This window comes from Mauremys mutica, chromosome 12 (genome assembly GCF_020497125.1).
Source record: "Mauremys mutica isolate MM-2020 ecotype Southern chromosome 12, ASM2049712v1, whole genome shotgun sequence".
NCBI classification, from domain to species: domain Eukaryota; kingdom Metazoa; phylum Chordata; order Testudines; family Geoemydidae; genus Mauremys; species Mauremys mutica.
In genome coordinates, this window is record NC_059083.1 from 5,053,269 (window position 1) to 5,185,738 (window position 132,470).

Consider the following 132,470-nt stretch of genomic DNA (forward strand, 5'->3'; position numbering starts at 1 on the left):
CTCCTTAAGCTGTTAGCAGTATCGGGTTTATGGTACACAGACCGGCAGGTTTAATTCCAGCCAGCAGGGGGCAGCGGGAAAACATGCATGCACACCTGCCACCTCCCAGCCACACCGCCAGCCCGTAGGGGGCAGGAGGCAAACACAATGCAGTCAGTGAAGCCAGGGCTGGATTCTGAGCTCAGTAACCCCAGTGTCAATCTGGAGTGACTCCAGTTCAGCACTCTTTATACTGGAGTGAAACAAGAAATTCACCCACCCTTCTCCAGACAGACCCCACCCCTTCCCCATCCGTCAGGGCCTTTCCCGCTGCCCCATCCCTGGGTTATAACAATTTAAGATGACCAAAAAAAGGCAAAGCAATCCGGGCTAGACTCTGGTCACCAAGCGCCCCTTTAAGAAGCAAGGGGGAGGAGCTATTTAAAGGCAATGGCTAGCTCGATTTTTTTTTGCCCCCCCAACAGAAATGATTTCCTCTTGCCTCCCGGCTTGCGGAGCAGGGATTAGAGGCCCCGGGCGAGCCAGGCCCCCAGCCCGGCCAGGCCTGCGGCCAGGGAGAGCTGGGCCCCGGCGCCCGCGGCCGAGTTGCAGAATTCGCCCTCGCAGCACTCGTAGGAGGTGCTGTAGGTGATGTCGGCGAAGGTCGAGTTGTCGTTGGTGTGGCATTTCCCCTTGTCAACGCAGTTCTTCTTCATGATCAGCTTGTGGCCGGCTGGAGGCAGAGAGCGAGAGAGAGGGAATGAGAGAAGGAGAAAGGAAAAAAGAGAACAAAGAAAGGAGAGAGAGAGAGAATGAGGGAAGGAGACTGGGCCCAAGAGAGAGCGACGGAGCTGGAGAAGGGGGGAAGGGGATGGGGACCGAGCGAGGGGGACGGAGCCCGAGAACAGGGGAATGGGACGGGGACCGAGAGAGAGTGACAGAGCCGGAAAAGGAGGGAAGGGAACAGGGACCGAGAGGGAGCGATGGAGCCGGAGAAGGGGGAACAGGATGGGGACCAAGCGGGAGGGAGCCCCAGGGAGGGGGAAGGCGACGGAGCCGGAGAAGGAGGGAATGGGACAGGGACCGAGCGGGAGGGAGCCCCAGGGAGAGGGAAGGTGATGGAGCCAGAGAAAGAGGGAACGGGACGGGGACCGAACGGGAGGGAGCCCCAGGGAGGGGGAAGGTGATGGAGCCGGAGAAGGAGGGAATGGGACGGGGACCGAGCAGGAGGGAGCCCCAGGGAGGGGGAAGGCGACGGAGCCGGAGAAGGGGGAACGGGACAGGAACTGAGAGGGAGCGACGGGGTTGGAGACGGGGGAACGGGACAGGGACCGACAGAGCGATGGAGCCGGAGAAGGGGGAATGGGACAGGGACCAAGCGGGAGGGAGCCCCAGGGAGGGGGAAGGATCCCAGAGCTAGAGAAGGGGGAACGGGACGGGGACCGAGAGGGAGCGACAGGGCCGGAGAAGGGGGAACAGGACAGGGACCGAGCGGGAGCGACGGGGCTGGAGAAGGGGGGAACAGGACGGGGACTGAGCGGGCGCGACGGAGCCGGAGAAGGGGGAACAGGACAGGGACCGAGCGGGAGGGAGCCCCAGGGAGGGGGAAGGCGATGGAGCCGGAGAAGGGGGAACAGGACAGGGACCGAGAGGGCGCGACAGAGCCGGAGAAGGGGTAACGGGACGGGGACCGAGCGGGAGCGACGGAGCCGGAGAAGGGGGAACGGGACGGGGACCGAGCGGGAGCGACGGAGCCGGAGAAGGGGGAACGGGACGGGGACCGAGCGGGAGCGACGGAGCCGGAGAAGGGGGAACGGGACGGGGACCGAGCGGGAGCGACGGAGCCGGAGAAGGGGGAACGGGACGGGGACCGAGAGGGAGCGACGGAGCCGGAGAAGGGGGAACGGGACGGGGACCGAGCGGGAGCGACGGAGCCGGAGAAGGGGGAACGGGACGGGGACCGAGCGGGAGCGACGGAGCCGGAGAAGGGGGAACGGGACGGGGACCGAGAGGGAGCGACGGAGCCGGAGAAGGGGAACGGGACGGGGACCGAGAGGGAGCGACGGAGCCGGAGAAGGGGGAACGGGACGGGGACCGAGCGGGCGTGACGGAGCCGGAGAAGGGGGAACGGGACGGGGACCGAGCGGGAGCGACGGAGCCGGAGAAGGGGGAACGGGACGGGGACCGAGAGGGAGCGACGGAGCCGGAGAAGGGGGAACGGGACGGGGACCGAGCGGGCGTGACGGGGCTGGAGAAGGGGGGAACAGGACAGGGACCGAGCGGGAGCGACGGAGCCGGAGAAGGGGGAACGGGACGGGGACCGAGCTGGAGGGAGCCCCAGGGAGGGGGAAGGAGCCCGGAGCCACGGGCAGGGCCGTTACCTGCGCGGCCCCGGATGGTGGCGCAGAGCTGGTTGTCCTGGCAGGTGATGGTGGTGGTGTGGCAGGGGATGCCAAATATGGTGAAGTCGCATTTCAGGCACTTCAGGGCCGCGCCTGGGAACAGAGAGCAGGGGTGAGACCCACCAACCCTCCCTCAGCCGGGCACAGGGGGCTGCACCCCTGGGGGCTCCCTGCCCACAGCTGGGCCTGCCCCAGCCCCATGACAGAGCCTCCTGGGGGGAGCCCCAGGGAATGAGCCGGGGAGCTGGGACAGGCAGGAGGGGCTGAGGGGCTGGGGTTGAGGTGGGGGAATAAGGGGCCATGAGTCAGATTAGGGGTGGGTCAGGGGTTCAGGGGATGGGGGTGAGGCTGGGGGGGCTGAGAGAAGGGGGTCAGGGGTGAGGGTGTGGGGAAATGGGGTGGGGTTTAGGGGATGGGGTGAGGCTGGGGGAATGGGGTGTGGGTCGGGGGGCTGAGAGAAGGGGGATCAGGTCGAGGTGAGGGTGGGGAAATGGGGTGTGGGTCGGGGGCTGGGGGGCTGAGAAGGGGGATCAGGTCGAGGTGAGGGTGTGGGGAAATGGGGTGTGGGACCGGGGCTGGGGGGCTGAGAAGGGGGATCAGGTCGAGGTGAGGGTGTGGGGAATGGGGTGTGGGTCAGGGTCTGGGGGGCTGAGAAGGGGGATCAGGTCGAGGTGAGGGTGTGGGGAATGGGGTGTGGGTCAGGGTCTGGGGGGCTGAGAAGGGGGATCAGGTCGAGGTGAGGCTGGGGGAATGGGGTGTGGGTCAGGGGGGCTGAGAGAAGGGGGATCAGGTCGAGGTGAGGGTGTGGGGAAATGGGGTGTGGGTCAGGGGCTGGGGGCTGTGTAGGGGGATCAGGTCGAGGTGAGGGTGTGGGGAATGGGGTGTGGGTCAGGGTCTGGGGGGCTGAGAAGGGGGATCAGGTCGAGGTGAGGGTGTGGGGAATGGGGTGTGGGTCAGGGTCTGGGGGGCTGAGAAGGGGGATCAGGTCGAGGTGAGGCTGGGGGAATGGGGTGTGGGTCAGGGGGGCTGAGAGAAGGGGGATCAGGTCGAGGTGAGGGTGTGGGGAATGGGGTGTGGGTCAGGGGCTGGGAGGCTGAGAAGGGGGATCAGGTTGAGGTGAGGGTGTGGGGAAATGGGGTGTGGGTCAGGGGCTGGGGCTGAGGCCGGGGAGCTGAAGGGAGGGGCTCAGGCCAGGGGCTGAGGGCATAGGGAGATGGGGCTGGGTCGAGGGCTGAGGGTGTAGGGAGACGGGGGGCAGCGTGGGGGGTCGGGGCACGAGGGGCGACTCTCCTGGGACGGGAACCAAGGGAGAAAACTGTTGCGCAGCTAAAAATATTTCTCCTGGGCCGTGAGCGAAGTGGCAGCTGGTCAGGGAGCTTCAGTCCCCCCCCCTCCTGCCCCCCCAGCCGCCCCAACCTGCCTCTCCTGACAGGGGCTATCTGGCTGCCGGCTGATAAGCCGCGGCAGCGAGAGCCTGGCGCTGTTTATCAGAGGGGTCTGGAAACAGGCCACATGTTTAGGGCAGCAAAAAATAACCCCTCTATTCCTACCCCGCTACTCCCCTTCCCCCCGCAGTCCCCATAAAGCTCCATCTGCCACCCCCCAGTGCCCCCGTTACCCCGCTTCCTTCAACCCTCACTTTGTTAGGCAGGATTTCCGGCGGCAGGGGCGTAGCAGTATCACGTGCACATTCACTGAACAGTGGCGCTTAATTTCCAAAAATTCTCTTACAAATAAGAGAGTTTAACTCCGCAAAGCTCAAGGGTGGGAAAAGCTGGAAAGGGCAGAGTTAAGGGGGCATTTCCCACATAACTCTGATCCCCCCAGAGAGATGTCAATAGGAAGGGAGAACAACTGAGTACCTCAACCAGCTCACACAAGAATGGTTCTTGCCACAGCTTGTACTCACATGACCCACTGCGATCCCTGACTGTGGTCTGTGAGTGCCATTGATACAAGGGAGGGCAGAGTTAAGGGGATATTGGGAAGAATCACCTTAATTCTGGCTGCTGTTCGTCCAGTGGTCTGAGTTTTGGGAATTAAACTCTTCCAATCAGGAAGGAGGATAGAGTTTTTAAATTCTCCTTAGCGCAGTGGCTTGGTGTTGAAGCGAGTTACACTCGAAAGGGGGCTCTCTTGAGGAAGGAGGGAATGGAGAAATACAACGCGAGAGCTACCGACCCACACTGGAAAGTGGAGGTGGGGCAAAGATCCGCTGGGTTTCATGGCTCACCGATCCCGACGCAGGTCAGAACGGCCAGACACAGGAGGAGAATTTTGCCCATGGTCGTCTCCTGGCGAGGCGGACACCAGCGGATTATGGAGGCAGGCGGGACCGTCCCAGGGCTCGGGGGCTGGCGGCTGAGTCTGCGTCTGGCTGCGTGGGATCTGTCTGATACCCACAGCTGGGGTGGGAGGGGCAGGTGGGGCATGGACGCAGGGACCCTGATTGGCACAACTTGTAAACACATGGACGTGTGCAGCTGACACAGAGCCTGGGATTAGGTGGAGACGTATTCGTACAGACAAAACACACGCCCACAATCACTCACAATCACTCACACACACCCTGACAGACAGACACAGGGTGTAAAGACACCCGTAGGTAAAACACACACCCCCGTAGCAAACACACAAGCCAAACACACACACTCTCTCTCTCTCTCTCTCTCTCACACACACACACACACACACACACACAGGGTGTAAAGACACCCGTAGGTAAAACACCCATCTCCATAGCTAACACACACACACACAAACCAAACACATACACTCACACTCTCTCTCACACACACACACACCCTGACAGACAGACACAGGGTGTAAAGACACCCGTAGGTAAAACACCCATCTCCATAGCTAACACACACACACACAAACCAAACACATACACTCACTCTCTCTCTCACTCTCTCTCTCTCTCTCTCACACACACACACACACACACACACACACACACCCTGACAGACAGACACAGGGTGTAAAGACACCCGTAGGTAAAACACCCATCTCCATAGCTAACACACACACACACAAACCAAACACATACACTCACACAGTCTCTCTCTCTCTCACACACACACACACACCCCTCGCTGTAGCTAACACACAGACACACACACAGAGCAGACCTTTGTCCCGCCCTGTCGTGCCCCAGCTGAGATGATCTCGTTCATCTGCCCGATCCCAAGAGCAGCAGGCGCTGGGGGAAGCAGGAATTTCCCACACGCCGCGGCTCGGGCGGGACACCCCCCCCCCCTTGGCACCTCACCAGAGAGCCGGGGTGGGGGACATCGGGTGAAACGCGGCCGGTAGCTCGGCGTCCCGAGTCCCTCCCCGCGTGGGCTGGTGTCACTAACGCGAGCGGTGGCCGTTCCCGCGTGGGCTCCATCTCCTCTGCTGGGCTGGCGTTTGTGGGTTTTGTCTCGCTAACACGCTGTGGAACGGGGCTAATCCGCGAACGGGGCAGGGCTGGTTTCTCGTGTGTCCTCGGGGTCCTCCGTGGGATGGTAAAATCTCCACTGCGCCCGATGTGGAGGTGAAGCCCCCTCCGATTAAATACACGGTAAATACACCCCAGTTCTTCCCGCGAGATCGCGCCTACACCCCACATCAGTTTCCTTTCACCAACGCCTGGAAGTTTTACCGCTGTAACTTTCAGTGAGGCACATGTGGGGCGGGGGGTTAACCTCTTTCCTTTGATCACACGCCCGGGGGGTCGAGGTGAGGGGCTGTGATCCCAATCCCCTTCCATCCTTAGAGGTTTTTAAGGCCCGGCTTGACAAAGCCCTGGCTGGGATGATTTAGTTGGGGATTGGTCCTGCTTTGAGCAGGGGGTTGGACTAGATACCTCCTGAGGTCCCTTCCAACCCTGAGATTCTATGATTCTATGAACCCCCAATGCGGACCAGTCAGACCAGTATAAAGGGACCACATGCACTTTGATACTGGTACAGCTGCGTCCAGCGCGGTGATTTGATCATACCAGGCTCGTTAAAGCGATGCGACTTTCCAGAGAACATCATGGGCTAGTTAATTCTCTGTAGGCAGGTGGCGGTGTAGCCATGTCGCTCCCAGGATCTCAGAGACACAAGGGAGGTGAGCGAATCTTTTATGGGACCCACCTTGTCTCTAGTTTCTTCTCTGGGAGCCTGTGACGGGGTGAACTTGCCCTGCACTGGAGAGGAAGGGGTTAAGCCTGCACTCCAGCCAGCGGAAGCCACGCCCCCTCGCCCCTACTGAGCACGCTCCGACTGCGGCTGCAGTATAAAAGGGAGCGGCCCAGCCTCATTGCAGGCTGACCCCCGGCGAGGAAGGACGCACCTCGCTGGCTCCAGCCTGGGAACAGCCAGAACCCCTGAGCGCGGGAGCCAGAGGCACCGGGACCCAGGCGGGCGCACGAGGGAGGTCGGCGCCGCCAGGACCGGTGCTGGCTGAGGAACCCGGAGAGCCCAAGGGCGTCCAGATGGCAGCACTGGGGAATCCGGTAGGAACCAGCCCAGGGGAACTAGGCAGGGGGCCGGTTACAGAACCGGCTCTTGGGCTGGCGTGTTTCGCTCGGCGCCTCGCTGACTCGGTGCCACGTGCACTCACCATTACGGGGCCTTGGCTGGGACCCGGTGGAGAGGGAGGGCCCGGGCCCCCCTACCCCTGCTGCCCTGTGCGGGTGGCAGCTCACCTCCCCGCCTCTGACCATTAGGCCGCAGAGCCCTGCTAAGGAGGGCAGCTTTACTGACGCTGGACACTCGGCCACTCAACTGGGCGAAGGAGGGCAGCCATACAGACTGGTGTCACAGGGCAAGGATATTGACTCCAGCCATTGGGCCATACTGCCCTGAGGCTAAGGGCAGGCAGGCGGACTTAACTGTGGATCCGCGACACCTTTGCCCCACCCCAAAGGGGGACGGGGTGTACTTGACCCACGACACAGAAAACCATCCGGTTGGGCTGAGGTGAGTCCAAGCCAACTGGGAACCGTCGAAAGCGATTGCTTAAAACTGGACCCAGCTGGAGAAACCCCCCAGCCAGCGGGCGCGAATTCAGAGAAAGTGGGACTTCTCTTCCCCTGGGAGTTCGTTGATGTGTCCCAAGCGGCCTGGAGGCCCCGACACCACAGAGAACAACCAACAACAAGCAGATGTTCTTGGAAATGCAGATTCCTGCCTTGACTCTGGTCTCTGAAGAGGGGACAGATTTTTGAAGATTAAACACAACAGCTGCCAGGAGGCACCTAGGGGGGATTTTTCAAAAGCGTCCAGGCGCCCGAGCCCCATTGAAATCAGAGTTAGGGGGATCGGGAACCTGGTGCCCAGCTGCATTTTTAAGCACCCAAATAGCTTTCAATCCCGGGGTATTTCCAGCCAGATAAGCCTGCGGCTGTCAGGCTAACGCATGTCGAGCTGCATCCCTTGCGCGCCTGCACGTTGTGATTCTTATACGCCTAGAGCCGCGGTTCTCGACAGGGATACAAGTCCACCGGGGGGGTAGGCAGAGCTCTTCCAGGGGGACATCAACTCCGCTCGATATTTGCCTAGTTCGACGACAGGCTATAGAAAAATTTCTGGCTCTGTCGCTCTCTCTTGGTCCCTGTCCAACTCAGAGTCACTGCAAACTAAACTTTCATACAGACGGTGACTTGTTAATACTGCCAGGAGCTGGGAACGGGCGACAGGGGCTGGGTCAGTGGATGATTCCCTGGTCTGTTCACTCCCTCTGGGGCACCTGGCACTGGCCACTGTCGGAGACAGGACCCTGGGCTGGACGGACCTTTGGTCTGACCCGGTACGGCCGCTCTTATGTCCTATACACTGAAATGTAGCACGGGGTTTCTATTCCATTTTATTTATTTATAATTACAGGATCAAAGGGAGAAAGTCTCCCCCTGTTCAGTCACAGCGGGGCTGGGGCACTTCTGGATTTTGACGTCAGCACGTCGTTTTTAAGGGAGGTGAAATTTGGGGGCACGCAAGCCAAATCCGCCCCCTGAAAGGGGGGACGGTCGGAGGCGCCGGCCCCGGGGTGCTCCAGGGCCTAATTGCAGAAGTCGCCCTGGCAGCAGGTGTAGGAGGTGGCGTAGGTGACGCCAGCCCAGGTCGCCGTGTCCTGGGTGCTGCATTTCACCTCGTCCAGGCAGTTCTTCCGCACAATCGTCTTGTGACCAGCTGCGGGAAGAGAGAGAGAGAGGGAATGAGAGGAGGAAACAAGAGAACGAAGGAAGGAGGGAGGAACCAAGGGAAAGAGAGAGAACGAAAAAGAGAGAACGAAAGAGAACAGAAGAACGAGAGAGAAAACGAGGGAATAAGAAAAGGAACAAGAGAGTGTGATAAAGCCAGAGAACAAGGGAAGGGGACGGAGACCGAGAGAGAGACATGGAGCCGGAGAACGAGGGAACGGGACAGGGACCGACAGAGTGACAGAGCCGGAGAAGGAGGGAAGGAGACGGAGCCGGAGAAGGAGGGAAGGGGATGGGGACCCAGAGGGAGCGACGGAGCCGGAGGAGGGGGAACGGGACGGGGACCGAGCAGGAGGGTCCCCAGGGAGGGGGAAGGAGCCCGGAGCCGCGGGCAGGGCCGTTACCTGCGTGGCCCCGGACGGTGGCGCAGAGCTGCCCGGCCGGGCAGGTGACCGGGCTGAGCTCACAGGGGGCGTCGAACGCGGTGAAGTCGCATTTCAGGCACTGCAGGGCCGCGCCTGGGAACGGGAGCAGGGGTGAGACCGGGCCCCTCCCCACAGACCCCCCCAGCCGGGCACTGGGGGCTGCTCCCCCGGGGGGTCCCTGCCCACAGCCGGGCCTGCCCCAGCCCCGCGACAGCGCCCCCTGGGGGGATCCCCAGGGAACGAGCCGGGGAGCTGGGACACAGGCAGGGAGGTCTGGGGGGGCAGGAGCAGTTGGGGGGGCTGCGGTTGCGGTGGGGGGAATAAGGGGCCGGGAGTCAGGTCACAGGTGGGTCAGGGGTTAAGGGGATGGGGGTGAGGCTGGGGGGTGAGGGGGGGGAGGTCGGGGGCTGCCCAGGCCTCATGTTGGGGGGGGGGCAGGGAACACAGCCCCCTGCTAGCCCTGCCCTGCCCCCCCAGCTCTGCCGGTGCCCCTCACTCCCGACCCGCAGCCCCTGCCAGCCCAGCCCTGTCCCCCCCAGCTCTGCCGGTGCCCCTCACTCCCGACCCGCAGCCCCTGCCAGCCCAGCCCTGCCCCCCCCCAGCTCTGCCGGTGCCCCTCACTCCCGACCCGCAGCCCCTGCCAGCCCAGCCCTGGGCTCCCCGCCCCCCCCCCACACACACGGACACGTCCTAATAATCTTGGGCCCGGGGGCAAAGTGCGACTCCTCTGGGACGGGAACCAAGGGAGGAAACTGTTGCGCAGCTAAAAATATTCCTCCTGGGCCCTGAGCGAAGTGGCAGCCGGTCGGGGGGGGGGCTCCAGTGCCAGACACGGGGCTGGATGGGCCTTCGGGCTGAGCCGGTCTGGCCGCTCTCATGTTCTTCTCTGGGGAAGAATCCCCTGAACTCCGGCTGCTCCTCGCCCAGTGGCCTGAGCTGGGGAATTAAACTCCCCGGGTCGGGGAGGGGAGCGGAGCCTTTGGGGACAGAGCAGGGAATTTTCGTGGTGTTCTGCACGACTGCTGGGGGCGTGCCTCAGTTTCCCCAGGGCTGCATGGGAGGTGGGGGTTGCTGGTGCAGAGGACCAGGTGTGACCTGGCCCGGCAGTCGGGACCCCAGACAATGGCCGGAGATTGGGGAACCCGGCGAGTGGTGAGCGGAAGAGCTGAGGCGAGAATACAGAAGGGGGGGGCCGAGGGGGCCTGTTATCCGGGACCGAGGCCAAAGGGCTGTTGGGGGGGGGGCGATCGGCTGATCGGCTGGAGGGAGGGGGCTGCTGGACGGGGGACAAGGAGCAGCCGGAGCCCCAGGGGCCGGGGCCGGACCCAGCTGGCCGGGGTGCGACTGGCCTGGCCCGAGCCCCCCGAGACCCGCCTGGGCTGGGTTCGGCTGGCGGAGAGTCCGAGCAGGCTGGGGATCGGGGGGGGGGAGGGTCGATCTCTCTGGGGGGTTCCTGGGGGCCGGGGCGAGGGGACTCCCCGCGGGGCCCACGGCAGAGCCAGGCGCTGGAGGCTCAGAGGTGCAGGCCTGGGGGGCGGCAGGGCCAGAGGGCCTGACCCCGGCGCGATCTTCCCGGGGGGCTCGCGCCGAAGGGGGGCTCCTCCCATGGGGCTGTACGGAGGCCTGGGGGTCCGGGACCCCTTGAAATCCTCCTCAGCGCCGTGGCAGCGAGTTACGCTCGGCTGGGGGGGGGCTCTGGCGAGCAGGGACTGGGGACATACAGGGCGAGCCCCCAGGCGGGGGCGGGGTGAAGACCCCCGGGTTTCGCGGCTCACCCAGGCCGGCGCAGGCCAGAGCGGCCAGGCCCAGGAGCAGAGCTTTGCCCATGGGCGGCTCCAGGCGAGGCGGCTGCCGGGCGGGTTGGGGACGCTCGGGGCCGGCGGCTGAGGCTGCGTCTGGCTGCGTCGCTCTGGCCGACACACACACACGGGCAGGTTGCGTCTGCGTCTGTGTCTGGCTGCGTCGCTCTGGCCGACACACACACACACACGGGCGGGGCCGCGGAGCGACACGTGAACCCGGGGGCCCGACTGACACAAGCTGTAAACGCAGCTGACAGAGCCGGGGGTTAGGCGGAGACGTATTTGTACAGATGGAGCAAACACACACACACACACACACACACAGTCACACACACAGACCCAGCAGGGACGGGGACACACACACAAATACACTCACCCACACATACACATACATACACACTCACACTCCCTCACACACACACTCACACATGCACAAAACAAACACACACACAGCCCTGTCTAGCTGACTCCAATACTAACACACTCACCCACCCCCTGACAGACAGACACAGGGTGTAGAGACACATGGAGGTAAAACACACCCCCCGTAGCTAACACACACCCCAAACACACACAGTAAATGCTGAGACACACATACAAGGTGTAAATGTTAAAATACACTTAAGACACAGTCACACACAAGAGACACACACACAACTACCGACACACAGACTATTCCACTGGGCACAAGCTGCCAACCCTCCCACACACAAGGTGTAAACAGAATCACACAAACACACCTGCGCTGCCAACAGACACACAGGGATCGTAACACACAAACACCCACAAATAGTCTCCCCCGAGCTCTGCTGGTGCCCCTCACTCCCGACCCGCAGCCCCTGCCAGCCCAGCCCTGCCCCCCGCTAACTCTGCCGGTGCCCCTCACTCCCGACCCGCAGCCCCTGCCAGCCCAGCCCTACCCCCGCCAGCTCCAGCCACCCCCAGATCCCCCCATCCCCCCATTCACCTACCCACCCCCAGCTCCAACCACCCACCTCCTGCTCCCTCCCTCCCTCCACCTACCAGCCCCGTCCACCCAGCCAGGGCCGGCTCCAGACCCCAGCGCGGCAAGCACGTGCGTGGGGCGGCCCTTTCCCGGAGGGGGGAGACAGGCTGGGCCGGCGGACCTGCCGCAGTCATGCCCGCGGGAGGTCCGCTGCTCCCGGGGCTCGGGGGCGGCCTCCCGGGCATGACTGCTTGGCCTGCACCCAGCCACCCCCATCCCAGCGCCCCGCTCCCCAAGCTCAGCCCATAGGAGGGAGCCACCTGTCCACTGGGTTTGTGGGGCCCCCACCGCACTGTCCCATCCCCCCATAGCCCTGTTCCCCCCATAGCTCCATCCCATCCCCCCCACAGCCCCATTCTGCCCCAGTGCCCCAGTGCCACCCATCCCACCCGCCATAATGCCCCAGCCCCAGCCCCCCAGCTGCTGGGTTGGAACCCTCTTATTGTGGGGTTATGACATCAGCGCTAGAACGACCAATCAGAATCCTCCACCCCTCCCCATTCTCATTCCCTCACACCCCATCCAGCACTGGCCTAGACGGGAGAACCCCCCTTCTCTGGGTACGTGGTGCCCCTCACTCCCGACCCGCAGCCCCCTGCTCCCTGCCCTCGCCACCTCTGCCGGTGCCCCTCACTCCCGACCCGCAGCCCCCTGAGCTCCCCAGCCCTGCCGGTGCCCCTCACTCCCGAGCCGCAGCCCCCTGAGCTCCCCAGCTCTGCCGGTGCCCCTCACTCCCGACCCGCAGCCCCCTGTGCCCCCCAGCTCTGCCGGTGCCCCTCACTCCCGACCCGCAGCCCCTGAACTCCCCAGCTCTGCCAGTGCCCTTCACTCCTGACCCACAGCCCCTGCCAGCCCAGCCCCCCACAGCTCTGCCGGTGCCCCTCACTCCCGACCCGCAGCCCCCTGAGCTCCCCAGCTCAGCCGGTGCCCCTCACTCCCGACCCGCAGCCCCCTGTGCCCCCCAGCTCTGCCAGTGCCCCTCACTCCCGACCCGCAGCCCCCTGTGCCCCCCAGCTCTGCCGGTGCCCCTCACTCCCGACCCGCAGCCCCAGAACTCCCCAGCTCTGCCGGTGCCCCTCACGCCCGACCCGCAGCCCCTGCCAGCCCAGCTCTGCCGGTGCCCCTCACTCCCGACCTGCAGCCCCCTGCTCCCCACCCCCCAGCTCTGCCGGTGCCCCTCACTCCCGACCCGCAGCCCCTGCTAGCCCAGCCCTGGGCTCTCCTGCCCCTCCCCCCAGCTCACAGACCTCGGGATAAAACCCAGGAGTCCTGGCGTCCAGCCCCCCCCCCTCCCCCCGCGGCTCCATTTGCTTTTCAAAGCACCAGACACATCCTCAGCTCATTAATGTGTTTATTGAGGTCGGGCTCCTCCTAAGGTCACAGAGCTGGTTTGTTAGTGTAGGGTCTCCCGGGACTGTTGACATTGTGGTTTGTTAGTGTAGGGTCTTTCTTGAGGGCCAGGCTTGCACAGGGGCCAGTTTCTTTTTGTAAGATCTCTTGAGGGTGCTGGAGACTGAGTGGGCCAATTTGTTCTGGCAGGTCACTCAGAGACTGGTTTGTTATTGTAGGGTCCCTCAGGGGCCGGTTTGTTATTGTATCAGAGGGGTAGCCGTGTTAGTCTGGATCTGTTAAAGCAGCAAAGAATCCTGTGGCACCTTATAGACTAACAGACGTTTTGGAGCATGAGCTTTCATGGGTGAACACCCACTTCGTCGGATGCATGTCTTCGTTGTTATTGTAGGGTCTCTCAGGGGGTGGTAGGTTATCGTAGGGTCTCTCAGGGGCCGGTTGGTTATTGTAGGGTCTCTCAGGGGCCGGTTGGTTATTGTAGGGTCTCTCAGGGGGTGGTAGGTTTTTGTAGGGTCTCTGGGGGCTGGTTTGTTATCATAGGGTCTCTCAGGGGGTGGTAGGTTATCGTAGGGTCTCTCAGGGGCCGGTTGGTTATTGTAGGGTCTCTCAGGGGGTGGTAGTTTTTTGTAGGGTCTCTCGGGGACGGTTTGTTATCGTAGGGTCTCTGGGGGCCGGTCGGTTATCGTAGGGTCTCTGGGGGCCGGTCGGTTATCGTAGGGTCTCTGGGGGCCGGTTGGTTATTGTAGGGTCTCTGGGGGCTGGTTTGTTATCGTAGGGTCTCTGGGGGCCAGTCGGTTATCGTAGGGTCTCTGGGGGCCAGTCGGTTATCGTAGGGTCTCTGGGGGCCGGTCGGTTATGGTAGGGTCTCTGGGGGCCGGTTGGTTATGGTAGGGTCTCTGGGGGCTGGTTTGTTATTGTAGGGTCTCTGGGGGCCGGTTGGTTATCGTAGGGTCTCTGGGGGCCGGTCGGTTATCGTAGGGTCTCTCAGCAGCTGGCTTGTTATCGTAGGGTCTCTGGGGAGGCTGGGTGCTGGGGGAGTCGTGGGGAGCGGGGGCGGGGGGGCTCAGTGCAGAGCCCAGAGCGCCAGCGCCCCCAGCAGGCCAGCGAGGGGGGCGCGGCGGGGACGGGGGGGCGCGGCTCCAGGGCCAGCGGGCGGGCAGGGCGGGGGGCGCGTTGCAGAGGTCGGTGCCGTTGCAGCAGGTGCGGTTGTAGGTGAAGCCGAAGAAGGGATCCAGGAGCCCGGCGGCGTCGCAGGGGGCCCCGGGGGGTCGGCAGCCCAGAGTCGACAGCGAGAAGAGGGGCCCTGGGGGGAGACGAGCCTGTGTCGGGGGGGCGGACTCAGAACGACGCCAGCCCCCCCCCACCTCCAGCCCCCCCAAAACCTCCAGCCCCCCCCCACCTCCAGCCCCCTGCCCCCCAAGCCCCACCCCCCAAAAACCTCCAGCCCCCCCAAAACCTCCAGCCCCCCCCCACCTCCAGCCCCCTGCCCCTCAGGCCTCAGCCCCCCAAAAACCTCCAGCCCCCCCCAAAACCTCCAGCCCCCCCCCACCTCCAGCCCCCTGCCCCTCAGGCCCCACCCCCCAAACACCTCCAGCCCCCGACCTCTGACCCCTGGTCCCAGCTCCCCCTTACCCACCCCTCCCGGCCTCTGCCCCCCAGCCTCACATTGCCAGCCCCCTGCCCCCCCGGCAATGAGCCCCCCCATCTCCAGCCCCCCAACCCCAACCTTCCTGCCCCAGCCCCATCTGCCTCGACACCGCCCCCCCCCCCGAGGCCCAGCCCAGCGCCCCCCCGTGGGGACTCACCGAAGCTGGCGACGTGGCTCCAGCAGACGCCCCCGGGGGGGGCCGTGCACGTCCCCTGGCCCCACACGCAGCCCTCGTAGGGGTTCCCCACCTCACACACACGGCACTGCAGGGCCCCCCCTGCCGAGAGACGGACACCCCGTCAGCCCCACCGGCACCCGCCCTGCCCCCAGAGCCCCTCGCCCCCCTCCGCTGTGGGGCCGGGTGGGAGCCAGCACCCCCTAGAGGGCCAGGCCCCTGCCCCACTCCCCGCCCCCCTGAGCCAGCCAGTCCCTGCCCTGGGGCCGGGTGGGAGCCAGCGCCCCCCAGAGGGGACAGGGCCCTGCCCCATTCCCTCCCTCCCCAGCCCGTCCCGCCCTGGGGCTGGGGGGGCCGTGCCCCTCGCAGGGGGTCCCCAGCCGCACCGGTGGCCCAGCAGAGCAGGAAGGTGCCCGCCAGGAGCAGGGTCTGGCCCATGTCGCCGGCGGGTGGGCGGTCGAGGGCGCCGGACGCCTGCAGCCCCCTGAGCAATGGGGGGGGGGGGAGTTGGGGGTCGGTCGCTGGGTCCCGGGCGAAGCAGGAGCCTGAAGTGGCCTCAGTCCAGCGCCGGCCGCTGCGTGTCTGGGCCGGGTCCCTCCGGACACGCCCGAGTTTGCTCTGCGCTTATCGGCCGGACGCCGCCGGAGTGGGTGAAAGGTGGAAACTGGGAACGGGGCAGGGGCCTGTCCCCTCTGGGGGGCGCCGGCTCCCCCCGGCCCCAGGGCAGGGACTGGCTGGCTCGGGGGGACGGGAATGGGGCAGGGGCCTGTCCCCTCTGGGGGGCGCCGGAATGGGAGTGGGGCCGGCCACATCTCCTTGATAGTCAGACCCACGGCTTCCAGGCGGGGGAAGGTCCAAACGAAACGGGGCGACTCCCCACCGGGGGGCGCTGCCTGGCTCAGAGCCGGTGTCCCTGAGCTGGTGTCACGGGGCCAGTCCATGCCCCAACCCGGCCCGTTATTACTGACCTTGGCACAAAAAGCGGGAATGTGCTAATAAAGTTTGCGGCTGACACGAAGCTGGGAGGTATTGGCTAACCCAGAGCAGGACCGGGGTATCCTACAGGAAGATCTGGGTGACCTTGTAAACTGGAGTAATAGTAATAGGATGAAATGTAATAGTGAAAAGCGCAAGGTCGGGCATTTAGGAATTAATAACAAGAATTTTAGTTATAAGCTGGGGAGGCATCAGTTGGAAGTAACAGAGGAGGAGAAGGACCTTGGAGTATTGGTTGATCACAGGATGACTATGAGCCGCCAATGGGATATGGCCGTTAGAAAAGCTAATGCAGTTTTAGGATGCATCAGGCGAGGTATTTCCAGTAGAGATAAGGAGGGGATAGTCCCGTTATACAAGGCACTGGTGAGACCTCATCTGGAATACTGTGTGCAGTTCTGGGCTCCCGTGTTTAAGAAGGATGAATTCAAACTGGAACAGGTGCAGAGACGGGCTACTAGGATGATCCGAGGAATGGAAAACCTGTCATATGAAAGGAGACTGAAAGAGCTTGGCTTGTTTAGCCTAACCAAAAGAAGGTTGAGGGGGGATATGATTGCTCTCTATAAATATATCAGAGGGATTAATATTAGGGAGGGAGAGGAATTATTTAAGCTTAGTACCAATGTGGACACAAGAACAAATGGATATAAACTGGACACTAGGAAGTTTAGACTTGAAATTAGACAGAGGTTTCTAACCATTAGAGGAGTGAAGTTCTGGAACAGCCTCCCAAGGGGAGCAGTGGGGGCAAAAGACATATCTGGCTTTAAGACTAAGCTTGATAAGTTTAAGGAGGGGATGGTATGATGGGATAGCCTAACTTTGGCAATTAATTTTGGCAATTGATCTTTGATTATCAGCAGGTAAGTATGCCCAGTGGTCTGGGATGGGATGTTAGCTGGGATGGGATCTGAGTTACTACAGAGAATTCTTTCCTGGGTGCTGGCTGGTGAGTCTTGCCCACATGCTCAGGGTTTAACTGATCGCCATATTTGGGGTCAGGAAGGAATTTTCCTCCAGGGCAGATTGGCAGAAGCCCTGGAGGTTTTTCGCCTTCCTCTGCAGCGTGGGGCCCGGGTCACTGGCTGGAGGATTCTCTGCAGCTTGAGGTCTTCAAACCGCGATTTGGGGACGTCAATAACTCAGACATAGGTTAGGGGGTTGTTACAGGAGTGGGTGGGTGAGATTCTGTGGCCTGCATTGTGCAGGAGGTCAGACTAGATGATCATAAAGGTCCCTTCTGAGCTTAAAGTCTATGAGTCTGGGAGCGCCCCCCCCTCCAGAGTCCCCCCTCCCCCCAACCCGGACTCCTCAGCCCCCCAAGTTCCCTTCGTCCCCCGATCCCTTGTGACCCCCCAGATCCCTGGCCGGGTTTCCAGCTGATTGGCCGATCCTGGGGGGGGCTTCTTGTCTGATCTGAGCCAGGTTCGGCCCCCACCCCGGACAGCAAGGGGGACACGCGCCACCGGCCTCTGGCCCTGGTCCCGGAGCAGCCGGATCCCTCTCGCCCCCACGGGGTAGTAGAGCCACGGAGAGAGGGAAACCGAGGCACAAATCGGCTCCATACAAAGAGGACAAAACATTCCAATGTCTGGATCCGGGTCCCCGCCCCCCTGAGCCAGCCAGTCCTGCCCTGGGGGCGGGTGGGCGCCGGTGCCCCCCAGAGGGGACAGGCCCCTGCCCCATTCCCACCTCCCTGAGCCAGCCAGGCCCTGCCCTGGGGCCAGGGGGGCCGTGCCCCTCGCAGGGGGTCCCCAGCCGCACCGGTGGCCCAGCAGAGCAGGAAGGTGCCCGCCAGGAGCAGGGTCTGGCCCATGTCGCCGGCGGGTGGGCGGTCGAGGGCACCAGGTGCCTGCAGCCCCCTGAGCAATGGGGGGGGGGGTTGGGGGTCGGTCGCTGGGTCCCGGGCGAAGCAGGAGCCTGAAGTGGCCTCAGTCCAGCGCCGGCCGCTGCGTGTCTGGGCCGGGTCCCTCCGGACACGCCTGAGTTTACTCTGCGCTTATCGGCCGGACGCCGCCGGAGTGGGTGAAAGGTGGAAACTGGGATGGGGCAGGGGCCTGTCCCCTCTGGGGGGCACCGGCTCCCCCCGGCCCCAGGGCAGGGACTGGCTGGCTCAGGGGGGACGGGGAATGGGGCAGGGGCCTGTCCCCTCTGGGGGGCGCCGGCTCCCCCCGGCCCCAGGGCAGGGACTGGCTGGCTCAGGGGGGCAGGGAATGGGGGGTTCTGGAAGCCTGGGTTCTCTTCCCGGGTTTTCTGAGTCACTTTCCAACTCGCTTCTGACAACACAAATCAGTTCCCGCCCCTGGGGGAGGCCGGGGGTCCGGAGCCTGAATTCAGCCCTGTGAGCTGTGAGGGATCCAGAGCTCAGGAGCTTTTAGAGTCTCCACCAATTCCAACACTGGGCAAACCAAACAAAACCCTTACGCAGCATTTGTCACTGCTCAAGCAGAGCCCAGGACTGGGCTGGCAGGGGCTGCGGGTCGGGAGTGAGGGGCACCGCAGGGCTGGCAGGCAGGGGCTGCGGGTCGGGAGTGAGGGGCACTGGCAGAGCTGGGGGGAAGGGGCTGCAGGTCGGGAGTGAGGGGCACCGCAGGGCGGGCAGGGGGCTGTGGGTTGGGAGTAAGGGGCACCGCAGGGCAGGCAGGGGGCTGCGGGTCGGGAGTGAGGGGCACCACAGGGGGCTGCGTGTCGGGAGTGAGGGGCACCGGCAGGACGGGCAGGGGGTTGCAGGGGGGTTGGGGGAAGCAAGGGGCTGCGGGTCGGGAGTGAGGGGCACCGGCAGGGGGCTGCGGGTCGGGAGTGAGGGGCACCGCAGGGCGGGGAGGGGGCTGCGGGTCGGGAGTGAGGGGCACCGCAGGGCTCGCAGGGGGCTGCGGGTCGGGAGTGAGGGGCACCGCAGGGCTGGCCGGGGGCTGCGGGTGGGGCGTGAGGGGCACCGGCAGGGGGCTGCGGGTCGGGAGTGAGGGGCACCGCAGGGCAGGCAGGGGGCTGCGGGTCGGGAGTGAGGGGCACCGCAGGGCGGGCAGGGGGCTGCGGGTCGGGAGTGAGGGGCACCGCAGGGCGGGCAGGGGGCTGCGGGTCGGGAGTGAGGGGCACCGCAGGGCAGGCCGGGGGCTGCGGGTTGGGAGTGAGGGGCACCGGCAGGGGGCTGCGGGTCGGGAGTGAGGGGCACCGCAGGGCTAGCAGGGGGCTGCGGGTCGGGAGTGAGGGGCACCGCAGGGCGGGCAGGGGGCTGCGGGTCGGGAGTGAGGGGCACCGCAGGGCGGGCAGGGGGCTGCGGGTCGGGAGTGAGGGGCACCACAGGGCTGGGTTGTTTCCCGCAGGCCGGGCCGGGGATACAATCACTGAGTCACCTGCTCTGTGTCTGATTTTTCAATTCCCACATCTGGGCGTCTCCCTCCCCCGGGTCCTGCCCCCTGATTGGCTGCTGCTGGCCCCACCCAGGGATAAATACCCAGGCTGGGCCCCACCTGCCTTAGTTTCCCCAGCAGTGGCTGTTTGCACCTGCTGCTGTCGCCTGCCTGGCTCACCCCCCCCCTCACTTGTCACTTTCAGCCCCCCTGAGCCCCGCCGGGATGAGCAACGTTCTGCTCCGGGCCGTGTCCCTGCTGCTCTGCTGCGCCCTGGGTGAGTGTCGGGGTCCTGGGGGGCAGCGGCTGCCGGGAGGGGGAAGAATCGGGCTGAGCTCCGTGACCCCGAGACCCCCGGGGACTTTGGGGTGGGTCCCCCCGAGTGCGGGAGGAGGGAACGTCGCGGGTCTGCCAAGGGCGTTTGGGACGCTGGGTCTGCAGGGCTGAACTGGGGATTGGCCTGAGTGGTGATGTGGCAATGGGGGGCCTGGGGGCCAGGACTCCTGGGTTCTCTCCCTGGCTGTGGGAGGGGAGGGGGGTGGGGTGTAGTGGTTAGAATGGGGGGGACTCAGAGACAGGACTCCTGGGTTCTCTTCTAGGCCTGGGAGGGGAGTGGGGTCTAGTGGTTGGAGGGTGGGGCTGGGATCCAGGCAGGACTCCTGGGTTCTCTCCCTGGGTGTGGGAAGGGAGTGGAAGGTGTGGTGGGTTAGAGCAGGGTGGGGCTCGGAGCCAGGATGCCTGGGTTCTCTCCCTGGCTCTGGGAAGGGAGTAGGGGCTGGGGGGTTAGAGCAGTGGGGGGGGGGGGCTGGGAGCCAGGACTCCTGGGTTCTCTCCCCAACTCTGGGAGGGGAGTGGGGGCTGGTGGTTAGAGCAAGGGGGGCTGGGAGCCAGGACTCCTGGGTTCTCTCCCTGGGTGTGGGAGGGGTGGAGGGTGTGGTGGGTTAGAGCAGAGCAGGGCTGGGAGCCAGGACTCCTGGGCTCCGTTCCCGGCTCTGGGAGGGGGGGCTGCGGGGTTAGAGCAGGGGGGCTGGGAGCCAGGACTCCTGGGTTCCCTCCCTGGCTCTGGGAAGGGAGTAGGGGCTGGGGAGTTAGAGCAGGGGGGGGGCTGGGAGCCAGGACTCCTGGGTTCTCTCCCTGGGTGTGGGAGGGGTGGAGGGCTGGGGGTTAGAGCAGGGGAGCTGGGAGCCAGGACTCCTGGGGTCCGTTCCCAGCTCTGGGAGTGGGGGCTGGGGGGTTAGAGCAGGGGGGGCTGGGAGCCAGGACTCCTGGGTTCTCTCCCCAGCTCTGGGAGGGGAGTGGGGGCTGGTGGGTTAGAGCAGGGGGGGCTGGGAGCCAGGACTCCTGGGTTCTCTCCCCAGCTCTGGGAGGGGAGTGGGGGCTGGTGGGTTAGAGCAGGGGGGGCTGGGAGCCAGGACTCCTGGGTTCTCTCCCCAGCTCTGGGAGGGGGGGCTGGGGGGTTAGAGCAGGGGGGGCTGGGAGCCAGGACTCCTGGGGTCCGTTCCCGGCTCGCTGGGTGTCTTTAGGCAAACGGGTCCCTGGCCCGTCTCCCTGCCCAGCCCAGAACTTGTGATTCCAGCTCCTTGGGGTGAGGCTGCCCCCAACCCAGCTTCTGCCTGCGACTCCCAGCTCCCCCAGAGGTGGGGGGGGGACTCGAAACTGTCATTAATAAAACGCAGTTTCCAGGGGAGGACCTTGAAGTTGCTTTTCTTGTTGCTTTTTTTGTCCTGAGGAGCAGACTGGGGGCTTCTCTCCCCTCTTAGAGAGGGGAACTTACCAGGGGAAATTTTTTTTTAAGCTCCCTTCCCGGATGGGGAACCTTGAAACTGCTTTTTCCCCCCTCCAAGTTTAAAGGGGGAAGAGAAAATCTGTGTGTACTTGTGTGTCGTGTTGGAAATGTTTCCCGTTGAAGGGGGCGGGGGCGGGGAGACTCCATTTAATTAACTTTTAATAAGCAGAGACTCTGGAATTGGTGTCAGTCCCTTGTGTGACGTGGGGAGGGCTCTGGTCCCCCGAGGGTGGGGTGACGGCCTTGCTCATCCGCCCTGGGGTGCGCACCGGGGAGATCGGCGACGGCTGGTCTGTGGGTGTGGGGCGGGGCGGGGGGGGCTGTGGAGCTGCACGACTGGTTTCAGGGCCGTGGGGGCGTCGAGTGGACGCTTGGAATGACTCAAAACCCTCTCGACTCGCTCCAGTGTCCCTGTGGCTGGCGCGCTCGAAACGCCCCACTAGAACGCTGACCTCGGGTAACCTCGGCGTCCTCCGCCCACTTCAGGGACTCTTCACATTCCTGTACGTTCCCTGGCATGCACGGGGCTGCGGCGAAGGCTTAAATTCCTGAGGAGAGAACCCAGGAGTCCTGGCTCCCAACCCCCTGCTCCCCGCTCTAACCACTAGCCCCCACTCCCCTCCCAGAGCCAGGGAGAGAACCCAGGAGTCCTGGCTCCCAGCCCCCTCTGCTCTAACCACTAGCCCCCCACTCCCCTCCCAGAGCCGGGGAGAGAACCCAGGAGTCCTGGCTCCCAGCCCCTCTGCTCTAACCACTAGCCCCCACTGCCTTCCCAGAGCTGAGGAGAGAACCCAGGAGTCCTGACCTCCCCAGCTGGGTGCTGTGACCACTAGGCGATACTGCTTTCCCGTGATAGGCTAATGGTCAGGGTCAGGTGTTTAATCCACGCCCAGCATGTGAAACCCCAAGCAGCAGGATTTGGGGCGTGTTCCCCGGTCCCTGGTGGCTCGGAGGCGGCTGTGCACCGGGATTGCAGGGCACTTTCTGCGCTTCGCCCCAGAGGCAGCTGCATCTCTCTGCTGGAACTGGGGGGGGGGGGCAGCTGTGCTCTGCCCCAGAAGCAGCCGCATCTCTGCATAAGGTGCGCTCGGCTGTTGGGCAGCTTCCTACGTGTCCCAATCGCCAGGGCCGGGTAAGTCGCTCGAGTGAGTCAGGGCCTCTCGGAGGTTGGTTCCCCGCCCGCCCTGCCCCCCAGGCTCTCTCACACCCTGTGGGGTGTGTGCCCATGTGCAGGGTTTCGATGCCAGAGTCCTTCCCACCCCCTCGCAGTTTGCCAATCCAGCAAAGAAAACAGCCGCGGCAAACTGCACCCAGACACCTCGCTCCCATGGCTTAGCTTAGCCCGCTCTGGGGCGGTGATAAAAGTGAGGGGTGAAGAACCCAGGAGTCCTGGCTCCCAGCCCCCACTGCTCTAACCACCAGCCCCCACTCAGGGGCGGCTCTACGTTTTTGGCCGCCCCAAGCAGTCATGCGCGGGAGGCGCCCCCGAGCCGCGGGAGCAGCGGACCTCCCGCAGGCATGACTGCGGACGGTTCGCTGGTCCCGCGGCTCGGCTGGACCTCCCGCAGCTGCGGACGGTTCGCAGGTCCGGCGGCTCTGCTTGAGCTGCCGCAGGCATGCCTGCAGGAGGTCCAGCCGAGCCGTGGGACCAGCGAACCGTCCGCAGTCATGCCTGCGGGAGGTCCACTGGAGCCGTGGGACGAGTGCCCCCTCCGCAGTCATGCCTGCGGGAGGTCCAGTCGTCCCGGGGCTCCGGTGGACCTCCTGCAGGCATGACTGCGGCAGGTCCGCCGGCCCAGCCTGCCGCCCCCCCGGGAAAGGGCCGCCCCACGCGCGTGCTTGCCGCGCTGGGGTCTAGAGCCGGCCCTGCCCCCACTCCCCTCCCAGAGCCGGAGGCGAGAACCCAGGAGTCCTGGCTCCCAGCCCCCTGCTTGGAGTGACTCTCTGCTGATTTACCTCCTGTCTTTCCGTGCAGCTCATGGCCTCATCTGCCGGGTCTGCGAGTTCCAGGTGGGCAGACTCTGCTTCCACTCCCGCAGCCCCTGCACGGCGCAGGGCCAGCAAGTCTGCGAGACCACCAAGGCCTACATTGGTGAGTCCCAGGGACCCCCAAGGGGGAGGAACGGCGACGCACACCCGGCCTCTAGGGGGAGCTCTGGGGGGGGGACTTTATTCTACAGCAGCTGGATGCTGATGGAGACGAGGGACCAAGTGGATGAGTCCCTCGACTACGCACGGCCACACCTGTACGCGGGCGACGCCCATACGCCCAGGTCCGCTCCCGGTGGGGGGGGAGGGGTTGCACTAGCCTTGGTTGCCTCTTAAGGGGAGTCTCTCCAAGGGGGGGGTCCCCAAGGACCTCGCATGGGGGTGAGATCTGCAGAGACCTGCATCCAAATTCCTGCAAGACGAGAGGAACGCAAGATGCTGGCGAAATTAGGAGACGTCCATCGAGAACTAGAGTCCTGAGGTTGGAGAGCTCCCTCGGGGGGAGAAAGGGGGGGGATCTCTCTCGAAATGGGGGTGCCCTGCAGATGGGGGATGGAGAACAGGGGGGCATGTCCCAAGGAGGCTCCCTTCCCTCTTGAGAAGTTACCTAACGAATCCAGGGTTTGGCTCTGGAGGGAGCGGCTCGAGGGCAGCTCCAGCTGTCCAGAGAGGTCCCGTGGGGGTTGCTCCCCTCTCTGAGCAGGGCAGGGGGAGGAGATGGGGGTTAGAGGATGGTACTAGAGGTGTCTGTCTCAGGGACCCTCCTGCCCCGTCTCGTGTGGCTTCCTGCTGCTGGGATCTGCCGGCGGAGATGTTTGGATTCTGTGTCAGTGGTGGATAAAGCTCCTATAACACATCCCAATTGCTGTCCCTGCCCCTCCTGTGACTTGTCCCCTAGAGAATAACAACCTACTACTGCTACTTAGTGCTAGATCTCGTCTCCAGATCAAGGGCTCAGAGGTCCAGGGTTCAAACCCTGCTGCTGATCCACCTTATGGGGGGTGGGGTCACTTTCCAAGAGCGACTGCAAGACCCTCCCACCTCCCCTTCCCCTGCCCAGAGCTGGGGCTAGAACCAGGATCCCCCCCTCAAGCCAGGAATCGACCCTTGGCGTCCTGAACCCCGGCTCACGGCTGCCCTGGTCTCTCCCCGCAGGCAAGGTCCCGCTGTTCTCCAAGTACGGCTGCAGCCGGACCCACGAGACCTGCAACATGACGGAGCAGAAGGACGCCGTCTTCGAGGTCAGCTACAATCGGACCTGCTGCGAGAGCGACTTGTGCAACGCTGCTGGCCCCCCCCGGGCCGCCGGGCTCCCCCTGCTCTCTGGGCTGGGAGCCCTGCTGGGGTGGTGGCTGCTGAAATAGCCCCCGGCCCGGCCCTAACCTCCACCCCCTCTCTGCTACACGCGTTTCCCTCCCGGGGCCGCCTCGCAACACGCGTCAGTAGCAGGCTCCACTCCACACCCTCAGTCGCCTTTTCTCTGGTCTTCTTCCACCAGGCCTGTCGCCTTCTCCCTGGTCTTCTCTCTCCCACAAGTAGCTGCCTCCTCTCCTTTCCCATGGCCTCTGTAGGCCCCCCACAGCCTAGGAAGGGGGCCAGGGAAACCCAGCTACTACAGGCAGGATTGGGGGGAGGATACCGCAGCACCCCCTGAATCTGCCACCTGCCTTCTGAAGGGTTTTGAGACACACACACCCAGAATCTAATCTCATCTTCTGGCCTGTGTCTCGAAGGGGTGAAGTGATGACCGACCCTGAGCTAAAGCAAGAGACGTTTGCTATTTTAGACACAACACTGGAGGAGGGGAGGGGTCTTCTCCCTGGAAGCCTCTGCAAACCCAACTCAGGACAGGTCTGAATACCCCATCGTCCCACGGGCAGGAGACCATCCTCAGCTTTTCCACAGAGGCTGGCGGGACAAAACCCTGAGGTCCTATGGTTGAGCTGGAGGCAGCTGTACCCCCAAATCTCCCTTGCTCACCCCCAGTTCTCCTGAAGGCAAGTCCCCAAGCTCCAAAGCTCCTTACCCCCACCCCCACCCCCAGTGGAGAACAAAAGTCCCAGATCTTTGTCCCAGACATCAGACAGTGGGTTGGTTTGGGGTCTTCTGTGGTATCTCAAGACCTGGGGGAAGCTGATGGATAATTGAGTCCTTTAGGCCTGAGCAGAGGATGAAACTGGATCCTAGGAGCCCCACACCACTTGTTCCTGTTGGGAACAGCTGCTCGAAATCTCCAGCGGAGACCAGGTGGCCTTCGCATCATCACTTGTGAGCGCTCCCGGGGCATGCCGGGGAGATGGCAAAGCTGGGGAAGGCTAAAGGTTGGCTACAGAGGCATTAACCCACCGGCTCCTTTCTGGTGTGTCCGTTATACCCATCCGCGCGTCTCCGTGACCGAACCAGCTCGCTAGGGTGTCTGTTCAGAAAGCGTCGCTTCCCTCGAGAGGTCTGGGTGTTTTTTAATACTTTGTATGTACAGTGAATGGATTAATTAAAACAAAAAAGTGGCTTCTTGGTCTCGGAGTTGTCTTCTCGGTGGCTGTGGTCACTCGCCCGGAGACATCACGGCTCTTGGAAGAGCCCCGAGAATGGTTCAAGACCTGGAGAACTCCTTAGGGTAATACAGATAATTAACAGGGCCTCCGTCACGGACCGGGGCCAGGCTCTGTACAAACACACGACAAGACGGACTCTTTCCCCAAGAAGCTCAGATACAGGCAGGGGAGCACAGGGCGGCCGTGCTGGTCACCGTTACAGAGCGTGGTATCAGCCCGGGCCGGGGTGGTGGGGGTGATGGGCTCCTCGGAGGTGAGGGGAGACAGGTCGGCCGGGAATGGTCCGTGCCGCCGTTGGGCGTGAGGACAAGACGCTTGCGTTGGCTACGCTGGAGGAGGGGAGCCAGCGGAGGCTGACGTGGTCTCAGCTGCGCGGCGGCTTTGTGGACAGAGCTGAGCGGGGCAAGATTGCGTTTGTGAGGGCCGGGGAGAGGAGGGTCCAGAAATCGAGATGCGCGTCTGGACCGGAGGCTTAGCCGGGAGGAGGGGTAGGAACGGCTGCAGCTTGGCGATGCTACGCAATGGACGTCCTGTGTCCAGACCAGGCTGGGGGTGGGGTGGCCCAAAGTGCTTTTGCAAGGCAGAGGCAGGGAAACGGGAAACATCGGGTTCATTGGCAGATACGTTCCCGTCAGACACGGTGATTTGATGACACTTTGCACCAGGTCCAGGATACAAGTTCTGGTCCCCCCCCCAAAAAAGTGTTTCCCCCCTCGCAGGAATCGGAGGGTGACAGGACTTGCTTGGGGAGGGATGAAGGTTCAAATTCCGGCTTTCCCGCTGCCAAGGTGGGATGGGAGAGACGTGGATTCAGTGGGTCTCCCTCACTCCAGGTGCGCTCAACATCCCCCCAGTTTGGAGGGGGGGTCTCGCTTCTTCGCACTGTTCCACTTGGTACAAACAATGAAATATTCCTTGGTGCCAGGATTTCAACCCGACCGTCAGAACCGCCAGGATCTAGAGTCCGTCTCGTGCTCGTGCTCTCTCTCTCTCTCTCTCTCTCTCTCTCTCATTCTCTGGGGTTTTGGGAGGGGGCAGAAAAGTTTCAAAGGTCTCGATTTCCTCCCAGTGCAGAACCGGGATCTCTTTTGCTCCCCCGTCAACCTCAAACTTCTGAGGACGGACCCTTCGGCCCCTAGCTACCTCCACGTGAGCCCCAGGCCAGGATCCCACCCAGCGGCTCCTCCCGCCGGCCCGTCAACTCCTGGATGAGCTAACGTGGTTCCTGGCAGACCAACCCCACCTTGCGCTCAAGATGTCAAGCGACGGAACGTCTACCACATCCCTCGGCAAGTGGCTCGTGACCCCCCTGGTTTAAAAAATGGCCCTGGATTAGTCTAGCTACATCATCATCCAGCCATTGGCTCCCCCTTCTGCCCGGAGGAGACGCACTAATCGCGTCTGACGTCCTGCCCGGCTCAGGCTGGCGAATCTCCCCCCGACCCCCCTCGCTTCGTGTTTGACCAAAGCGGCTCTTCTGGACTGGAAGCCACCAAGGCCTGGCCAGGCCCTGGCTTCCCTGGGGAGTCTGTGCCGGTGCTAACCAGCCCCTGGTTCTCGCCCGGCCTGTCTCCGCTGGATGAACCAGCTCTGTGGTACGAGGTAGGTTCCCCCCGGGGAAGTTACTTCTACACTAAGTCACTGGCCGGTTTTGGGGGTGAGTTAAACATGGGGGGGCTTGAGGCATTTTCTCCAGCCCTCGAGTAATTCCATGGCTGTGATTTTCCTTTGGGTAGGCGGGAACCAGGACGCCACGGTTACCCAGTGTCCATCTCCCCAGTGCTCAAACTATCTCCTCACTCGGCCCAGCCACCGGCCGGCACGGCAGCCGATGGCGCACGGGCCACGGCTGTGGGATCGGCGCGTGCAGCGCCAGGGGCTGCACAGCTCCAGTTCTCGTGCGGCCGTCCTGGCCCCGGGTAACGCGGGAGCAGGGGAGGAGGGCGCGAGGCCGTGACTCCCTGGGGCCGTGACTCCCTCCTTTGTGGCCTGGTGGCAGCCGCGGCTTTCCCAGCCGGCAGACGGGGAAAGGGTTTCAAGTCCCTCGAGTGACGGCGGCATTCGCCTACCCCGGGCTTCAGTCAGGTGCCCAGCTAGGGACTGTCACACCCAAGGGCTGGTTCCGCCGGGAAAGCCTAGATCTTACCAACGCTCCCCCGAGCGGGGCCGCGCTTTGCTAGGACCTGGGGAGCTGCTGGCCCTCCACCGGCCCTTTTCTAGCCATGGGTCCTTCTCTTCCTGCTGGGAAGTCGCTTCGCTCCCGTTTGGTATTTCTGAGCATCGGGCCGAGCCTCATGGATGGTCCTCAAGTTTGTGAATGTCACTGACGTGCTGTTTAGTCTCGCAAATCCTTCCAGCATCATCCTCTGTATTTAGCATCACGAGCTGCGCACGTCAACCCAAGCCAGTCTGAGGAATTTGTAAGATTTGGCTACCAAAATACATTCATGTCTAGCTCCGTGCCGCTAACGTCCATCAGTTAATCATGCCGTGACTTTCTAAGAGTTTGGTACCTCCGCTACTTCTGAGCCATCGTTAATTTCATTCTCCCCCTTCATGTGTTAACGAATGCGCACGCTTTAGTCTAATGCTGCTTCCCCCCTGACAAAGTTTTAAATGTTCATCTCCCTCCCTGCAGTTTAGCATCAGCTCATGTATGTTGGTGGTGAACGACCAGTTAAAACCCATCATCGGCCCATTTCTTTCACGACGCATTAGAAAGATCTCCAGGAATCGCACTGGAGCTCCTGCAGCGGCGGTGCTGGCCCGGGAGATGGTGACGCCGGGGGGGGGGGGGGGCTGCACCCCCAGGTCCAGCATTTATAACATGTTTTTAACGGCCACGTGTCTGACTGGCTGTTCTCAGCCCAAGAGTCCTGGGCAGTGTCTGGGTTTCGGACCCTGGAGCACCAGGTCATGGAACGGGCCGTGAATTACAAGTGGCAGGACTGGTTTTTTTCCAGTGTTTACACCTGGCTAAATGGCGAAAGCAAAGCACCACCCGGCTGCAGAATAGAAAACCTGGGACCTTTCCCTGCTGTGAAGAAACAAGCCCCCCGCCCCCCCCCCCCCGCACCCTGAAATCAGTCCCTAAAACAAGCGTTTGTTTAAACTCTCTCCGGCGCTGGGAGAAGAAAGCCTGGGCCAGCAGGGGGCGCTGCAGGAGAGGATTTGGGGGCTTCAGGCTGGAGGTGCAGGAATAGCGATCCCGGGGCTGGGCTGGCAGGGGCTGCGGGTCGGGAGTGAGGGGCACCGGCAGGGCTGGCGGGGGGGCAGGGCTGGGCTGGTAGGGGCTGCGGGTCGGGAGTGAGGGGCACCGGCAGGGCTGGGGGGGGCAGGGCTGGGCTGGCAGGCTGCGGGTCGGGAGTGAGGGGCACCGGCAGAGCTGGTGGGGGCAGGGCTGGGCTGTCAGGGGCTGCGGGTCGGGAGTGAGGGGCACCGGCAGGGCTGCGGGGAGCCCAGGGCTGGGCTAGCAGGGGCTGCGGGTTGGGAGTGAGGGGCACCGGTGGGGCTGGGGGTGAAGGGGGTCGCTGACATGGGACAGGGGTGTGCACTGGTTCTCGGAGTGGCAAGGACCAAACAGAATCTGACATCTTCATATGTTTAGTGTTCCTGGGTTCTCTCTCGCAGCTCTGGGAGGGGAGTGGGGGCTGGTGGTTAGAGCACGGGGGGCTGGGAGCCAGGACTCCTGGGTTCTCTCTCGCAGCTCTGGGAGGGGAGTGGGGGCTGGTGGTTAGAGCACGGGGGGCTGGGAGCCAGGACTCCTGGGTTCTCTCCCAGCTCTGGGAGGGGAGTGGGGGCTAGTGGTTAGAGCAGGGGGGCTGGGAGCCAGGACTCCTGGGTTCTCTCCCAGCTCTGGGAGGGGAGTGGGGGCTAGTGGTTAGAGAAGGGGGGGCTGGGAGCCAGGACTCCTGGGTTCTCTCCCAGCTCTGGGAGGGGAGTGGGGGCTAGTGGTTAGAGCAGGGGGGCTGGGAGCCAGGACTCCTGGGTTCTCTCACAGCTCTGGGAGGGGAGTGGGGGCTAGTGGTCAGAGCAGGGGGACTGGGAGCCAGGACTCCTGGGTTCTCTCCCCAGCTCTGGGAGGGGAGTGGGGGCTGGTGGTTAGAGCAGGGGGGGCTGGGAGCCAGGACTCCTGGGTTCTCTCTCCGGCTCTGGGAGGGGAGTGGGGGCTGGTGGTTAGAGCAGGGGGGGCTGGGAGCCAGGACTCCTGGGTTCTCTCTCCGGCTCTGGGAGGGGAGTGGGGGCTGGTCGTTAGAGCAGGGGGGGCTGGGAGCCAGGACTCCTGGGTTCTCTCTCCAGCTCTGGGAGGGGAGTGGGGGCTGGTGGTTAGAGCAGTGGGGGCTGGGAGCCAGCACTCCTGGGTTCTCTCTCCGGCTCTGGGAGGGGAGTGGGGGCTGGTGGTTAGAGCAGGGGGGGCTGGGAGCCAGGACTCCTGGGTTCTCTCTCCGGCTCTGGGAGGGGAATGGGGGCTGGTGGTTAGAGCAGGGGGGGCTGGGAGCCAGGACTCCTGGGTTCTCTCCCCGGCTCTGGGAGGGGAGCGGGGGCTGGGGGGTTAGAGCAGGGGGGGCTGGGAGCCCGGACTCTTGGGTTCTCTCCCCAGCTCTGGGAGGGGAGCCGGGGCTAGTGGTTAGAGCAGGAGGAGCTGGGAGCCAGGACTCCTGGGTTCTCTCCCCAGCTCTGGGAGGGGAGTGGGGGCTGGTGGGTTAGAGCAGGGGGGCTGGGAGCCAGGACTCCTGGGTTCTCTCCCAGCTCTGGGAGGGGAGTGGGGGCCGGGGGGTTAGAGCAGGGGGGGCTGGGAGCCAGAACTCCTGGGTTCTCTCCCTGGCTCTGGGAGGGGAGTGGGGGCTGGTGGTTAGAGCAGGGGGGCTGGGAGCCAGAACTCCTGGGTTCTCTCCCCAGCTCTGGGAGGGGAGTGGGGGCTGGTGGGTTAGAGCAGGGGGGGCTGGGAGCCAGGACTCCTGGGTTCTCTCCCAGCTCTGGGAGGGGAGTGGGGGCTGGTGGTTAGAGCAGGGGGGGCTGGGAGCCAGGACTCCTGGGTTCTCTCCCAGCTCTGGGAGGGGAGTGGGGGCTAGTGGTTAGAGCAGGGGGGACTGGGAGCCAGGACTCCTGGGTTTTCTCCCAGCTCTGGGAGGGGAGTGGGGGCTAGTGGTCAGAGCAGGGGGACTGGGAGCCAGGACTCCTGGGTTCTCTCTCCGGCTCTGGGAGGGGAGTGGGGGCTGGTGGTTAGAGCAGGGGGGGCTGGGAGCCAGGACTCCTGGGTTCTCTCTCCGGCTCTGGGAGGGGAGTGGGGGCTGGTGGTTAGAGCAGTGGGGGCTGGGAGCCAGGACTCCTGGGTTCTCTCTCCGGCTCTGGGAGGGGAGTGGGGGCTGGTGGTTAGAGCAGGGGGGGCTGGGAGCCAGGACTCCTGGGTTCTCTCTCCGGCTCTGGGAGGGGAATGGGGGCTGGTGGTTAGAGCAGGGGGGGCTGGGAGCCAGGACTCCTGGGTTCTCTCCCCGGCTCTGGGAGGGGAGCGGGGGCTGGGGGGTTAGAGCAGGGGGGGCTGGGAGCCCGGACTCTTGGGTTCTCTCCCCAGCTCTGGGAGGGGAGCCGGGGCTAGTGGTTAGAGCAGGAGGAGCTGGGAGCCAGGACTCCTGGGTTCTCTCCCCAGCTCTGGGAGGGGAGTGGGGGCTGGTGGGTTAGAGCAGGGGGGCTGGGAGCCAGGACTCCTGGGTTCTCTCCCCAGCTCTGGGAGGGGAGTGGGGGCTGGTGGCTCAGAGCAGGGGGGGCTGGGAGCCAGGACTCCTGGGTTCTCTCCCCAGCTCTGGGAGGGGAGTGGGGACTGGTGGTTAGAGCAGGGGGGGCTGGGAGCCAGGACTCCTGGGTTCTATTTTTACCTGTGCTGCTGACTTACCTAGTGTCTTTAGTTAGTCCCCAGCCCCCCTCCGCCCCCTCCCCGGTGTAATTCCCGCCTCCCTGGGATCCCCGGGAGGTCTCAGCAGAGGCTGAACCAGCCCCGGAGACTGCGCCCAGCTCTGACTCTCGAGGTCGGGGGGTGTCTCCGCTTTGGGGGCAGGTGATGCCCCTCGGCCCACAGTCTGGCTTCCCGACTCCTTCCCCAGCGGGTGGGGGGAGCTGTTAGGCAATAACGTCCCTTCCCCCCGGGGGTGGGGGTTCCGAACAGCCGCCCCCCACAACTTCCTCCGAACTTTCTCTGCAGCATCTCTCCCCCAGCCGCCCGCCCCGGCTGGGTGAGCGCCAAGGGCGGTGCCTCGCCCTGTAGCATGTCTGGGCATCGGTGGGGCTTTTGCTCTCTGACTGGGAGAGGTTTCCCGTCTCTTTATCACAACATTCCTCTCTCCGGAGGGATGGGGGTTGCTGGGAAGCTGCCGGGGCCGGGATCCCTCTCACCTGGATTTCTTGGCCTGCCGAAGGGAGCCTGGAGCCCACTCGTCTCCGCCCATTCTGGAATCCGGGAAATCTGGGAAGCCGCAACACCTCGATTGTAGCTAAGCTAACCCCCCCCCCCCGGCCCCCAGTACGGCTGTTCTAGGTGGCTCTTCATTCTGGAATCCCAGAATGAAGCCACCCGTGGCTGCTACCCGAATTGGAGGTAAGGGGTGTTCTAGAATGAGAGACCTAGAACCCGGTCTGTCTGGCGTCCAGAATGAAGCCAATCCCGTCTGCTAGCCAAGTGGGTGATTCAGGTGCTCTAGAACGAGGGGACCCCTGGAACCTGATACGTCTGGATTCCAGAATCGAAGCCAGCTCCAGACGCTCCCATCGTTTGAAGTGCAGGTGCTCGGGAATGAGGAAAACCCTCGAACCTGGTCTTTCTGGAATACAGCAAGAAGCCAGCCCCAAGCCTGAACAGAGTCTAGAGGGGTGCTCTAGAATGATGCAGCACCTAGAACCCAGACTTTCTAGAAGTAAGGAAGAAGGCAATCCTGAGCCACAGGGGACGATTAGAAATCACACCGTTGGGTGGTCTGGGTGCTTGTAGCGGGGCGGAGTGGCCTCCCTTTGAGCTGGAGAGCGAGGGCCCACTACATTCCCCCGGTAGGCAGAGCCGAATCCCCGGAAGTCCCGGGGTAGGACAGGAAGTATAAAACCAGAGCCCCAGAGCTCAGTTGAGCCTGGAGCAGCGGAGGGAGCGGGGATCTTTGCAGGATCCTGGACAGGCACCCGAGTGGAGCTGCGCCCTGCGGTCAGAGGAGATGGATGAGTATCCCAAGGAGCAGCCAGGTCCGCCGTCCCACGAATGCCCCAGGAGCTGTGGGGGCTGCCGGTGGCCGAGAGCCCCGAGGAGATGGGGGACCTTTGGCTACAGAGCCCTGCGCCCAGGCTGTGGTAGGAAGTAGCCCAGGGGAACCAGACTGTGATGGTACCTCCCATCAGGCTTTCTGGAAATACCCGTAGAATGTGGTTTATGCTACATGGGCCACGTGACGTATCCCCGGACAGGTTCTGAGCCACTGAATGTATTAATCCAATTTGTCTGCGAGTGTCACTTTTGTATTCGACGTTATGAATGTTACGAATGGTGGCTGGGTACTGGCTGGTTTCTGAATAACCTTAACGAGCATTTGGTCAGTTCCTGCAGAAAGGAATGTGCAGATTAAGCACCCGAGCAAGAAACACTTAAAGGACAATGGATCTTGGAAGGATCCAGTGCACATGAGAAGTTTGCCTGAGGACATTCAAAGGAGCATGTGATCCATGGCTGCTACCTGTAAAAACTGAGAGTCATGCATGGACATGTGACTTGCCCAGGTGACTCCAGAACTCCATCTTGGAGCTGGACTTTGCATAGGGCAGAGGAGGGGGTCTCCACCCACAAGTCTATTTAAACCCCTGGGAGACCCCTGCATTTGGTCTTCAGCTGGCTAAAGAGGGAGCCTCTCCAGCCCCCAGGATACTTGGAAGAAACTGGAACAAAGGACAGTAACTACGGGGGCGGGGGGGGGAGGGTGATTGCTGGACCCAGGCTGAAAGGAGATTAGCCTGTAAAAGGAGCATTCTGGAACTGGTGAGGATCTTCTCTCTGTTCAGTTTGATTAGACATAGATTTGAGTGTTTTGTTTTATTTCACTTGGTCACTTACTTTGTTCTGTCTGTCACTACTTGGAGCCACTGAAATCCTCCTTTCTGTAGTTAATCAAATCACTTTTTACTCATTAATTAACGCAGAGTCTGTGTTAATACCTGGGGGAGCAGACAGCCGTGCATCTCTCTGTCCGTGTTCCAGAGGGCGAACGGTTGATGAGTTTCCCCCGTATGAGCTTTATACCGGGTAAACCGGATTGAGTCGGGTTTAGACCCCACTGGGTGTTAGAGACGAGCACACGTCTGTGAGCTGCTTTCAGGTAACCTGCAGCTTTGGAGCAGGTAATTCAGACCCTGGGTCTGTGCTGGAGCAGACGGGCATGTCTGGCTCAGCAAGACGGGGTGCTGGGCCCCCAGCTGGCAGGGAAGACAGGGGCAGAGGTAGTCTGGGCACATCGGGTGGCAGCTCCCAGGGGAGTTTCTGTGATCCAGCCCGTCACGCAGACGTCAATCCGGTTCTGTGGCCGGAGAGTGAGTCCAGGTGTGATCCCCAGCGGTGAACCCATCCGCCATTGTTAGGGGCCTTGGCTGGGACCCAGTGGAGTAGGGTGGGCCCGGGTCCCTCTACCCCCTTCACTGACCTCAACCCTGGGGTCGCAGCTAAACCCCCTCTTTGTGTCCAGAAGGCCTGGACTGTTTTGTGGGCTCACCCCCAGCCAGGCGGCTGTGGAGCCATAGTTAGTTAGGTGAAGTGAGGGACCACTGCAGAGCTCTAGGAGCACCAGGAAACGGGCCTTTCCGGGACGCGGGAGGATCCAGAACACTTCTGTTCTACGGCCCAGAACCCCCGGTGACCTTGGGCAGCTGGCAGAGGTTTTGAGGGTCTGACTGGCTGGGGTGGACCAGCCATGTTGCCGTTAGAGCGTTACGTTTCCTAGAATGCAGGGAAACCAGAACAGGCTCCGGGGTTCATGGGGCATTTCTGGACGGGGACAGTCTAGAGCTCTGACTCCTCTGGGAAATCGAGGGTTCTGGAACCCAGACCCTTCATCTCTCCAGTGTCCTGGGTTTGGAGGCGGCAGGGATCCTTGGGTTCTGGAATTCAGTGATTCTCGGTGGATCCCCGCCCTTCTCGTGTTAGGTCTGAATAAAGATGTAGCACAAAACCAGTTATGCCAACCTGACTGAAGTCAGGCTAACAAGGGCTTCTGGGTAATCCCGGAGTGAAAAAATACTGAGCAGCAGCACGTCTCACAAAGCGCTGGGAAAAAGTGAGATAAGTGAGGGGCTGGATTCCTGGCATGGTACCAGCTGTGCTGGGTTAGAAACAGTTCGTTTAAAAAACTAATAAAAATCCCAGCCTCCCAGCGTCCTCACTCTCACTCCCTGGTTTGGTTTTCGGTGTGTTTTTAACTCCCCTACATTCCTAACTTTTGGTGCTTGTTAAAATATTAACAACAATCTAATGCTGTAGACATAGGGGACTAGGCATGCGTGTCTATTAAAGGTGTCTAGTTTCTAGTTGTTAGAAAAGGGGGGGGGGGTTGCTCCAGTGAATGATCCATGACGTGATGGAACTGTCTGTATAGGCTGATACTAAGCTGTAAAGGGGGGGCTGGTTCTCTCTGGTGCCGAGCTGCTCTCTATTGGTGCGTGCACTTGTCAATAAAGAGCTTTTGATCGGACCTTGCTGGTGTTGCCTGTCTCTCTGCGGTCAGACAAAGAACCTCGCCGTCGGGGTTCGAGTCCCTGACACTCGGACATCAAAACACGACGTTTGAGAATTCAGAAAGCATTTTTTTCCAGAAACTGTGGTGCTCTAGATCTCGGACTCTCCAAGCTGCACCCTCTAGAACAACCAGCGTTTTCTGAGTTCCGCATCCAGGACTCCTGGGTTCTATCCTGGCTCTGGGAGGGGAGTGGGATCTAGAGGATAGTCACTCTAGAACCCAGAATGGGCAGCCTAGAGCTCTAGAAGCCATGCACCTTCGGGTAATGCGTTCTGGAGCAAAAAATTCCACATACCCCAGCTCTAGACACTCTAGAACCCATTGGTTGTCTGTGCTCTAGAACAGAGACTCGAGACATTGGGATGTTCTGTTCCTGGGGGTCTAGAACCCATGATGTTCCTCTCCCCCGGGAACTCTAGAACAGCATTTCTCACTGACCACCCATGGACCGGTGGTGCTCCCTGGGATTTCCCTGACACCGTGTCGGAAGGCAGCAAGCAGGTCCCAGATATTAAAAAGGTTGAGAACTATTGCTCTAGAACTTACAATCTTCAGACATCCAGTGTTCTAGAATGGGGAAGCCTTTCTCCCCCCCCCCCCCGGCCACATTGTGCTTTCTGGGAAATCCCGCTATTTCTCCTCACCCTGACCCACTCTTAGGGGACAGCGTGCATGCTCTAGAACAGTGGGTGCTCTAGAACGCCTTCTACTGCTGCCGGCTAATGGAGTCGCTCCTCCAGCTCAAAGGTTGAGGCTGTTGGGGGAGAGAGACCAGCTCGCTGCCGTGGATTTCGTCCCAGGAAGCGGCCGATCAGCCTTGGACGCGTCGTTCCCAACGCCGTCCTACGGGTGCAGGGGTCTGCTGGAGGAGACACAGTGCTCGTCCTGCACTCGGAGGATGACTCCGAGCTCCAGGAGTCACGGCGGAGCTGGGCGGGGTCCCTCGGAGTCTCTCCCGCCGGGAGCAGGGCCGCGGGGAGCTGTGCATGATGGGCGGAGTTAAGGTGAAGTGAGGGCGAATATCCAAGGCCAGGTTGGCCCGGGGGAATGGAAAATGAGGTCCTGTCTGTCCATGCAATGGGGTGGGGGGCAGATCCTAGAGATCCTTCAGCCATAGGCATCGGGGAGCAGGGAATGGGGAAGAGGCCTGTCCCCTCTAGGGGGTGCTGGCTCCCATCCGGCCCCAGGGCAGGGACTGGCTAGCTTAGGGGGTGGGGAATGGGGCAGGGGCCTATCCCCTCTAGGGGGTGCTGGTTCCCACCCAGCCCCAGGGCAGGGACTGGCTGGGTCAGGGGGGCGGGGAATGGGGCAGGGGCCTGTCCCCTCTGGGGGGCGCTGGCTCCCACCCAGCCCCAGGGCAGGGACTGGCTGGCTCAGGGGGGTGGGGCATGGGGCCCAGGGCCTGTCCCCTCTAGGGGGCGCCAGCTCCCCTTGGCCCCAGGGCAGGGACTGGCTGGCTCAGGGGGGCAGGGAATGGGGCAGGGGCCTGTCCCCTCGAGGGCACAAGCCCAAAACATACCTTGTATTGCAGCTCCTGGGTTCTAGTTCTAATGTGGGACAGCAGTGGGATCTAGTGGCTTAGCACAGAGGGGGCTGGGAGCCCGGACTCCTGGGTTCTATGCAGCTCAGGGAGGGGAGGGGGGAGCCCGTCCTCCACAGATCTCCCCCCCCCGCCTCGCTGAGTCTGGTCTGGGTGTGTCGGCTGGGGCGGGGCAGGGGGATGACACAAGGGAAGTGGCTATGACTGATCCTGTGCTGGTTTCGCCTGGCCGGGGGCGGGGGGGGAACCGCGGGTGGCTCATCGCAGCCTGGGAAACCCGGTGCCGGCCGGCCTGTCACATGCACGTGGGAGAGACCCCACAGCCCCCTGGTACGCCCCCAGCTCTGCCCCCCCATGCCCCCAGCTCCGCCGGTGCCCCTCACTCCCGACCCGCAGCCCCCTGGTACCCCCCCAGCTCTGCCCCCCCACGCCCCCAGCTCTGCCGGTGCCCCTCACTCCCGACCCGCAGCCCCCTGGTACCCCCCCAGCTCTGCCCCCCACGCCCCCAGCTCTGCCGGTGCCCCTCACTCCCGACCCGCCGCCCCCTGGTACCCCCCAGCTCTGCCCCCCACGCCCCCAGCTCTGCCGGTGCCCCTCACTCCCGACCCGCAGCCCCCTGGTACCCCCCCAGCTCTGCCCCCCACGCCCCCAGCTCTGCCGCTGCCCCTCACTCCCGACCCGCAGCCCCCTGGTACCCCCCAGCTCTGCCCCCCACACCCCCAGCTCTGCCGGTGCCCCTCACTCCCGACCCGCAGCCCCCTGGTACCCCCCCGCTCTGCCCCCCACACCCCCAGCTCTGCCGGTGCCCCTCACTCCCGACCCGCAGCCCCCTGGTACCCCCCAGCTCTGCCCCCCACACCCCCAGCTCTGCCGGTGCCCCTCACTCCCGACCCGCAGCCCCCTGGTACCCCCCAGCTCTGCCCCCCACACCCCAAGATCTTGCGTTTCCGGTCACTCCAGTCGTGCAGCCCCCTGGTACCCCCCAGCTCTGCCCCCCACACCCCCAGCTCTGCCGGTGCCTCTCACTCCCGACCCGCAATCCCCGGGTTCCCCCCAGCTCTGCCGGTGCCCCTCACTCCCGACCCGCAGCCCCCTGGTACCCCCCAGCTCTGCCCCCCACACCCCCAGCTCTGCCGGTGCCCCTCACTCCCGACCCGCAGCCCCCTGGTACCCCCCAGCTCTGCCCCCCACACCCCCAGCTCTGCCGGTGCCCCTCACTCCCGACCCACAGCCCCCTGGTACCCCCCAGCGCTGCCCCCCACACCTCCAGCACTGCCGGTGCCCCTCACTCCCGACCCACAGGCCCCTGGTACCCCCAGTGTTGCCATGGAGATGGCCGGTCATCCCCATGTTGTTGTCGTGGCGATGCTGCCAGGTGCCTTATGACCCACATGGAGTTCCATGACCTATGACCTCTCTGGCGTTGCCACGGTGGGGACCTGCGACCTCTTGAGTGTCGCCATGGTGTTAACCTGGCTACGATGAGCACCATACGGTTGCCATAGTGATGACCTCATGTAGCCCATGACCTCCTTGACCTCATGTGTCCTGTGACCCCACTTGGCCTTTGAACTCTTTGGCTGTGTGACCTCTGACCCCCCTGGGTGTTGCCATGGCTCTGACCCCATGTGGCTGATCACCCCCTTGAGCTGACCTCCCATGACGTATGATCTCGTCGGCATTGCCATGGCGCTGACACCGTGTGTCCCATGATGCCTTGTGTTTCATCAGGGCGGGGACCTCCCCCACCTCCTGACCTCTCACATGGTGCCCACGATGATGTCATTGTGGCTGTGACCTCATGGGGGTCCGGCTCCTCCCACCTGTGACATCATGGCTCCCCTCCGCCATGCTTCAGCCACTAGCCCCCAGACCCCTCCCAGAGCCGGGGAGAGAACCCAGGAGTCCTGGCTCCCAGCCCCCCCTGCTCTATCCACTAGACCCCACTCCCCTCCCAGAGCTGGGAGAGAACCCAGGAGTCCTGGCTCCTGCCCTCCCTGCTCTAACCACTAGACCCCACTCCCCTCCCAGAGCTGGGAGTCAGTTGTCAGTGTGGGTGTGTTTCTCTATTTGTTTACCTATTTATCCCTGTTTGTGTCTTTCTACCGGTTACTCTGTGTGTGTGTAGTTGGGTCGTAGCTGGGGCATGTGTGTGTGTGTGGCTGGGTTGTAGCTGGGGGGTGTAGCTGGGGTGGTGGGTGTGTCTGTGTGTAGCTAGGGTGTTTGTGGGTGTGTAACTGGGTTTTGTGTGTGTGTAGCTGGGTGGATGTAGTTGGCATGTAGATGGGGCATGTCTCAGTGTCTGTGTGTGTGTGTGTGTGTAACTGGAGGGTGTAGCTGGTGTGTGTGTAGCTGGGTGGATGTAGTTGGCATGTAGATGGGGCATGTCTCTGTGTGTGTGTGTAGCTGGGTTGTGTGTTTGCGTGTTTACACCTAGTCTCCTTGCATTGCCGTCTCTCTCTGACTCACTAACCGGCTGCCTATTTTTATACCCCTCGGCGATCATGTGGCCTGCCCCCCTTTGCAGCTGTCCCTGGCACCAGGCCCCTGCCACACCCATGTGTGTGTGTGTGTGTTGGTGCCAATGTGTATATATATAACGGCACAGATCACAACCCGACTGACTCTCCTCCGACCGCCCAGCCCAAGGACTGTCTGATCTTCCACCCCCTCGACGACCATGGGCAAAGTCCTCCTTCTGTGCCTGGCCGTGCTGAGCTTTGTCGGGATCGGTAAGCCCCAGCCCTGCCCCACACAACCCCCCCCCCAACTCCCTCTCCCCCCCTAGGAAAATCTCCCGGGACCCGCCGTCTTTGCCAGGTTCCCTTCCGAGCCCTGGGGGGAAATTTTGCCACTCAACAAACCAAATTGGGGAGAGTGGGGCGGGAGTGGCTCTGAACAGTGCTGTTCGGAAATGGGGAGGCCCTCTCCCCCTTTGGGCCTGCGGTTCAACCCCCTAAGTGTCCCCCCGGCCATGGGGCTCAGAGGGGCTCGCGGGTTTTAGGGCTTACACCTCTGCTGTCTGGTGGCAAATTGGCAAAGATTCACCCCACCGCTGCCACCAATCTGGAGCTGGGAGCACCCCACCCCACCCCCGACTTTCCTGCTAGCCCCCAAGTCTGCCCACTTCCCAGCCCCCCCTCGCTGGCAGATGGTCCCCCAAACTCATGGCTTTTCCTGAGGCCCCGGGATGTAGCCAGAACCCCCCCCACACACACACACACACACGCACACTCGCATTTTCTGTGGGAAACTGCACCCCCTATTTTCTATTCCCCCCCCCAGGTCATGCCCCGCCCAACAGACTCACCCGCAACCCCGATTAAACCTGCCTTTAAAAACTGTCCCACCCACCTGGATGTTGCACTCCCAGGAGGGGGAGTTTAGTAGGATTTGGGTGGGGGGGCAGGCTGGGAGCCAGGACTCCTGGGTTCTCTCCATGCTCTGGGAGGGGAGTGGGATCTACTGGTTAGAGCAGAGGGAGCTGGGAGTCAGGACTCCTGGGTCCTCTCCCAGCTCTGGGAGGGGAGTGGAGGCTGGTGGCTTAGAGTAGGGAGGGGCTGGGAGCCAGGACTCCTGGGTTCTCTCCCAGCTCTGGGAGGGGAGTGGGGGCTAGTGGTTAGAGCAGAGGGAGCTGGGATCCAGGACTCCTGGGTTCTCTCCCAGCTCTGGGAGGGGAGTGGGGGCTAGTGGTTAGAGCAGAGGGAGCTGGGAGCCAGGACTCCTGGGTTCTCTCCCAGCTCTGGGAGGGCAGTGGGGGTTAGTGGTTAGAGCAGAGGGAGCTGGGATCCAGGACTCCTGGGTTCTCTCCATGGCTCTGGGAGAGGAGTGGGGGTCTAGTGGTTAGATCATGGGGGGGGCGGGGAGCCTGGACCCCTGAGTTCTCTCCCCGGCTCTAGCAGTGGGGTGGGGTGTAGTGGTTAAACCAGGGAGGGGAGGGGGCTGGAAGCCTGGACTCCTGGGTTCTTTTCCAGCAGACGACTCCCTTTCTTCATCCTACAGTTTGGAAATGGGTCGGGGGGGGGGGCTGTTTTCCTGCTTCCTCGCCAGTCCGGGGGGCACACGAAGCTCTGCTCCGCGGATCGGCGCCAGCCCCAGCCCGGCTTCCCCCCCCCCCCATTTCCCGGCCAAGGGGGCAGCTGGGAGGTGTCTCGCCCTCGGCCGGCTCAGGCAGGGCGCTGGCCGGAGCCGGGGGGACCCAGAGCCCAGTGGGCGAGGGAATTGCTGGGCAGCGGCCACACGCCCGCCTGACACACGGGGAAGGCATTTGGATTTGGTTTGGCCTTGAGTCCAATTTTCCAGGCTGGGTTGTTTTTTCCCGTGGTTTGAAATCTCGTTTGCCAAAACCCGCCTAGCTTTTCACGGATGCGTTTTGTGTGCTGTTGTCCTTGTGCGTCCACCCAGCTTTGTGGCGTGTGTGCCGCCCCGGTTCTCTGCGGCGCGTCCCCACGGGTTTGTGTGTGTGACGCCCTGTTTGGCGTGCCCGTGTTTGTGGGCCCTTCTGTTTTGTGTGTGCTGGGGGGGGGTTACGGGCCCACATTTGTGTTATGTGGGTGTGGCCTTCTCGGTGTGTTTTTGCAGGTGCCTTTGTGGTTGGTTTACAGCTGTGGATTTTGTGTGTTTGTGTCATGTTTTGGATGTCTGTTGTGTGTACCTGTGCCGCTTCCAATGTTTTGTGTGTGTGTGTGTGTGTGTGTGCATCGCTTTGTAAGGCTAGTCCAGTGTTTGTGTGGTGTGCAGCATTGCGCTTGGGTGTTGTCTGTGTCTATACAACTGTGTTGTTGTGCGTCTCAGTGTTTTTGTGTAACCCCTGTGTGCTGGGTGAAAGTCACTGGAGCACCAAGCTCAGGATGCGTGTGAATTCCAGATTCGAGCTGTTTTTAAAGGGGCAGAACTAAATATCCATCCCACTTCTGCCACCAATGCTAGTGAATCTGGTCATTGCGCCCTCCCCGAAAGCCCCAAAAGGAGAGAGACTTGGTCTCACCCGTCCTCTCTCTGTTCCCAGGAGCGGCCCTGCAGTGCCTGAAATGCGACTTCACCATATTTGGCATCCCCTGCCACACCACCACCGTCACCTGCCAGGACAACCAGCTCTGCGCCACCATCCGGGGCCGTGCAGGTAACACCCCTCCCTCCTTGCCAGCTCCCTCTTCCGGTTCCTTGTCCTCTCTCCTCTTCCGCTTCTCTCGTGTCCCCTCGTTCTCCGGCCCTCTGCATTTCTCTCTGTCTCGTTCCCTCATTTTCTCTCCCTCTCCATTTGTCGGTCTCTCATTCCCTCTCTCTCGCTCTCTGCCCCCAGCCGGCCACAAGCTGATCATGAAGAAGAACTGCGTTGACAAGGGGAAATGCCACACCAACGACAACTCGACCTTCGCCGGCATCACCTACAGCACCTCCTACGAGTGCTGCAATGGCGAATTCTGCAACTCGGCTGCGGGCGCCGGGGCCCAGCTCTCCCTGGCCGCAGGCCTGGCCGTGCTGGGGGCCTGGCTCGCCCGGGGCCTCTAATCCCTGCTCCGCAAGCCGGGAGGCAAGAGGAAATCATTTCTGTTGGGGGGGCAAAAAAAATCCAGCCTGGCCTTGCCTTTAAATAGCCCCGCCCCTTTTCTTCTTAAAGGGGCGCTTGTTAGCCAGAGGTGAGACCCGATCTTTGGCCTTTTCTTGGTCGTCTTCAATCATTATAACCCGGGGACGAGGGGGCAAGACCCTTGGGGTCTGTCCGGAGAAGGAAAATGGATCCCCCTTTCTTTCGTGGTGGCCCCCCGAACGTTTTCACTCTTTGGTTCTGTTTCTTCTTGCCAAGTCTCACTCTCGGTCTGATAAGCTACTGATTGCTGCAGCCTCCAGCCCCCAAACCCGCCCCAGCTGGCACGCTGCCAGTTTTGTATACCCCCCCCCCAAAAAAAAACAGGCGAGCAGCTGATTTCCCCACCTGTCCCCGCTGGCTCCCGATGACACGGGACTGTCAATGAGGGAGCTGCGGCCTGCGGACAAATGCACCTTTAAGAACCAGGTGCTGCGGCACCATCCCCTGCCTTGAGCCCCCTCGCCGCAGTTGGCAGTGCCCCATTGGTGGCAGAGGTGGGATCCACAGGGGCTGCAGCTGAGGTCAGACGCTCTGGCTCCAGCTGTCCAGGCCTCTGCATTCCTCCCTCTGCCTCCCCCCCGCCCCAAACATCTGGCCCCAATTGTTGCCATTGGCTGCATCTCTCATGCTCACTGGCACTACAGACATCTGGCGCCAGATGTTCACTGCCTTCCGCGCCAGCCCCGCCCGCACCTGGCCCCACGTCTTCGCCCGGCTGCAGGGCTGGTGTCGGGGCAATGGGGGGGGCTCTGCTCTTCATCCCGATGCCCACAGAGCTTGGGCAGGGGCTGGGGGGGCGGGAGTGTTGTATTGACCCCACACACTGGCACAGCAGCTTGGTGCTGCCCCCTGCTGGCGCGAGCAGGATCAGCGCCGCAGCTTTCTCTGCTCATGTCCTGAAACGCGTCCAGAATAAATCCTGTCTCGCTCCGAGCGCTGGAGGCTGTGACTTTCTTCCCGACCGCAGCCCCGTTACCCCGGTCCTGTCCCCCCCCAGCCCTGCCGGTGCCCCTCACTCCCAACCTGCAGCCCCCTGGTACCCCGGTCCTGTCCCCCCCCAGCCCTGCCGGTGCCCCTCACTCCCGACCTGCCCCCCACAGCTCTGCCGGTGCCCCTCACTCCCGACCTGCAGCCCCCTGGTACCCCGGTCCTGTCCCCACCCAGCCCTGCTGGTGCCCCTCACTCCCGACCTGCCCCCCCAGCCCTGCCGGTGCCCCTCACTCCCGACCTGCCCCCCACAGCTCTGCCAGTGCCCCTCACTCCTGACCCGCAGCCCCCTGCTACCCCGGTCCTGTCCCCACCCAGCTCTGCCGGTGCCCCTCACTCCCGACCTGCAGCCCCCTGGTACCCCGGTCCTGTCCCCACCCAGTTCTGCCGGTGCCCCTCACTCCCGACCTGCAGCCCCCTGGTACCCCGGTCCTGTCCCCACCCAGCCCTGCTGGTGCCCCTCACTCCCGACCCGCAGCCCCTGCCAGCCCAGCCCTGGGCTCCCCCCAGCTCTCTGAAATCCCCTGTGGGTCGGAGCTGGGACACACAAGGCCTGTGGCTGGGCCGTGACTCAGAGCTCGGTTGTTGTGTTGTTCGCACTGGGCGTGTGTCGGGGGAACAGAAATTCCCCGTGCTGCACACGGGTTAGCGCCCGGAGCCGGGCGTGAGCAGACAGGCTGGGAGCTCGGCGGCAGGTGGGGCTGGGTGGTGGGGCTGAGATTGTGGAGCCAGGCGCGGAGACACTGTGTGCCTGTGTACCAGGGAATCTGTGCTGGGTGTGCTGTGAAATTGTGCACCAGGACACAGTGAGGTTGTGTTGTGTGTGGTGTGTATCTGTTCTCCTGAAACGCATCCAGAATAAATCCTGTCTTGGCGCCGATCGCCAGTGGTTGTGACTTTGTTCCTGATCCGCAGCCCCCTAGGGGCGTCGGGGGGGCAGGGCGCAGTGTAGTTGTGTGTGGGGGCGTGCACAGTGTGTGTGTGCGGAGCAGGGCACAGTGCAGTTGTGTTCTGTTGCTGTGTCTGTCACAGGTGCGGGGGGGGTTGTGTGGGTGTGATTGGGTCTAGCGGTGTAAGTGTGTGTGTAATTGTGTTGTATGTAGCTGGGTAGTTACGGTGGGGGGGGTGTTATTGTGTAAATGTGCGTTTCTGTGTGTGTGTGTGTGTGATCTCTGTGTGTGTGTGTGTGTGTGTGTGATTCTGTGTGTGTGTGTGTGTCTCTGTGTGTGTGTGATTCTCTGCGTGTGTGTGTGTGTGTCTGTGTGTGTGATTCTCTGTGTGCGTGTGACTATGTTGAGCGAAGAGCGACAGGGAATCACCGAACTGGGGGACTGGGCCACCAACCGGCAGGTGAAATTCAACGTTGAGAACCGCGACGTGACGCCCGGGGAAACACACTCCCAGCTGCACACAGACCACGGCGGGGGCTGACCGCGGCTCCCGCTCCAGGCCGATCCCGGCGTCGCCGGGCCGGGTTCTCCGAGCTCAGCCGCCCCGTGCGCAGCGGGGGCAGGAAAGCGACCGGCGCGGTGCGGAGCACCAGGAAAGGGAGCGAGACTAGGACGGCAAATCTCACGGTGCCCCGAGATAAATCCCGGGGCCGCCCCCGCCTGGAGGCCTGGGTGCCACGTGGTCGCCCCGTCGCCACGACGATCCATTGGGATTGGAAAAGGGTCAGACCTGCCGGGGGGTCTGGGCCGGCTGCCGTGCGGGGAGCGAGGACTAAAACTCTTCAGCTGGGCAGAGACACGACTGGGGGGAGGCTGGAGTCTGTACAATCCCGCCGGGTGTGGAGACGGGGAATCCGGAAGGGATGTTTACCCCTCAGAACACCCCGTGAAAGGACCAGGCAGCAGGTTTCACACAAACACAAGGCAGTATTTGTCCACCCAACGCACTGTTAACCTGGGGGACTCCTCGCCAGAGGGGGCTGTGAAGGCCACGACTAGAACGGGGTTCAGAGGGGAGCTGGAGAGATTCCTGGAGGACGGGTCCATCGGTGGCTAGTAGCCAGGCCGGGCAGGGATGGTGGCCCCGGCCTCTGTTTGCCAGGAACTGGGAATGGGCGACGGGGGGGTCATTGGACACCTGGCACCTGTGGGGCACCTGGCACTGGCCACTGTCGGACACGGGGCTGGATGGACCTTTGGTCTGACGCAGTCTGGCCGCTCTTATGTTCTTATGTTCTCTGTGGGTGTGTTTGTGTGGTGTGTGATTGTGTTATTGTGGGAGATTCCCTGTGGGTGTGATTGTGTTATGGGTTTTGTGTGTGTGTGTGTCTGGTTTTCTGTGTGTACAACTGTGTTATTGTGTCTGTGTCTGTTCCTGTGGGGGAGGGAGGGTCTGTGGGGATTATGTTATTGTGTGCATGTGTGTGGTTGTTACTGTGTCTGGTTTTCTCTGTGTGTGTGTGTATGAGATTGTGAGACTGTGCGTGCAGTTGTGCTTGGGTGGGTGGGCGGGTGTGGTTTTGGTAGGGAGTGGGCGTGTGTGTGGTTGTGTGTGTGCATTTGTGATCGCGTCGGGTTGTGTTTGTGCGGCTGTGGTTGGCTGTGTGTGGTTGTGTGTTCTCTCTCTCAGCCCCACACTCCCGTCACAAACTCTGCTCTGTTCTCCTTTATTCTCTGCTCCAAACCCCCCCCCCCCCGGCAACCGCCCCGTCCCCATCTGTCACCCCAGCCCCCCTGGGGGTGGGGAAGGTGGGGGGCCGGACGCCTGGGTTCCTCTTCCCCTTGGAAAGCCCCTGGTGGCGCGGGGAGCCTCCGACCCCGCCCTGCGGGGGGCGCTGGGTGTTGACACGCGGCTTGGCCCCGCCCAGACCCCGGCACAGGCCTCGAGGGGCGGCGGTCGCTCCACAGGGGCCGACGGGGCTATCACAGCTGGGCAGGATCGGCGCCCCCTGCTGGGGTGACAGGAGCCCACAGTCACCCCGGAAACGGGGCTGGCTCAGGGGGGTGGGGAACGGGGCAGGGGTCTGTCCCCACTAGGGGGCACCAGCTCCCATCCGGCCCCAGGGCAGGGACTGGCTGGCTCAGGGGGGTGGGGAACGGGGCAGGGGTCTGTCCCCACTAGGGGGCACCAGCTCCCATCCGGCCCCAGGGCAGGGACTGGCTGGCTCAGGGGGGTGGGGAACGGGGCAGGGGCCTGTCCCCACTAGGGGGCACCAGCTCCCATCCGGCCCCAGGGCAGGGACTGGCTGGCTCAGGGGGGTGGGGAATGGGGCAGGGGCCTGTACCCTCTAGGGGGCACCAGCTCTCATCCGGCCCCAGGGCGGGGACTGGCTGGCTCAGGGGGGTGGGGAACGGGGCAGGGGTCTGTCCCCTCTAGGGGGCACCAGCTCCCATCAGGCCCCAGGGCAGGGACTGGCTGGCTCAGGGGGGTGGGGAATGGGGCAGGGGCCTGTCCCCACTAGGGGGCACCAGCTCCCATCCGGCCCCAGGGCAGGGACTGGCTGGCTCAGGGGGGTGGGGAACGGGGCAGGGGTCTGTCCCCTCTAGGGGGCGCTGGCTCCCATCTGGCCCCAGGGCGGGGACTGGCTGGCTCAGGAGGGCGGGGAATGGGGCGGGGGCCTGTCCCCCCCAGGGGGCGCCGGCTCCCACCTGGCCCCAGGGCAGGGACTGGCTGGCTCAGGGGGGCGGGGAATGGGGCGGGGGCCTGTCCCCCCCAGGGGGCGCCGGCTCCCACCTGGCCCCAGGGCAGGGACTGGCTGGCTCAGGGGGGCGGGGAATGGGGCAGGGGCCTGTCCCCCCCAGGGGGCGCCAGCTCCCACCTGGCCCCAGGGCAGGGACTGGCTGGCTCAGGGGGGCGGGGAATGGGGCGGGGGCCTGTCCCCCCCAGGGGGCGCCGGCTCCCCCCGGCCCCAGGGCAGGGACCGGCTGGCTCAGGGGGGCGGGGAATGGGGCAGGGGCCTGTCCCCCCCAGGGGGCGCCGGCTCCCACCTGCGTATCCCAGCCCCACGTTCTCATAAAGCTGCGCCAGGGATTTGGGTCCGGGAGGATCTGGAACAGGAGACAGGAGAGAAACCGCATGAGAACTGATGGCAGCTCCTGGGGTGGGGGCAGAGAAATCCCTCCCCCCCCCCCCCCCCCGCCCAGGCCCTTGAGTGAAGGCGGACACAGCCCTGCTCCCCCCCCACAGTGGGGCAGGGCGAACGCTGGCTGCTGCCCCTCGCCCCAGCGGGCCCCACAGATCCGCAGTGGGGCACCTACCTGGCTGGGTGTGCGCGGGAGGGTCGCCCAGGTGTGACCTGCAGAGAGGGAATTGGGGGACGAGTGAGCAGGGGGCCTCCCTTCTGAGCCGCAGGGATGGGACCCAGGAGTCCTGGTGCCCACCCCCGCCCCGCTCTAACCACTAGCCTCCCCTCCCAGAGCCGGGCAGAGAACCCAGGAGTCCTGGCTCCCAGCCCCCCTGCTCTCACCCACCAGCCCCCACTCCCCTCCCCCCGCCAGTACTTGCCTCTGGGCCGGCCGCTCTCGCCGCCACAGCGCCGCCCCCAAGGCGAGGAGGAGCAGGAACTCCAGCGCCGCGCACACGGCCAGCGGGATCCAGGCGGAGCTACAGGCGGGTCCCCCCACGTTGGGGGCGGGCGGGTCCTTCACTGCTCCTAGCGCCCAGGGAAAACACAAGGGGTGAGTGAGGAACAGAACCCAGGAGTCCAGGCTTCCAGCCCCCCCTGCTCTAACCACTAAACCCCACTCCCCTACCAGAGCTGGGGAGAGAACCCAGGAGTCCTGGCTCCCAGCCCCCCCTGCTCTAACCACTAAACCCCCCTCCCCTCCCAGAGCTGGGGAGAGACCCCAGGAGTCCTGGCTCCCAGCCCCCCCTGCTCTAACCACTAAACCCCACTCCCCTCCCAGAGCTGGGGAGAGAACCCAGGAGTCCTGGCTCCCAGCCCCCCCTGCTCTAACCACTAAACCCCCCTCCCCTCCCAGAGCTGGGGAGAGACCCCAGGAGTCCTGGCTCCCAGCCCCCCCTGCTCTAACCACTAAACCCCACTCCCCTCCCAGAGCTGGGGAGAGAACCCAGGAGTCCTGGCTCCCAGCCCCCTCCCCCCCCCGCTCTAACCACTAGACCCCCCTCTCCCCCAGTCCCTGCCCAGAGAACCCCGGCGTCCTGGCCCCGTCCCTACCAGGGAGGTCGAAGGAGACCTGCAAGCTGTTCAGCTCACACTTGACCCGTCTTTTCTTCTTCCTGGCCCCCAGGTCGCTCCTGTTCCAGCAGGCCTGGAGCAGCGCCGCCCGCGAGCTCGACAAGACGAGCTGCCAGCCCTGCCCGCCGGTGTCCTGCGCCCGCTGCCCGCCGGTGCTCTGCACCCGCTGCTCGCCGACCCACCATGTCACCTCCGGCTCCGTCAGCGCCTGCCGGTCCCAGATCGCGCAGGAGAACTGGTGGCAGGTCATGTTGGTCTGGCCGGTCGTCAGCACCGTCTGGGTCCCTGCAGGGGACCGTTTGGCAATGGGGCACGGGGCCTGGCCCCATGGCAGGCAGGGAGTGGCTGGCTCAGGGGGGCAGGGAATGGGGCACAGGGCCTGGCCCCTCTTGGGGGCGCCAGCTCCCACCCAGCCCCAGGGCAGGGACTGGCTGGCTCAAGGGGGTGGGGAATGGGGCAGGGGTCTGTCCCCTCTCGGGGGCGCCGGCTCCCATCTGGCCCCAGGGCAGGGACTGGCTGGCTCAGGGGGGCAGGAAATGGGGCAGGGGCCTGGCCCCTCTTGGGGGCACCAGCTCCCACCCAGCCCCAGGGCAGGGACTGGCTGGCTCGGGGGCGGGGAATGGGGCAGGGGCCTGTCCCCTCTAGGGGGCGCCGGCTCCCACCCGGCCCCAGGGCAGGGACTGGCTGGCTCAGGGGGGCAGGAAATGGGGCAGGGGCCTGTCCCCTCTCGGGGGCGCCGGCTCCCCCCGGCCCCAGGGCAGGAACTGGCTGGCTCAGGGGGGTGGGGAATGGGGCAGGGGCCTGTCCCCTCTAGGGGTCGCCGGACGCGACCCACCTGTGACAACATACAGGCGGTAGGTGTGGCCGTTGGCTCCCGGCGCCGAACACCAGTAGGTCCCCGTGTCCCCGTCCTCAGCCCCCCGCAGGTACAGGGAGTGGTTGGGGAACACGGAGAGCCGCTCCCTGGCCACTGCCTCCTTCTTCAGGGCCTGACCCGCCGCGACCCGGAATAACAGCACCGACGAGGACACAGGATCACCGATATTGTAGGACCACGTCACCTCTTCCGTGCCCGAGGGACGCTCGCCCAGGCCACAAGGGAACAGCCGGTCCTGCCCCTTCTGGATGTAGACATCTGCGGGAGAGGGGGAGTCACAGGGGTTAGATTTCCTGTCACTGAGATGCAGCCGCCTCTGGGGTGGGGCGGCTGTTTACACAGGGACCCCTCACCGGGCGCTGAGATGCAGCCACCTCTGGGGTGGGGCGGCTGTTTACACAGGGACCCCTCACCGGGCGCTGAGATGCAGCCGCCTCTGGGGTGGGGCGGCTGTTTACACAGGGCCCCCTCACCGGGCGCTGAGATGCAGCCGCCTCTGGGGTGGGGCGGCTGTTTACACAGGGACCCCTCACCGGGCGCTGAGATGCAGCCACCTCTGGGGTGGGGCGGCTGTTTACACAGGGACCCCTCACCGGGCGCTGAGATGCAGCCGCCTCTGGGGTGGGGCGGCTGTTTACACAGGGCCCCCTCACCGGGCGCTGAGATGCAGCCGCCTCTGGGGTGGGGCGGCTGTTTACACAGGGACCCCTCACCGGGCGCTGAGATGCAGCCGCCTCTGGGGTGGGGCGGCTGTTTACACAGGGCCCCCTCACCGGGCGCTGAGATGCAGCCGCCTCTGGGGTGGGGCGGCTGTTTACACAGGGCCCCCTCACCGGGCGCTGAGATGCAGCCGCCTCTGGGGTGGGGCGGCTGTTTACACAGGGCCCCCTCACCGGGCGCTGAGATGCAGCCGCCTCTGGGGTGGAGCGGCTGTTTACACAGGGACCCCTCACCGGGCACTGAGATGCAGCCGCCTCTGGGGTGGACAATAAAAAGCAGTTTTTTACCTTCCTCTCTGGTGAGTCGCAGCTGGAGAAGGAGTAAGATCCAGACGGGGGTCATGATGCCCCGAACACCAGGGTCCTTCAGTGGGGCACCACCTTGGGGCTCTATCTCCAAGACCCAAGGAGGAAGCGACCGAAATAGAGCCGGACGTAGCTGTCTCCGGAGTGACTTGGGGGTTTGGTGGCCGGCTTATCAGGGACGCACAGCAGCAGCAGCAGAGGAGTGGGAAGGGGGCGTGAGAGAGAGGGAAAGGGGACTGCTGTGATCCACCCCAGAGGTGGCTGCATCTCAGCGCCGGGGGAGGGAATCCCTGTATAAACAGCTGCCCCACCCCAGAGACAGTCGCACGTCAGCACGGCAAAATGTCCACCGTGAACCCTCTTTGGCGCTAGAAAAATTGGTGCCACCAATATGGCTGCCATGTTCCGGAGATTTCCGCCTGGCGACACCAAAATCCTGAACCCGAAGCTATTGAGTGGGCATGAGCCCAACAGAGCAACACCAACATGGCCGCCAGATCTCAGTGACGCCAACCTGGCCTAGCTCCAATATGGCGACACCAACATGGCCGCCCACATCCCCAAAGAGACGCTGAGTTAGCAGGAGACCCGTAATGGCCGACGACACATCCCAGAGAAACTAACTTGGCGTAACCCCAAGATGGTGATACCAAGATGGTGACACCTCCCAGAGACGCCATCTTGGCCTAGCTCCAACATGGCGATACCAACATGGCCGCCGCGTCCCCCAACTCAGAGCTGCCAAGTTGGCACGAGACCAATACAGCCGCTCAGAAATGGCGGCTGTGTCCCCACCCCCGCGGCCAGTTGACGCCACCTCCAAAACGGCTGCCAGGCCCCCACCCAGTTGGCGTGACCCCCGCCACCCATCCCCCTATGCTGGCACCAAAATGGCTGCCCCGTTGGCATTACTCCCAACATGGCCGCCACGTCCCCACCCTGGAGGTGCCAGGCTGGTGCAACCCGGGCCGTAGTCATGGCAACACCCCCTTTCGTACCCTACCACAGGACTAAATTTGAGGGGGGAAGATGGGGGGAAATGGACGCCTGGCCCTTTAAGAGCGGGGGGGGCACGAGAAAACGGCCGCTTGGCCCTTTAAGAACCGTCTCCCAGAGGGAAGCGTTCTGAAATCCTCTGGTTAAATCTGTCCGCCCCGGGCTCCTGTAGAGAACCCGGAAGTGGAGTTTCTTTACCCCCGCCCCCCGGCTTTGGTCCGGGCCAAGATGGCGAAGCTGCTGAGCTGTGTGCTGGGGCCGCGGCTCTACCGGGTCTATCGGGACCGGGAGCCGGCCAGGCCCTCCCGAGATGGGGACGAGGCAGCCGAGGGGGCCCAGGATGGTTCTTGGGTGAGTCCGCCTCCTCCCCCCGCGGGAGACAATGGTATCGCCCGGGCTCCCGTTATCTCTATGGGGGCTTGGGCAAGACCATGGCGGGGAAAGGGGGCAGCTCCCCATTGTCCATCATGGAATGTTCTGACCCCCAGGATCTTGATATTCCTTGGGCGATACCATAATGGAACACGAGGGGGGGTTGGTCTTCTGGGCTGCTCCCCGTTATCCAGCATGGTATCCCCAGGGGATTGATACTCCTCCCTTGGGAGAGACCATTGTAGCACATGGAGGGGGGTGAGCTGAACCCTTTCCTTTCTCCAATATGGTATTGATGGGCACCCCCTTTGGGGGAGACCATTGTAGGAAATTTGGGGGGGTCACAAGGAATTGGACCTTCGTCCCCATTATCCAACGGTATCGTCCCAACCCCGTAGCTATTGATACTCCCTTGGAGAAACCATTGTAGGACATGGGGGGGGGGGTGCCACTCTCTCGCAGCTGATATGGTAGCTGCTAGCCTTTGAGGTAATGATGTTCTCACCCACTCGAGAGAGACCACTCACTAGAAAGCTGGTGGGGGACATGGCCTCTCCTAGGCTCTAGTGTATTGATATCCCAACGGGTCAGTCCACTGTGTATGGTACTTGAAGAAATCCAGTTCCCCCCATTATCCAGCATGGTATCTTCCAGGCCTGAGGGTGTTACTATCCACCTGGGACAGACTATTATAGGAAATGGGGGGAGGAGCGTATCAATGGGGCATCTTACCCCTTTCCACTATCTGATATCTCCCAACCCCCCCCCAACCATAAATATCCCCCTTACCTTGGCTCCCATTCTCACCCTGTTGCCATGACACCATCCCCCAGCAGTTGGCGTGACTCCTGTGTGTGGCCTTGCTCAAAATGGCCACCATGATGCCATCCCCAGAGGCGCCAGGTTGTCATGACTCCTGTGTGTGGCCTTGCTCAAAATGGCCACCATGATGCCATCCCCAGAGGCGCCAGGTTGTCATGACTCCTGTGTGTGGCATTGCCAAAATGGCCACTATGATGCCATCCCCCAGAGGCGCCAGGTTGTCATGACTCCTGTGTGTGGCCTTGCTCAAAATGGCCGCCATGATGCCATCCCCAGAGGCGCCAGGTTGGCATGACTTCTGTGTGTGTGGCCTTGCCAAAATGGCCACCATGACACCATCCCCAGTGGCACCAGGTTGTCATGACTCCTGTGTGTGGTATTGCCAAAATGGCCACCATGATGCCATCCCCAGAGGCGCCAGGTTGGCGTGACTCCTGTGTGTGGTATTGCCAAAATGGCCACCATGATGCCATCCCCAGAGGCGCCGTTTTGGCATGACTCCTGTGTGATCTAAACAATATGGCCCCATCCCTCAGGTTCCAAGTTGGCCTGACTGCAAAACGGCATCACCAAAGTGGCTGCTCTGTGTCTGTTGGTGGCATTAGGCATGGCCGTAGGTAACTCAGGAGGGTGGAAAACCACAGTGTTAATGAAACCTTCCTGTACCAGGCCTGAATGAACCAAAGTTATTCTATGATTGCCCAAAGCGCTTCCATGTTTGAACTCTAATCGACCTAACAGGCCAGCTGCAGAGAATGGAATGTGTAGCAGCTGGGTATCAGTGCAACCCTGGTACCAGGAGGTAATAATGAGGCCTGCTGGCTCCTGGCTAAGGGGGGGAAGATAACAAATCAAAGAAAGTAAGACAAGATAACGGGTCAGAGAAGAGTTACTAACGAGCTAGACTGGCTGTTGCCAAGTATGACTTAACCTGCTTAATGTAATTGCCACTGCATAATGTATCTGCTACATGGGAATGTGAGGTGGGGGGGAAGGGGCGCAGTGGGGGGGGGTGATAGAGACAGCTTAGCTGAAGTTAGGTATAAAAAGAGAAAAGCTGCTTGTAGCTGGGTGCTTGATTTGAGACGTGTCTGTCTCCGAGCATCCCGCTTTGAGATCTCAAATAAACTTTGTCTGCTTCTCCACCTTGGTGTGTTCATTGGCGCGAAGCACAGCGGGCAACGAACCCCTGTTGCTGTCCTCGGGCCTCTGTGCCGGCAACATGTCCACTGCAGAGGCACAAGTTTGGCCCGGTTCCAGCGTGGCGTCACCAAAACGGCTGACGCACCCCCACCCCCGCAGTGCCAGGTTGGCGTTACTCCAAAATGGCGGCTGCTGCTTCCCCCTCCCTGAGCCGCCATGTTGGTGTGTCTCCAGTATGGCCACCGCCTTGTCACTCAGGTGGCATTGGGTTGGCATGACCCCCCCCATGTGATCTCACCAAAATGGCCACCATGTCCTTCGATGGGTGGTCCAGGTTGGCGTGGTGTTGCCGCCTCTCTCGCCCCCGTGGGCCCCACATGGACTGATTCCAGCCCTATGGTACATGCCCCCTCTCCGAACCCATAACACCCTGTTGGCTCCTTGGTGGTAGGATGAGGATCTGTCTGGGTTTTCCCCCATCTAATTTGGAGGCTTAACTCCCAGAGTTTCCCACACCCTCCTGGTCACCCGAACCCCCAGAGGCTCAAAGGGGCCCCAGGGGGCTCGAAATGACGTGGGGTTTCTCCCACCAGGAGTCGTACTACCAGCCGCGGACACTGGAGAAACATGCTGACAGTATCCTGGCCTTGGTGAGTCCCCCTGCGCCTTCGGGGCTGGGTCATTCAGTGGAACCCAGGCATCCTGGCTTCCAGCCCCTGCTGTAACCACTAGACTCCACTCCCTGCACCGCATTTCCTGGTTCCTCTCACCCCCCCATAAACTGCCCCAGAGGGAAGCAATGACTCACTCTGCAGCGAAAACATGTTTGTTGCTAATCCCGTCCCACGGGCCCTGGCTGGGTTAGATACTCCGGCTCTGCAGCAGCCTGCAATCCCTGCCCTGCGGTGAACCCCACTCCCTGCCACAGCTGAGAGAGAACCCAGGAGTCCTGGCTCCCAGCCCCCCCTGCTCTAACCACTATACCCCACCTGGAGCTGGGGAGAGAACCCAGGAGTCCTGGCTCCCAGCCCCCCCTGCTCTAACCACTATACCCCACCTGGAGCTGGGGAGAGAACCCAGGAGTCCTGGCTCCCAGCCCCCCCGCTCTAACCACTGCACCCCACACCCCTGCTGGAGCTGGGGATAGAACCCAGGCATCTTGGGGGTAGGTTTTGTTGGCTGTATCATCCTACTGACCCTCTCCTGTTCCTTGCAGGCGTCGGTGCTCTGGTCTATTTCCTATTACACTTCCCCCCTGGCTATGTTCTACTTGTACCGAAAAGGTAGGGGGCGTTGCGCTGCCGGGAGCGGGGCTGGGGGGGTCAGCCAGAGGTGCTCTCCCTGGCGGTCAGGGCTGGCCCCAGGGCAGTGCTAGGGGGCGCTGTGCTGCCGGGAGCTGGGCTGGGGGTTTCAGCCGGGGGCGCCCTCCTCTGGCCCTTGCTCAATTTCCAATTCTGTCTGCCTTAAACATCCCACCCAGCAGTTATCTTTATAGCTGCGATTTCCCGTTCACTTCCTGTCCCAAAATGCAGTGGTGTCATTGGGCTACTGCCAGACCCTGCCCCACAGCTGGCTGCATCTCATGCTAAGTGAGCCATCTCAGTGCAGTGTTACATGCGGCTGTTCCCCAGTTGCTTCACCCCAGAGGTTGCTGCATCACTCCAGGCTGACCCTCCCTGGGGGCGCAGCTTGGGTGCCTGCTGAACCCTGGATAAAGGGACACCTGCCTCTCAACCCCCCGCAGGATACCTGACCATGTCGAAGGTGGTTCCTTTCTCGCACTACGCTGGGACCATGCTGCTCCTTTTGGCCGGGGTCGCCTGCCTGAGAGGTGAGGAATGGGGGCTGGTGGTTAGACTGGGGGGGGCTGGGAGCCAGGACTCCTGGGTTCTCTCCCTGGCTCTGGGAGGGGAGTGGGGGCTAGTGGTTAGAGCGGGAGAGGAGGGGCTGGGAGCCAGGACTCCTGGGTTCTTTCCCTGGATATACCAGATGTCTCTAACTTGGTGTCTTTGTTGCAGGCATCGGGCGCTGGACCAACCCCCAGTACATCCAGTTCATCACCATCCTGGAAGATAGCCACCGCATCGGCACCCCGGAAATCAAGGTGAAGGGGGTGGGGGGGACCCTGACCTCTCCCCTCGCCCCCCTCCCGCTATGCTTGGGGGGAAACAACACAGCCCTCCTTCGAGGGGGTTGTCTCCCATGATCCTCTGCAGCTGCGTCCCACCCAGCTCCCAGGACACCCTGCAGTCCGCTCCTGCCAACCCGTCACCCATGATGCTTTTCTGCCTCTGCTTCCCCCTGTGGTCTCCCAGGATGCTCAGGGGACAGCCCTGCCTGTATCTCCCAGGATGCCTTGCTGCCCACTCCCCCGGTGCCATTTCCCATCTCCCATGGTGCCTGTGGCTTCCCTCGGTGCCAGCCCGTTTCCCAGGATGCTGGCGGCCCGGCCCCTCCGCATTGTACCTCCCAGGGTGCTCGGTTCCCCACATGGCCTCCCCTCCCTCTCCATGCTGGGGTTGAGCTCACCTGCCAGAGCAGCCCCTGGCCAGCAGGGGGTGCCGACATGCTGCTCACTCTGCCGTGGGGGGTAGCTCAGCGCACCCCTCCATCGCTCTCTAGATCCGTCTCACCCTCCTTCCCCTCTCTCTCTCCTTGCTGCAGAAGAAACTCGCCAGCTATAACTTCGACTTCAGGAGCTGGCCCGTGGACTTCCGCTGGGACGAGGTCACTAGCCGGTGGGTGTGGGGAAAGAACCCAGGAGTCCTGGCTCCCCCTCCCCTCCCCCCCCGGCTCTAACCACTAGACCCCACTCCCCTCCCGGAGCCGGGGGGAGAACCCAGGCGTCCTGGCTCCCAGCCCCCGCTGTAAGCCCCTTGTTTGCTGCCCCACAGGTCGGACTCCCGGGGCATCTCGCTGCTGCGGCCGGAGCCCAAACACCGGAGCGCGGCCAACGGCTTCCTCCACGCCATCAAGAAGCTGCCCTGCCAGATCGCCAGGTAGGCTCCGCCCCTGGCACCTGGGGGAGGAGCTTCGCCGGATCCTGGGTTCCCATTGGCTGGAGGGAGGACTGCAGACTGCTTGGAGGGGTTCCTGGAAGCCGGGGAGACCCAAGGCATTATGGGAGTCACAGCATCAGCACCAGGGCATCATGGGAGATGCGGGGAAGGGCAGAGAGGACTCCTTGGTGCTGATTGGCCAGATGGTGTGGGGGAGGAACTGGAACATTGGGAGTGTCTCCTGGATGCTGGTTGGTCAGCCAGTGGAGGGGGAGGTGGCTTTGGATTGTTGATTGGCCACAGGGATGGGAGGGCATGGTGGTTCTGGAATGCTGAGAGGGAAGGATGCTCATTGGCTGAGGGCTGGTGTGTGGGGCTTGGAATGCTGGGAGGGGATCCTGGCTGCTGATTGGCTGGGGGTACAACTCGGTGGCTCCTGGTTGGTTGATGAGGTGGTAGCTTTGGGATGTTGGGAGAAGGGGTAGAATCCTGGCTTCTGATTGGCTGGAGTGCTCCTTGCTGCCTATTGGCTGAGGGTAAGTGGGACATGGGACTTTTAGGCCATTGGACCTATGTATCCCAGATCCTGATTGGCTGGGGAGGGATGTCATGTGATTTCATCCCCAAACTGACCTGGGGGGAGGCTGGGTGGATTCCCTTCCGAGGGACGGAGCCGCCCCCACCTACCGCCTCCCTCTGCCCCCCCAGCTACATCGTGGCGCACACGTTCGGGCGCAGGATGCTGTATCCCGGCTCCGTCTACCTGCTGCAGAAAGCCGTCATGCCCATGCTGCTGCAGGGCCAGGCCCGCCTGGTGGAGGAGGTGAGTCCGGGAGGCACAGGATGCAGCTGGGGGGAGAGCCCAGAAGTCCTGGTTCCCAGTCCCCCCTGATCTAACCACTAGCCCCCACTCCCCTCCCCGAGCCGGGGAGAGAACCCAGGAGTCCTGACTCTCCCGTTTAACCCCTCTCCAATCTCTCCCCCGCTGGCCCAGTACAACGGGAAACGAGCCAAGCTGTTAGCCTGCGACGGCAATGAGATTGACACGATGTTTGTGGACCGTCGGGAAAGCTCCGAGCCCCACGGCAAGAAACTGGTGAGCGTTTCTCCGCTCGGCAGCGGGGGCTCGGTCCAGCCGGGATGTGGGTCGCGCTTACGGGGTGGGGGTCTGGATCCGGAAAGCAGGGGCTCTGCGGGGACAGATCCACAGCCCAGGTGCTCCCCATGGCGATGGGGCGAACCCCGTCCTGGGAGCGGGGCGGATCGAGCAGGAGGTGGCGCAGTGCCGGGCAGACGGCTGGTGGTATAAAGTGCCAGTAATTCATAGTGAAAGAGCCGATCACAGGGCAATCGAGGCCCGTGGGCTGGAGGCAGCACAAGCTGCTTCGCACCAGCCAGTGGGGATTGGGGGGCCCCCACTTGGCACCACCAGGGGTGATTGGGGGCCTCTCCCTCGGTGTAACGCTTTCCTGTCTCCCAGCCGACAGTGTCCATAGCAGCTCTGTTCCTGGTGCTGCCTCCTTAGTGCTAAGGGGACACAGCCCAGCTGGGGTCCAAATTTGACCAGGCTTCGCACTGTGCTCATAATGCCCCCTCCTGCCAGCCACGAGGGTGGGGGAACAACTTGAAAACAGTCCCCTAGCCAAGGCCAGGACTCCCTGCGCCCGCCTGAAATGGAACTGAAGCCACGGAGTATTTTAATACTTAGGGACGACTTCCTCCCCACCAAATTGCAGCCACCTCTGGGGCAGGGCGGCTGGGGAACAGCCACATGACGATGCTGCAGCAACTTAGGATGGGCCCTGGCGGGGGCGGGATCCTGTATCTGATTTTAGGGAGGCCGAATGGACGTGCCTGAATTGAGGTTCAGCTGGGACCCTCATTGTCCCCTCTGTGTCCCCCACCCACTCTCAGGTGATCTGCTGTGAAGGCAACGCTGGATTCTATGAGGTCGGCTGCCTACCCACCCCCCTAGATGGTACGATCCAGAATCACTGGTGATCTCCCCCCCTTTCCACTTTGGTAGAATCCAATCCCTTTGGCAGGAATGGGGCACAGCTCTGCTTGGACCAGTCCACTTGTATGCATGGGGGGGGCACTGCTTTTGGACCAATCTACCTGCTCTGGATGGGGGTGAAGGCTGGGGTGTCTCTCTTTGGATTAGTCCATTCCTGTGCTTTGGGATAGGGAGTTGGGGTGAAGGCCCTTTGGACCCACCCACTTTTTTTGTATGTGGGGAGACAGGTTAGGGCAGCCCCATTTGGGCCAATCCACTTTTCCTTGGGATGCTCCTGGTTGGACTAACCCATATCGCTGTGCAGGATCAGGGGGCAGGAATCAGGTAACCTTTCTTTGGCCCAGTCCATTTCTCTGCATGGGATGGGGGTTCATTGGGAAGGATCCATTTCTATTTGGGAAGAGGATTGGGGCCACCACCCTTCTGTTTGCCCTGGGCACTCCAGTTTGGGGGACATGGGTTGTCCTAAACTCCAGGATACCAGGGGTGAGTTGTGCCCCCCCCATACTCAGCAGTGGAACTGCCCATCAGCTCCCCACACATTGTTGCAACCGAGGTTCTGTCCCTGCTGCGCTTGGCCCCACGTTAACCCCCCTCCCTGCTTCTCCCTCCCAGCCGGCTACTCGGTGCTCGGATGGAACCACCCCGGCTTCGCTGGCAGCACGGTGAGTCCCAGGGTCCCCAGGGGTGGGAGAGAACCCAGGAGTCCAGGCTCCCAGCCCCCATGCTCTAACCACTAGACCCCCCTCCCCTCCCAGAGCTGGGGAGAGAACCCAGGAATCTGGGCTCCCAACACCCCCGCTCTCCCCCGCAGGGCATCCCCCTGCCGCAGAACGAGGCCAACGCCATGGACGTGGTGATGCAATACGCCATCCACCGGCTGGGCTTCCTGCCCGAGGACATCGTGGTGTACGCCTGGTCCATCGGGGGCTTCACAGGTACCGGGGGGAGCGGGGAGGGGGGTAGGAGCTATGGGGCTAGGTTGGGGGGGGAGGGACCATATACAGGGGGAGGGTCGGAACGGGGGACAGATCCAAGCGCTGCCCCAGGCAGGGGGCTGATCACCCCCACCCCACCGCCGCTGACGCCCTCTCTCCTGCAGCCACGTGGGCGGCCATGTCGTACCCGGACATCAGCGCCCTGGTGCTGGACGCCTCCTTCGACGACCTGGTCCCCCTGGCGCTCAAGGTCATGCCAGAGAGCTGCAGTAAGTGACTCCCCTCTTCCCCTCTGCCCGTGTGGTTCAGCCCTTTTACACCCCCCCCCTTCCCCTCTGCCCGTGTGGTTCAGTCCTTCCCCCTCCTCACCCCACCCATGTGGTTCGGCCCCTGGCCTCAGACACATGGACTAGTCTGAGAACCCACCGGCCTATCCCATCTCACAGGTCCCCCACTTTCCGACCCCCCAGCAGGTCATATGACCCCACCCAGCCACTCAAAATTCCCCCCTGAGCCATGACATTCTGGAGCGTCCCATGTGGGGCGGCGGTAGGGGTGGGCAAACCCAATTGGCTGCAGAAACGGAGGACGCTTCCATTATCAGCGGGTAGGCGGGGGTTAGCTTCCTCTCCCCGGTGAGAGGTTCCATTACCCATTTGTGCGGGGGATTAATTTCCTCCCCCTGTGGAAAATGGGTCAGTCCACTGTTAATACAACCCCCCCTGTTGCAACCAGTGTTCGATCCTGCACCTGCCGCGAGGCGTGAACCGGGTCGCACCTGCCTGGTGGCACAATGTGGGGCTAGATGGCGCCGATCTCTCCAGCAGGCAGGGTGGCCTAGTGGATAGAGCGTTGCACTCCGGGACCCGGGGTTTATTTCCGGCTTTCCCTGGCCTGCTGGGTGACGTCACCATTCCGTGACTCAGTTTCCCTATCTGTAAAATGGAGCTGATGGGGACTGGCCTCCTTCAGAAAGCTCTTTGAGACCCTGGAAATGGGCTGTGGAAGACCTCCCGGGCTGTGTCGCCTGCCGCGAGTTAGCCAGCGCCGGTACCGTGTCACCGTTGCAACCGATGTTCTGCATGGCCCTAGGTAGCTTCAATCCTGCTCGTTCCTTAGAAACCTGTTTATTAAGCATGGTGGTGACGAAACTCCCCCGGGTGTTGACGAAACCCCCCCGGGTGTTTCTGCGGCTGGGGCGTACTTGACTCTCAACGATGTTGTTTTTGAGTTCTAATTCCTCTGAAACCTGCGTGTCCTAGGAGGGCTGGTCACCAGGACGGTGAGGCAATACCTGAACTTGAACAACGGCGAGCAGCTTTGCAGGTACAAAGGGAAACTGAGGCGCGGAGGGCTGGGGAAAGTTGAGCCCTGACGAATGTCGGGTTCGCAGGGTGGCGCTCTGCAGGCGTTGGGCTCGGAAAAACCCAGCCCCAGGCAACGGGGTGTGGGTGTGAAACCCGATCTCTGGGCCCAGGCCTGCTAAACCTTACTGATAACGTGGCAGGCAGTTCCACAGGTCATTTCATGCATATTCCTGGCTAAATCCTTTCTTCCCCTAATCCCGCCAAACTCATATCCTGCGGCAGCTGGCTCCATAGCCCAGTGAAAGCCAATGGGGACGTCTAAATCTCTCCCTCTGTCCTGGCCTCTAGTATCAAGTGGCAGGTTGATCAGGACAATATCATGGGGTGGGGAGTTCTGCAGGTTAACGTTATCCCTTCTTGAACCCATCCACAATCTTGGCCCTCAGGACTAACCCTCGGGACTACTTGCCGCTGGTGAAGTCTCTCCTCTTGGACGGGGGAGGGGGTGTTAATTCACTGTCGCCCCCGCACCCACCCCACCCGGACATGCGGCCTTGCTTGGGAGTTTATTTCTCTCTCTTTGGTTCCCAAGATACCAGGGGCCCGTGTTGCTGGTCAGAAGAACGAAGGATGAAATTATCACAACCACGTGAGTGAGGGATGTGGGGGTCTAGTGGTTAGAGCGGGAGGAGACGGAGGCGGGAGCCAGGATTCCTGGGTTCCATCCCCGACACAGGGAGGGAAGTGGGGTCTAGTGGGTTTAGGGGAGTGGATTCTGGCGTTCTAGTGTGCCATATAAAGAATTCAGAGAACCATCAAACTCATGTCAGTGAAGAGTCTGGAAAATACCCTTAACTCTGCCCCCTGTTTGATGTGCCGCAGGGTCCCGGAAGATATCATGTCAAACAGGGGGAATGACCTGCTGCTGAAACTCCTCCAGCACCGGTGAGTTGGGGGAGCCCAGGGCTGGGATCGCAGGGGGCTGCGGGTTGGGAGTGAGGGGCACCAGCGTGTCTAACCCCCATCCCCCTGTTCCAGGTACCCCAAGGTGATGGCCGAGGAGGGGGTGCGAGTCGTCCGGGAATGGCTAGAAGCTTCTAATGCTGTGGAGGAAGGTAAATGCTGTAACCCGCCAGCCCCCACTCCCCTCCCAGAGCCGGGGAGAGAACCCAGGCGTCCTGCCCCTCCCCCCCCCCCACCACCTCAGCCCGCTCTAACCGGCCCCTCCCCGCAGCCTCCGTGTACAGCTCCTACGAGGTGGACGAGGACTGGTGCCTGTCCGTGCTGAGCTCCTACCAGGCCGAGCGTGGCGGCCGCTTCCCCTGGAGCGTGGGTGAGTGTGGGGCAGCCGTGGGGGCGGCCGGTGGGATGCCGGGGCCGCAGCTCGGGCCAATCAGCTCGGCACGGGCGGGAGGATCGCTGGGCTGAGAACCGGCCCGCGCGGGTGCTGGGGATGGGCCCATAGGGGGTGGCTGGGGCGGGGCTCGTTTGGGGGGGTCTCCATCCAGGGGGTGGCTGGGTGGATAGTTGTAGTGGCAGCGGCCAATGGGGTTGTTGTGTGGGGGGGAGGGGGTTGGAGGGGAATCAGCCTGGGGGGTGGGGGTCGGTCTCTGCCTGACCTTTGACTTTCTGCCTTCCCCCAGGGGAGGACATGACGCCCGAGGGGCGACGGCAGCTGGCCCTGTTCCTGGTGAGTGCACCCCGATAGCCCCTCCCTCCCGGGGGGGGGGGGGCCTGGAGCCAGGACGCCTGGGTTCTCTCCCCGGCTCTGGGCGGGGGCGTGGGGGTTAGGGGTTAGAGTGGGGGGGGGGGGCTGGGAGCCAGGACTCCTGGGTTCTCTCCCTGGCTCTGGGAGGGGAGTGGGGGTTAGTGGTTAGAGTGGGGGGTGGGGGCTGGGAGCCAGGACTCCTGGGTTCTCTCCCCGGCTCTGGGAGGGGAGTGGGGGTTAGTGGTTAGAGTGGGGGGTGGGGGCTGGGAGCCAGGACTCCTGGGTTCTCTCCCTGGCTCTGGGAGGGAAGTGGGGGTTAGTGGTTAGAGTGGGGGGTGGGGGCTAGGAGCCAGGACTCCTGGGTTCTCTCCCCGGCTCTGGGAGGGGAGTGGGGGTTAGTGGTTAGAGTGGGGGGTGGGGGCTGGGAGCCAGGACTCCTGGGTTCTCTCCCTGGCTCTGGGAGGGAAGTGGGGGTTAGTGGTTAGAGTGGGGGGTGGGGGCTGGGAGCCAGGACTCCTGGGTTCTCTCCCTGGCTCTGGGAGGGGAGCGGGGGCTGGTGGTTAGAGTGGGGGGTGGGGGCTAGGAGCCAGGACTCCTGGGTTCTCTCCCCGGCTCTGGGAGGGGAGTGGGGGTTAGTGGTTAGAGTGGGGGGTGGGGGCTGGGAGCCTGGACTCCTGGGTTCTCTCCCCGGCTAGTGGCCACAGCAGGGGCTGGGGCGTCCCTCCCTGCCCCCATCACTGATTCCCTCCCTCTTCTCTGCCCCCCAGGCCCGGAAGCACCTGCGGAACTTCGAGGCGACACACTGCACCCCACTGCCCCCCCCGGCCTTCCGTTTGCCCTGGCACTTGTAGCCGGGGGCCCCCCGTCATGCCCATCGATTGCACTGACACCCCCCCCCCGTCGGTCTGTTTTATATGGAGCCGGGTGCCCCCTCCCTGCTGTGTGTGACCCCCCCCCACCCCCGCCTGCCGCACGCTGTAAATCCGCCCCCACCCCCAAACCCGGGGGCCCCCCGAGCTGCAGAAATGAACAGTAAAGAAGGTATTTTTTGTACTTCGGGTCTGTGTGTCTGCGGCGATGCAGCCAGCTCTGGGGGGCAGCCCCCCGTGCCTGGATCCTCAGCCCGGCCAGCAGGGGGCCCTGACCCACTGTGGCTCCGCTTTCCTCCAGCAGGGGGCAGCCCCTCGTTCCCAGGCCTGGGGGGGGGGGGTGGCTCTGGCGCCCCGGGGTGGGCGGAGACAGGGAGAGGTCGGTGCCTAACGTTCAGCGCGGCCGTGGGGGGGCCTGGGGAACTCCCAGCTACCGGACGTGGGGCCAGATGCTCTCCCAGGGCGGCTGGGCCTGTGCCATGGGGCCTCTGCTCCGCTATGGGTGCTGAGCCCCCTCCGCCGGGGGACGCCCACTGACGCCCCTCGTTAGCCGGCGGAGCTGCCTCCCGCGCCAAGGCCTTAATTAACCTGTGGGCACCTGAGCACCAGGCTCTGATCACACCAGGCTCCCCTGTGATGGGTCGTTAACCTGGGGAACTCGCTGCCACTGGCCGCAGCCTGGGATTAGAACCCCGCCGGCGTCAGCGCTGGTCTCCGGAGACGGGCGGGCGCCTCGTTCGCCTCCCCACAATCAAAAGACGGGCTCCCGGGGCAGCTGTCAGAACTCGCTGCCTCTGTCAGCAGGGCAGGAGCAGGGGGGGCAGCTCAGTGGGGGGGCGTCCGCAGGCACGAACGGCGGGGCGCGGCCATCGGTAGGTTTCAGAGTGAACGCTGTAGGGCCCGGCTGGCTCAGGCTGCCGGCAGACCCGGGCGCGGCTGGGCTGGGGGAAGTCTGGGCTGCCGTGATAAGGGCCCCGGCCCCTGACTCAGCCCCGGAGGTGCCAACCGTGACGGCTCCCCCCATTCCCCCCCCCCCCGTCGGTTCCTGCCCGGGAGCGAGACGCAGACCCTGGCAGGGAGACGCCCTGAACCGATGGGCTCGGCCGTCTGGGTCCTGCTGGCCCTGCTGGCGCCCGGCCCGCTGCGGGGTGAGGGGCACTGGCAGAACTTGGCAGGGGCTGTGGGTTGGGAGTGAGGGGCACCGGCGGAGCTGGGGGGAGCAGGGGCTGCGGGTCGGGAGTGAGGGGCACCGGCAGGGCTGGGGGCGGCAGGGGCTGCGGTTTGGGAGTGAGGGGCACCGGCAGAGCTCGGGGGGGCAGGGGCTGCGGGTCGGGAGTGAGGGGCACCAGCAGGGTTGGGGGCGGCAGGGGCTGCGGGTCGGGAGTGAGGGGCACCGGCAGGGCTGGGGGGACAGGGGCTGCGGGTCGAGAGTGAGGGGCACCAGCAGGGCTGGGCTGGCAGGGGCTGCGGGTCGGGAGTGAGGGGCACCGCTAACCCTTCCCCCCCCCAGGTTCCCCCCCGCGGCTGGAGGTGCGGGGGGCCGGGGATCAGATCCTGCTGCCCTGTGGGGCTCCGGGCCCCCGGCTGCGCTGGGTCTGGGCCCCCCGATACCCCAAATGTGCTGGCGACCCCGGAAACCTCGAAATCGCCCGACTGCCCCCCGGGCCGGAGCCCCCCCAGTTCAGGGGGCGCCTGGACCCCCACCCCTCGGCCCCGGGGGCCCTGCTGCTCCGGGACCTGGTCATGAGCGACTCGGGGACCTTCACCTGCCACGGGGAGTCTGGGCCCGAGCCCCCCGTCCGGCTGGAGGTGACAGGAGGTGAGGCCAGACCCCCCCCCGCCAGCTGTGGGGTCCCCGGGGGCTCCCCAGCCAGGCCCCCCCACCCCCCCGCCAGCTGTGGGGTCCCCGGGGGCTCCCCAGCCAGGCCCCCCCCCGCTCACCCCTCTCTGCCCCCCCAGGCTGTCGGAACAACCTCACCATCTCCTCCAACCGGACGTCCCCCTCGGCCCTGACCCTCCGCTGCCGCCGCTGCCCCCTGCTGCCCGGCCCGGCCTCCTTCCGCTGGGTCCTCAACGCCCAGCCCCTGGGCAACCCGCGCTGGGCTACCAAGAGAGAGTACGGGGCTACCGTGCGGCTGGACCCATCTCCGCGGGCGGCCTGGGGGCGCTGGGAATGTCGCCTCCGCGGGGCCGCCCCTGGGGGCTTTGAGTTCTGCGTGGAGCCCCCCCCCAGGGCAGGGGGTGCAGGTACAATTGTGCCCCCCACCCTGCCCCACGGTGCCCCCTGCTGCCCTGATCCTGCCTCTGTTCCAGGCCCCGGCTCTGAGTGGGGGATCTGGGTCGCGGCGCCGGCGCCGGCTCTGGGTCTGATCGGGGCAGGGCTGGGCACCTGGTGCCTGTGGAGACGGAGGCGGGGCAGGTGAGTCGGGGACCCAGGAGTCCGGGGAGCAGAGCCCCAGCTGGGGATGGGGAGGGAGGGAGGGACCCAGGAGTCCGGGGAGCAGAGCCCCCAGCAGGGGATGGGGAGGGAGGGAGGGACCCAGGAGTCCGGGGAGCAGAGCCCCCAGCAGGGGATGTAGAGAGAGAGGGAGGGAGGGAGGGACCCAGGAGTCCGGGGAGCAGGGCCCCAGCTGGGGTGGGGAGGAAGAGGGAGACCCAGGAGTCCGGGGAGTGGTAGCCCCACAGGGTGGGGGAAGAGACCCAGGAGTCCGGGGGTGGGGGTGGGGAGAAACGTGTTTTCATCGTGTCTCTTTCCCATTTTCTTCCTTCAGGAACCGACGGAATCGAAACAAACGAGAGAACGAAACGGGTGAGAGAGAAACAAACACACCCAACCCCCCACCCGCAGGCCTGTTACCCCGGTATCCCACCGCTCCCACCATGGGTCAGAGCCGTGGGGCCCAGGTATCCCACCGCTCCCACCATGGGTCAGAGCCGTGGGGCCCAGGTATCCCACCGCTCCCACCATGAGCTCAGCTACTCCAGTATCCCACCGCTTCCACCATGGGTCAGAGCCGTGGGCCCAGCTACCCCGGTATCCCGCCTGGCCAGCTGAGTGCAGAGTGGATCCCAGGTCTCCTGCCTGAGTAGCCGGGTCCGTAACCCTCCCATGTTCAGTCCGTAAGGATCCAGTGGTGGGTAGTTCCACAGGTCGACCGGCTCCTTGCTCAGACCCCCACCCCCCATCCCATCCCTGCTTCCCTCTCCATTTTCTCCTTCTCTCCATCCTGTGCCAAGGAGCCCCCGGGCCCCGTTTATCCCCCTCGGAGGAGCCGCGGCTTGGAGCCAAATCGACCGAAAGACGCCTCGTGCCCCAGAGTCGGGAAAGAAAAGTGAGAGAGTGAGGTGGGGCCGGCTAGCGGGGGCTGCGGGTCGGGAGTGAGGGGCACCAGCAGAGCTGGGGGGAGCAGGGGCTGCGGGTCGGGAGTGAGGGGCACCGGCAGAGCTGGGGGGGGCAGGGGGTAACGGGGAAATCTCTAACTCATTAACCCTTCTCTCCCCAGGTCCCAGGCCCCCTGCTTTACGCTGAAGTCCAGCACCCCCTGGTGCCTCGAGCCCCACCCCCTCCCCCACACGGCACCACGGTCTATGCCACTATTGTGTGACCCCCACCTGAGCTGGCTCCGCTCCCCCCTCCTGAGTTGTGTTCACCCCCCAGCTCCGCTCCCAGGTGATGGGAAATTCAGCTGGAAGATGCTAGAAATCCCTGTTAAAATCCTGTGGTGGGGAGTTCCCCAGGTTAACGGATTGTGGCATTAAAATCTGAGCTTGAACCCTCGTGTCTGTGATGTCACCTCTGTCCTCAAGACCCCAACCCTTGGGCCTGGCTCTGGGGGTCAGGCAGATGCAGCTCCCCCTCCTTTCCTGCCCCAAACGTCTGTGCAGAGCCCCCCCCATGACCACCCTCCCAGAGGGAGCCGCGTCTCAGGGCCGGCCGAGGGACAAGTGACGATGGGGCGAGTTCACGCCAAGCCCCTCCCCTCCGTGGGCAGGATTTGAACCCGCGACCCCCAGCTCTGCGCCCTGTCCGTTAACTGCACAAAGCACTCGGTGGGAAGTGGGGAAAACCTGGGTGTTGGGGGCTGGGAGCCAGGACACCTGGGTTCGAACCCCAGTGTGGAGAGGGATGTGGGGCCCAGTGGTTAGAGCAGGGGGGTGGGAGCCCGGACTCCTGAGTTCTGTCCCTAGCACATGGCGGCTACTGAACAAGGGCCCATGTCACATCCTGTGCTTGGCTGGCTGCAGCTTCCTCTCTGCTGTAGCCCTGTGAACAAGACCCTGCCCAGAGGCAGACGCACCCCACACCCGCAGCCCCCTCTCCCCTCCGCGGCTCCACCATGGGCCCCCCCCTCCTGCCCCTGGCCCTTGCCCTCCTGGCAGCGGTGCCCCGGGGGCTCAGCCAGGTGAGGAGCCGACTGGGCCGTGGGGCTGGGATCTCTCACTCGCTGGGTGGGGGCTCAGCTGGGGAACGGGGGGCTCAGCGGGGCGGTGGGGGGCTCTGCCCTGGCCCCAGTGTGCTCAGTATGGAACCCAACTCCCAGCAGAACCCCAGAGCCGGTGAGCCCTAAAAATCTCCCCCTGCGGCATCACCTGGATGCCCCCCTCCCCTTCACTTCCTGTCCCAAACTTGTGTTCAGCTGTTACCCGCCCCAGAGGTGGCTGCATCTCTGCGCCAGGCCAGGGGTCCCCGTCACTCGAGCCCTCTCGTAGGCAGGAACCACTTGGCTCTGGAGTTCGCAGGCCCAGAGGTGACAACAGAAGCCGGCTCGAGTGTGAGTCTCCCCTGCACCCTGACGGGGCCGAGGCTGAGCTGGCGGTGGGTCCCGCAGTACCCACGCTGCGCTGGTGGCAGCGGTGGGATACAGACGATCTACACAGTGACGGCGGCCGGGGCACATGACGCTCCGGCGGGGAGATTTCAGAAGCGGCTGCAGCTCCTAATGGATCAGGGCACCCGAACCTCCGTCCTCCAACTCCGAAACCTCCACAGGAGCGACTCGGGGGCCTTCTTCTGTGCCAGCCCCAGGCAGGACGCCCCACCCATCTCTGTGACCGTCACCCCCGGTAACGGCACTGCTGGGGGGCCGGGAGCCAGGACGCCTGGGTTCTCTCCTCGCTCTGGAAGGGGGGGAGGGGTTAAGGATTTTGATGGGGGGGGGTTATAGCCCGGGGCGGGGGGGTGGAGTGGGAAGCAGCCAGCAGGGGGCGGGTCGTTAACTGGACCCATCACTTTGGGCTCTGCCCCCCACAGGCTGCCTGGCCGGGGCGTCCATCACCGCCGTCCCCCAGGAGCCGGTCAGGGAGGGAGCGTCTGTGTCGCTCTCCTGTACCCCCTGTGGGGCGCAGGGACCCACCTCACCCCCAGCAGGGGGCGCCACGTGGCAGCTCAATGGGAAGCCGCTGCCAGACCCCACAGCCCTTCGGATGCTGAGGGCCAAGGTGACGATAGAGGGTTTCTCCAGCCGGTTCGAGGGTCTGTGGAGCTGCCACCTGCCTGGGGATCCCCCCCGGTCTGGGGGCTACTGCCTGGAGCGCGACCCGGGGGCCCCCGGCACCCAGGAGAGCCCCCCACCCGGCCCCACCCCCGTCAGTCCACGTGCTTATTCAGCCCTGTGTCCCTGGCAGTCAGTGCAGCCACCTCTGGGGCGGGGCAGCTGGGTACCAGCCGCACAGAACGGCGACACCCCAGGGTTGGGGTGGAGAGCGACAGGGGAGCCTGGAGGCCACGGGGGGAGGTCGGCTGGGACCCCCGAGTTTGGATTAGACCCAGGCGCTCGCCTGTGGGGGGGAACGTACCATGGTGTTGCCGGCACAGAGGCCCGAGGACAGCAGCAGGGGTTCGTTGCCCGCTGTGCTTCGCGCCAGTGAACACACCAGGGTGGAGAAGCAGACACAGTTTATTTGAGATCTCAAAGCGGGATGCTCGGAGACAGACACGTCTCAAATCAAGCACCCAGCTACAAGCAGCTTTTCTCTTTTTATACATAACTTTAGCTAAGCTATTTCCACCCCCCCCAATCCCCCTCTCCCCCCCCCCTTCCATCCCCCTGTAGCAGATACACTTTGCAGTAGCAATTACATTAAGCAGTTAAGTCATATGTGGTGGCAACCAGCCTAGCTCGTTAGTAACTCTTCGCTGACCCGTTATCTTGTCTTACTTTCTTTGATCCGTTATCTTCCCCCTTAGCCAGGAGCCAGCAGGCCTCATTGTTACCGTCTGGTACCGGGGTTGCACCTGATAACTGGCTGTTCCACCTTCCATTCTCGGTTGCTGGCCTGTTAGGTCGATTCAAGTTCAAACATGGAAAGGCTTTGGTCAGACATGGAGGGACTTTGGTTCATTCAGGCCTAGTGCAGGAAGGCTTCATTGACACTGTGGTTTTCCACCCTCCTGAGTTACCCAGGGTTATGCCTAATGACACCACCAACTCCCTCCTTTGAGAACACTCAACAAGCCTTTGGCTGCGTTTTCTCATATTCTGCGGACAAGATGCCCTGGAGCTGGGGCTCTCAATGAGAGGGAACGTCGGGACCTTTGGGGAACGGGAGGCACATAGTTTACGGAGGAGCAGTTTAAAACAAGCAAGCAGGAGGAGGGTGACCAGGCACAGCACCACACCTGTGAGGAGGAGACGCACGAGGCCACCTCCCAGTCCTCCTAGGTTGGGCGACCAACTCCAAAGGGAATCGAAAATTGTGGGTTCCCTTTCCTGGGCCTTCCACTGCTCGAAAGCCTGTTCGGCTGACAGGCCGTGCCTGTTAATGTCCTGCGAGTTTTCCAGGACATAAGTACAACATTCGTTCCCAATAAGGACACACACCCCGCCCTGGGAGGCTAAAGCATAATGTAGGGCCTGTCGGTTCTGCAGGGCCAGCGACCGGAGCTGGTAAAGCTCGGAGTTAAGGCTTTTCTCTATGGCCAGGGTCTCGTTGGCAAACTTGGTGAGAAACATGGAGAGCCTGCGATAGAGCTGAGCCAGCCGTCCCACCCCATAAGATGGGAGGAGGATCATACCAAGTCGGTCTCCCTCGCCAATGGGCTCTGGGGTGGCGTTCAAGGACCGACAGTATCTGGGGCGACCTGGGGCCATGAGGAAGCCATTTGTAGGCGCTATTACCACAGACCCAGAATGATTCACCATAACTGACCTTTCCGTTGTCACCGTTTTGGTACCGCAGGATGGGCTGTGGGGGAAGGGAAAATCCGCACTGCCGCTCTGCCGCCCGGTGGCATTTAGTACAGGGACAGTGACGTCTATATCAGGACCAATGTAAAATCTACACGTGCTGCTGCCTGGAGACCAGGTATGGTTACTCGTACTGGCTTGCTGGAAGCATGAGGCCAGCGGGTGGAGAGCGTAAAGGAATAGGCCGGGGCTTAAGAGAGCTGTTATAGTGGGGGTCCCAAGAGCCGTTGTGTAGGCCATAAGGGCCTCAGCGGTACAGTTAGCCCGTAAGCTTTCATTGTCGGAGGTGCTGTATTTAGTCACCGGCCACCTTTGACAGACGTCTGACCAATTGTGAGGAACGACTCTCCAGGGCAACCCAGCTGCGTGGTGCGGGATTTGGGAGCAGATCCAGCAGTTAGAGAGGTTAAACTCTTGGGCAAAACAAACCTTCAGGGCCTCATACGTATTTGTTTCTAATTTGTTAGGGATTCCCCTCCATCCCGCATGCGCCTGGGGAGAAACGGGAGTTAATGAGAGGAGAGATCTTATGGCAAAGAGCAACACTGTGGCAGACCCTGGGCCTGAATCCATACTGGGCAAGTGACCCTAAGGCCTGACAATCACAATTCCCCAAATACCCACAAAATAACAACTACCACTAACAAACAGATTACAAACAAAAGGGACCAGGCCCACAGGCTAGGCCGGCCCTGTGAAAATAAACACAGCCAACGCTCAGAGTGTTCACGGGGAGTGCGCTGTAACTGTCCAAAGGGGTCACAGGGCATTCCCAGCAGGCCTTACTGTCGCCTGAATAACAGCTTAAGTCCCAGATCGTCACTGGCGGTCTTCTCCGCGGGCTGGACCGTTCACCGTTCAGGAGCTGGCACTGCTTTCAGACGGGAGTAGTGGATCCAGTTCTTGTATCCCTCGACCTTTGCTGCTGTGTGGGTGATCAGCAGGACGGTGTGGGGTCCCTTCCACTTCTCTTGGAGAGGCTCGTCCTTCCAGGTACGAACGAGAACAGAGTCACCAGGCTGCAGGGAGTGGACAGGGGCGTCCAGCGGGAGAGGCTGCAAATCTTTGGTATACCTGTGGAGAGAACAGAGAACAGCAGACAGAGAGCACATGTACTGAGATAAGAAACCGCAGCCTACCTCCCACTCCCCTAACAGAACCGGTGTACCATTCATAGGCCATGCCCTCCCAAACATAATCTCGAAGGGACTAAGCCCTAACCTGCCCTTTGGGAGAGCACGAACTCGGAGCAAAACAAGGGGTAAGGCATCCGGCCACCGAAGAGAAGCCTCTTGGCAGACCTTTGAGAGATGCCGCTTGAGTGTCTGATTAGTACGTTCCACTACTCCACGGGCCTGTGGTCGCCATGGAGTGTGGAGCTTCCAGGTGATTTGTAGGACATCCGAAATCCCCTGAATGACTTGCGATGTGAAGTGTGTTCCATTGTCAGATTCCATCCACTGGGGGAGCCCGAAGCGAGGAATGATCTCCTTGACAAACTTGAGAGCCACCGTTCTGGCAGTGTTGTTACGGCATGGGAAGGCTTCAGGCCATCCGCTGAATCGATCCACCAAGACGAGGAGGTATCTGAATCCTTGGGTCTGGGGGAACTCAGTGAAGTCTACTTGCCACACCAATCCTGGCCCTGGGGTAGGTTCCAGAGTGGCTGGTGGCACTGACACTCCTGGTCGAGGGTTGTTCTTCTGGCAGACTAAACACTCAGCCTATACCCGGGATGCCAGGGGTCTGAGTCCAGAGGTTAGAAAATACTTATTCATAAGCTGGGTGAGAGCCTCCCTGCCAGTGTGGGTGGTTTGATGTAGTTTCTGTAGTACTGGCCGTATTAGGCTCTTAGGTAGGAGGATTTTCCCTTCTGCGGAGTGGAGCCATCCTTCCTTTTCCTGGAGCCCCAGTGAGTCGGCCAGGTTCCTCTCTTCGTGGGAGTACTGAGGGGCTGGGAGCTCACCCACTGACAGGATGAGGGCATGCACATGGGCCTCCTCAGCTTCCAATGGTTCCAGGGTAGCAGCTCGCTTGGCCTCCCTGTCTGCTCTGGCGTTGCCTTTGGCCACATCTTGATCTTCCTTTTGATGGGCTTTGCAGTGCACCACTGCTACTGCTGAGGGGAGCTGCACCGCTTCCAGGAGCCGGAGGATCTGTGTCCCATGCTTGACCGGGGACCCCTGAGCTGTCAGCATTCCTCTTTGCCCCCACAGCCCTGCATGAGCATGTAGCACTCCAAAGGCGTATCTGGAATCAGTAAAAATGTTCACTCTTTTCCCTTTTGACAATTCGAGTGCACGGGTTAAAGCTACCAATTCAGCCAGCTGGGCTGACGTTCCGGCAGGCAAACCCTCCGCTTCCACGGTTTCGTGGAGAGTCACAACAGCATAGCCCGCCCTCCTTTGCCCATCTGTGACAAAGCTGCTGCCGTCAGTGTACCACTCATAGTCTGCATTGGGGAGTGGCTGATCTTTTAAGGCCGGACGGCTGGAGTATTGGGCATCTATGATCTCCAGACAGTCGTGTTCCTGCTCCTCTGTTTCTGGCAACCTGGTGGCTGGGTTAAGGGAGGGGCAGGTCTGCAGGGTAATTTCAGGATTTTCTAGAGTTTAGCCTGGTACCGAGCTACCTGAGCCTGCGTGAGCCAGAGACCACCCTTAGTATCCAGCAGGGCCTGAACCATATGAGGGGTATACACCTGCACAGTCCCCCCCAAAGTCAGTTTCTCTGCTTCACCAAGCACTAGGGCAGTTGCTGCGACCGCCTGCAAGCAGGCCGGCCACCCCTTGGCAACTTGATCCAGCTGTTTAGAGAAATAGGCTATGGGACGTTTCCAGGTGCCTAATAACTGAGTAAGCACCCCCAGGGCCACCCCTTTCCTCTCATGCACATACAGTTGAAACGGCTTAGAGGGGTCCGGCAGACCCAGGGCGGGGGCTTCCATTAGTTTTCTTTTTAACACTTTAAATGCCTCGTCGGCTTCTGAGGACCAGTGAAAGGGGTCGTGATCCGCTCCCTTAACGCATTCGTACAGGGGTTTAGCCCACAGTCCGAACTCTGGGATCCATATTCTGCAGAAGCCTGCCATGCCCAGAAACGCCCTGAGCCGTTTACGGTTGCTGGGGACAGGAATTTGACAGATTGCCTCCTTCCTTTCGTTTGAGAGCCGCCGCTCCCCCTGCCGTATGTGAAACCCTAAGTACTGTACTTCTGAGAGGGCAATCTGAGCCTTGCTCCGAGCCACCCGGTATCCTCGGAGCCCAGCAAAGTTCAGGAGGGTCACAGTGGCTTTAAGGCAAGGGGTCAGACCCACGGCAGCAATTAGCAAGTCATCTACATACTGCAGGAGCAGGACTCTGGGCGCATTGTCCCACTCCTCCAAGTCTCTGGCCAGAGCCTGGCTAAAAAGGGTGGGGGAGTTTTTAAACCCCTGGGCCAACACAGTCCAGCAAAGCTGCTTTTTAACCCTTTTCTTGTCCTCCCACTCGAAGGAGAAAATCTCCCGGGATTGGGGGTCAACCGGAATTGTGAAGAAAGCGTCTTTTAAGTCCAGGACTGAAAAGTGGGTGTACTGCCCCCCTATAGAGGCCAGCAGTGTATACGGGTTTGGAACAAGGGGGTGCAGAGTCTTAACCCGCTCATTAACCGCCCTCAGGTCCTGGACCAGCCGATAGGTGCCATTGGGCTTTCGAACAGGCAGGAGGGGGGTGTTCCAGGCTGACTGGCATTCTCGCAGTACCCCGTACTTCAGAAACTGGTCTATAGTCTCCTGCAGCCCTTCTCTGGACTCCCTCTTGCTCGGGTACTGCTTGATCCGCACCGGACCTTTTCCTGGCAGGAGCTGAACTTTAATGGGGGTGTGATGTGCTGCCTTTCCTGGGACCCCCGATGCCCATACTAGAGGAAAAACCTGGTCCTCCCACTGGCTCCACTCTGGGGCTTGCATGGCTGAGGGCTCAACTGCAAGAGTCATTATCCAGGCATTCTCTGGGGGCAAGGTGAGGGTGATTTCATCTTGGGTGAAGTGCAGGGTGGCACCTAAGCGACAAAGCAGATCCCGTCCCAGTAGAGGCGTTGGGCAGTCGGGGAGGTAAACCAGCTTGTGGGAGAGAGTTCTGTCTCCCAAAGCACATTCTGCTGGGGCATACACCGGACACTTGGTTCCTGTTCCTGTAGCGCCGACCACAGTGAGGGAATCTGCCACGGGCAGCTGGAGGGGTTGATTTACGGCAGTTCGAGCTGCTCCAGAGTCTACTAGAAAGTCTATTTCCAAATTTCCCACCCGCATTTTTACTCGGGGTTCCGGGGGCAGGATAGTCCGTCTCCCCTGACACCCCTAGTCTCGATTCTCTGCTGCCATCATAGGGGTATCTTCCCTCTCGGGGCACTCATTTTTCCAGTGTCCCTCCTTCCGGCATATGGCACACTGATTGCGACCCAAACGCCTTTCCTGTGAGCCAGGGCGCCCCCGTCCACGGCCTCTCATCCCCCGGCCCCTTCCACCTCCTTCCTGAAACTTTCCCCTGCCACCGGCCTGTGCTGCTGCAACCATCATCTTCACTTGCCTCTTTTCCTTCTCTCCTTCCCTAAGGCTGTAAGCCCTGTTTGCAGTTTCCAGAATCTGCGCCATGGACATGCCCATCAAATCCTCCTTTTTCTGTAATTTCCTTTTAATGTCAGGGGCCGCACAGCTGGTAAATATACCCTTTATAACTGCCTCGGTTGCCTCAGCATCGGGGTCTGCGTTAGTGTGTTGCCGAATGGCATCCCGGACGCGCTGCAGAAACGCGACCGGACTCTCCTTCGGCTCCTGGACGAGCTCGTAAGGCTTGGCCCAGTTGTGATGTCGGACAGCCGAGTGGCGGCGTCCGTGCAAAAGCAGCTCCTTGTAGGAGTTGAGGAGGGTGAGGTGAGTGCGACTGTTAGGATTCCACCCGGGATCAGTTCAGGGGACCGCCGCCTCGGGACCAGGGGCAGCTGCGTCTGCGTCCCGTCTCCGCTGCGCTTCCTCCCTGGCCTTGGACACAACCTGGGCCCGCTCCACCTCAGACAATAGGGTTCTCATGAGGACATTACAGTCGTCCCAGTCAGGCTTGTGGCTGGCCAAACACCCCTCGAAAACTGAGATGAACTTGCTTGGGTTTGTGGAGAATTCCCCCGCCTGTGCCTTGAAGGCTGCCAGGTCCACTGGGTTGAAAGGCACACGGGTGTAAACTCGCACAGTGCTGGCTGTGCGCGTCTCCGTTGCTGGGCTGGCTACCGCGGTCTCAGTGATTAACGGACAGACACCCACCGAGGGGGCAATCCCCGAGGCACGGGGTACCTGTTCTTTATATGGTGGGGGTGTAGGAGCCAAAGGGGACTGTGACGTTATTGATATAAATTGGGACCATATAGAACATGGGTTGCAACCAAGGTCCTGTAGTGGCACCAAATCTTAAGTAAAGGGGGTCATATAAGGTGTCTAAGACCAGGTTCTGGGTTGCTGGTTAGGATTATGCTGTCTGTATGTCTGTGTATCATTTAGTAGTTGAAGTTATAAGTATTGGCTCTGTACTGTCTGTATTTTGTATTATGCTCTGCTTCTGGGTGACATCCCAGACAAGGTGGTAGCCCTGCCTAGCCAGCTTGATGGCCCATTAAGGACCATCAGCTACACAACTGACCCATGGAGAGAAGGCAGATACGCCTTGTAACTCAGCAAGGTATGCAGAGACTTGTCCATGTGACTGCAGACTCCATTTTGCTGTAATTTTCCACAGTGAGGACAAAGAGGTTCTTACACCTGGAAAAGTCTATATAAGGCTGAGGCATCATCTCCATCTGGTCTTCAATCCTGCTTCTGACCTCTGGAGGGACTTTGCTACAAACTGAAGCTCTGCACAAAGGACTGACTGACCCATCCCAGCGGGGGATGTTCCAGAGACTTAATTTGAACCTGCAGTTTACTCCATCACTGCTGCAAGCCTGAACTAAGAACTTTGCCATCACTGTATGTTATTGATTCCATTTAACCAATTCTACTTCTCATCTCTACCTTTTTCCCTTTGTAAATAAACCTTTAGATTTTAGATTCTAAAGGATTGGCAACAGCGTGATTTGTGGGTAAGATCTGATGTGTATATTAACCTGGGTCTGGGGCTTGATTCTTTGGGATCGAGAGAACCTTTTTCTTGTATTGGGGTGTTGGTTTTCATAACCATTCATCCCCAGGACGAGTGCACTGGTGGTGATACTGGGAGACTGGAGTGTCTAAGGAAATTGCTTGTGTGACTTGTGGTTTGCCAGTGGGGTGAGACCAAAGTCCTTTTTGTCTGGCTGGTTTGGTGCCTTAGAGGTGGAGAAACCCCAGCCTAGGGCTGTGACTGCCCTGTTTGAGCAATTGGTCCTGATTTGGCACCTCAGTTGGGTCCCGCCAGAACCGCATCGTCACAGGGACACCGACTCTGCCATTACAACCAGGGAGGGTTCGGGGGACTAACAGTAGTTGCTATTGAACCTGTTGGAGTCAAATTACATCCTTGCAAAAGATCTGACCTATCTCTTAACGTCATAAACAACTGCGCATACATATGTTCATTCCATTTATTCGTTCGCTGACAAAACAAAATTAATTGAAGGATCGTGTTGTAATTAAGTGATCCCTCCGGTGGCCACCTTTCCTGGTCCTCTAGCTGGTACTGAGACCAGTCAACTGTACAGAACCTTTTCAGTTTACTCTTAGTCATCGGATCCGATCCAAGCACTTTCCAGTTCACCAGAATGCATTCTAGGGGTGTACACCGTGCCCTGCCTGTACTCTGTCCCTGCCCCATACCTCTGGGAAAACACTGGGGGTCCCCAGGTCTTAACAGGCAAAAGTCCACACCACTGGACTGTTCCTACCTTATCCACGAGACCTGTTCCCCCCCGTCGCCCGCAGCCGCTTCTCGGCTACTCGAGCACGTTGCACCGTTCTGCCCTCCGGGGTCGATCGAACCGGGACTCCGCCGAGGCCCCTGATGAAGTCACCGGTGCGCGCTGGGCGTCAGTCGTTGCCGCAATTCGTCGGCCGCCAGGAGGGGTCCGGGCAAGGCTAGATTGTAGCCTGGATCCCACCCAGAGACACCAAGACTGTTGCCGGCACAGAGGCCCGAGGACAGCAACAGTGGGGGGGTCGTTGCCCGCTGTGCTTCGCGCCAGTGAACACACCAAGGTGGAGAAGCAGACAACGTTTATTTGAGACCTCAAAGCGGGATGCTCGGAGACAGACACGTCTCAAATCAAGCACCCGGCTACAAGCAGCTTTTCTCTTTTTATACATAACTTCAGCTAAGCTATTTCCATCCTCCCCCCAATCCCCGTCTCCCCCCCCTTCCATCCCCCTGTAGCAGATACACTTTGCAGTGGCAATTACATTAAGCAGTTAAGTCATACGTGGCGGCAACCAGCCTAGCTCGTTAGTAACTCTTCTCTGACCCGTTATCTTGCCCCTTAGCCAGGAGCCAGCAGGCCTCATTGTTACCGTCTGGTACCGGGGTTGCACCAGGTAACTGGCTGTTCCACCTTCCATTCTCTGCGGCTGGCCTGGTAGGTCCATTAATGTTCAAACATGGAAGAACTTTGGTTCATTCAGGCCTGCTGCAGGGAGGCTTCATTGACACTGTGGTTTTCCACCCTCCCGAGTTGCCCAGGGTTATGCCTAATTGGGTCCCTGTGCTGGCAGCCCCGTGTCCTGCCCCAGAGGTGGCTGCAGCTCAGCGCCGGGTCCGTGGCCGCTCAAGCTTCTGTGTCCGGTCTCAGGCTCGGCGCCCGGCAGCGGCGGGGGGGTGACGGTGCTGGCCCTGCGCTGGGGCCTCGCCCTCCTCTTCCTCAGCGCCAGCCTCGGGGCCGTCGGCTCCGTGCACTGGAGAACCCGGGCCCGGCCGGCCAGCAGGTACCCGCCCCCGTCCTGCCAGCGCCCCCTGCGGGGCTCCCCTGCCCCCCCTGCAGCCCAACCCCCCCTGCTGCCCCCCACCCCGCTCCCCACAGCTCAGCGCCCCCTGCGGGGCTCCCCCTGCCCCCCTCCCTGCAGCCCAACCCCCCCTGCTGCCCCTCACCCCGCTCCCCGCAGCTCAGCGCCCCCTGCGGGGCTCCCCCTGCTGCCCCCGCCCCCTGCGGGGCTCCCCTGCTGCCCCCACCCTGCAGCCCAGCACCCCCTGCTACCTCCCACCCCGCTCCCCACAGCCCAGCGCCCCCTGCGGGGCTTCCCCTGCTCCTAGCGCCCCCTGCGGGGCTCCCCCTGCCCCCCCTGCAGCCCAACACCCCCCCTGCTGCCCCCCACCCCGCTCCCCACAGCCCACCGCCCCCTGCGGGGCTCCCCCTGCTCCTAGCGCCCCCTGTGGGGCTCCCTCTGCCCCCCCTGCAGCCCAACCCCCCCTGCTGCCCCCCACCCCGCTCCCCACAGCCCAGAGCCCCCTGTGGGGCTCCCCCTGCCCTGCTCCCTGGGGCAACGGGGCAGCGCTGACTGCCCGGGCAGAGCCCCCTGCTGCCCCCCCCAGCACCGGAGCGAAGGGGTTACAGCTGCCCGAGCTCTGTGGGTTTCCTGATTGCTTCACCACCTCCTTCCTCTTCCCCTCAGCGGCTGGGAACGAGGCCCCTCCCCAGAGCCAGCTGCCCCCAGAGGCCCCTCTCCCCGGATCACCCCCCGGCTCCACCATGCGCCCCCAGCTCCTGCCCCTGGCCCTCGCCCTCCTGGCAGCGCTGCCCCCAGGGGCACAGGCAGGTAAGGAGCCAACCCGGTGGGGGCCTGGCCTCTCTCCCAGGCGGGGTGGGGCTGGGGCCGGGGCCGGGGCCGGGGCCGGGCTCGGCCGGGGCGGCAGCCAACGGGGCGGGAGGCTCAGGGCTTGTCCCAGGGCTGAGGGGTCCCTGGATAACCAGCCGCCCCACCCCAGAGGTGGTTGCATCTCCGCCCCAGGGGAGGGGTCCCTGGATAACCGGCCGCCCCGCCCCAGAGGTGGCCACATCTCGGCCCCGGGGGAGGGGTCCCTGTGTAACCAGCCGCCCCACCCCAGAGGTGGTTGCATCTCCGCCCCGGGGCAGGGGTCCCTGGATAACCAGCCGCCCTGCCCCAGAGGTGGCCACATCTCCGCCCCGGGGCAAGGGTCCCTGGATAACCAGCTGCCCTGCCCCAGAGGTGGCCACATCTCCGCCCCGGGGCAGGGGTCCCTGGATAACCAGCCGCCCTGCCCCAGAGGTGGCCACATCTCCGCCCCGGGGGAGGGGTCCCTGTGTAACCGGCCGCCCCGCCCCAGAGGTGGCTGCATCTCCACACTGGGGAGGTCTCTCTGGATCCCCAGACTCGCCAGTGGTGATTCCCTGACACCGCTGGCCGGTCGGCCACCTCCCCGGGGCACGGCCAGGCCTGGCTGGCAGAGGGGCTGGGGGCGAGGGGGGGGAGAGCGGCTGCCCATGACCCACGGGGGTAACACGCCTCGGCGCGGCTGAGCCGGGACGGGCTCACACCCGGGCGCGAAGGGACCCAGGCACCGGGCAGGGTCGTGCTGCAGCGGAAGCCGGGGGCTGCGTTCCCCTGGGGCTGGGGCGTCCACACTGGTTTGTAAACCACCCCCCCCCCCCCCCGCGGGGCTCCGGTGTCTCCGCGACGTCTGGCCGCCCGTGTCCCAGACACCCTGGCCGCCCTCGCCGGGGGGGGCTTATCCTGCCTGCAGCCTGGCGCCCCCTCGGGGACGGACGCAGGGCCGCAGCCGGGAGCTGGTAGCGGCCTCGCCCGGCCCCTGTGGATAAACACTGCCAGGCGAGGGGCTGCGGGCGGGGCTTTGTCAGGGGTGAACGGCGACCCCCTTTGCTCATTAGCAAGGGGGGGGGGCTCCTAGGGTCACAGGGGGATCCCTGTGTACGGGCCCCACCCCAGAGCTTGGTGCAACACTGGGCAAGGGGATCCCTGTATAATCAGCCACCCCACCCCAGAGGTGGCTGCATCTCGGCCCCGGGGGAGGGGTCCCCGTCTCCCCAGGGCTCCGTCAGGCAGGACCCATCCGGCTCTGGTGTTCGCAGGCCCGGAGGTGACGGCAGAAGCCGGCTCGCGTGTGAGGCTCCCCTGCACCCTGACGGGGCCTGAGCTGAGCTGGCGGTGGGTCCCGCGGTACCCGCGCTGCGCTGGTGGTAGCGGTGGGATACAGACGATTTACACAGTGACGGCGGCCCAGGAACACGACGCTCCGGAGGGGAAATTTCAGAAGCGGCTGCGGCTCCTAATGGATCAGGGCACCCGAACCTCCGTCCTCGAACTCCGACCCCTCCACATGAACGACTCGGGGGCCTTCTTCTGTGCCAGCCCCAGGCAGGAGGCCCCACCCATCTCTGTGACCATCACCCCCGGTAACGGCACTGCCAGGGGGCTGGGAGCCAGGACTCCTGGGTTCTCTCCTCGCTCTGGAAGGGGGGGAGGTTGCGGGTTTTGATGGGGGGGGCTATAGCCTGGGGCGGGGGGTGGTGGGAGCGGGAAGCAGCCAGCAGGGGGCGGGTCGTTAACTGGACCCATCACTTTGGGCTCTGCCCCCACAGGCTGCCCGGCCGGGGCGTCCATCGAAATGATCCCCCAGGAGCCGGTCAGGGAGGGAGCGTCTGTGTCGCTCTCCTGTTCCCCCTGTGGGGCGCAGGGACCCACTTCACCCCCAGCAGGGGGCGCCACGTGGCGGCTCAATGGGAAGCCGCCGCCAGACCCCACAGCCCTTCGGATCCTGAGGTCTAACACGGTGACGATAGAGGGTTTCTCCAGCCGCTGGGAGGGTCTGTGGAGCTGCCACCTGCCTGGGGATCCCCCCCGGTCTGGGGGCTACTGCCTGGAGCGCCACCCGGGGGCGCACGGGACCCAGGAGAGCCCCCCACCCGGCCCCACCCCCGTAAGTCCAGGTGCGTATTCAGCCCTGTGTCCCTGTCAGTCAATGCGACCACCTCTGGGGCGGGGCAGCTGGGTACCAGCCGCACAGAACGGCGACGCCCCAGGGGTGGGGTGGGGAGCGACGGGGGAGCCTGGAGGCCACGGCGGGAGGTCGGCTGGGACCCCTGAGTTTGGATCAGACCTGGGCGCTGGGGTCCACAGCCCACCTGTGGGGGGAAATGTACCAAGGGGTCCCTGTGCTGGCAGCCCCTGTCCCGCCTCAGAGGTGGCTGCAGCTCAGCACCCGGCGAGGGGTCCCCTGTAACCAGCCCCGTGTCCTGCCCCAGAGGTGGCTGCAGCTCAGCGCCGGGTTCGTGGCCACTCAAGCTTCTGTGTCCGGTCTCAGGCTCGGCGCCCGGCAGCGGCGGGGGGGTGACGGTGCTGGCCCTGCGCTGGGGCCTCGCCCTCCTCTTCCTCAGCGCCAGCCTCGGGGCCGTCGGCTACGTGCACTGGAGAACCCGGGTCCGGCCGGCCAGCAGGTACCCGCCCCTGTCGCGCCAGCGCCCCCTGCGGGGCTCCCCCTGCCCCCCACCCTGCAGCCCAACCCCCCCTGCTGCCCCCCACCCCGCTCCCCACAGCCCAGCGCCCCCTGTGGGGCTCCCCCTGCCCCCCTCCCTGCAGCCCAACCCCCCCCCTGCTGTCCCCCCACCCCGCTCCCTGCAGCCCAGCACACCCCCCTCGCCCCGACCGTTTCTCTGCCCTGTGCCTCACACGCCGTCTGTCTCCCTCCTTTCCTGTCTTTCAGGCCCCAGCGGGACTGAGGCCTCCGCTCCCGGGCGCTGCGTCCACACTGCACTGACCCCCATCCCCTTCCACTCGCCTGCGACGCCGGAAACTCCCCTCTGGGCCCCCATCCGGTCTGGTCACCGACCATGTATTTACGACACATAATGTAGGGCCTACATTATTATTCCCCCCGGCAGGAGTACGGAATGGCCGGTTCCCGCGCTCAGGGTCCCCCTGGGAACGGCCCTGCCCCTGCTGTTGCCTGGGAAGAGGAATGTTGGAGACACAACCTGCAGCCACTTTGTGTACAGCTTGGCTTGTTTACAAACATAACGTAGGCCCTATAGGAAGGTTCTGCCAGGGCAGGATCTCAGGGAATCCCTCCCCTTTGGAGATGCCTTAACGTGCTTTGCACGACCTCCTCCTGTGGTTTACAGTTGGTTTGTTTGTGATACATAAGGTAGGATGTCATGAATAGTTAGTAAAGGGTTAAAGCATAGTACCTGGTGGGCATCTGACCTGAGGACCAATCAGGGAAGAGAATTTGAAACTCCTAGGAGGGAACTTTTCCCTCTGTTTGGGGGGGTCTTGGTCTTTGGCCGTTTGGAGTTCAAGAGACCAGACGAGTTAATCAAGTCCCTACAAGTTCCTCCTTTCTGAACTAATTTCTTCTAGTCAAGATAGTGAGTATTAGAAAGAAGTGGGCTGCTTCCCTGTGTGTAGAGATTCAAGGCGTTTGAATCCAGGCACCTCTGTCTCCAGAGCAGGCTGGAGAGAGGGAGGAGGGGGGAGGTTCCTCCTCTGTGAATTGATCTGTGTTCCCAAGGGGGGAAACAGGGGTGTCCCGGCCCACGGAATTGACCGGGTGGTGGCAGCCGAAGGGGAGACCTACCCTAGGATTTTGGGGTGGGGGAAGACATGCGGGTCCTCACTTTGAAACCGCCCAGTTTCAAGTGAGGGTAGACTCTGACATGGTGGCAGTGGTGTTTCGGACCCAGAGAGAGAGGCAAGGCTTTTCTACCAGAGGCACTCTGAGGCAGTTTCAGGGTTACAAGTATTTTCAGTTTTTTGCAGGGCTTTCTGTTACAAAGCCTCCGGTGGAGAGGTACTGGCATCCATTGTGATACAAGGTACCACTCAGGATTCCTGAGGTGGGGGGAAGTGCTCGCCAAAGTACATTCCCATCCAACAGGAAAAACAGGTTTCGGGGGGGGGAGAGACAAACCCTCCAGCCAGGTTTTTTTTTCTCCCTGTGTCTTTTGAAAGGATCAGAAGACAGGACAACACAAATCCCTAAGGAATAGACCAGATTTTTCTCAGGGGTATTGTTAGCAGCAGCCTTTCAGCTGGGCTGCTGAGTACAGCAACTCAGAGCAGAGGGAGACAGAGAAATTTTTTTTTTTAACTCTTTCCCTCTTTCTCAGTACAAACCAGTAACATTACACAAACCACAATTTGCTATACAAAGGATTGATTTCTCTTTCTTTACTCAAGTTATCATAGGCAGGGGTAGGGACTGTCAAGCAACACATACGGTTCACTGACTGCAGAGGGGTGTGACCAGCACCTGAAGGCACAGACATGACTGACTCAAAGACCGAACTGGAAATTGCTCAAGTAAATTTAAAAATCCTACAGGCACAAAAAGAGAAGGAGGAAGCTGCCCATCAGAGAGAGATGGAAAAACTAGAAGCTACCCAAAAAGCCAAAGAGGCAGAACACAGGAGGGCCATGGCAGCCAAAGAGGCTGACCGGGAAACCAAAGAGTTAGAGCTACGAATCCAGACACAGGCTTTGGAATTAGAAAAAGCTAAACAGCAAACTCCACCCAATCCAATCCCTCTTCAACCTACTGATCAACCTTCTCGGAGAAAATTTCCCGCCTACAGGGCCGGGGATGATGTTGAGGCCTTTTTAGAAAACTTTGAGAGGGCCTGTATTGGATACCATCTTCCTAAAGATCAATACATGCTGGAGCTGAGGTCACAGCTCAGCGGACAATTATCCCTGGTGGCAGCTGAAATGCCTAGAGACCTGATGGACGACTTTCCACTGTTCCTAACCAAGGCCAGACTCAGAATGGGCATCACCCCTGATCACGCCCGTCAGCGTTTCAGAGCCCAGAAATGGAAACCAGAGATGTCATTTCCAGAGCACGCTGCTTACCTGGAAAAACACTATTTCTCCTGGATATCAGGATCCAAGGTTGAGGAGCTAGACGACCTACACCTCCTGATATTGATGGAACAGTTCCTAGATGGTGTTCCTGAGAACATTAGACGCTACATCCAAGATGGTAAACCAAAAACTCTCACTGAGGCAGGAGAGATTGGAGCCAGATGGATGGCATCGGTAGACAACACGAAAGCTACTGCCAAGGGGAGCGAATCCAACAGGGTACACACCGACACTAAACCCTACCGTCGCGGACCAATCAAACCCACACCTACAACCCACGGACAGTCAGACTCTACCTTTCCTTCTACCTCACCAGTCTCCAGTAGACCAACACAAACTGGTGACCCATCAACTGGGCGATGTTTTCAATGCAATGAATTGGGGCATATCAAAGCCAAATGCCCAAAGAACCTAAACCGAGTGCAACTCCTTGCACCTTCACACCAAGGAAAGCCGGACATAGATGTATCTCAAATACCCTTAGAACATAGGGAAACTTTGAGAGTAGACGAAAAGGAGACCATCGCATGGAGAGACACTGCAGCACATGTGTCAGCTATCCACCGAACCTTCGTGGACCCCAAATTCATCAACCAGAAAACCAAAGTGACAATTCGACCCTTCATGTCAAAACCTGTAACATTACCTACAGTGCGTTTACCTGTCCAGTACAAGGGCTGGTCAGGGAAGTGGACTTTTGCTGTCTATGACAACCATCCGATTCCCATGCTACTGGGGAACGACTTGGCCCGACACATTGAACAGCAAAAAACAGAGGGAGTGGTTACACGCAGCCAAGCCAGACGAGCTGCCGGACCCATCCCTGTTCCTGAGCCATCCACCGGGACCCCGTCTGTGTTACCAGAGACCCAGACAGAGGTGGTGAAACCGGATCCCAGGCCAACACCTACAGCAGCCATAGTACATCCAGTCCCAGAACCGGAACTGGAAGAGCAACCAGCGCCAGCACCGGCGCCAGCGCTTGCAACTCCACCGCCAGAGGGCGCCAACGGGCCTGAACTGGCAGAAGCAGCAAACAACCCTACCCAAGAGGCTCAGCCGGAGCCTGAAATGACACTTTGTGCACCAGCGGGGAGCGGTCCACAGTCAACGGAAACAACCTCATCACCTACATCGCTTCCAGAGGAACTGGTGTCTCCCGCCTCAAGGGAACAGTTCCAGAGAGAGCAGGAAGCCGATGACAGCCTCAAGAAAGCATGGGCGGCGGCACGCAGCAACCCACCGCCTCTCAGCTCTACTACCCGATCCCGGTTCGTTGTGGAGAAAGGACTGTTATACAAGGAATTTCTTTCTGGTGGACACCAGGAGGGCTGGCATCCTCAAAAACGGTTGCTCGTTCCGACCAAGTACCGGGAAAAGCTCTTAAGCTTAGCCCATGATCATCCCAGTGGCCATTCTGGGGTGAAACGAAGCAAAGACAGGTTGGGAAGGTCCTTTGACTGGGAGGGGATGGGCAAGGACGTTGTCAAGTATGTCCGGTCTTGTGAGGTGTGCCAAAAGGTAGGAAAACCTCAAGACCAGGTCAAGGCCCCTCTCCAACCACTCCCCATAATGGAGGTCCCATTTCAGCGAGTAGCTGTGGATATTATGGGTCCTTTCCCAAAAAAGACCCCCAGAGGAAAGCAGTACATACTGACTTTTGTGGACTTTGCTACCAGATGGCCGGAAGCAGTAGCTCTAGGCAACACCAGGGCTAACACTGTGTGCCAGGCCTTAACTGACATTTTTACCAGGGTGGGTTGGCCCTCTGAAATTCTTACAGATTCGGGAACAAATTTCCTATCAGGGACCATGAAAGACCTGTGGGAAACTCATGGGGTGCATCACTTGGTTGCCACCCCGTACCATCACCAAACTAATGGCCTAGTGGAAAGGTTCAATGGAACTTTGGGGGCCATGATCCGCAAATTCGTCAATGAACACTCCAATAATTGGGATCTAGTGTTACAACAGTTGCTGTTTGCCTACAGGGCTGTTCCACATCCGAGTTTAGGATTCTCACCATTCGAGCTGGTGTATGGCCATGAGGTTAAGGGGCCATTACAGCTGGTAAAGCAGCAATGGGAGGGGTTTACACCTCCTCCAGGGACTAACATTCTGGACTTTGTAAGCAACCTTCAAAACACCCTCCGAGACTCTTGGGCCCTTGCTCGAGAGAACTTAAGAGATGCTCAAGCGGAGCAAAAGGTCTGGTATGATCGACATGCCAAGGAGCGGTCCTTCAAGGTAGGAGACCAGGTCATGGTCTTGAAGGCGCAACAGGCCCATAAGATGGAAGCGTCCTGGGAAGGACCATACATGGTCCAGGAGCGCCTGGGAGCTGTTAACTACCTCATAACATTCCCTGATTCCTTTTTAAAGCCTAAAGTGTTTCATGTTAACTCTCTAAAGCCCTTTTATCCCAGAGAATTACAGGTCTGTCACTTTACAGTTCAGGAAGGAGATGACACCGAGTGGCCTGAAGGTGTCTACTACGAAGGTAAAAGAAATGGTGGTGTGGAAGAGGTGACCCTCTCCACAACCCTACAACGTCTACAGCGGCAACAGATCAAGGGACTGTGCACTGACTTCGACCCCTTGTTCTCAGCCATCCCAGGACGGACTGAGCAAACCTACCACTCCATTGACACAGGTAATGCTCACCCGATTAGAACACCACCCTACCGGGTGTCACCTCATGCCAAAGTTGCTATTAAACAGGAGATTGACAACATGTTGGAGATGGGTATCATCCGCCCTTCTACCAGTGCATGGGCATCTCCAGTGGTTCTGGTTCCCAAACCAGATGGGGAAATACGCTTTTGTGTGGACTACCGTAAGCTAAATGCTGTAACTCGTCCAGACAACTACCCAATGCCACGCACTGATGAGCTATTGGAAAAGTTGGGACGTGCCCAGTTCATCTCTACCATTGATTTAACCAAGGGATACTGGCAGGTACCACTAGATGAACCCGCCAGGGAAAAATCTGCCTTCATCACCCATGCAGGGGTGTATGAGTTTACTGTGCTTCCGTTCGGACTGCGGAATGCACCTGCCACCTTCCAAAGGCTGGTGGATGGTCTACTAGCAGGATTGGAAGACTGTGCAGTTGCATACCTCGATGATGTGGCCATTTTTTCTGATTCATGGCCCGAACACCTAGAACATTTGAAAATGGTTTTAGAGCGCATCAGGCAGGCAGGACTAACTGTTAAGGCCAAAAAGTGTCAAATAGGCCACAACAGAGTGACTTACCTAGGACACCAGGTGGGTCAAGGAACCATCAACCCCCTACAGGCCAAGGTGGAGGCTATCCAACAGTGGCCTGTCCCAAGGTCAAAGAAACAGGTCCAATCCTTCTTAGGTTTGGCCGGATATTACAGGCGATTTGTACCACACTACAGCCAAATCGCTGCCCCACTAACTGATCTGACCAGGAAAACCCAGCCAAATGCAGTTAAGTGGACTGATGAGTGTCAGAAAGCCTTTACCCAGCTTAAGGCAATGCTCATGTCGGACCCTGTATTAAGGGCCCCAGACTTTGACAAACCCTTCCTAGTTACCACCGATGCATCTGAACGTGGGGTAGGAGCGGTACTAATGCAGGAAGGACCGGATCACAACTTCCATCCTGTCGTGTTTCTCAGCAAGAAACTGTCTGAGAGGGAAAGCCACTGGTCCATCAGTGAAAAAGAATGTTACGCCATTGTGTATGCCTTGGAAAAGCTACGCCCATACGTTTGGGGCCGGCAGTTCCAGCTACAAACTGACCATGCTGCGCTAAAGTGGCTTCACACCAACAAGGGAAACAACAAGAAACTTCTCCGCTGGAGCTTAGCTCTCCAAGACTTTGACTTTGACATTCAACACATTTCAGGAGCTTCCAACAAAGTTGCTGATGCACTCTCTCGTGAAAGTTTCCCAGAATCAAGTGGCTAAAAACTGTTCTTAATATGTTTTCATGCTTAGTAGTCGATGTAATAGTGCATGTTTTCTCTTACTCTGGTTGTTTTACAGTTCTAGGAGGAAATCGCCGCCAGTGGATCCCACTGTGACGATTTGGGGGGCGTGTCATGAATAGTTAGTAAAGGGTTAAAGCATAGTACCTGGTGGGCATCTGACCTGAGGACCAATCAGGGAAGAGAATTTGAAACTCCTAGGAGGGAACTTTTCCCTCTGTTTGGGGGGGTCTTGGTCTTTGGCCGTTTGGAGTTCAAGAGACCAGACGAGTTAATCAAGTCCCTACAAGTTCCTCCTTTCTGAACTAATTTCTTCTAGTCAAGATAGTGAGTATTAGAAAGATACTTTGTGTCCTTATCTAATAATCCTATGTTTGCAATTCTGTGTGTTTGTTATTGATTATTCTTAATTCTGCTTGTACTGGTTGTACTGAGAAAGAGAGAGGATTCTCTCCAGAACTTAGCAAGGTTATACCCTATGAGTGCCCAGCTTGGATTCATAGAGATTCTATATTTTCTTTTGTTCTCTTAATAAATTCTTTTCTTTTCTTTGGACTTGGTTAATTCCTTCCCTTGGGGAAATTCAGGGGAAGGGGAGGGGGAAGTGGGCTGCTTCCCTGTGTGTGTGAGATTCAAGGCGTTTGAATCCAGGCACCTCTGTCTCCAGAGCAGGCTGGAGAGAGGGAGGAGGGGGGAGGTTCCTCCTCTGTGAATTGATCTGTGTTCCCAAGGGGGGAAACAGGGGTGTCCCGGCCCACGGAATTGACCGGGTGGTGGCAGCCGAAGGGGAGACCTACCCTAGGATTTTGGGGTGGGGGAAGACATGCGGGTCCTCACTTTGAAACCGCCCAGTTTCAAGTGAGGGTAGACTCCTGACATAGGACCTACCCTATTTTCCCCAGGAGCCAGGATGAGAGAGGTACCGGTTCCCATGGACCTTGTCCCACTGGACCCAACCCCCCGCCTTCCGCTCTTAGTTGATGCAATCAATCAAAAATAACCCCTTTTGTTGATGCTTTGGCTTGTTTACAATACAAAATGTAGGACCTACAATATTGTAGTCAGGGCGTCATAATGTAAGAGCCCGCAGCTGCTACCACTTGGAGAAGCAGAAAATGTCCTTTGGGGCTGTGATGAGCTGGGAATGTTCTTAATGTTTTCTCTGAATACGGTGTTGGTGCCTCAGTGTCCCCTCTGCAGTTCTTAGTATCTAGGTGGGGGGATCAGGGGGTGTGATTGGTACAGAGGAAGGGGCCAGTGCACCTAAATGCCTGACACTGTCTCCTGGCAACTGATGGCCTGGGCCCTCCTCTGCAAAGGTGCCAGCTGAAGGTGTTGGAGACAAAGGGGTCAGGTGACCTCCTGGCCCGGAAAGGGGCTGAGCAGAGAGGAGGGGCCGGAGGGGGTTGGGAGTCTGGAGCTGGCTGGGGACGAGGAGTGAAGTGCAGACGTGGGGGTCTGGCTCACTGCCCCCAGAATGGACCCGGCCGAGGGGTCCGGCTCGCGATACCTACAAGCTCTGTGTTAGACCCTGTTCCTGTCATCGAATAAACCTCTGTGTTACTGGCTGGCTGAGAGTCACGTCTGACTGCGCAGTGGGGGGGCAGGACCCTGTGGCCCCCCCAGGACCCCGCCTGGGCGGACTCGTTGGGGGAAGCGCACGGAGGGGCGGGGGAGGCTGAATGCTCCGGGGTCAGACCCAGGAGGTGAAGCCGTGGGAGCTTCTTGCCCTGCAGACAGGCTGCTCCGAGGGAGAGGAGGCTCCCCAGAGTCCTGCCTGGCTTGGTGGGGAGCAGCTCCAGAGCAGCGCCCGGGGACTCCGTGACAGGGGCTAGTACCCGTTGTGTTTACACTTGGGTTTCTGTACAGTGCACAGGGTAGGACCTACAATATTATTCTCAGCAGTCAGGAAGACCAGGCCACTGGTTGCCATGAGCAGGATTCCCCACCCATCTCCCACGGTATTTCGCCGTTTGGACCAGCAAAAAATAGATTCTGTTTGTTTACAGTTTATCTTGTTTACAATACATCATGTAGGACCTACAATATTGTTCTCAGTGGACTATAATGGAGGGGGGACTGGTTCCTTATTTGATTTGTTTACAATACATAATGTAGGACCTACCATATTGTTTGTGGATCGTGACTGATTCCTATCAGCAACAGTTTCCTTGGCCATACACCCTCCCTCCCCCTCCCACTCCTTCTAGCCATACAAAATTTCATTCATGGGCAACACCCACTTTATTTACACCTTGCATTGTTTATGATACATAATGTAGGACCTACGACGTGACTCCCAGGGGCCAGGAACGGAGACGGGGCCCCTCCTCCTGTCTGTTGCCAGTTGAAACCTCAGAAAAGTTCATAGGGGCCATGCCCTACTTGGACTTGTTTACAATACATAATGTAGGACCTACAATATTGTCAACCCAGTTCCCCCCCCCCCCCCGAAACCCCAACCAGAGAAATGGTCTCATAGACCCTCCCCCACCCACACCCGAATCGCATGGGGCTGGGAGTCTCCAGGGAAGGGGGCGTCTTTGCCCGAGCTGGGGCCTGGCCGTGCCCCAGAGGTGCCCGCGCCCGTCAGCCGTGGCGGGTGGCCAGCTCGGAGTAGATGGTGGCCGGGCCGGTTTCCGCCCTGGCCCCGGCCCCGGCCCCGCGGGGCGCCTGGAAGTGCAGGGTGCTGTACGAGATCCCCTCGGGGCCCTGCGGAGACCGGGCAGGACAGAGCGGGGTTAGGGGGGCGTTACGGCCCCGGGGGCGAGCGACCCGCTGAGCGAGCTGATGGCAGAGCGCCCCCTAGTGAGCGCCCCCTGGGGTGGCATTGGAGCCAGCCCTGACTGCCAGGGGAGAGCCCCCCGCTCAGCCCCCCTCTGCCCCCGGCCGAGCCCCCCCTCCCCTCCCCCCATTCCCCCGCACCCTGCTCATGCCCCCCTCCCCGGCCCCGGCCGAGCCCCCACCGCTCTCCGCCCAGCCCAGTGCCCCCGGCCGAGCCCCCACCCATTCCCCCACCCCCTGCTGCTCCCTGCCGAGCCCCCACCCCTCTCCCCCAGCCCAGTGCCCCCGGCCGAGCCCCCACCCATTCCCCCCCTTCTGCCCCCTGCCCATCCCCTCCCCCTGCCCAGCGCCCTCTGCAGGCCCCACTCCCTGCTCAGCCCCCGCCCCCTGCTGAGACCCCAGGCTGCTCCCCCCAGCCCAGCGCCCCCTGCTGCCCCCCACCCCTGCCAAGCCCCCCCCCCGCCCGACTGCCAGGGGAGTCACCTCGCCATCAGGGTGGGGGTTGGGGGGCGGCGGCTTCTGCTCGGCTCCGCCAGGCGCGGGGGGGCCGGGCTGCTCCGCTGGGAACGGAGAGAGACAGTGAAAGGTGACGGAGGCCACGGCTTGGGCCACCAGCCCCCCCCCGAGGGGACAGGCCCCTGCCCCATTCCCACCCCCTGAGCCAGCCAGTCCCCGCCCTGGGGCCGGGGGGAGCCGGCGCCCCCCAGAGGGGACAGGCCCCTGCCCCATTCCCTGCCCCCTTGAGCCAGCCAGGCCCTGCCCTGGGGTGGGTGGGAGTGTGACAAAGGGGTTTTATTCACACTGATACTGTGGGGGTGGGACTGGGGGGGGGGTGAGTTTTGCTGGGCCCTGGGGCAGGTGAGGCTGTTTGCACCTGTGTGAGCTGGGCCCCAGGATGGGGGTGTGACCAGGTGACACCTTTGGCCCGGGAAGCGAGAAGAGGAGCAAGGGGGGGTGTCGGAGGTGGGGCGGCTGGAGGCTGGAGGGGTCTGCGTGGGGGGGCTAAGGGGGGGGCCCAGAGGGGCGTCTGGCCCAGGACTCCCCACAACGGACTTGGTTGGAAGTCCCTGATTTCTGGGCTAACAGGCTCTGCCCCACGGCGTGTTCCTGCCGCCTGACACTCCCGCTTTCCCCGCTGGCTGCGGAGTGGGGGGGCCGGGCCCTGTCCCGGAGCGTGGGGGGGAGTCAGGCCCGGCCCCCCCGGCTCCCTGCGATTCCCCAGGGCTCTCAGCCAGCCGGGAAAGCAGCAGGTTTATTAGCCGCCAGGACACAGCCCCAGACAGGCCTTGCAGGCACAGACAAGGGGATCCTCCCCAGCTAGGTCCACCTTGGGGCCCCAGGTCCCCTCCCTCCAGCCAGTCTCCCCTCCCCCAGTGCTGATCGTCCTCCCAGGCCAACACCCCCCACTCAGCACTCACAGCCCCCAGCTCGGCACAGGCCCCCTGCCCCCCCAGGGCCCCGCCCGGGCGGACCCGCTGCGGGAAGCGCACGGTGGGGCGGGGGAGGCTGGATGCTCTGGGTCAGACCCAGGGAGGTGGAAGCTGGGGACAGTCGCTCCGAGCGAGGAGGGTCCCCCAGATCCTGCCTGGCTCCGTAGGGAGCAGGTCCCGAGCATCCCCCGGGGACCCCGGGACAGGGAGCCGGCGCAGGGGCCAGGCCCGTTCCCTGCCCCCCTGAGCCAGCCAGGCCCTGCCCTGGGGCTGGGGGGAGCCGGCGCCCCCCAGAGGGGACAGGCCCCTGCCCCACTCCCCGCCCCCCATAGCCAGCCAGTCCCCGCCCTGGGGCCGGGGGCAGCCAGCGCCCCCCAGAGGGCCAGGCCCCTGCCCCACTCCTCGCCCCCCTGAGCCAGCCAGTCCCTGCCCTGGGGCTGGGGGGACCCGGTGCCCCCTCGTGGGGACAGGCCCCTGCCCCATTCCCTGCCCCCCTGAGCCAGCCAGTCCCTGCCCTGGGGCCGGGGGGAGCCAGCGCCCCCCAGAGGGCCAGGCCCCTGCCCCATTCCCTGCCCCCCTGAGCCAGCCAGTCCCTGCCCTGGGGCTGGGGGGAGCCGGTGCCCCCTAGAGGGGACAGGCCCCTGCCCCATTCCCTGCCCCCCTGAGCCAGCCAGGCCCTGCCCTGGGGCTGGGGGGAGCCGGCGCCCCCGAGAGGGGACAGGCCCCTGCCCCATGCCCCGCCCCCGGCACTCACCTGCTCGCTCCGATTTTCTGTCCATTTCCGTCACCCTGGGGGTCGCGCTGGGGGGGGGATGGGGACAGTTAGAGGCAGGGAAACGCCTGGGCCAGGCCCGGCCCCTATGGAATAACCCCCTATAGCGGCCGGCGGCCTCCCCCCCCAGAGAATCCCCTGCCCTACGGCCCCCAGGCTGCCCCCCTGCCTCAGGCCCCCACAGACGAACTCTCCCGCTATCCCTTCCCCAGCCCCCTATAGGGTCTATACCCACCCGGGGTACAGAGCTCTGTGTCTGCCTCTCCTGGTCCCTATAGAGCGGCATCCCCTATAGCCCCCAGCCTGGGCCCCTCCCCTATGGACTAGGATGTCCTGTGTGTACCAGCCCCTAGGACACCCCCACCCTTCATTCCCCAATCGCCCCCTGTCCCCTGTAGAAATATTTCCCCCTATAGCCCCATTAGCCCCCATGGGACCCCCCAACTCCCTCCCCATTCCACCCCCCCGTTGGAATCTCCCCCTATCGCTGCCCCAGTCCATCCCCCCCCCCATGGACTGACCCCGCCTACCTCCCCCGCCCCCCGGGATTGTTCAGCCCCCAGCACCGCCCCCCCCATTGCCCCCCTGTACCTGGCGGCCCTGGCCCGGCGCCTCCTACGGCAAATAACAGCGACGATGCCCACGAGGACCAGGCCCAGAGCGGCCCCCGCGCAGCCCCCGACCAGAGGCAGGAGCGAGGTGGGACTGGGGCCTGGGGAAAGAATGGGGGCTGGGATCACTCGCCCGGCGCTGAGCTGCAGCCACCTCTGGGGCGGGACACGGGGCTGGTTACCCAGGGACCCCTCGCCGGGCGCTGAGCTGCAGCCACCTCTGGGGCGGGACACGGGGCTGGTTACCCAGGGACCCCTCGCCGGGCGCTGAGCTGCAGCCACCTCTGGGGCGGGACACGGGGCTGGTTACACGGGGACCCCTCGCCGGGCGCTGAGCTGCAGCCACCTCTGGGGTGGGACACGGGGCTGGTTACACAGGGACCCCTCGCCCGGCGCTGAGCTGCAGCCACCTCTGGGTGGGAGCTGGGGAACAGCCATGGGGAACGGCTTCACCCAGGGCTGGTGCCTTTAATTTCTGCCCCTCTGGGCCGGTCGCCTGCAGCCCCAGCTGAGCTGGAATTGGGCGGAGACGCGAGGGGGGTGCAGGGCCTGGGGAGATCCGCTCACCTGGACTGACGGGGGTGGGGCCGGGTGGGGGGCTCTCCTGGGTCCCGTGCGCCCCCGGGTGGCGCTCCAGGCAGTAGCCCCCAGACCGGGGGGGATCCCCAGGCAGGTGGCAGCTCCACAGACCCTCCCAGCGGCTGGAGAAACCCTCTATCGTCACCTTGGCCCTCAGGATCCGAAGGGCTGCGGAGTCTGGCAGCGGCTTCCCATTGAGCCACCACGTGGCGCCCCCTGCTGGGGGTGAGGTGGGTCCCTGCGCCCCACAGGGGGAACAGGAGAGCGACACAGACGCTCCCTCCCCGACTGGCTCCTGGGGGACCGCGGTGATGGACGCCCCGGCCGGGCAGCCTGTGGGGGCAGAGCCCAAAGTGATGGATCCAGTTAACGACCTGCCCCCTGCTGGCTGCTTCCCACTCCACCTCCCCCCCCCCCCCGCTCCAGGCTATAGCCCCCACATCAAAACCCTCAACCCCTCCCCCCTTCCAGAGCCAGGGAGAGAACCCAGGCGTCCTGGCTCCCGCCCCCCAGCAGTGCTGTTACCGGGGGTGACGGTCATGGAGATCAGTGGGGCCTCCTGGCTGGGGCTGGCACAGAAGAAGGCCCCCGAGTCGTTCATGTGGAGGGGTCGGAGTTCGAGGACGGAGGTTCGGGTGCCCTGATCCATTAGGAGCCGCAGCCGCTTCTGAAATCTCCCCTCCGGAGCGTTGGCTGCCCCGGCCGCCGTCACTGTGTAAATCGTCTGTATCCCACCGCTGCCACCAGCGCAGCGCGGGTATCGCGGGACCCACCACCAGCTCAGCCTCGGCCCCGTCAGGTTGCAGGACAGATTCACAGTGGAGCCGGCTTCTGCCGTCACCTCCGGGCCTGCGAACACCAGAGCCTGATGGGTCCTGCCTACGAGAGAGTAAAAGTGACGGGGACCCCTGGCCTGGCGCTGAGATGCAGCCACCTCTGGGGTGGGGTGGCTGATTATACAGGGATCCCCTTGCTCAGTGTTGCACCTAGCTCTGGGGTGGGGCCCGTATACAGGGATCCCCCGTGACCCTTGGAGCCCCTAACGAGCAAAGGGGGTCGCCATTCAGCACCGTTCACCCCTGACAAAGCCCCGCCTGCAGCCCCTCGCCCTGGCAGGATTTATCCACAGGGGCCGGGCGAGGCCACTACCAGCTCCCGGCTGCGGCCCTGCGTCCGTCCCCGAGGGGGCGCCAGGCTGCAGGCAGGACAAGCCGCCCGCGGGCATCACGGCACACGGCCCCCAGCACCCGGCTCCCGTCGCTCGGGCCGTCTCGTGCCAGGGCCCGGCCTGCAGGAGCCCCGGCCGAGCCGCCGAGGGGCCGGCTGCACCCGCATCGCGCGACACCAGCGTCCTGGGGACGGAGGGGCCGAGCCGGAGTCAAGCCAGGCCCCTGGGCCCGTTGCTTTGCAGTGTGGACGCAGCCCGGCTGGGCTCATCGTTATACAGGAACCCCTCCCCCAGGGCTGAGATGCAGCCACCTCTGGGGTGGGACAGGGGGTGGATACACAGGGACCCCTCACCTGGAGCTCAGATGCGGCACCTCTGGGGTGCACAGGCACCGACTTCCCCCATTCCCGGTGGGTGCCCAACACCCCCCCTCCGCCCCGGCCCTGCTCCTGCACCACCGTCACCCCAGCCCCATTCCACCCCCTCCCCCAAGTCCCTGCCCTGGCCCTGCCTCTTCTCCACCTCCCCCCTCCCCCCCAGCGTGTGGTGTCCCCACTCCTCCCCCTCCCTCCCGAAAAGTCATAATCACCAGCAAACAGCTGTTAGGCGGCAGGAAGCGCTGGGGGGGAGGAGCGGGGCCTCGGGGCACTGGGGGAGACGAGGGGGGAGCTTGGCTGCCGGTGGGTGCGGAGCACCCAGTAATTTTTCCCTGTGGGTGCTCCAGCCCTGGAGCCATGGAGTCAGCGCCTACGCTGGGGTGGGACACGGGGCTGGTTATCCAGGGACCCCTCGCCGGGCGCTGAGATGCAGCTAACTCTGGGTGGGAGCTGGGGAACAGCCACAGGGAACAGCTTCACCCAGGGCTGGTGCCTTTAATTTCTGCCCCTCTCGGCCGGTTGCCTGCAGCCCCAGTTGAGCTGGAATCGGGCGGAGACGCGCAGGGGGCGCAGGGCCTGGGGAGATCCACACACCTGGACTGGTGGGGCCGGGGCCGGGTGGGGGGGCTCTCCTGGGTCCCGTGCGCCCCCGGGTCGTGCTCCAGGCAGTAGCCCCCAGACCGGGGCGGATCCCCAGGCAGGTGGCAGCTCCACAGACCCTCGAACGAGCTGGAGAAACCCTTTATCGTCACCGTGTTAGACCTCAGGATCCGAAGGCCTGTGGAGTTTGGTAGCGTTTCCCCATTGAGCCGCCACGTGGGGCCCCCTGCTGGGGGTGAGGTGGGTCCCTGCGCCCCACAGGGGGAACAGGAGAGCGACACAGACGCTCCCTCCACGACCGGCTCCTGGGGGATCATTTTGATGGACGCCCCGGCCGGGCAGCCTGTGGGGGCAGAGCCCAAAGTGATGGAGCCAGTTAACAACACCCCCCTGCTGGCTGCTTGTCACTCCACCCCCCCCCGCCCCAGGCTATAGCCCCCCCCCCCCGTCAAAATCCTTAACCCCTCCCCCTCCCAGAGCAAGGCAAGAACCCAGGCGTCCTGGCTCCCGCCCCCCGGCAGTGCTGTTACCGGGTGTGACGGTCACGGAGATCAGTGGGGCCTCCTGCCTGGGGCTGGCACAGAAGAAGGCCCCCGAGTCGTTCATGTGGACGGGTCGGAGTTCGAGGATGGAGGTTCGGTTTCCCTGACTCGTTAGGAGCCGCAGCCGCTTCTGAAACCTCCGCTCTGGAGCGTCATGTTCCTGGGCCGCCGTCACTGTGTAGATCGTCTGTATCCCACTACTGCCACCAGCGCAGCGCGGGTACCGCGGGACCCACCGCCAGCTCAGCTCAGGCCCCGTCAGGTTGCAGGGGAGCCTCACACGCGAGCCGGCTTCTGCCGTCACCGCCGGGCCTGCGAACACCAGAGCCTGATGGGTCCTGCCCTGGAGAGACGGGGCCCCCTCGCCTGGTGCTGAGATGCAGCCACCTCTGGGGTGGGGTGGCTGATTATACAGGGATCCCCTTGCTCAGTGTTGCACCGAGCTCTGGGGTGGGGCCCGTATACAGGGATTCCCCCCATGACCCTAAGAGCCCCCCCTTGCTAACGAGCAAAGGGGGTCGCTGTTCACCCCTGACAAAGCTCCGCCCGCAGCCCCTCGCCTGGCAGTGTTTATCCACAGGGGCTGGGCGAGGCCGCTACCAGCTCCCGGCTGCGGCCCTGCGTCCGTCCCCGAGGGGGCGCCAGGCTGCAGGCAGGACAAGCCGCCCGCGGGCATCACGGCACACGGCCCCCCCTCCCCCCCAGCAGCCGGCTCCTGTCACTCAGGCCGTCTTCTGCCAGGGCCCGGCCTGCAGGGGGCCCGGCCGTGCCACCAAGGGGCCGGCTGCACCCGCATCGCGCGACACCAGCGTCCTGGGGACGGAGGGGCCGAGCCGGAGTCAAGCCAGGCCCCCGGGCCCGTTGCTTTGCAGTGTGGACGCAGCCTCGCCGGGCTCGTGGTTATAGAGGAACCCCTCCCTCGGGGCGGAGATGCAGCCACCTCTGGGGCGGGGCGGCTGGTTATATGGGGACCCCTCCCCCGGGGCGGAGATGCAGCCACCTCTGGGGCGGGGCGGCTGGTTATATGGGGACCCCTCCCCCGGGGCGGAGATGCAGCCACCTCTGGGGCAGGGCGGCTGGTTATATGGGGACCCCTCCCCCGGGGCAGAGATGCAGCCACCTCTGGGGCGGGGCGGCTGGTTATACCGGGACCCCTCCCCCGGGGCGGAGATGCAGCCACCTCTGGGGCGGGGCGGCTGGTTACACAGGGACCCCTCCCCCGGGGCGGAGATGCAGCCACCTCTGGGGCGGGGCGGCTGGTTACACAGGGACCCCTCCCTCGGGGCGGAGATGCAGCCACCTCTGGGGCGGGGCGGCTGGTTATACCCGGACCCCTCCGCCCTGGGACAAGCCCTGAGCCTCCCGCCCCGTTGGCTGCCGCCCCGGCGAGCCCAGCCCCAGCCCCGGCCCCACCCCGCCTGGGAGAGAGGTCAGGGCCCCGGCCAGGTTGGCTCCTTACCTGCCTGCGCCCCCGGGGGCAGCGCTGCCAGGAGGGCGAGGGCCAGGGGCAGGAGCTGGGGGCGCATGGTGGAGCCGGGGGGTGATCCGGGGAGAGGGGCCTCTGGGAGCAGCTGGCTCTGGGGAGGGGCCTCGTTCCCGACCGCTGAGGGGAAGAGGAAGCAGGTGGTGAAGCAATCAGGAAACCCACAGAGCTCGGGCAGCTGCAACCCCTTCGCTCCGGCGCTGGGGGGGCAGCAGGGGGCTCTGCCCGGGCAGTCAGGGCTCCCCATGGCCCCAGGGCCGTGCCGGGGCCGGTGCTGTCTGTTTACCCCGGCCCCACACTGATTGGTTAAGTGCCAGGGGGCCGCAGCCCCACAGACCAGCCATTGTGGGGCGGCTTGTGAGGAATTAACCAACCCCCCCCCCACACACAGATCCAGCAGGGACACGTACACACACAGCAGGGACACACACACACACACACAGAGCCAGCAGGGACACACACACACACACAGAGCAGGGACACACACTCACACACACACACACACACACACACACAGCCAGCAGGGACACACACACACACACACACACACACACACACTCTGAGTGGACCGGGTCAATCAGCACTTTCAAGCTGACCCCTTGTATGTCCCTGGACTCAGCGGGCTGGGTCGAGCGGCTCTGCCAGGCTGCCCCCCTCGTATGTCCCGGGTTCAGCACGTCCCTGTCCCCACTCTCACCTCCCAACTGTACTGGCAGGAACCCCCTGGCTGGGCAAACCCCGCGGGATCTTGGGCACTACAGGGATCTGCAGCTTAGGTAAGAGGAGCGTTGCTGCAGAATGAAAAGGGAAGCTAAAGACACAAGAGTAAAGTTCAGACAGAGAGAGAGGGAGACGCAGGCAGTTTAACCATAAATGTTATTTATTGAATAACAGCGATAACCACGCGCGGAGCCTAAACCCGCATCGCAGGGACACTGTTAACGGTTAATACCTGAGGTAGAGAAGAAGACAGAGCTGGGGGGGGGGGATCTCACCCACTCCACGGGGCTGGAACTGGTCGGGGGTCCCAGGCGAGGCTGGTAGCCGAGGGCAGGAGCCAGGCAGAGCCCCCAGCCCGACCGGGCAGGAGATGAGGGAGTCCCGGGGGAGCAGATGCAGAGTTCGGGTCCCGGCGGCAGAGCCCTGACCGGGGCTGGAGGGCGAATGCTGGGCTGGGTTGTGGGTGCGCTGGGGGCTCCGGGGTTTTCTGCAGGCCGGACAGCAGGAGCTGCTGGGGCTCGGCGCTGGGGGGTTCTCCCGGGGAGTCACACTGCCCCCCCCCCCCGGCCTCAGCAGTTTGGGGTCAGTCCGGATCCATCGCTGGAACCGGGCTGATCCCGCCCAGCCGGGCGCGGGCAGAGGTGGGGCCGTTGCCGTCTGGAGCAGAGATTCCCAGGCCGCCGTGGGGCCCGGCTCTCCCGGGCCGGCCCCACAGTTCAGTGCGGTTCTCTGCTCTGCAGCCCGGAGCTAGTGCAGGTGCCTTCACCGGCCACCCTGGTCAGGGGGGTCTAGGTGTGTCGTCCCCCCCGCCCCCCCCCCCCCCCCCCCCCCCCGCTGCTCACCCCACGTCTTTGCTCTGCTCCGTTCTGGTTCAAGCACAGGCCGGGGGCGGGGTGGGGCAGTCAGACAGGCTGGACACTGCGCCCTGGTTCCCCAAAAACACAGAGCCGGCAGGGACACACACACACACACACACGGCAGGGACAGATACACAGACACACACACACACACCTGGCAGGGACACACACACACAGCGAGCAGGGAGACACACACACACACGGACCTGGCAGGAGGACACACACATGCACGCACACATACCCAGCAGGGACACACACACACCTGGAAGGGATAGACACACACACACATAGACCCGGAAGGGACACACACACACACACACACAGAGCCAGCAGGGGGACACACACCCCCGGCAGGGACACACACACACACACACACACACACACAGACCAGGCAGGGACACACACACACACGTGGCAGGGATGGACACACACAGTTACACACACACACACACAGAGCCGGCAGGGACAGACACACACACGCAGCAGGGACACACACACACACACACACACCCGGCAGGGACACACACACACACACAGCGTCGGCAGGAACAGACACACACACACACACAGAGCCGGCAGGGGGGGACACACACAGACCAGGAAGGGACACACACACACACACACACACACACACACACACACACACACACAGAGTCAGCAGGGATGGACACAAACACACACCCAGTCTCACACACACACACAGAGCCAGCGGGGACACAGACACACACACACACACACAGCCGGCAGGGACAGACACACACACGCAGCAGGAACAAACACACACACACAGAGCCGGCAGGGACACACACACACACAGAGCCGGCAGGGACGGACACAAACACACACCCAGTCACACACACACACACATACACACACAGAGACTTGGCAGGGACGGACACACACACACACACACACACACACACACACACACACAGAGTTACACACACACACCCCGCTCGGGCTCCTTTCCCGGCTGGCGGGGGGGGGCTCCTGGTGACGTCACTGGAATTCCCTGCGGGTGGGGGGGAAATTTCCGCGCGCGGCCGGCACGTCACTGGGGGCGGGGCTGGCGGGCGGGGGGTCCCCGGGCCGGCGCGGGGCGCAGCCAGACGGACGCGGCCGGGGCCCCAGACACACGGACGGGCTGGATCGGGCGGTGAGCGACCCCGGGGCGGGGCCGGGCCGGGATCGGGGGGCTGGGGGGGAGCGGGGAGACGGGGCTGGGGGGGCAGAGGGTGAGCGGGGAGACGGAGCTGGGGGGCGGGCTGGGGGGAGGGGGACAGATGTGGGGCGGGGGGCGGATGGGGGCTCTGTGGGGCTGGCTGGAGGGGAGAGAGGGGGACGGATGGCGGGAGGGGGGATCTGTGGGGCCGGGGGGGGCGGATGGGGGGGTCTGGGGAGGGGGGATCTGTGGGGCTGGCTGGGGGAGGGAGGGGGTCGGATGGCGGGAGGGGGGATCTGTGGGGCTGGGGGGGCGGATGGGGGGGTCTGGGGCTGGGAGGGGGGGAGAGGGGGACGGGTGGGGGGAGGGGGGATCTCTCGGGCTGGGGGGACGGATGGTGGGGGGGGTCTGAGGCTGGCAGTGGGAGAGAGGGGGACGGATGGGGGATCTGTGGGGCTGGCTGGGGGAGGGAGGGGGACGGATGACGGGAGGGGGGATCTGTGGGGCCGGGGGGGCGGATGGGGGGCTCTGGGGCTGGCAGGGGGACGGGTGGGGGGACGGGGGATCTGTGGGGCTGGCTGGGGGAGAGAGGGGGACGGATGGGGTGGATGGTGGGGAGGGGGGATCTGTGGGGCCGGGGGGGCGGATGGGGGGGTCTGGGGCTGACAGGGGGACGGGTGGGGAGGGGATCTGTGGGGTTGGCTGGGGGAGGGAGGGGGACGGATGACGGGAGGGGTGATCTGTGGGGCGGGGGGGCGGATGGGGGGGTCTGGGGCTGGCAGGGGGACGGATGGGGTGGATGGTGGGGAGGGGGGATCTGTGGGGCTGGCTGGGGGAGGGACGGGGACGGATGGCGGGAGGGGGGATCTGTGGGGCGGGGGGGCGGATGGGGGGGGTCTGGGGCTGGCAGGGGGAGGGTGGAGGGACAGCTGGGGGGCGCCCCCAATGGAAAGGCCCCGGCGGGGACGGGGGCGGGGGATCCCCGCGGGTCTCTCCGGGAACGTCCGCGGCCCCCGGGGGATTCCCCAGGGGGACTCGTGGACCCGGGATTGAATGAATGGACAGGAAAAGTTCCAGCCAATCAGAGAGCGGAGGAGGGTCTAGACCCTCGCTGCTCAGCCAATCAGCACAGGGGCAGAGTTAATGGGAGACGTCATTGTCTCTGAGCCAATCAGGCCTGGGGAATGGGAAATACCACCGCTCCTAGCCAGTCAGCTCCGGGAGTGGGATATACCACTGCCCCCTGGCCAATCAGACTCAGGGAATGGGACAGACCCACTCCCAGCCAATCAGAGCTCGGAATGGGATAGATGACTGACTATCAGCCACTCAGCTCTGAGCAGGGGAGGGAGGGAGCACCGGCTCTCAGCCAATCAGCACCGTTTAACCCTTTCCTGTCTGGTTCTTTCTCCCCACAGGCATCCCCTCCCCCCACCGAGATGAGCTCAATAATCTTCAGCCCCTGGGGCAGCGCCAAGCTGCTCTCGGCTCCCAGCCCCACCCAGCAGGGGGAGCCAGAGGGGTCCCTGGGGGGGGCGCCCGGAGCCTCCGAGGGGGGATCCCGGTGCGACTGGTGCGAGCAGCTCACGGAGCCGGGGCACAGCAGGGACTGTGGGCACCACGTCTGCAAAGAGTGCGAGCGGGACTCCAGCAGGTGGGGGGCGCTGGGGGGCAGCAGGGGGCGCTGGGCTGCTGGGGGGCACCAGGGGCTGCTGGGCGGGGGCAGCAGGGCGGGGGCACCAGGGGGCGGAGCGGGAGGCACCAGGGGGCGCTGGGCTGCAGGGAGAAGGGTGGGGGCAGCAGGGTAAGGGGCAGGGGGACAGCAGTGGGGCTGGGCTGCTGGGGACCAGGAGGGAGCAGGGCGGGAGGCACCAGGGGGTGCTGGGCTGCGGGGAGCAGGGCGGGGGCAGCAGGGTAAGGGGCAGGGGGACAGCAGTGGGGCTGGGCTGCTGGGGGCCAGGAGGGAGCAGGGCGGGAGGCACCAGGGGGTGCTGGGCTGTGGGGACAGGGCAGCAGGGTGAGGGGCAGGGGGACAGCAGTGGGGCTGGGCTGTGGGGGGCAGCAGGGGGCTCCCTCCCGTGCCAGGCAGTGCCGATACCCTGACACCTTTCCTCTCCCGGGCTTTGCAGGGCCGGGATCCTGTCCTGTCTTCAGTGTTTGGAGGACCAGGGAAAGCAGCTGCTCAACGACCTGGACCGGGTACGTCGGTCTGGGGGGGTTGATTCCAAATTCAACCCCAGCCGCGCCCCATCTCCCCAGCCTGGCTCAGGGGGGCGGGGGATGGGGCAGGGGCCTGTCCCCTCTAGGGGGCACCGGCTCCCACCTGGCCCCAGGGCAGGGACTGGCTGGCTCAGGGGGGCTGGGAATGGGGCCTTGCCTTGGAGCCCCCTAACCATTCCCCCCACCCCACTCCCAGGGCTTGGCCCCCCCCGCACACTCCCCACCCCCTGTCCCCGGAGGAGCTGGTTTCTTGGCCGTACGGCGCCCTGAGCTGCCACGGGCGGGTACGTCCGCGGGGAGGCGGAAGGACACGTGGCTCTAGTGCTCAGACAAAAGCTAGTCCCCCCGTCAAAGCACTGTCCTAGCACGAGGCGGATGGAGATGTGGGGACGAGTATTTCCAGGGGCGCTGTGGGGCAGGGCGGGAGGCTCAGCAGGGGGCGCTTTCCCCGGGCAGGCAGGGCTGGCCCCACGGCGGGACTGGGGGGCCCGTGGGCTCAGCTCTCTCCTCTCGCCCGTAACAGGTGCGCCATCCGCAGGTTGGGATGGTGGCGGAGGGCGAGGCCCTGGCGGCCCCGTCCCGCCGGCGCCTCGTGGTGGAGGTGGTGCAGGGGCCGCAGGAGCCCCGGGGGCGGCTGGACCAGCGGCTGGACGAGGTGGAGGCGCAGCAGAAGACCTTGCAGAACATCGTGACGGTGCTGAGCCGGGAGATGGGCCGGCGCGAGGGGGCCAGAGGCTCGGCCAACGGGGGCTCGGCCAACGTGCTGGGGGAAGCCATGGCCCGAATCCTGTACCTGGAGGAGAAGGTCAGCACTCGCCCCACAGCTGGGGGGGGGGGGGGTGTCAGAAACCCCCATGCCAGCTCGTTGACCTCTGACCTCTCCCATTTGGCCCCTGCTCCCAGAGTTGACCTATGACCCCAGCTTGGACCAAGGATTTGACATTTGAGTCATGAGCCCTCAGATTCAGCCTTCGGCCCCATGGTTTAGCCATGAACTTTCAGGGTTGACCTATGACCCCACTGCTCTCAACTTTGACCTCTGATCCCTTACATTAGTCCCATGGTTGCCCCAAGAGCTTTCAGAGTTGACCTGTGACTTCATGGTGACCTGTGAGTTCTGACCTTTGACCCCCCTGCATTGGACCTGTGGTTGGCCCATGTGCTCTCAACTTTGACCTCTGACCCCTCCCATTCGATCCAGGGTCCAAAAATAGACCAAAGACCTTTCCGAGTTGCCCTACAACGCCCCCTATTGGCTACCACCTTGCACCTGCTCCCCCATGGGTCAGTTTGGGCCTATGAGGCCTGAACCTTGACCCATGACCTCACGTTTGACCCATGACCTTAGCCCCGTTGTCCTGTCTCCTTCCTTGGGGTATATTTCACCCTGCCCATGAGCATCCCAGCCACCGACTGGACCCCAGACCTCAACTCCCACCAACTTCTCCGTCCCCTTCCTTCCAGGTGGCCCAGCAGGACACGCTCCTGGCCCTCAAGGATGTGATGATCAGCAACCTGGGGGCCCGGGTCGAGGCCCTGGAGCAGACCTCCTACAACGGGCAGTTTCTCTGGAGGCTCCCTGACATAGGGCGCAAGATGCAGCAAGCCCTTTCCAGACAGACACCTGCCCTCTACTCTCCCCGTAAGTGCCATCACCGGGGAGCAGAAGGAAATCCCCCAGCATGCACCACACCTTGGCCACAGCAATAGCATGTGGCAGAGAGTTCCCGCAGCCCAACACCATGTGTGGGTCAGTGCAAGAGGTAGCAAATCCCCCATAATGCACCTCAACAGGGATGCATCACCATGGAGGCTATCCTGGCTGTGCTAACATCCAGGAGCAGGGAGTTCCGCAGGTTAATGCCAGCCTACAGCAAGGAAAACAGCAGAGGATGTTCAGAAATCCCCTGCAATGCTCTCCATGGAGGCAACATGCCTTCTGGGAATATTTTAGATACATAAAGATCCAATAGCAAACAGTCCTGCAGGCAAAACACCAAGACCAGATGGCCATGTTGAGGTCTGTGACCCTATAATGCCCTTCACCAGACAGCAAAGCCCCACAACTGGAATGTCCTCAGCACAATGATTTCCTGTTGTGGGGGGTTCCAGAGGTTAACAGTGGGCAGAGTATAGCATAAATCCCACATAATGCACCTCAGTGGGTATTATCCCCCAGAACACTTTGGGCATGGTGAAATCTAGTGGCAGGGAGTTCCACAGGTGAACACTATTCAAAGTCATTAGCTTTACGGCAGACAACCAGGCAACAGTAGTGGGAAGTAATAAATCCCCTATGATGTGTCAGTCAGCCTGGAATAGCCCTCGGTACAACAATGTCATGGGGCCTGGAGTCCCACACGTTAACAGTGTCCCCAGGTCAGTGCACTTAGTGGGACATGGGGGAGGGAAGCAGAAATTCCCCCACCACGCAATCGTCTCCTGTGAAATACCTTGGTGTGGTAATATCATGGGGCAGGGAGTTCCACAGTCACACGCGTTTGTCAGTGGGAGAGCCAGATATCAGTCATCTCTCTCTCTCTGCCTCCATCAGCCTTTTACACCAGCCGCTACGGCTACAAACTCTGCCTCAAGGTTTACCTCAACGGGGACGGCACCGGGGCTGGGACGCACATCTCCCTCTTCTTGGTGCTGATGAGGGGCGAATACGATTGCTGGCTCAAATGGCCTTTCCATCACAAGGTGAGAGGGGCATGGGACACGGGGTCTTTCCCTGCTAGGGGGCGCTGGCTCCCATCCAGCCCCACGGACCTCTAACGACCTTTAATCCTTTCAATCCGCTCCCCAGGTCACCTTCACGCTTCTGGATCAAGTCGGCGACCGTCACATCTCAAGCTCTTTCCGACCGTCGGAAGCCTCCTCTTCCTTCCAGCGGCCCGTGAGCAACTGCAACATAGCCAGCGGCGTCCCCGAATTCTTCCCCCTGTGCCAGCTCCACGCCCCGGAAGCCACCTACATCCACGAGGACACCTTAGCCTTCAAGGCCCTGATCGGCGACACCAACCTCTAGGGTGGGGCAGTTTGTCTGCGGCCCACGAGACTGGGGCTTGGGCCTCACTCGGGCCTAGAGACATAGCCGACAGCTTGGACTCCCGGGTTGGCGTCTTTCAAGATGGCTGCCTGCACCGCCTCTCCCCTGCCAAGCCTTCACTCAAGATGGCTGCCCACACCGCCTCTTCCCTGCCAAGCCTTCGCCCAAGATGGCCGCCCACAACGCCTCTCCCCCGCCCACCAGGCCTTCACCCAAGATGGTTGCCCACAACGCCTCTCCCCCACCAAGCCTTTGCCCAGGATGGCCGCCAAGACCTCGCTTCCCCTCCGATGGCTTCATCTAAGAAGCTGGCCATGAAAAATGGAGGTTGACCCTTCTTGGTAACCACCATGGAAGAGGTTTTCAAGACAATATGACCCTGAAGTCTCTTCCCAGACAGCCACTCATGAATAGGTTCTGCCTCCTTTGAAAGCTTAGTCCGAGACAGTGGCCACGAATAATGGAGGGTGAGCCCTCAGGGCAGCCATCTTGGAAGAGACGAAGGTGGAGGGAGACCCTTCAGTGTCATCCAAGATGGCTGACCATGAGAACTGTTGTGGCAGCCATCTTGGCAGCTCTTCTGACAGTGGAGGGAGATGTAGGATGATCCTCCAGCTGGTGGCCCCCACCTAAGGTCTCCCTCACACAGGGAGGGTCAGCTATGGGGATATACAAAGCCGCCCCCCCCCCCCCCAACAGTATGGAGCTCGCCTTCAGTGCCTGCAGTTCCCCCCACACCTCAGAGAGCAGCTGCACGGCTGTTCCTGGGGGGGTTGTTGACCAGCTCTTATTTTTGTAGACCCTACACAAAGTCATACCGAACGCGACCTCAGCAGCAACGTGCCAAGCAGCTCTGGGCTTTTCGGGAGTCCGATGATCCCGCTGGGACAGGGACGGCCAGAACCGGAGCGTTTTTGTTTTCAATACACCAAAGCAGACTGGACTATTTAAGAGGGAAAATATTTGTAACTGAATTAAACTCTTATTTATTTAGTTGACATTAAATCTATTTATGGATCACAGCAGCTGCTCTGGGGGGTTGGCATTTTGCACCCCCCTCCCAAAAATTAAAGTGGGTCCAATGGAGAGAATTGAAATTGAAGTGTGAGGTTTCCCCTCTAGGGGATGCTGGCTCCGGGTGGGGGCACTGGCTGGCTCAGGGGGTAAGCAGTGGGGTACAGGTCCCCCCCTAATTGAGACATGACTCGGAGCTAAATTGGTTCAATTCTTTATTGTGTCAAAGATCTCAGAGGCAGTGAGAAGCTAAACACCCCCTCCCTCTGGATCAACACCCTGGCTCTGCCCTCGGGGGCGCTCCTACTCCACATCACCAGGGGCTCCTAGGAGCCCCCCTAACTACTCTAACACACACACAAGGCACCCCTGTCTTTGGGGGGGCAGTCACCCTTACATAGCTAGAGGTCTGGGATCCCCAGCTGCCCCACAGCAGGCCTAGCCAGCCTGGTATCCCAGCGCTACCACCAACCGTCAGCCCCAAGGACCCACAGTTGCTACTGCTAACGGGGGAAGGGGTCGTGCTATTGGGGTGTGGCAGTGGGGAGCGAGTTGTGTTTCAAGGGGGTGAGAGGGGTTACCCCCAAAACACCAGCACCATAGATTAGTGGATGAATGGCAGAGGGGGGCTGGAAGATCCTAACCACAGTGAAAGGTCCCCCCTAATTCAGGGCTCTCAGGTATCGGGGGTCCTCCAATGCCGTGGCTTCAATATTGGGGTCCCATTGCGTGGTATAACATGCCTGTATCCCCCACACCTCCCCCCCCGGTGGCATGATAAATCAGGGTCCCCCAAACCCTCCACTATCCCAGCGGGACATAGCTGGGTTCCCCAAACCCCCATATGGGGATGTAACACCTCCCTCCCCAGGCCACCCACTAAGTATAGATGGGTCCCACCCGCCGTTGCTCCTGGAGAAGGAACAAAGGGACCCCCAACAATTTGGAGGCCCCACCCAATGGGCTTCCACCCTCTCCTGCTAATGGAGACCCCCTGCTCTCCACCTCCCAAGAAGGCAGGACCCCATTATTTTCAGGGTCCGCATGATGTGGTAGGTTCCAAATATGCCCCCCCGGCTTCTGGGGGCTTGGGGGACCCCACTTTCCAGGCAGGTGGGGAGGCAGTAGGGGGAAGGGTGATCACCACTTCCCAGATGGGCAGTAAGTTGAGGGGTGCCCTGAGGTTTGGGGGTACAGGGCATGGGCTGGGTAAGATGGGCACATAGGGAGGATGGGGGGGGTCAGAGGCTCCCCCCCGTAGCTGGGGGGGCCGGAGGCACTAGCGGTCGAGCTTCTTGTTGATGAGAAGGGAGCAGGAGCTGAGGGTCCCCCCCAGCTTGGCCACCTCGCTGCAGGCGGCAGGGATCAGGGTGAGGTCGGCCAGCTTCTGGAAGGGCTGTGGGGAGACACACGGGTCAGCAAGGCATTGTGGGTAAGGAGGAGCCATTTCCATGCCACTCCCTTTGCATTGACAGCCCCACCCACTCCTAGCCCCGCCCTCCTATCGCAAACCCCGCCTCCAGATCCAAAAGCCCTGCCCCTGTTCACACCACCCATCCCCTATGGAACACCCACCCGCTCCTAGCCCTACCCCCAGTTCCCCAGGCCCCGCCCTCCTATCCCAAACTCCGCCCCCAGGTCTCCAAATTCCAGGTCGCCCATGCCCCCTCCATCCACTTCTAGCCCCGCCCCCAGCGCCCGAGCTCCGCCCCCTCACCAGCAGGCTGCTGGGGAACTCCTCGGGGCTGCGGTGGAGCAGGGCGCAGCCCTTGGGCCCCAGGCGCACGTAGACGCAGTTCCCGGCGGGGTCGTCCGGCACCGTCAGCGTGTCGTAGTGGTGATCGGTCAGCTGCTCCATGCTCTGGGGCGGGGGGACGGGGGTGAGAGCAGGGCCTGGGGTCCCCCCTCCTCCACGCAGTCCTTAGATCAGTGCCCTGAGTCCACCCAGCCCGGTATCCCACCGCTCAGCCCCTGGGCCCACCCAGCCCGGTATCCCACCGCTCCCACCAGCGCTCAGCCCCCCGGGCCCACCCAGCCCGGTGTCCCCACCGCTCCCACCACCGCTCAGCCCCCCGGGCCCACCCAGCCCGGTGTCCCCACCGCTCCCACCACCGCTCAGCCCCCCGGGCCCACCCAGCCCGGTGTCCCCACCGCTCCCACCACCGCTCAGCCCCCCGGGCCCACCCAGCCCGGTGTCCCCACCGCTCCCACCACCGCTCTCCCCCCCGGGCCCACCCAGCCCGGTGTCCCCACCGCTCCCACCACCGCTCAGCCCCCCGGGCCCACCCAGCCTGGTATCCCACCGCTCCCACCACCGCTCAGCCTCCCGCAGCCCACCCAGCCCGGTTTCCCACCGCTCCCACCACCGCTCGGCCTCCCGGAGCCCACCCAGCCCGGTATCCCACCGCTCCCACCACCGCTCAGCCCCCCGGGCCCACCCAGCCCGGTATCCCACCGCTCCCACCACCGCTCAGCCCCCCGGAGCCCACCCAGCCCAGTATCCCACAGCTACCACCACACCTCAGCCCCCCTGGGCCCACCCAGCCCGGTATAGGCCCCGTTACCCTCATGGCTTTCTTGGCAGCCTCACTGCTTCCAATGGCGATTGTGTCCGGCCCAGCCATGCTACAGAAACTCTTCAGATGGGAGGAGCCCGTCACGGGGACCGTGGAGACAGCAAAATCCTGGCACCCGGGGAAGGGTGAGAAAAACACATGCATGGACCCCAGCCCTGCCGGTGCCCCACAGCCCCTGCCAGCCCAGTCCTGCCCCCCAGCTCTGCCGGTGCCCCTCACTCCCGACCCGCAGCCCCTGCCAGCCCTGCCCTGCCCCCCAGCCCTGCCGGTGCCCCTCACTCCCGACCCGCAGCCCCTGCCAGCCCAGCCCTGCCGGTGCCCCGCAGCCCTGCCGGTGCCCCTCACTCCCGACCCACAGCCCCTGCTAGCCCAGCCCTGCCCCCCCTACAGCTCTGCCGGTGCCCTTCAGTCCCGACTTGCAGCCCTGGGAAAAGGGAGAGTTGCGGGGTGGGAGCCAGGACTCCTGGGTTCGATCCCTGACCCTGCCAAAATTTCAGCTCACCCGAAAAGCATCCGCCACCACCTCCGCCCCTCGGTGATTGGTCCATTTGGAGATGCCCACAAAGAACTCTCGACCTGTAAGGAGACAGGAAGGGGCGGGACAAGGCTCATTAACCCTCGAGATGCCATGGCCAAATTAGCTCCCATTGCTTTGGCTTCACTCAGATGCACCCAAGCTGGAGCTGGCCCCTCGGGTGCCCCATCAGCCCCACCTCCCCTTGGCCCCCCACCCCCTAACCAACCTCCCAGTGCAGCTGGGAATTGACCAATGCCCTTAGAATGAGGCAGGAGGGGGGCAGGGCAGGGAGCCAGGACTCCTGGGTTCTCTCCCCAGCTCTGGGAAATGAATGAGGACTAGGGGGTTACAGGAAGGCAGTTTGCTCCACACCGCCCCCTGCTGGTTCACACCCAGGGTTCAAGCCATGGCTACTTGTCCCGTCGCCGCCAGGGCTGGGGCACTCACCTGTGAAGAGCACGTCGCTGCCGTCCAAGGTGGCCCCATCGTCCGTCACCTCCACCACCCGCATCTTCAGTTCCTCCAGGACCTTCTTGATGCTGCTGATCTGGATCGGGCCCCCCACCCCGAACAACAGAGATTAACTCTTGCAGGGGATTCCCCTACACTCCCCCCTCCCCCTCTACACTGGCCCATCCCTTAGCAACCCCATGAGTTGAACTACCAGACAGGCTTCAGGGCCTACACCCAAGGAGAGAGAGATTGGGAGGGTTCTGAAATGGCCACCACACCCCCTTGCCGGTGCCCCCCCAGCTGACACCCTTGTCCTCCCCAGCCAACCCTGCCAACATGGGCTCTTTGACCCCCTCCAATGGCTCCCAATCCAGGCCTCTGGCACCACTACTACAAGGCAGGCTTCAGCGGCCTACACCCAACCTCAAGGAGAGATGATGAGGGTCCAGAAATGGCTACCAACACCCTCTCCCCGTTGACCCCAGCTGACACGCTCACCCTACCCAACCAGCCCCAGCGACACAGGCCCTTTGACCCCGCCCCACGGCGCCCAACCCAGGCCTCAAACTTCACTACTTCTAGGCAGGCTTCAGCGGCCTGCACCCAGCACCAATCAGAGATTGTGGGGGTTCAGAAAGTCAACATCCCTCTTCCACGTCCCCGACCTACCCCGCCTGTGTGCGCCCTCATCCCCCGGCATTCAGCTCCCCCCTCCAGAGTTACTACTACCCGGCAAGGTTCAGCCACACGGGCTGGGCTCCGGAGGGTGGGAAACGAGATATGGGGCCTGTCCCCCTCTAGGGGCGCCGGCTCCCACCCAGCCTCAGGGCAGGGACTGGCTGGCTCAAGGGGGCGGGGAATGGGGCAGGGGCCTGTCCCCTCTTGGGGGCGCCGGCTCCCACCCAGCCTCAGGGCAGGGACTGGCTGGCTCAGGGGGGCAGGGAATGGGGCAGGGGCCTGTCCCCTCTAGGGGGCGCCGGCTCCCCCCGGCCCCAGGGCAGGGACTGGCTGGCTCTGGGGGCAGGGAATGGGGCAGGGGCCTGTCCCCTCTGGGGGGCGCCGGCTCCCACCCGGCCCCAGGGCAGGGACTGGCTGAGGAGGGGTGGGGAGGGGGGTTCCCGAAAGGTCTCTGGAGGCGTAAGGGAGGGGTTTGCATCACCAATGAGGTCATGCTGGAATGAGCAGTTGCCTCGGCAACTCGGGTCAGGTGACCAACTCTCCTCTCCAGACCCCAGTGGAGTGGGGAGGGGAGACGGGGGGAGACAAGTCCCAGGGCCTCCCTGGAGGAAGCAGATGGAGAATTAGCCTCCACCCCACCCCCGCTACAATAATTGATGGGTTAACGAGCCGAGCACTGGCACTGCTAGACCCACTCCCCTCCCAGAGCCGGGGAGAGAACCCAGGAGTCCTGGCTCCCAACCCCCCCCCACACACACACTCTCACCCACCAGCCCCCACTCCCCTCCCAGAGCCGGGGAAGGAACCCAGGAGTCCTGGCTCCCAGCCCCCCCACACACACACACTCTCACCCACCAGCCCCCACTCCCCTCCCAGAGCCGGGGAAGGAACCCAGGCGTCCTGGTTACCTCTCCGCGCCGCGCCGGCTCCCAGGGCCGGGTGACGAGCGCCGTATCGCCCTGTATCACGGCCGCGTCCTCCACCAGCACCGAGCGGGGCAGCCCCTCGTCCGCCGCCAGCTCGATCACCTGCAGCCCCAGCTTCTGCCGCAGGATGCCGGTGTAGACCCCGTACTGCCGGTGCGCCTTGGCCAGGTCCACCGGCTCCGCCCCGTCCCCGTCCGGCTGGGCGGCCAGCGAGTCCGGGACGCTGCGGACGATGGCGTGGGTGTATCTGCCGAAGGAGGAGGGACCCGCCATGGCTGGGAGCTCGCCCCACGCCGGGCGCAGAGACCGACCGATCCCCGCGGAGGGCGAGAGAAACGGCTCAGTCGTCTCCCCGCAGGGGTCTCCGATGGGCCGGCGGGTCTCCCCTCTCACCGGCCGATCAGTGACTCCCGATCACCCGGCCACAGTCAGTTTTTCGGATCAATTTCAATGGACCCCCGGGCAAATCACCCACCCGGCCAAGCCCTCCTGGGCCCCCGTTCTCCCTGAACCCGACCAATTTCCCAGTCAATGAGTCACTTTCCTCTGATCAGTGTCACGCCCTGGGCACCGACTCCCCAGTCAGCTGATCAATTCCATCTTCCGGTCAATATCGCCCGGGGGCGGGGCACCCCTCCGCCAATCGGTCCTGCTTCCCGGCAAGCCCCGATTATCCGACCGAGAGCGTCTTCCAGCCCCAGATCTCAGCTCAATTTCTGCCCCCTTCTCTCTTCCTGACCTGTGGCCACCGGCCAATCAATTTCCCCTGGGGCCTGCTTCTCCCACCAGCCGATCCATTACCCCGGGCAGGGGGCCGATCGCTCGTTAGCATTAACGACCCAAGCAAGCACTCAGCCGCTCAATTTCTCCTCAGCACCCAAGTCTTGGATCAGTGCCCCCGTTGATCCATTCCTTCCGAGAGCCAGTTACCCCGTTAACCAACTCCCACCGCATCGGTCTGTCAACTTCCCTCTGGACCCAATTCCTTTCCTCCAGCACCAGGTCGCTGTGGTTTCTTCCTCGGTTAAATGCTTCGCGGATCAAATCCCAAGCGAGGGGACCGGGTTAGAGCGGGGCGGGGGCTGGGAACCCGGACGCCTGGGTTCTATCGAGTTCTCTGCTCAAACAATCTTCATCCCGACGCCAGGGGAAATTCTTTGCAGATCTCGCTCGCTCCAGACAGTATAAAAATACAAATTCCCTCCCCCTTTCCAGGAATCTGGGAAGGGAAAAAAGCTATTTGTTGCGTCCGCACAAAGGAGAGTAGATCCGCCAGCACCTATGAGAAGGGAGAGTCGCGCACGGTTAGGGCCGGGTCGGTTTTCTCAGCTCCATCCGTCCCCGCGAAAAAACACCCCCCGAAACCCACCCCTGCCAAAGTCAGTCTGAATTCGGCCCCTCAAGAACGCAGGCCACACACGTCTGCTTTGTTCAGTCGTCTCGTGTTCCCTGCTTTGCGCACGCGCCCCCAAATCTGCCCCAATGAACGTCACCCCCAGATCCGTCCCCAAGAACTGTCCCCCGCTAAGACCCCCCCAAATCTGTCCCCATTAAACTCAGAAATACACCCCTCCACCAAGCCGTACCCCAAAGATCTGCTCTGAGTTCTGTCGCTCATGAACGGGACCCCCCCAAAAATGGTGCTCAGAGTCACCCTAAAAAGCTGTCTCCCCAAACTGTCCATGACAAAGAGCCATAGAAATCAGCCGGATTCTGCGCACCCCAAAGATCTGCCCCCAGAGTCAGCCCTGTACTAACAGGGACCCCAAAAACTCATCCCCTTGGAAGTCACACAATCTGCCCTGTGCCCCAAATCTCTATCTGCCACCAGTCCCCAAATGCTCCCCCCCCCCCCGGTAACTCACACCCCAAACGCCCTGCTGGACTCTGCCCCCAGGAGAGCTTTGAGCCCAGATCAAAGATCTCAGCAGTATCCTGGGTTCTCCCCGGCTCTGGGAGGGGAGTGGGGGCTGGTGGGTCAGAGCAGGAGGGGGCTGAGAACCAGGACTCCTGGGTTCTCCGCGGCTCTGGGAGGGGAGTGGGGGCTGGTGGTGAGAGCAGGAGGGGGCTGAGAACCAGGACTCCTGGGTTCTCTCCCCGGCTCTGGGAGGGGAGTGGGGGCTGGGGGGTTAGAGCAGGGGGGGCTGGGAGCCAGGACGCCTGGGTTCTCTCCCCAGCTCTGGGAGGAGGGTGGGGAGGGTTAGAGCAGGGGGGGCTGGGAGCCAGGACTCCTGGGTTCTCTCCCCAGCTCTGGGAGGGGAGTGGGGGCTGGTAGTGAGAACAGGAGGGGACTGAGAACCAGGACTCCTGGGTTCTCTCCCCGGCTCTGGGAGGGGAGTGGGGGCTGGTGGTGAGAGCGGGGGTCTGGGAGCCCGGACTCCTGGGTTCCATTCCAGGCCCTTCTGCCAATCTCTCCTGTCCCTGAGACTGTTTCTCTCCCCACCCCCCTCCTCGTCTGCCTTATCTTCAGGACAGGGACTGGATGTGACTTGTTTGTGCCGCCAACACACAATGGGGCCGGTGTCCAGCTGGAAAGAGAACTCAGGAGTCCGGAGGTGGGGGTGGGGAGGAAAAGGAAGGGGAAGGGGGGCTGGGAGCCTGAACTCCTGGGTTCTCTCCCCGGCTCTGAGAGGGGAGTGGGGTCTGGTGGTTAGAGCAGGGGGTGGGGTTGGAGCCAGGACTCCTGGGTTCTCTCCCCGGCTCCGGGAGGGGAGTGGGGTCCGGTGGTTAGAGCGTGGGGTGGGGGTTGGAGCCAGGACACCTGGGTTCTCTCCCCGGCTGCGGGAGGAGAGCGGGGGCTAGTGGTTAGAGCAGGGGGTGGGGGTTGGAGCCAGGACTCCTGGGTTCTCTCCCCGGCTGCAGGAGGAGAGTGGGAGCTAGTGGTTGGGGGGAACGGGGACTGGAGCCAGGACTCCTGGGTTCTAATGGAAATTGTGGTTTCAGTGGGGCAGGGAGCAGTGCCCAGTGTGGCGGGGGAAGGGCAGCGCGATGCCCGATGGGGGGGGGGGGGGTCTGGGTGGGACCCCGATGTCCAGGCAGGGCCGCCGAGAGCAGGTCCAGGCCCTGCTGAAAAACGTTTTTCAGGCCCCCCAGCAAGGGCAGAGCAGCTAAACCGGGCCCCAGGCCCCCTTCTGAACTGCCGGTCGCCCCCCCCCGTCAGCCCTGTCTGGGGGGGGGGTCTGTGCAGCACCTGGCTCACTGCGGGTTTAGCTGCTCCTCCGAGACCAGCCTGAGTTAACAATCGGCCCATAAGCCCCGGCATGGAGGGGGTGGGACCCTGTCAGTGCCACTGGTTCCCCGGCCCGTTCCCCGCCTGCCCCCCCCCTCGCCCCGATCTGCCCGCCTGCCCCCCCCGCCCCGATCTCCCCGGCCCGTTCCCCGCCGCCCCCCCCATCGCCCCGATCTCCCCGCCCGCCTCCCCCATCGCCCCGATCTGCCCGGCTGCCCCCCCCACCATCGCCCCGATCTCCCCGCCGGCCCCCCCCCCATCGCCCCGCTCTCCCCGCCTGCCCCCCCCCCATCGCCCCGATCTCCCCGCCTGCCCCCCCCCCATCGCCCCGATCTCCCCGCCTGACCCCCCCCCATCGCCCCGATCTCCCCGCCTGACCCCCCACCATCGCCCCGATCTCCCCGCCTGCCCCCCCCCCACGCCCCGATCTCCCCGCCTGACCCCCTCCACCATCGCCCCGATCTCCCCGGCCCGTTCCCCGCCGGCCCCCACCCAGGGCCGGGGGAGCCAGGCAGGGGCCAGGCCCAGATTCGCTCAGGGCAAAAATATGCAACAGCTGGTTCCTTTTAACTGTGTGTCAGGAGGGGGGAAGGCGGAGGAGGAGGAGAGACACACAACCCACAACCTCACACACACACACCCCTAAGAGCCACAACTTCACACACACACACCTGAGAGGCACCCCTGAGACACAACCTCACACACACGCAACCTGAGACAATCTGAAGCAGACACACCCCCGCCGCCCAGGAGAGAGACGCATCACTCGAGCCAGCTGGATCCACACCCCCACTGCACCCCCAGCGAGACCCACAACCCCCCCGCCAGCTGCACCCCCCCCCCCACACACACACACAGCTCACAAGGCCTCCACGCACACAACCCGGGGAAGAGAGAGACGCAAACACACAACTGCGCTGGGCCCGGAGACACACCCACAACCCCTCCCCCCCCCGGCGACAATTGCTCACCCCCCCACAACACAACACCCCCCCACCCCACGCCCCCCAATCTGCTTTCACCCACCCGCAACCTGAGACAACACAACCCCCCCCCCGGCTGACAGCGGGACACCCCGACCCGGGACAGACCAACCCCCCCCCCTTGTCCCCCAGCAGAGAAAACAGGCTCGGGACAGCCCAGGGAGGGAAGGAATAACCCCCGCCCCCGCCACATGTGCGCAGCGGGGAAATCCAGGAGACCTGGGGGGGTCCCCCCTTCTCCCCCCCAGACTGTCCCAGCCCAGCTCCCAGGCCCTGTGATCCCTCCCGCGGGTCCTTCCTCGCCCCCCCCCCCCAAGTGGCCACCAGAATGTTATTGGGGCGGATTCGTCCCCTAGGACCATCAATAATAAATCTGGCTCCTTCCTCAACTTCCCAGCCAGGCCTGCTCCGACCCGCCACACCCAGGGAGAGAACCCAGGAGTCCGGGCTCCCAGCCCGCCCTGCTCCCACCCACCACAGCCCAGCCCCCGTCCAGAGCCGGGGAGAGAACCCAGGAGTCCGGGCTGCCAGTCCCCCCTACCACACCCAGCCCTCTCCTAGAGCTGGGCAGAGAACCCAGGAGTCCGGGCTCCCAGCCCGCCCTGCTCCCACCCACCACAGCCCAGCCCCCGTCCAGAGCCGGGGAGAGAACCCAGGAGTCCGGGCTGCCAGTCCCCCCTACCACACCCAGCCCTCTCCTAGAGCTGGGCAGAGAACCCAGGAGTCCGGGCTCCCAGCCCCCCTGCTCCCCACCCAATACCCTCCCTCGGTCTCTAAACAACCCAGCTACCTCCCCTGGGTCACCCCCAAATCCTGCAACACCCCCACAGCCGTTCCCGGCTCCGGCCGCTGCCCGAGGGTCACCCCCAATCTCAGCCCCCCCAGTATCCCCGCTCATCTCAGCCCTCCCTAAACAGCGCCCCATAACGGCTGCCCCCGGCTGCCCCCCAGCTTTCACAGCCCCCCAAGAGCCTCAGGACCCCCCACGCCCCCCCTGTAAGATCTGCCCCAACCCGCAGGCGATGCCCCCAGAGCCCCTTATTGGGCCAGAGCAGCCCAGTAACTCTGCCCCCCCCCGAATCCACCCCCAACCCCGCCCCTCTGTCCGCCAACCCCCCCTCGGCAGCGCCCCCACCGCAGCCCCCCTGAAACCACCCCAGCCCCCCCAGATCGCCCCCTCTCAACTCCCCCCCCGGCCAGGTCCGCCCCACAGCCCCTCCCATCCCCCACCAGAGCCCCCCGAGGCTCCACCCTTCACCCAGACCCCCGGGCCCCGCCCAGGGCCCCCCCCCGGCAAACCGCCCAAAGAGTCAGTCCCAGCCCCCCCCGGGTCCCCGCAGCCCGGAGCCCCCCCAAAATCCAGCCCCCCCCTTACCTCCCTGCGCCCCGCCAAGGGGGTTTGGGGGGGCCCCGCCCCAGGATGCCCCGGGGCTGCCGCGGGGGCGGTTCCTGCCAGCGACCCCCCGGATCCGGCTGCCCAAGCGGGGGGGACCCCGGGACGCGTCAGCCTCGCCCGGCACCGAGCGCAGGAGCAGCCGCCCAGCCAGCGCCAGCCCCAGCGCATTGTCTGCCCGGGGGGCGGGGCTAGGCAGGCCCCGCCCCCTGTCCCACCCACTCGCCCCAGGCTCCGCCCCATCACTCCCTAGGCTCCGCCCACGGGGGCCCAGGGCTTTAAAAGGGGCGTGACTGGGCCCTCACTGGGATTGACGGACCTGGGGCTTTACTGGGAGCCGGACGGGGGGAGGCAGCCCCCCCCCCCGCCCTGCTGGTGCCCCTCACTCCCGACCCGCAGCCCCCGCCGCCCTGCTGGTGCCCCTCACTCCCGACCCGCAGCCCCCCCTGCCCTGCTGGTGCCCCTCACTCCCGACCCGCAGCCCCCCCCGCCCTGCTGGTGCCCCTCACTCCCGACCCGCAGCCCCCCCCGCCCTGCTGGTGCCCCTCACTCCTGACCCGCAGCCCCTGCCAGCCCAACGGTTCTGACACAAGAGCCTCCGGCCCCCCAGGCTGTGCACAGGGTGGCGCTGGGGGGCTCTGGCAGGGAGCGGGGGGGGGGCTCAGCAGGGGGCTCCCCCCCAGCAGCCAGTGGTGGTGCCCATACCCCAGGGTGGCACTAGGGGGCGCTGTGCTGCCTCGAGGGCTCATGCGGAGAGACCCTCCCCCCCGCAGGGCAGGGCCCCCCCTATCTGCCCCCACCCCCGAGGCAGGGCCACTCTCGCCCCTCGGGGTTACGCAGGAAGCGAACCCGGCTCCAGGCAGCCACGCACAGGGCGGGCGGCAGGGATGGAAAATCCCCCCCCCCCCCCGCCATGATGGAGCAAACCACAGCTGGAGCCCCCCTCCCCCCCCCATGCCCTTGGGCACATACAGACTGTATCTCTTCTGGGGGGGGAGCCCGGTGCCAGGAGGCAACACCCACAGCCCTAGACATCGGGGGGGGCCCAGGACTGGGCTGGCAGGGGCTGCGGGTCAGGACTGAGGGGCACCGGCAGAGCTGGGGGGGCAGGGCTGGGCTGGCAGGGGCTGCGGGTCGGGAGTGAGGGGCACCGGCAGAGCTGGGGGGGCAGGGCTGGGCTGGCATGGGCTGCGGGTAGGGAGTGAGGGGCACCGGCAGGGCGGGGGGGGGCAGGGCTGGGCTGGCAGGGGCTGCGGGACGGGAGTGAGGGGCACTGGCAGAGCTGGGGGGCAGGAGGAGGGCAGGGCTGGGCTGGCAGGGGCTGCGGGTCAGGAGTGAGGGGCACCGGCAGAGCTGGGGGGGCAGGGCTGGGCTGGCAGGGGCTGCGGGTCGGGAGTGAGGGGCACCGGCAGAGCTGGGTGGGGGCAGGGCTCGGCTGGCAGGGGCTGCGGGTCGGGAGTGAGGGGCACCAGCAGAGCTGCAGGGGGAGGAGTTACAGGAACAGGACTTTCAGGGGGGAGGGGCGATCTGTTTGGGGAGGGGGGTTCCCCCTGGTTTCCTGTAGGGTGATAAATGGATGAACGGCCCCTCCCCCACTTTACGCTTCCTTCAACACCCCCCGTCCCGTCCCCCCCCCCCCCCGCCAGGCCCCAGGGGAAATAGCTCGTCTGTGACTTGCCTTCCTCTGCTAATTTCCGGCTCAGCAGATGGGACCCCCCCCACCCCCCCTGCCCCGTGACCGTCAGGAGGGAAAAGGAAAAAGAATTAAAACAGCCACAGCTGTGCAGGTGCCCCTCACTCCCGACTTGCAGCCCCCTGGTATCCCCCCAGCTCTGCCCCCCACCCCCAGCTCTGCCGGTGCCCCTCACTCCCGACCCGCAGCCCCTGCCAGCCCAGCCCTGCCCCCCCCAGCTCTGCCGGTGCCCCTCACTCCCGACCCGCAGCCCCTGCTAGTCCAGCCCTGCCGGTGCCCCTCACTCCCGACCCGCAGCCCCTGCCAGCCCAGCCCGCTGCCCCGCCTAGGGCTGGCCCTCGAATGTCAGCGTTCACTGGCGGGCGCTGGGCTCTCACTAGCAGCATGGCAGCGGGGGAGGGTGCGATCGGGTGCCCCTGCCCCACCCCGGGGCTCGGACCCGCGGGCGTTCGGAGCAGGGAGGGACGAGGAGGCAGCCAGACGCCGGCCGGCCGGAGCCACAAACGCAGCCCTGGGCTTGGCCTTGCTGGGCGGGTTGTTCGCTTTGCCAGCCGGGGCCTGGGATCGACTCCGGGCGACGGGGGATCAGAGATGGTCTGAGCGGGTCAGGTCTCAGCTCCGGGCATCTGGGGAAAACTCAGCGGGGGCTGCGGGTCGGGAGTGAGGGGCACCAGCAGGGCTGAGTGGGGGGCAGGGCTGGGCTAGCAGGGGCTGCGGGTCGGGAGTGAGGGGCACCGGCAGAGCTGGGGGGGGCAGGGCTGGGCTGGCAGGGGCTCTGGGTCGGGAGTGAGGGGCACCGGCAGGGCTGAGTGGGGGGCAGGGCTGGGCTAGCAGGGGCTGCGGGTCGGGAGTGAGGGGCACCGGCAGAGCTGGGGGGGCAGGGCTGGGCTAGCAGGGGCTGCGGGTCGGGAGTGAGGGGCACCGGCAGAGCTGAGTGGGGGGCATGGCTGGGCCAGCAGGGGCTGCGGGTCGGGAGTGAGGGGCACCGGCAGGGCTGGGGGGGTGCAGGGCTGGGCTGGCAGGGGCTGCGGGTCGGGAGTGAGGGGCATCGGCAGAACTGGGGGGGCAGGGGCTGTGGGTCGGGAGTGAGGGGCACCGGCAGGGCTGGGCTGGCAGGGGCTGCAGGTTGGGAGTGTGGGGCACCCCCCAGTCCCATTGATAGTTTCTTTAGTCACGTGCACTCGGGGCTGCTCCCTTTCACGTGGGTTGTGCTGCCCCCTGGTGGCCGCTCTGGCCAATTGCAGCCACTCCACACAGACCGGACGCCTGGGTCCCAGTCCCCCGCCCGGACGCCTGGGTTCACTCACCCTCGCCCCTCCCCCCTAGGGGACGGCTTGCGCTGCTACACCTGCCTGTTCCCCACCATCGGCCCCCTGGGACTGCCTGAAGTTCGTCACCCCCTGCGCCCGCCGCGGCGCTGCCTCACCTCCGTCGCCAGGGGCCGCCGAGGTCAGGCCGGCCGGCCGGGCACCGGCCCCGTCGCTGGGGGGGGGGGCGCACAGCGGTGCCGGCGGAACTCCCTGCGGCCAGATTTCAGCAGCACAGCAGGGAGCCAGGCCCCGGGGGCTGAGCCGGGGTTACTGGGACAGGCTGATGGTGGGAGCGGTGGGATTCCCGGCCGCAGGGGCTGGGAAGGGGCCGGGGGAGCTGCCCTCGGTCTCCGTCTCACTCACTCCCTCCCTCCCCTGCCCCCAGGTGCCCTGGAGCTGCTCGTCTATGAGAAGAGCTGTGGGGAGGCCAAGCTCTGTGGGGCCCGGGGGACGCGCTGGCTGCTGGGGGCCAATTTCACCTACTCCACGGCCTGCTGCTCTAGCGACCTCTGCAATGGGGGGGCCCGGCCGGCCTGGGGGGCGCTGGGGGTCACCCTGCCCTTCACCCTGCTGCTCTGAGACCCCCCCAGAGCCCTGGGACCCACCGTCCTCCAGCAGCTCTGAGACCCCCCGAGCCCCTCCCCGCTGCCTGGGGCCTCAGCCCCTGACCCTCTCAGAGCCCCCCACCCAGCCCTACCCCCCCACACCATCCTCCAGCAGCTCTGAGACCTTCTCTCTAAGCCCCCCACCACCATCCCAGCTCCGTCTCAGCCCCAGTGCTGGGCTCTGCCCCCCTCCAAACCCCATTGCGAGCCCCCTCCCTCCTCCCAGCCCACCCCACAGCACCTGGGACCCCTCCTCTTCCCTGTCCCCCCCCTTGAAAGCCCCAAGACACCCCCTCCAAGACTGACTCCCGCTGAAGATCTGTGCCGCCCCCCCCAAATTGTGCTTGGGAAATAAAGAGTTAAAAGCTGCCCCCTGGGGGGTGATTGGAGGAAAGGGGGGGGTGAAACTGGGGGAGGGGTTACAGAGTATTGGAGTTGGTGGGGGAAGTGGGATCAAGTCAGTGGTGGTTTCAAGGCCCCCCTCCCCGGCTCTGCCCCACCTCCTAGCACTCGCCAGGTGGGGCATTGAAGTGTCCGGCTACCTCGAGCCATGTGACCGCTGCCAACCAATCAGAAGTTCTGAATCTCCCCACCCCCCCAAAACTGCCCTCCCTCCCCCCAAACCGCTCCAAGTTCCTACCCCCAGTGCCGGTCCTGGTCTCTCCCCCCCACGCAGGCGCTGGGAGGGAAGCAGGGCCCCTAGGAGTAAGAGCCCGGCACTGCCGTCCCGGATGCCTGGGTCCCATTCTCGGTCTCCAGCTCCCTAGGGGTGAGCGCCCCGCACTGCCGTCCCGGACACCTGGGTCCCATTCTCGGTCTCCAGCTCCCTAGGGGTGAGCGCCCCGCGCTGCCGTCCCGGACGCCTGGGTCCCATTCTCGGTCTCCAGCTCCCTAGGGGTGAGCGCCCCGCGCTGCCGTCCCGGACGCCTGGGTCCCATTCTCGGTCTCCAGTTCCCTAGGGGTGAGCGCCCCGCACTGCCGTCCCGGACGCCTGGGTCCCATTCTCGGTCTCCAGCTCCCTAGGGGTGAGCGCCTGGCGCTGCCGTCCCGGACGCCTGGGTCCCCTCCCCTCCCCTCCCCTCCCCCAGACTCTCATGACTTCACCCAGGGGAGTTTTAAAGGTTTATTTACCAGGTTTAACATTTCAGCGCGAATCCCCTGCCCCCCTCCAGGCCGAGTACAGACCCCCCGAAATCAGCCCCCCCCCCCTTCCAGGCTCTGCAGCCCCCATGCTGGGGTGGGGCCCCGCCGGCCCCCCAGGCTATTTCAGGGCCTTGGCCACCGTCTCGTAGGCCAGTTCGATCTCCTCGGCGTCGGGGCAGGTGCTGGCGAACTCCTCGCGGGCGTAGGCGTTTCGCAGGTACCGGTGGATCCCCTCCAGCGCCTCCGGGATGGTGAATCCCCGATACTTCTTACACACCACCTGGGGGGGGCATGGGGGTCAGGCCGGGCCGGGGCCCACGGAGCGCCGGGGACTGACGGGGCCACGGCCTGACCCATGGCCCGACCCACGGCCCTACAACTCCACAGCCTGACCCATGGCCTGACCCACGGCCCTATAGCTAAACCCACAGCCTGACCCACGGCCCCGCAGCTAGATCCATGTCCCCACCCATGGCCCAACCCATAGCTAGATCCATGGCCCCACGCACGGCTGACCCACAGCCCTATAGCTAAACCCACAGTCCTGCAGCTAGATCCTGTAGCTAAACCCACAGCCGGCCCCACAGATACAGAGATTGATAGATTGAGAAAGCACCAGCCAGACCCACCCGTCCCACGCTCACCGGCCGCTCCCAGATTCTCAGCCGGGAGCCGGAGCCCCCGAGAGCGACAGAGCCGGGGAGAGACTGAAACGCCGTCCCGGGCGCGACACGGAGCCCGAGAAACAGCCCCAGAGACAGCCCGGCTGCAGGATCCCGAGCAACCGAGCACGGCCCTGGGGCCAGAGGAGAGCGCCCCCTGCTGCCCCCCGCCCCGCAGTGCTGCGCCCCCCCCGCCCCCTGCCACCCACCCCGCAGCGCCGGGCCCCCTGCTGCCCCCGCCCCCCAGCACCGCGCCCCCTGGTGGCCCCCCAGCGGCCGTGGTGGCAGCGGCGCCCCCCGGTGGCCGGCCCGGCCCCGGCCCCGCCCCTACCTGGAGGATGTGCAGCTTGGGCAGCAGGTTGCAGTCGGCCAGCGTCAGCTCGTCCCCGTCCAGGAACTTGCGGCTCGAGCGCGTCTCGTCCTCGGCGCTCGTCTCGTCCAGCTCGTCCGGCAGCGGCGCCGCCAGGTAACTGTTCAGCACCCGCAGCGCCTTCAGCAGCCCCTTCTCCAGCACTGGGGGCCAATGAGACGCACGAGCAGACGGAGGGCAGCCAATCAGAAGGGAAGGTCATCGGAATGGGGCAGACAGAAAGGCAGCCAATCGGAATCCAGGGGAGATGGACGGCAGCCAATCAGAAGAGAGGGTAAAGGAAGCGGGGCAGAAAGAGAGAGGTGGCCAATGAGAACAGAGCAGAGATGGAAGACAGCCAATCGGAAGGGAAGGTCGTGGGAGTGGGGCAGTCAGAAGGGCAGCCAATGGGAATCCAGGGTGTGGCATCCAACCAGTCAGGAGAGGGTAAAGGGGGGGAAGCCAATGAGAATCAATAAGGAGATATGTGGCAACCAATCAAAAGGGGGAGAAGCTCACAGGAGCAGAGAGGCAACCAATCAAAATCCAGGGAAGCTGGGAGCCAGCCAATGAGCATCAAGGCGAGATCAGAGGCAGCCAGTCAGAGGGGAAGGTAACCCAGGAAGGCCAGAGATGTAGCCAATGAGAATTTAGTGCAGATGAGGGGGCACCAATCAGAAGAGAGGGTAATGGAGGCAGCCAATGAAAATCAAAGCAAGATCTGGGTGATCCAATGGCAGACAGCAGCAGCCAATGAGAACCAAGCGGAGACAGGAGCGACCAATGAGAGGCGACAGAGGGATTGTAGCAACAGAGAGAAGGAGCCAATTAGAATGAGGAGGGAACACAAGGGGCAGCCAATGAGAGGACAGAGCTGGAACCAATCAGAACCAAGGGGAGAGGAGCTGCCAAAGGGACATGTCCAATGAGAACTGAGAGGAGACGCATGCCGCCAAGAGAGGGAGCCAATGAGAAGCAGGGGGTGATGTGGGGTGGCCGAAGAGACACAGAGGGGCCGACCAATGACAAGAGGCAGCCAAGAGACAGAGCCAATGAGAACAAGAGAGAGATAAGTAGTGGCAGAGAGACAGCCAATGGCAATGGGGAGGAGGCGGGGGTTGACTGAGAGGCGGCCAATGGGAACAAAGTGGAGTCAGACAGGCAGCCAAGGAGAACAAGCAGGAGATGGGGGAGGGTGAAGGTTCGCCCAGGAAGCAGCCAATGGAAAGACAGAGAGCGACCTGAGGCAGCCAATGAGAAGTGAGGGGTTTCCCCTCCCCCTCCCCAGGGGGATTCCCCTTCACCCCTCCCCCCGCCCCAAGGATCCCCCTCCCCCACTCACCGGGGTCCTGCGCCGGGTTCGAGTTCTTGATGTAGGCGGAGAACTTGGCGAAGATGTCGAGCCCGGCGGTGTTGGACTCGGGGTTACGGGCGGCCAACCTGGGGTACCTGGGGGGGGCAGTGAGAGATGCAGGCATGTGGGGTCCCCCCTCCTTTGTCATCCACCCCCCCAGACACCCCCTCCTCACACACTCCAGCCCCCCCACACCTCCCCTCCAGCCTCCAAAACCTGCCCCGATACCCCTCCCTCGTGACCCCCGCACTCCGAAGATCCAGCTCCCCCACCCTCCAAAAAACAGGAAACACGCCCCTCCCCCACCCCGGAAAGCCCCTCCCTGGAGTTCTCAGATCCCCCCAGTTCAGCGACGCGGTGGGCGGAGCTACCCCCGGTGGCCAGCGGAACTCCCTGCCACATGACAGGGGTCCCATCCCGCCCTTCCCCCACACACGCTCCCTGCCACCCCGGACCGGCTCCTTGGCACGTACTTGGGGGGGCACAGCACCTCCTCCAGGAACTCCTCAATCTTGTTGGTGTCGGTCCGGACCTCGGTCCCGTACATCAGGAAGGGGAGCTGCCCGCCCGGGCAAAGCTTCTGAACCGTCTCAGTCCTCCTGCAATGAGAGGCGGGGGCTGCAGGTGGGGAGTGAGGGACATGGGGGGGTGGGAGGGGCTGTGGGTCGGGAGTGAGGGGCACCGGCAGAGCTCGGGGGGAATCAGCTAGCAGGGGCTGCGGGTCAGGAATGAGGGGCACCAGCAGGGCTGGGCTCGCAGGGGCTGTGGGTCGGGAGTGAGGGGTACCGACAGAGCTGGGGGGGGGCTGGGCTGGCGGGGGCTGCGGGTCGGGACTGAGGGGCACCAGCAGAGCTGGGGTGGGGGCAGGGCTGGGCTGGGCTGGCAGGGACTGCGGGTCGGGAGTGAGGGGCACCGGCCACGTCTCACTCACCGTTTCGTGTCCACCGTGGTGACGTTGAAGGTGACGCCTTTGAGCCACAGAACCATGAAGAGCCGCTGGGAGAAGGGGCAGTTCCCGATCTTGGCCCCATCGCTGCCGGCCTGGCACAGAGCAGAGGGGTCTCAGCATCCACCTCCCCCGGGCCCCGGAGAGGGGCAGGATTGTCCCCAGAGCTTCCACCTGCCCCCCCATCCTGCCCTGGAGCTGCCATCCCCCCATGGGGCAGGGCTGCCCCGCCCCCCTGGGGACGCCCTGCTCCGCCCCCCTCGTGTTATCTAGGCTGCAATACCGGCAGCCACCACCAGGGGGCGCCACTAGCTATAACGCCTGATAGGTGTCCTGCTGCCATACCCGCCTTGGCCGCCAGGTGGCGCCCCCTTGCTAGACAGACGCCATTGGGGGGGGTGACTGCCATACCAGCTTTGGCCACCAGGTGGCGCTCTAAGTCTGCCCTATAGGGACCCTGCAGCGGGCTCCCCATAGCCCCCCTCAGCTCCCCCAGGGGCTGCGCTCCTCCGCCCACCCCCTCCCGCTCGGTGCCATGGGGGCGGGGCAGGGACTGGATCTCCAGGGATATGGGGGGGGCGCACCCCATGGGGGGGGGGGAAGGCGCTGACTGACAGGCCCTCTCCTGACAGTGCCTTGGGGGCTGACGGGGGGCGGCTGGGGGAGGGGGTAGCAGCAGGAAAGGGAAGGGCCTGTGGGGTGAGGTGGAGTCTGCAGCGGGGTCTGGGGGCAGGAGGGGGTGGGGTGGGTGCAGAGGGGAGGTGGTGTCTAGGGGGGGCAGGGGTGGGGGCAGGAAGGGTTGTCTGGGGCACAAGGGGATGGGGTAGGGGCCAAGAGGAGAGGATGTCTAGGGGGGATGGGAGGCAGGGGTCTCTGGGACAGGAGGGGGTGTTGGGGGCTGGTAGGAGTGTGAGGTTCGGGGCAGGAGGAGGGGCACAGATCTCTGGCTGTTGGGGAGGGAGTTGGCTGGGGGGTTAACCCCTCCCACCCCCTCCAGTTCAGGGGGTCACAGGACACCCTGCCCCCCCCAATGCAGGTGTCACAGGGCACGGCCGTGGAAACAGGATCCCAGCTCCCGAGCCAGATCCTGCTGCCTGTTGCCAACACCCGCCAGGCCTCCAGCCGGTTGCCAGGGAGACGCCCGGCAACCAGCCCCCTCCACCAGGTGACAGGCAGAGCCCATTGCTGGGCAGCTGCTTCACACTCGCCCTTTCTACCAGCACCCACAACCGGTGCCTTTGGATACACAACTACCCCTGCAAAGGGTGGCTACAGTGACACAAGGAACCACCCCTCTCAACTGGGCCACACCCACAGCCGGTTGCTGTAGAAACCGGTCACACCCACACACAAGGTGACAGGCCTGACCGGTCGCCATGGAGAAACAACACACACTGTCCAGTGATGGTTATTACAGAGACGCACCCGCCCCTCCCTGCTATCCCGGACGCCTGGGTTCTCTCCCTGGCTCTGGTAAGGGAGTGGGGTCTGGTGGGGGGGGGGGCTGGGAGCCAGGACTCCTGGGTTCTCTCCCTGGCTCTGGGAGGGGAGTGGGGTCTAGTGGTTAGATCAGGGGGGCTGGGAGCCAGGACTCCTGGGTTCTATTTTTTGAGTGACTACCTGTCTCTGGATGAGGGATGGGACATGGGGCCTTCCCCATCTTGGGGCCTCCAGCTCCGACTCAGCCCCAGAGCAGGGGCCCAGCTGGCTGGGGGGGGGGGCGCAGTGGGGGTTGGGATCCGACTCAGCCTGGGTTCATGGGTTTACCTTGAGCCAGGGAGGGGGAGGCAGCCGGTGGTTTTGGGGACGATTCATCCAAGTCCCAGAAGAAAAATGTTAATGCTGGGCAGGGAGTAGCAGGGGGTGAGGAGTGAGGGGCACTGGCAGAGCTGGGGGGGGGGGACAGGCCTGGGATATCGGGGCAGCGGGTCAGGAGTGAGGGGCGCTGGCAGCCCTGGGGCAGGGGAGAGACCAGGGCTGGGCTATCAGGGGCTGCGGGTCAGGAGTGAGGGGCACCAGTAGACCTGGGTGTGTGTCATATGCCCTATACCGTGAAGTGCTGCAGTGATTCCCCTTTGACTATCCCCTCCCTGCTCTCCCTCGTGAGTCCAAGCCCCCAGTATCCACCTTCACCCAGTCCTCAAACAACCAGAGCCCCGAGATAACACCCAGCACCCCCATTCCCACCTCCAATCTGTCCCCCCTCCCCCTGGGCCGGCGGGCCCCATCCCTGCCCGACACTGTCCGAGGAAAGGAAATGCAGGGCCTGTCCCTTTAAAACCAGCCCCCCTTTCCGTGTAACGCCCCCCCCCCTCCTTACACCAGCCCTGGGGAGACATTCCAGCCCCAGGGACTCCAGGAGGGTTTTATAGGGAGACTCGCCCTTCCCAGGTACAATCTGGCCAGGCGGAGCCGGGAAACGTTGCGTCAACCCGAGGCAGGTTCTTTACTGCACTGTGGTTGGGGCCCGCTCACCCCCTTCCCTACAGTGATGTCACCCCAGCAGGTTATTTCAGTCACATTCCTCCACCCTCTTGGGTTAAATGGTTCCTTCCTCTAACTTCAGTCCCCGCCCCCCAGGTCATGGATCTGCTGCGGGGAGCTGGGGGAGGGGGGGCCAGCAGGGGGCGCCGGGCTGTGGGGAGCTGGGGGAGGGGGGGCCAGCAGGGGGCGCCGGGCTGCAGGGAGCAGGGTGAGGGGTCAGCAGGGGGCAGGGCAGGGGGCTCGTCTGGGGCCTTTCCAGAATCAGGGGCCCGCACCAGGTGCTGCACAGACAGGTAAGGAGAGAGGCAGGCCCTGTTCTGATGAGTTTACTCTCTACCTAGAGAAACCAGAGAGAAATCAGGATCCCCATTCAACAGATGGAAAAACTGAGGCAGAAGAGATCGAGTGACTTGCCCAGGGTCCTCCCTCCTAGGACTGGGGAGAAAACCCAGGAGTCCTGGCTCCCCACCCCGCTGCTCTAACCCACTAGCCCCCACTCCCCTCCCAGTGCCAGGGACAGAACCCAGGAGTCCTGGCTCCCAGCCCCCCCTGCTCTAACCCACTAGCCCCCACTCCCCTCCCAGAGCCAGGGACAGAACCCAGGAGTCCTGGCTCCCCACCCCGCTGCTCTAACCCACCAGTCCTCACTCCCCTCCCAGTGCCAGGGACAGAACCCAGGAGTCCTGGCTCTCCCAGCCCCCCCACCCCCCACCCCCGCCCCGCAACCCAGCAGACCTCACTCCCCTCCCACACCGGAGTCCTGTTCTGCCGTAACTAAAGTTACACTAATTTGCAGCCACTCTGAAGTCCCAGGCGCCGCACCCCAGGGAGTGGGTGAGCCCAGCCCTCAGCCCTGTTTGGATTTTAAACAGACGAAGAAAATCTGGTCCAGGAACCTGCTCCAGCGGAAAACAACAGGAGACAAGCGGGGGTAGCTAGGAAGGAAAACCAGACACAGGAGGGACCATGCACAGCTGAGGATAGAACCCAGGAGTCCGGGCTCTGAGCACCTCCTGCTCTAACCACTAGCCCCCACTCCCCTCCCAGAGCCAGGCAGAGAACCCAGGAGTCCTGGCTCCCAGCCCCCCGCTCTAACCACTAGCCCCCACTCCCCTCCCAGAGCCAGGGAGAGAACCCAGGAGTACTGGCTCCCAGCCCCCACCCTGCTCTAATCAGTATCCCCTCTCTTCCCCTCCCCTGGGAGAGAACCCAAGAGTCCTGTTTTGTATCCCTGCCCCACCCTGATCCAGACACACACACAGGAAAGAGGAAGAAAAAGATGAAAGAGGGGAACAGAGTAGACACCGCAAGAAAGAAAGAAAGAAAGAAAGAAAGAAAGAAAGAAAAAGTCGAAGGAGGAGACGGAGCAGAAGGAAAGGCCGCGACTGCGTTACTCAACTGCTGGGGCGTACAAAGCTCGTACAAAGTTTGGATAAGATCTCCGGGGGGGGGGGGGGGGGCAACACCTAGGGAGGGAGAGAAAAGAGGAGTGGGACAGACCCGTGAAAGAGGCAGACAGTTTAACCGAGCCCATATCCCAGTTAAACCAGCCAGCGAGAGAGAGAACGAAAGGCAGAGAAGGAGGGAAGGAGAGCGAAACAGGAGAGCGAAACAGAAGAGGAACTGGACAGAGCCCCCGGCTGTGTAAACAGAAGCAGCTCCAGTTTGATTGTCCAAGGGGATCTTCAGACCAGTTGAAAAGTTTTCCTCCAATGAAATTTTCCCCGAATCAAACGTTTCAAACTGCAGGCAAAAAAAAATGGTTCCTGCCGAATCACTGGTTTTTCCCCATCTCGGTTTAAAAATTGCCCCAGTTTCAGGTGTTTCAAACCCCGCTCCGGGCACACTGGCTTCCGAGCGGCTTTATTTCGGTTTAGCTTAGTCCAGTTTCTCACCACCGGCCTTGTTTACACGGGAAACTCGCTTCAGTGTTTGAACGGATGCAGGTGCTCCGGGGATGCGTTAGGCGGCCTGGTGGTGGTTTCACGTCACCCTATGTGACAGAGATGAGTCTTTCAGCCGGATGGCCAATTAATTCGAGTTGGCTGCATTCAAGGTAGCGTAGTCGAGCTGCAGTGAGATTGTCCACAGGACAAATTAACTCCCACGATCCCCAGAGCGGGCGGATTAGCCGCCGATCGGTTGTGCCGTTTCAACCCGAAGCCTCAGACTAGGCCCGAAACAGCTTTCAAATCATGCCCCAATTTGAGAGTTGGAACATTTTTCATTCCCGAATTGGGACGAAAAGCCAAAATCTCAACATTTTACGCCACCCGGAAATCTGACCAAAAAACCCGCTTCCGGTGAATCAAAACATTCGGTTCATTTCAAAGTGTTTCATTTCGGTCTGAATCTTTTTAAAACTCAAACTTCCAACCCAAAAGTCGTTTCCAAGCAAAAACCGAAGCTTTTCATTCCAAGAATGGCAAAAACCAGGATGGGTCAACGTTCGCCAAACTTTTCCTCCCTGATTTTTTCACCCCGGAACAGGAACGTTCATTGAAATTGACACCTTCACAAAGGAAATTTTGGTGCTGGGAAACTGGGTGTTCCCCCCGCAGTGCAAAATGTTTCATGGAGAAAATTCACACGCACCCCGTACAGTCATTGGGCGAAGCCAGGCACAAGTAACGCCGCACTCAAGGGAAGATTAATCCAGGACTTTCGTGCTTTCATTAACCCGACCGCTCGTCGTGATTTTTGAACAGCTCTTTTTGCATTAAAAAAAGTGTCGCTTTGTTGATAACGTTGGCAAAACAGGGTCGGCTTTGACAAATCGCCAGACTCAAAAAAAACCCAACAACAAAAGTTGTCCGAAAGTTTTGTGGCTACGTTTTCGAAACAAAACAAAAAAACATTCCGGTTTTACGATTCAAACCGGCTTTTTATCGGGACACTTAAGCTAATCAGACCGAAAGAAGTTTTTTTTAAAAGTTTGAAAACAGGAAGACAACATTTCGATTGACCCAAACTGACCAAACGTTTGGGGGTTTTCAGTCGCGTCTGGTGGAAACGGCCACTTTTCTCTCTCAATTCAGAGCTCTAAGATATTTGTGGGCCGGGGAAGCCAGCACCAACCCAGCTCGGCT

General features: G+C 63.0%; 11 protein-coding genes across 14 annotated transcripts in view; 6 read left to right on the forward strand and 5 right to left on the reverse strand.

Annotated features, from left to right (window-relative positions):
* Nucleotides 1-488: 488 nt before the first annotated feature.
* Nucleotides 489-10,955, reverse strand: LOC123345598 (protein Bouncer-like). Its single transcript, XM_044982583.1, has 3 exons — nucleotides 10,757-10,955; nucleotides 8,961-9,074; nucleotides 489-712 (listed from the first exon to the last, which is right to left on the reverse strand). Exons 1-3 carry the CDS (start codon nucleotides 10,806-10,808, stop codon nucleotides 504-506), a joined length of 375 nt encoding a protein of 124 aa, XP_044838518.1. The 5' UTR covers nucleotides 10,809-10,955; the 3' UTR covers nucleotides 489-503.
* A 1,035-nt stretch (nucleotides 10,956-11,990) lies between these two features.
* On the forward strand, nucleotides 11,991-25,555 carry LOC123345596 (lymphocyte antigen 6 complex locus protein G6c-like). Of its 2 annotated transcripts, XM_044982580.1 has the most exons (4): nucleotides 11,991-12,349; nucleotides 19,517-19,588; nucleotides 23,073-23,189; nucleotides 24,242-25,555. In XM_044982580.1, exons 1-4 carry the CDS (start codon nucleotides 12,187-12,189, stop codon nucleotides 24,448-24,450), a joined length of 561 nt encoding a protein of 186 aa, XP_044838515.1. In that variant the 5' UTR covers nucleotides 11,991-12,186; the 3' UTR covers nucleotides 24,451-25,555. The 2 variants fall into 2 exon arrangements, with proteins under 2 accessions (XP_044838515.1, XP_044838516.1); XM_044982581.1 differs by lacking the exon at nucleotides 19,517-19,588.
* Nucleotides 25,556-39,357: 13,802 nt separating this feature from the next.
* On the forward strand, nucleotides 39,358-42,965 carry LOC123345599 (protein Bouncer-like). Its single transcript, XM_044982584.1, has 3 exons — nucleotides 39,358-39,665; nucleotides 41,942-42,055; nucleotides 42,236-42,965. Exons 1-3 carry the CDS (start codon nucleotides 39,614-39,616, stop codon nucleotides 42,442-42,444), a joined length of 375 nt encoding a protein of 124 aa, XP_044838519.1. The 5' UTR covers nucleotides 39,358-39,613; the 3' UTR covers nucleotides 42,445-42,965.
* Nucleotides 42,966-46,217: 3,252 nt separating this feature from the next.
* LOC123345826 (lymphocyte antigen 6 complex locus protein G6f-like) lies at nucleotides 46,218-50,598 on the reverse strand. Its single transcript, XM_044982883.1, has 7 exons — nucleotides 50,544-50,598; nucleotides 49,495-49,794; nucleotides 48,639-48,944; nucleotides 47,966-48,113; nucleotides 47,719-47,756; nucleotides 47,449-47,508; nucleotides 46,218-46,412 (listed from the first exon to the last, which is right to left on the reverse strand). Exons 1-7 carry the CDS (start codon nucleotides 50,596-50,598, stop codon nucleotides 46,384-46,386), a joined length of 936 nt encoding a protein of 311 aa, XP_044838818.1. The 3' UTR covers nucleotides 46,218-46,383.
* A 1,087-nt stretch (nucleotides 50,599-51,685) lies between these two features.
* Nucleotides 51,686-63,895, forward strand: LOC123345567 (phosphatidylserine lipase ABHD16A-like). The gene is made up of 20 exons (XM_044982543.1): nucleotides 51,686-51,908; nucleotides 54,488-54,544; nucleotides 55,111-55,177; nucleotides 55,639-55,725; nucleotides 55,913-55,998; nucleotides 56,559-56,632; nucleotides 56,789-56,893; nucleotides 57,602-57,716; nucleotides 57,888-57,989; nucleotides 58,808-58,871; nucleotides 59,526-59,575; nucleotides 59,725-59,848; nucleotides 60,013-60,117; nucleotides 61,111-61,174; nucleotides 61,748-61,804; nucleotides 62,038-62,100; nucleotides 62,194-62,270; nucleotides 62,390-62,488; nucleotides 62,799-62,845; nucleotides 63,631-63,895. Exons 1-20 carry the CDS (start codon nucleotides 51,786-51,788, stop codon nucleotides 63,712-63,714), a joined length of 1,650 nt encoding a protein of 549 aa, XP_044838478.1. The 5' UTR covers nucleotides 51,686-51,785; the 3' UTR covers nucleotides 63,715-63,895.
* Nucleotides 63,896-64,814: 919 nt separating this feature from the next.
* LOC123345590 (megakaryocyte and platelet inhibitory receptor G6b-like) lies at nucleotides 64,815-67,493 on the forward strand. 3 transcript variants are annotated; one of them, XM_044982573.1, is made up of 6 exons: nucleotides 64,815-64,880; nucleotides 65,243-65,551; nucleotides 65,692-66,151; nucleotides 66,504-66,541; nucleotides 66,970-67,077; nucleotides 67,236-67,493. In XM_044982573.1, the coding sequence occupies exons 1-5, from the start codon at nucleotides 64,826-64,828 to the stop codon at nucleotides 67,074-67,076; spliced, it is 969 nt and encodes a 322-aa protein (XP_044838508.1). In that variant the 5' UTR covers nucleotides 64,815-64,825; the 3' UTR covers nucleotide 67,077; nucleotides 67,236-67,493. The 3 variants fall into 3 exon arrangements, with proteins under 3 accessions (XP_044838508.1, XP_044838507.1, XP_044838509.1); XM_044982572.1 differs by having other exon boundaries at nucleotides 66,970-67,064; XM_044982574.1 differs by having other exon boundaries at nucleotides 66,046-66,151; nucleotides 66,970-67,064.
* Nucleotides 67,494-79,548: 12,055 nt separating this feature from the next.
* LOC123345593 lies at nucleotides 79,549-83,024 on the forward strand. The gene is made up of 5 exons (XM_044982576.1): nucleotides 79,549-79,665; nucleotides 80,958-81,281; nucleotides 81,468-81,815; nucleotides 82,190-82,322; nucleotides 82,589-83,024. Exons 1-5 carry the CDS (start codon nucleotides 79,599-79,601, stop codon nucleotides 82,602-82,604), a joined length of 888 nt encoding a protein of 295 aa, XP_044838511.1. The 5' UTR covers nucleotides 79,549-79,598; the 3' UTR covers nucleotides 82,605-83,024.
* An 8,190-nt stretch (nucleotides 83,025-91,214) lies between these two features.
* LOC123345827 lies at nucleotides 91,215-96,220 on the reverse strand. Its single transcript, XM_044982884.1, has 7 exons — nucleotides 96,133-96,220; nucleotides 95,411-95,734; nucleotides 94,884-95,218; nucleotides 94,287-94,450; nucleotides 93,678-93,724; nucleotides 91,977-92,053; nucleotides 91,215-91,421 (listed from the first exon to the last, which is right to left on the reverse strand). The coding sequence occupies exons 1-7, from the start codon at nucleotides 96,218-96,220 to the stop codon at nucleotides 91,299-91,301; spliced, it is 1,158 nt and encodes a 385-aa protein (XP_044838819.1). The 3' UTR covers nucleotides 91,215-91,298.
* Nucleotides 96,221-103,303: 7,083 nt separating this feature from the next.
* On the forward strand, nucleotides 103,304-108,649 carry LOC123345595 (TNF receptor-associated factor 1-like). The gene is made up of 6 exons (XM_044982579.1): nucleotides 103,304-103,448; nucleotides 103,924-103,993; nucleotides 104,538-104,819; nucleotides 105,479-105,656; nucleotides 106,569-106,717; nucleotides 106,824-108,649. Exons 3-6 carry the CDS (start codon nucleotides 104,559-104,561, stop codon nucleotides 107,043-107,045), a joined length of 810 nt encoding a protein of 269 aa, XP_044838514.1. The 5' UTR covers nucleotides 103,304-103,448; nucleotides 103,924-103,993; nucleotides 104,538-104,558; the 3' UTR covers nucleotides 107,046-108,649.
* On the reverse strand, nucleotides 108,279-113,914 carry LOC123345594 (N(G),N(G)-dimethylarginine dimethylaminohydrolase 1-like). The gene is made up of 6 exons (XM_044982577.1): nucleotides 113,213-113,914; nucleotides 111,621-111,720; nucleotides 111,159-111,232; nucleotides 110,645-110,764; nucleotides 109,798-109,941; nucleotides 108,279-109,476 (listed from the first exon to the last, which is right to left on the reverse strand). Exons 1-6 carry the CDS (start codon nucleotides 113,501-113,503, stop codon nucleotides 109,360-109,362), a joined length of 846 nt encoding a protein of 281 aa, XP_044838512.1. The 5' UTR covers nucleotides 113,504-113,914; the 3' UTR covers nucleotides 108,279-109,359.
* Nucleotides 113,915-123,563: 9,649 nt separating this feature from the next.
* Nucleotides 123,564-132,470, reverse strand: part of LOC123345602 (chloride intracellular channel protein 1) — a 10,630-nt gene continuing 1,723 nt past the window's right edge. The window contains exons 2-6 of the mRNA XM_044982586.1: nucleotides 126,883-126,992; nucleotides 126,425-126,550; nucleotides 125,940-126,046; nucleotides 124,580-124,761; nucleotides 123,564-123,866 (exon numbers count right to left, since the gene is read on the reverse strand). Coding sequence (XP_044838521.1) covers nucleotides 123,705-123,866; nucleotides 124,580-124,761; nucleotides 125,940-126,046; nucleotides 126,425-126,550; nucleotides 126,883-126,992 — 687 coding nt within the window. The 3' untranslated portion in view covers nucleotides 123,564-123,704. The remainder of the gene's footprint in view (nucleotides 123,867-124,579; nucleotides 124,762-125,939; nucleotides 126,047-126,424; nucleotides 126,551-126,882; nucleotides 126,993-132,470) is intronic.

Excerpts from the sequence above, each read along its gene's own strand:
- LOC123345598 (XM_044982583.1), bottom strand. The coding sequence starts at position 10,808 with ATGGGCAAAGCTCTGCTCCTGGGCCTGGCCGCTCTGGCCTGCGCCGGC. Across the intron at positions 9,075-10,756 it reads TCTGGCCTGCGCCGGCCTGG|GCGCGGCCCTGCAGTGCCTG; the intron begins GTGAGCCGCGAA and ends TCCCGTTCCCAG. Across the intron at positions 713-8,960 it reads CACCGTCCGGGGCCACGCAG|CCGGCCACAAGCTGATCATG; the intron begins GTAACGGCCCTG and ends CTCTGCCTCCAG.
- LOC123345596 (XM_044982580.1), top strand. The coding sequence starts at position 12,187 with ATGCCCCAGCCCCAGCCCCCCAGCTGCTGGGTTGGAACCCTCTTATTG. Across the intron at positions 19,589-23,072 it reads GCTGCTCTGCTGCGCCCTGG|CTCATGGCCTCATCTGCCGG; the intron begins GTGAGTGTCGGG and ends CTTTCCGTGCAG. Across the intron at positions 23,190-24,241 it reads GACCACCAAGGCCTACATTG|GCAAGGTCCCGCTGTTCTCC; the intron begins GTGAGTCCCAGG and ends CTCTCCCCGCAG.
- LOC123345599 (XM_044982584.1), top strand. The coding sequence starts at position 39,614 with ATGGGCAAAGTCCTCCTTCTGTGCCTGGCCGTGCTGAGCTTTGTCGGG. Across the intron at positions 39,666-41,941 it reads GCTGAGCTTTGTCGGGATCG|GAGCGGCCCTGCAGTGCCTG; the intron begins GTAAGCCCCAGC and ends CTCTGTTCCCAG. Across the intron at positions 42,056-42,235 it reads CACCATCCGGGGCCGTGCAG|CCGGCCACAAGCTGATCATG; the intron begins GTAACACCCCTC and ends CTCTGCCCCCAG.
- LOC123345826 (XM_044982883.1), bottom strand. The coding sequence starts at position 50,598 with ATGACCCCCGTCTGGATCTTACTCCTTCTCCAGCTGCGACTCACCAGA. Across the intron at positions 48,114-48,638 it reads GGTCTCCTTCGACCTCCCTG|GAGCAGTGAAGGACCCGCCC; the intron begins GTAGGGACGGGG and ends CCTGGGCGCTAG. Across the intron at positions 47,757-47,965 it reads CGAGAGCGGCCGGCCCAGAG|GTCACACCTGGGCGACCCTC; the intron begins GCAAGTACTGGC and ends CCCTCTCTGCAG.
- LOC123345567 (XM_044982543.1), top strand. The coding sequence starts at position 51,786 with ATGGCGAAGCTGCTGAGCTGTGTGCTGGGGCCGCGGCTCTACCGGGTC. Across the intron at positions 61,805-62,037 it reads GATGAAATTATCACAACCAC|GGTCCCGGAAGATATCATGT; the intron begins GTGAGTGAGGGA and ends GATGTGCCGCAG. Across the intron at positions 62,846-63,630 it reads GGCAGCTGGCCCTGTTCCTG|GCCCGGAAGCACCTGCGGAA; the intron begins GTGAGTGCACCC and ends TCTGCCCCCCAG.
- LOC123345590 (XM_044982572.1), top strand. The coding sequence starts at position 64,826 with ATGGGCTCGGCCGTCTGGGTCCTGCTGGCCCTGCTGGCGCCCGGCCCG. Across the intron at positions 65,552-65,691 it reads CCGGCTGGAGGTGACAGGAG|GCTGTCGGAACAACCTCACC; the intron begins GTGAGGCCAGAC and ends CTGCCCCCCCAG. Across the intron at positions 67,065-67,235 it reads CCCAGAGTCGGGAAAGAAAA|GTCCCAGGCCCCCTGCTTTA; the intron begins GTGAGAGAGTGA and ends TTCTCTCCCCAG.
- LOC123345593 (XM_044982576.1), top strand. The coding sequence starts at position 79,599 with ATGCGCCCCCAGCTCCTGCCCCTGGCCCTCGCCCTCCTGGCAGCGCTG. Across the intron at positions 79,666-80,957 it reads GCCCCCAGGGGCACAGGCAG|GCCCGGAGGTGACGGCAGAA; the intron begins GTAAGGAGCCAA and ends TGGTGTTCGCAG. Across the intron at positions 81,816-82,189 it reads CCCCACCCCCGTAAGTCCAG|GCTCGGCGCCCGGCAGCGGC; the intron begins GTGCGTATTCAG and ends GTCCGGTCTCAG.
- LOC123345827 (XM_044982884.1), bottom strand. The coding sequence starts at position 96,220 with ATGCGGGTGCAGCCGGCCCCTCGGCGGCTCGGCCGGGGCTCCTGCAGG. Across the intron at positions 95,219-95,410 it reads CTCCATGACCGTCACCCCCG|GCTGCCCGGCCGGGGCGTCC; the intron begins GTAACAGCACTG and ends CTGCCCCCACAG. Across the intron at positions 92,054-93,677 it reads CAGAAAATCGGAGCGAGCAG|CGGAGCAGCCCGGCCCCCCC; the intron begins GTGAGTGCCGGG and ends CTCCGTTCCCAG.
- LOC123345595 (XM_044982579.1), top strand. The coding sequence starts at position 104,559 with ATGGTGGCGGAGGGCGAGGCCCTGGCGGCCCCGTCCCGCCGGCGCCTC. Across the intron at positions 104,820-105,478 it reads TCCTGTACCTGGAGGAGAAG|GTGGCCCAGCAGGACACGCT; the intron begins GTCAGCACTCGC and ends CCTTCCTTCCAG. Across the intron at positions 105,657-106,568 it reads ACCTGCCCTCTACTCTCCCC|CCTTTTACACCAGCCGCTAC; the intron begins GTAAGTGCCATC and ends TGCCTCCATCAG.
- LOC123345594 (XM_044982577.1), bottom strand. The coding sequence starts at position 113,503 with ATGGCGGGTCCCTCCTCCTTCGGCAGATACACCCACGCCATCGTCCGC. Across the intron at positions 110,765-111,158 it reads TGGTGGCGGATGCTTTTCGG|GATTTTGCTGTCTCCACGGT; the intron begins GTGAGCTGAAAT and ends CCCGGGTGCCAG. Across the intron at positions 109,942-110,644 it reads CTGCCAAGAAAGCCATGAGG|AGCATGGAGCAGCTGACCGA; the intron begins GTAACGGGGCCT and ends CCCCCGCCCCAG.